At 38.9% G+C, this 144,179-nt stretch overlaps 1 non-coding gene across 1 annotated transcript; it reads left to right on the forward strand.

The window, feature by feature from the left end:
* Positions 1-79,176: 79,176 nt before the first annotated feature.
* On the forward strand, positions 79,177-79,283 carry LOC145950978 (small nucleolar RNA R71). Its single transcript, XR_014428804.1, has one exon. It is a non-coding gene; the product is annotated as a small nucleolar RNA R71 (small nucleolar RNA).
* Positions 79,284-144,179: the final 64,896 nt, after the last annotated feature.

Below are 144,179 nucleotides of genomic sequence, written 5' to 3' on the forward strand. Positions count from 1 at the left end.
TTAAGAGTTTGAAAAATGATGGATTGTTAGAACGACTTATTCTCAAACTGAGACCTTGACGAACTAACAATTTTATTAAAATGGTTCACCAATCCATGTTAACCCCAAGCGGGACCCTCCATGGATTAGTGGTTTTCGCAAAAAGGGTTCTTGGAGTCGCCACCAATGTTTTACTCAAAACATTGGAAAAAGAGTTAAGGCAATTGATTTCGCAAATCAACTTAGGCCATTACAACCAGAGTTGGGTAAGGGAGTCGGTTACGTGCGGGGAAGGTGTTAGCACCCCACAACGCCCCTTTCGGGTTCCCTATGACAGATTATTTCATGAATAATAGCTTAAAATTATTAAATTACCCCTATTTATTAGAACGATATTAAGTGAATTATCTACATGATGAAAGCTTTAAACATGCAATGCAACAATCAGAAAGCGATAAAGAAAGCAATAAAAGACGAGTTTTGGAAGAAAACCTCTTGAAGCGTGCTTTTATATATTTAAAAGAACTAGGAGGCTTTTTGGCGCTCCTTCCCACTACACGCTCGCTTTCTCCTTTCCCTAAAATAAAATTTTTACTATGGAAATCAAATAGATTTCCCTTCGACTCGTTAGAATCTCAAGCAAATGGCTTATGATTCAAGAACTTCGTCGGATTGGCTTTCAGAGAGATTTCTAGGGCAGAGCACTGCTCAAAAACCCAAGAATACTCAGCCAGGGGGTCCAGAATAGCTGGAAAAAGTGTGGAATGACGTCCAAATGACGTCCTATTTATAGGGATGAGGCGCAGTACGGCCCCTGGGTTCAATACGGCCCGTATTGAGTTTTTGTACTTCAATACGGCCGTATTGAATTCAGTACGGCCGTATTGAAATACAGAAACTTCAATACGGCCGTATTGGTTTCAGTACGGCCGTATTGTAGTACAAAATGTTTAGTACGGCCGTACTGAACTCCAAGGAGGCCGTATTGAGCTCCAAACCTCCCACTTTCTTATTTTTGGCTACTCTAAGACCTCTAAACCTACAGATAGTCATCCTATGGTCTTCTGGGAGTCCTTCTGGCTGACTTTCCTTTGATATTTGAGAGTCTTCGAGTCTTATTTCCGACCCGGACAATTTTAGGGGTCTACAGCTGCCCCCCCTTTACTTAGTCAAACGGTTTTTTTGGTGTACCGGTTGACAAGTAAAGGAGTTGACCCAACTGTCCGGGGAATAGGCCATCCTTCTGACTTGTAGTGTCTTCCGGTGGAAAATTGTTGAGTAGCCTCTCCAGGTTGAGTATTAGTCATCGCCTCTCCAGGCTAGCGTGAGTCTTGCCCTCTCCAGGGTGAGTATTAGTCGTCGCCTCTCCAGGCTAGCGTGAGTCTTGCCCTCTCCAGGGTGAGTATTAGTCGTCGCCTCTCCAGGCTAGCGTGAGTCTTGCCCTCTCCAGGGTGAGTATTAGTCGTCGCCTCTCCAGGCTAGCGTGAGTCTTGCCCTCTCCAGGGTGAGTATTAGTCGTCGCCTCTCCAGGCTAGCGTGAGTCTTGCCCTCTCCAGGGTGAGTATTAGTCGTCGCCTCTCCAGGCTAGCGTGAGTCTTGCCCTCTCCAGGGTGAGTATTAGTCGTCGCCTCTCCAGGCTAGCGTGAGTCTTGCCCTCTCCAGGGTGAGTATTAGTCGTCGCCTCTCCAGGCTAGCGTGAGTCTTGCCCTCTCCAGGGTGAGTATTAGTCGTTGCCTCTCCAGGCTAGCGTGAGTCTTGCCCTCTCCAGGGTGAGTATTATTCGTCGCCTCTCCAGGCTAGCGTGAGCCTTGCCCTCTCCAGGGTGAGTATTAGTCGTTGCCTCTCCAGGCTAGCGATGATTTTGTCTCCACAGTCCACGATGCTGCTTCGACGATTGTTTTTGATTTTTGTGCCACTGAGGGCTGGATAACGCAGGGATCCGTCTAGGGGATGTGCAGTTACTCATAGGTTCTTGTGTCCCAACTTTCCATTGCGTAGTTGGTACCCATTGAGGAATTTCTGTTTCCTTGGGGTGTAGACACGAAGATGCTCTTTTTGAGGTGAGCGATGCCTTATGATTGGCTGACGTCCTTTCGACGTTAGTGGAGTATCCCGGTTATCCTTATTCGGGTGACTCTTTTGATTTTTTCAATTTTGTTGCCTCTGTGTAGGCTGTTATCCACTGGGGGATTTTGTCGTTGATTTTGATTAGCCTCTTCTGTTAGGCGTATCATCTTGATGTTCAGTGATTGGCTGAAAGCCGGATTCTGCTTGGGGAATGATTATTGATCTTTTTTGATTTTCTTTTTTTGAAGGAGTGCCTCTGAGTAGGCGAATGATCTTGATGTTCAGTGTTCGGCTGAGTGCCGGATTCCGCTTGGGGAATGGTTATTGATATTTTTGATTTTTTCTCTTTTTGAAGGGGTGCCTCTGAGTAGGCGAATGGGGATTTAAAGTTTATATATCCCAGAGTATTATTTAGAAAGCCTCTTCAGGCTTAGCTTCACTCATCGCTTGAGTTGGAAAGCTATCTTTCACTGAGGAAGTCAAAAGTCCTTTGACTTAGATATTCTGTTTGGATGATCAAGCCTCCCTTGGGGAATCTTGCTGATCTTGCTTTGATAGCTTTCACTGGGGAATTTAGTCCGAGCGTGGAAGCTGAGATATCTCTGGGGAGTATTATTTCGGCAAGCCTCTCCAGGCTCAATTATTCTGTGGGAGTATTATTTCGGCAAGCCTCTCCAGGCTCGGTTATTCTTGTACGTTTTATTGATTTTTGTTCAGCCCAAGAGTGCAAGCGGAGATGTCTCTTGGGGAGTATTATTTCGACAAGCCTCTCCAGGCTCAATTATTCTGTGTGATGAGGGATCTTTGCCTTTTTTGTCGAATTTTGACTTTTTCTGTATTTTTGCCTTTTTTGTCGTTTTTTGGCTTTTTCTGTACAGATTGCCTTTTCGTCGATTTTTCTGCTGTCATACACAAGCAATTTTTCCTATTTTTTCTATTTTATGCGATTGCCTCATGATGAGGTCTTTGAAAATTTCTTTATGGCCAATACGGCCGTATCCATTTCAGTACGCCCGTATTGAGTTGAAAATTTGTTCGTAACCCTAATTTCAGTGCGGGTGTACTGAACATGGTACGGGCGCATTATTATTATTATTATTTTTTTTTTTTGAAGTTTATATTTTTTGTTTCTTTGTTTTTTTGGTTTTTTTGTTTTTTTTTTTGTTTTTTTTGTTTGTTTTTTCAATAAACAGAGAATAAGTGATCTTCCAGTACACCTATCATCTGTATGCATGTATGCGGTATGATGCACCTAATTCTATTCGATTTATTTTTTCAAAAGAATTAACCGATGCGTTTCTCTGTTTGGATTTTTGCCATTCCTCTAGACGGGCTGTGCGTTGCCGATTTCTGTAACCGAGGAATGATGCATGTTATATTGAGATGGGCGTCATCAACCAAGTGATCCTTCCCTTCCTTTAGAAGACATGTCAACCCTCCTATTGACCACTATATCTCCATGTTTCCACTAGATTATCCTAAAATCGTTTGGGACAAGAGAGAAAAGAAAGGAAAGATATTTTTATTCTGAAGTTTGTGTTTTAGAGGGGATTTATTTTTCAAAAATGGTTTTTGTAAGAATGGTTGGCCAAGGTAGGCTTATGTGTTTAGGCTTGTTTGATTAAACACTTATGAAGTTAAGAAAATCTTGTTATTGACATTGTGATTTTGACAACTTAGATAGCTTCCCTTGAACCTTTCTTTTTGAATTCGGTTCATGGTACCATCATGGATTTCTTTTGCTTTTTTGATTGTCCTTATTTTTTTGCCTAAAACACCCTTTTGTGGCGTCTCAGCGGACCTTTGTTTTTGTTTATTTTTGCAACCCTAACTTTTGCCTAGGTCACCCTTTTGTGGGATTCCTAGCGGGTTATTTGCTCTTATTTTTGCGCAGCCCCCTTTTTGGGTTTCCTGCCGAGCTTTTTGTTTTTAGGATTTCCTTTTTTATCCATGATGGCATTTGTTGAGGCCAAGGGAAGGTGCTCCAAGTTGTCACACACACTTCCACATAAAAATGATGCGGGTTTATTTAAGACGATTTTAACCTCATTCATGTTTATTCAAACAGGGTTAAAAAATAATGTGGCTTAGAGATTTATTGCAAGCAAGAAAAGAAGCAATAAGAAAGAATAAAGAATGATTTTATTATAATCATAATGGAAACATGTGCCCTATCGAGGCTCGGGCTGTCCCCGAGGAGTAATCTCTAATAGTCATCAGGTCTATACATCCCTATCGGAAGGAGAAGAACACTTGATGACGACGACCGGCCTTAACGCTTCTGAACCGGCCTTCCTAAAGATCTGGCTTAAAGAACGTCGAGAAGGATCTTGGTTCCTCTTCGTCCTTTGATCTTTATTAGGGTTGTATCCTAACCCTTGTTTCCCCGGATTATCCTTGATAATGGGTAGCTCGGGAATTCCTTGGGAATCCTTGCCAAGTCCTTGTCCCGGCAAGTATCCATTCTTGGTGAGCATGGAGGCTACCTTCTTCATTTCTCAGGGAAACGTTTCAACATTGGCAATCTCCAATGCTTGGAAGGCGGTTTCTAGAGCTTCCTCCGCTGCATCCACGTAAGGTATGGTGGATGGCTTGCTGATGAGTATATCGTCTTCAGCTTGTACAGTCACCAGCTTGTCACCCACAATGAATTTGACTTTCTGGTGGAGCGTAGAAGGAATAGCTTTTGCATCATGAATCCAAGGTCGGCCGAGGAGACAGCTGTATGTGGGAGTAATATCCATCACTTGAAATTCGACATTGAAGATGGTGGGTCCAATTTGGATTGGAAGATTAATTTCTCCCACCACTTCTCTTTTAGAACCGTCGAAAGCTCGAACGATCATGTTGCTCGGGCGCATTTGGATTCCCTTGATTGCCACTTGATCAAATGTTCTTTTTGGCATCACATTCAAGGAAGATCCATTATCCACCAAGACTTTAGCGATGTGGTATTCCTTGCACTTTACAGAGATGTGCAAGGGCTTGTTGTAGTTCGGTCCCTCAGCGGGGATTTCTTCATCGGTGAAAGTGAGGTGATCATTAGCCGTGATGTGACTAACAATCCCCTCAAACTTGTCTTGGGAGATAGTGTGCGACACGTATGCCTCGTTCAAGACTTTCAACAGAGCTTGCCGATGCGGTTCGGAGCATAGGATCAACGACGACAGAGTAATCTTTGCTGGTGTCTTATGAAGTTGATCCATGATGGAGTACTCGCTCTGTCGGATATACTTTAGCAGCTCGTCTGTCTCCTCCTCGGATTCTTTATTTTCCTCGGTTTTCTCCTTTTCTTTTCCTTTATTCTTGGGAGCTTTATCATGAAGATCTTCGGGAGTGTAGATCCTGCCACTCCTAGTCATGCCCCCAAGTCCAGCGATGTTAGAGATATCGCTGTCGGCAGAAGAATGGATGTCGTATATCCATGGCACAGCCTTATTCGATTCGTAAGGGAAAGGCCTTGGAGCAGTGATCCTTAATGGTGTTGGACCTTCCCCTTTGTTCGTCTTGATTACCAACAACGGAGTTGACGTGTGTTCGCTTGGCGCGGTTGTTGGCTTACACTTGATAACGAACAGCGTGCGATCCATTCTTTGAACATACGCATCGATTTAATTCTTTCTTTTTATTAATGTTTATTAATGATTTATTAGGAGGGATGTATGAAATGAAAACCTAGATCCCTCCATGATCTTTGATAAGAATGCATGATATGAGATGATGGCGATGAATATGCATGCATTGTGTTTATTCAACTAAGCATTATCATGTTTTCGGGATGTCCCTAAGATGATGCATGATATTGCTTAGTTTGGATAAATAACCCTTTTTCTTTTTTTCGGGTATTTTGTTTTGTATATATTTTTATTTTTTTATTTTTTTGGGTGAAAATGGAAGCTACCTATATGAATGTGATGAAGGTAGATGTTAACACCATGTAACGGAAGATTCTTATTCCTATTTATTCTTATTTTAAAAAGGAATGTTGTATGTTTAAAGAATGCAATGTATGCTCAAACAATGTCACATAAACAATGCACAAACAATTCACTCATCCACGAACAGTCACGAGCGAATCACGAGGTAGGGGTATCCTGCAGAAAAGTGCATATTCAAGGAGGTTCTAACTGTTCTCACTGGTCTGAGGCCCCCAAGGTGCCCCCATTATAGGGACCCAATTCCTCTCGTCGTAAGTCGATGGAAAGTTCCAACGCACTGTCGGACTTGAGTTCATGGTTATCACCTTGAGTGATGTTTTCCGACAACGGTCTGCGGGCACCTATAGACCCATTCGACAACCGGCCGTACTAACATCCACTCCCTATGGCTTACCACTCATGCCCCCGGGTATAGAGGGAACTGTTGTGTGCAAAGGTTTGTGTACAGTTTGTATTTCAAACAATTGCGAGAATTTAAACATACAACAGTTATTAAAAGCCATATAGATAAAACATGTTATCATACAAGTGAGGGGTAATAAAGTAATTTTAAACTATTATTTTGAAAAGAATCCATCACTAAATGGGACTGACTCTCGAGGCTTCCCCAGTGAAGTCGCCATCTGTCGCCACCCGCCGAAACGGACCTTGGCATTCGCGACGATGGTCGGACTCTTTTTAATAATTTTGAAAAGTGGTGGATTGTTAGAACGACTTATTCTCAAACTGAGACCTTGTCGAACTAACAATTTTATTAAAATGGTTCACCAATCCATGTTAACCCCAAGCGGGACCCTCCATGGATTAGTGGTTTTCGCAAAAAGGGTTCTTGGAGTCGCCACCAATGTTTTACTCAAAACATTGGAAAAAGAGTTAAGGCAATTGATTTCGCAAATCAACTTAGGCCATTACAACCAGAGTTGGGTAAGGGAGTCGGTTACGTGCGGGGAAGGTGTTAGCACCCCACAACGCCCCTTTCGGGTTCCCTATGACAGATTATTTCATGAATAATAGCTTAAAATTATTAAATTACCCCTATTTATTAGAACGATATTAAGTGAATTATCTACATGATGAAAGCTTTAAACATGCAATGCAACAATCAGAAAGCGATAAAGAAAGCAATAAAAGACGAGTTTTGGAAGAAAACCTCTTGAAGCGTGCTTTTACATATTTAAAAGAACTAGGAGGCTTTTTGGCGCTCCTTCCCACTACACGCTCGCTTTCTCCTTTCCCTAAAATAAAATTTTTACTATGGAAATCAAATAGATTTCCCTTCGACTCGTTCGAATCTCAAGCAAATGGCTTATGATTCAAGAACTTCGTCGGATTGGCTTTCAGAGAGATTTCTAGGGCAGAGCACTGCTCAAAAACCCAAGAATACTCAGCCAGGGGGTCCAGAATAGCTGGAAAAAGTGTGGAATGACGTCCAAATGACGTCCTATTTATAGGGATGAGGCGCAGTACGGCCCCTGGGTTCAATACGGCCCGTATTGAGTTTTTGTACTTCAATACGGCCGTATTGAATTCAGTACGGCCGTATTGAAATACAGAAACTTCAATACGGCCGTATTGGTTTCAGTACGGCCGTATTGTAGTACAAAATGTTCAGTACGGCCGTACTGAACTCCAAGGAGGCCGTATTGAGCTCCAAACCTCCCACTTTCTTATTTTTGGCTACTCTAAGACCTCTAAACCTACAGATAGTCATCCTATGGTCTTCTAGGAGTCCTTCTGGCTGACTTTCCTTTGATCTTTGAGAGTCTTCGAGTCTTATTTCCGACCCGGACAATTTTAGGGGTCTACATGCTTGCTTGTTGGTTAACTACAATACCTCTTTCCTCATTGATCCATTGCATTTTGTAAGGTGTAGGATGAGGTTTTGTAGTCAAGGCTAATTTATCAACCAATCTAGTGCTACAACAATTGGAAGTTGATCCACTATCTACAATGAGAGAACAAGTATTTTCTAAAATCTTGCATTTTGTTTGAAACAAGTTCTCTCTTTGAGATTGTTCAATTTCACTAGGTTGGTTGTTAAAGAGCCTTCTAACCAACAATAGGTCTCCTTCTCAAGGCAAGATTTCTTCCTCGGATGCTAAAACTTCTTCTTCATCACTTGAAGATGAGGAAGTAGCTTCATCAAGGCTACTATAGTGATCTTGGCCCTTTAAAAGCATGGTTTTCTTGGTGGGACATTGTGAAGCAATGTGCCCACGGCCAAGACACTTGAAACACTTGATGTCACTTGTTTTAGTGTCTTTGGAAGATGCCTTAAAAGATGATTTTTCTTTTTCTTTTTCTTCATTGGGAGAAGATTGGGAAGAGTGGCCCTCCTTCTTAAAACTCTTGGAATAAGAGGGAGTGGAGTCTTTTCGAAAAGGTTTTCTTGTAAGTTGATGCTCCACTCTTGAGCAAAGTTGAACTAGTTCATTCAAATCTCTATATGGAAAAAGTTCAACTTTGTCTCTTATCTCAAGGTTTAGACCACTTTGAAATCTAGAGATTGTGGTCCTCTCTTCCTCCCTAATCCCAGCCCTCATCATTAGCAACTCCATAGATTGCCTATATTCTTCCACACAAGAGGACCCTTGTTTCAATCTTTGAAGCTTATCCATAAGCTCTCGGTCATAGTATGGAGGAATATGCCTCCTTCTCAAGGCACTACGGAGCTCATTCCAATATTGGATTGGGGGCTCATGATTTATTCTCCTTTCTTTTTTCTAAGGAGGTCCACCAATACATAGCATGCCCTTGGAAGCTAAGGGTTGCTAAAGAAACCTTCCTATCTTCACTCACTCCATGGCAAGAGAAAAGTTGTTCCACTTTCATTTCCCAATCTAAATAATTTTCAACATTATCTTTGCCATGAAATGGGGGAAGAATGATGTTAGGTTCCCTATTGGAAGACTCCCTATGTCTATGATACCTTGGGGGTCTTTGGTAGTAATCATCATTGTGATGACTACTAAAGAAGATATCACTTGGAGGTTGGGTATGATGCCCTTCCTCCTCATGAACACTTGAATGCGTATGACCCTTGCCTTTTGAAGATTTAGGAGAAGTGACTATTGGTTTTGAACCACTAGCCTCTCCTCCCACAACTAGTCTTTCAAGCAATTTTTTTATTTCTTTATTATTTCTTTCAAACTCTTTTTCTTTTCTTCTCAACTCTTCCTCTCTTTTTATATTTTCCTCTTCTTTTTTTCTTAGGTACTCTTTCAATTCCCTAAGTACATCCCTAACACTAGACCTAGTACTACGAGAATTATGACCATGGACACTAGAATGATCACTCATCTTTGATCAAAAAAAAGGTTTTCACAAATTGTTTTCAAAAGGTTGGAAAAGGTTTTCACAAAGAGTGAGTGATAAAAGGGTTTTCACAAAGGTTTTCAAGTGCAAGATAGGTAGAAAAAGGCCTAAGTGTACAAAGTGAACTTTCAAGGGGAGGTGGACTACAAAGAATCACTTAATAACCAAGCCCTATCAAGTAAAAATCACTAAGCCTTTTCTACTTTTCTTACAAAACAGTTTGGCACAATTAAGGTGAGTGTGTGCACGTTACCCCTAGTAGGCAAGAGCCTTCTAAACGCAAATTGGAGCAAAGTTAAAAATTCCTAACAATTATACTACCAAAAACTATAAAGCATGCAAAGAAAAACACTTAAAACATGTTCTAGTCGAGGTCCTAGGTGAAGGTTTTCAAATCACCTTCAACTACACGAACTAAAACCAAGTTGAAGAGGTTTAGAAATGGCCAAATTACAAACCAAAATGATAAAACTAAGGCCAAAAACAACAAAGAGGCCGAGAGAGAAAAATTTAAACAAGAATTATGCAAAACAAGAATTTAAGTCTTCAAACTCCTCCACTTGGGTTCCTTCACAATGAACAAACTTGTTAGACCTCTCCAAGTGTTTGTTCACTCCTTTTAGTGTGGTGTAAGTCCCTCCAAAGGCTAGACTTGGATTCGGTTCACCCCTCCACTCAAATCCACCAAAGGTGTGAAAATTGACTAGAGTGGTTTTTCACCTACAATCAAAATGAAACCAACCCAAAGCAAGAGTCCAAGAAATAAAAACTGAAAAGCACAATTAGGAAAGGCTAAACTCAGAGAGAATTTATGATGACAAAACAAAAGAGGCCAAGAAAGACAAGCAAAAAAATTAAGACTCAATCAAAGAAAGGAAGCACACAAAGAGTAATCCTAGAAAGGCACTAGAATTAGGTTAGTGTTTAGTCCACTTGATTAAGTCCTTTATATGTTTCGGTCCAGCCAAAGGTAAGGTCCCAAATTAAGGTCAAAATGTCATAAGTCCAACTCCCAAATGCATAGGTATTGGTCCAAGTCCACAAGTCTAGCAACAAGTCCTTTTTGGTCCAAGAATTTTTTGTTCTTTTCTTTTTCTTTCTTTTCACGGCAATTTTTTTTTTCTATATGTCTTGGGTCCGAAATTTTTTTGTTAAATTAAGCCCATATGTTGCTTAGGTTTTGCACTTGTGGATGGTCAAAATTTAGGTTAAAATTTAGGAGAAGAACTGATGACAAGTGGCGGTTTCTTAGAGGTACCTTAAGGAATCTTTTTAGTGGAAATGGTTTTGTACTAGTTAGTACAAGTTGTTTGCACAATTTTTTTTTCAGCCACCTCTTAGATTCTTTTAGGGTTCCTTTAAGCATACAAAATTAACCAAAACAAGTGGAATGCAAAGGAAAAGTGGGCAGCAAGTTATATGCATGTGCAAGGAAGCATTTCACACATGGAAACTCAAAAATTACAAGGAACATGCTAGGACTATTTAGCATGCATGAATGACCTCTAAAAAGCTTCTAAATGTCACGCCCACTATCATGCAATATGGCATATATTTTTGTTCATGTAATCATGCAAAGTGTTTGGCACATATATGGAATTTTTTTTTGACAAATTATAGGAAACATACAAAGACAAAACTTTTAGGTGGATTCAAAAATAAAAAGCATATTCATGGCATTTTCATGTGAGACTCAACCTAAAAAAAATAGAAAAACATGGCAACACCTAATAATGGAATCCTAAAATGTTAAAGGAAGGTTCACAAGGACAAGAACATGAACCAAAATCTATTCGGCCACACAAAGAAGAACAAGAAGAAAGGAATGACCGAAAGCAAAAAGACTCAAGGAGACAAGAAAAGACTAGATGTTACCCTTGAAGAACCTTGGCTCTTGATACCACTTGATGGGTTCCTCCTTCCATGAATGACGTAGAGATGAAGGGAGAAAGCCATGGCCCTTGATCTAGGTTCAACAAGGTAGACAAAAAGGTAGATTTATGGTGAAGAAAAGGAAGTTAGCGTGAAAGGATGGTGTTTGGCGGAAGCAAATAGGAAGTTGGTGTATGGTGGCTCAAGGTTGGCTCACTCCAAAGTAGTTGGAGGCCACTCTAGGTTTCACTCTCCAAGGGTGGAGAATGAAGGGAGGCTAGCCGAAACTAGCTAGGGACTAAGGATAAGGATTTGAGGCAAAATGTGCTCTCTCAAATTCATATAATCCAAAGTATTTACAAGTGGTGGGGTGTTGGGTATTTATAGGAGGGGAGGCATCTAGGGTTGCATTTGGAGCAATGCATGGCCGAAATTCATATGGCAAATGCACTCCAAATGACATGCCAAATGAACCCTAGATGCTACTTGGTGGCCAAGGATGGAATCTAAGGGATTAGATTGGCTATTTCTAGGTGCATGATAAGTCCATGCAACCTTTGCCCTCCATTGGGCCTAAGCCTTTCTAATCACCAAAAATAGGTCCAATGCACACCAAACAATGTGTCACCTCCTCACTAAAACACCCTAGCCCAAAATTAAAACCCTAATTAACTAAAGCACCCCATAATACAAGGGTAAAATGGGAAATACAAAGAAAATAAATCCTATGACTAAAATACCCCAAAATACAAGGGTAAAATTGGAATAAAGCAAATAAATCCTACACTACTCAAAATTGGTCATAGCTATGAACCATGTGATGGGTTTCACATGAAGTACCATGGATGGTCCTCCATCAGAGCTTATCCTTATAATGGTCAATTGTTGATGATTCGAAGGCTTCTAGGAATTCAACCTAATGAATCTCACATTTCACAAAGAGAGAACATTTTTCACACAAGGTGTAACATTTTTGATAAAGCTTGTTCTCTCATTATGGATAGTGGGTCATGTTGCAACTGTTGTAGCACAAGGTTGGTAGAGAAGCTAGACTTACTCCAATTCCCCATCCAAAACCATATCAACTTCATTGGCTAAATGAAGATGGGGATATCATTGTAGATAAACAAGTGAAAGTCAAGTTTTCCATTGGAAACTATGAAGATCATGTGGTATGTGACATAGTTCCCATGGAAGCTTGCCATATTTTGTTGGGAAGGCCATCGCAATTTGACAAGAAAACCATGCATAATGGCCTTACCAATGAAATCACTTTCACTCACAAAGAAAATAAGTTTGTACTTCATCCTTTGTCACCATCACAAATGATAGAGGATCAAGTCCAAATGAAATTAAAAAGAGAAGAAGGAAAAAAAAGTTGAAAAAAAAAGAAAAGCATAAATCTTCAAAGAAGAAGAAGGAAGAGCAACCTTTTCCAGTAGAAGGAATTCAACAAGAAGAAAATTTGAAAAAAACTTTACTTGTTGAAAAGCCTTCTTATATTCTTCCTTGTAGAGGTATGCTTAGTTGCCATAATTTAACTCTTGAACCTAGTTCTTTACCACTTGGAGTTTCACAATTATTAAAGGAATTTGATGATGTATTCCCTAGTGAGGGTCCAATGGGCCTTTCACCTTTTAGGGCTATAGAACATCAAATAGATTTTGTGCCTGGGGCTAGTATACCCAATAGACCTGCCTATAGGACAAATCCACAAGAAAACAAGGAGATAGAGAACCAAGTTCAAGAATTGTTGGACAAAGGGTGGGTGCAAAAGAGTTTGAGTCCTTGTGTTGTGCTTGTATTGTTAGTGCCCAAGAAAGATGGAAAATGGAGAATGTGTTGTGATTGTAGGGCTATTAAAAATATTACAATCAAGTACAGGCACCCAATCCCTAGACTTGATGATATGCTTGATGAATTGCATAGTGCTACTATTTTCTCTAAAATTGATCTTAAGAGTGGCTATCACCAAATAAGAATCAAGGAGGGTGATGAGTGGAAAACTGCTTTTAAGACAAAATTTGGATTGTATGAGTGGCTTGTTATGCCTTTTGGTTTAACCAATGCACCAAGTACATTCATGAGGCTTATGAATCATGTCTTGAGAGAGTGTATAGGGAAGTTTGTTGTTGTTTATTTTGATGACATTCTAATCTATAGTAGATCTCAAGATGATCATTTAGGACATCTTAGAGAAGTTTTAATAATCCTTAGGAAAAACTTGTTTGCTAATGTTGAAAAATGTACTTTTTGTGTGGACTATGTGGTTTTCCTAGGGTTCGTTGTGAGTAAAGAAGGGGTTCGTGTTGACCCCGAGAAAATCAAGGCTATTCAAGAGTGGCCCCAACCAAAGAATGTTAGTGAAGTTAGAAGCTTTCATGGACTTGCAAGCTTTTATAGAAGATTTGTTCCTAACTTCTCTAGCATTGCGTCACCCTTGAATGAACTTGTGAAAAAAGATGTACCATTTGAATGGACTGAAAAGCATGATCATGCATTCCAACTTTTAAAGGACCAACTTACAAATGCACCCATACTAGCTCTTTCTAATTTTGAAAAGACTTTTGAGCTAGAATGTGATGCATCTAGAATTGGCATAGGAGCTGTGTTATTGCAAGGAGGACACCCCATTGCATATTTTAGTGAAAAACTAAAAGGTGCCTCCCTTAATTACCCAACCTATGACAAGGATTTGTATGCATTGGTTAGGGCTTTGCAAACTTGGGAACACTATCTAGTGTCCAAAGAGTTTGTAATCCATAGTGACCATGAGTTACTCAAATATTTAAGAGGTCAAGGTAAATTAAATAAGAGGCATGCCAAATGGCTAGAATTCCTTGAACAATTTCCATATATTATTAAATTCAAGAAAGGTAAAGCTAACATTGTAGCTGATGCTTTATCTAGAAGGCATACTTTGCTTATGTCTTTAGGTACTCAAATTCTTGGATTTGATAATATTAGGGAATTGTATGAGAAAGATCTTGACTTTGGTGATATTTATAATAAATGCCAACAAAAAGCTTTCAATGGTTTCTATATGGCTGAGGGGTATTTGTACAAAGAAGGAAAATTGTGTATAATCCAAGTTTCCATTAGGAAACTATTGATAAAAGAGAGCCATGAAGGTGGGCTTATGGGGCACTTTGGTGTTGATAAAACCCTTAGTTTGCTTAAAGAAAGATTTTCTTGGCCCCATATGCGAAAAGATGTCCAAAAGCATTGCTTTAGGTGTTTGGCTTGTTTACAAGCCAAGTCTAAAGTGATGCCTCATGGTACATACACACCTTTAGCAAAAGATTTTGTGCTAGGTTTACCTAGAACCCAAAGGGGAATGGATTCTATTTTTGTGGTAGTGGACCGCTTTAGCAAAATGGCCCATTTCATTCCATTCGACAAAGTAAATGATGCAAGCAACATTGCAAAGCTCTTTTTTAGAGATGTGGTTAAACTTTATGGACTTCCTATGGACTTCCTAAGTCTATAGTGTCTGATAGAGATACCAAGTTCCTAAGCCATTTTTGGCGTGTCTTGTGGTCAAGACTAGACACTAAACTCCTCTTTTCTACTACTTGCCATCCTCAAACATATGGTCAAACTGAGGTAGTTAATAGGTCTCTGTCTACTATGCTTAGGGCAGTCTTAAAAGGAAACCACAAATCTTGGGATGAGTACGTATTTGCCACATATAGAATTTGCCTACAATAGGGTAGTCCACAAAACTACCAATATTTCTCCATTTGAAGTTGTGTATGGGTTTAATCCTTTAACACCTTTGGACTTGATACCCCTTCCTAAGGTTGAACATTTCATTCATAAGGAAGGTACCTCAAGAGCTGAGTTTGTTAAAAAAATACATGAAAGGATTAAAACTCATATGCAACTACAAAATGAGAAGTATGCTCAACAAAATAACAAAGGCAAAAGGACTATGATCTTCGAGGAAGGTGATTGGGTTTGGCTTCATCTTTGAAAAGAATGTTTTCCCAAACAAAGGAAGTCCAAACTTAGTCCTAGAGGAGATGGACCCTTTCAAGTCTTACAGCGTATCAATGATAAGGCTTATAGGCTTGATTTACCCTCTGATTATGGGGTTAACCCTACTTTTAATGTTAGTGATTTAAAACCTTTTGTAGGGGCTAGTGATGATGAGGAGGAGTCTTTAGATTCGAGGATGAATCCATCTCAAGAGGGAGGGGATGATGGAACAGCATGGACCAAGGGTCCAACCACTAGAGCAATGGCCAGAAGATTACTTGAAGACTTGACTGCTTCAGAGCTTAGTGGGCCCAATGGGCTTGGTGGGCCTAGGGTGCTTTCCACTTGGGCTTTACTTGCTTGACACCACTTTTATTTCATATTAATAGAATAGGAATTTACTTTGTTTTGGTCTTGTATTTTGGACCCTAGATCAGGAATCTTGGGCCTTAGGCTTATTGGGCCTAGAATTGGGCTTCAAGGGCCTTTGGGCTTTTGACACCCAATATTGGGCTCATTTTCATTCTTGTAATTTTTCCTTTTCATTGTAATTCATTGACCATTATATTTAGGTCATTAGTATAGGAATTATGGAGGAATACTTGTTTAGGAAGATTAGGCAAAACTAGGTTTAATTTAGCTTGCATTTAAGTTGCATTTTGAGTCACATGGTTGGCGCCACTTATGGCTGAACATATGTGACTCAAATTCAACCATAAATGCAAGATAAATCAAACTTAGATGCATTTAGTTCCTTGGTTCACAGCTAAGCACATGGGTGTGGAAGATTTGAATTCAAATTTCAAAATTTGAATTCAAATCTTGGCGCCACATGTGAGGCTCACACCTTGGCGCCAAGTGCTTCTAATCTGGTCCTATAAATGCTTGGTTGCCTCCTTATTGTAATCACTTTTTGAATGAATAAGAATTATCTAAAATTTTCTTTAGCGAATTCTCTCAAAGAGTCACCGAGAGTGCCTTCATCCCTTAGGAAACCTACCTAGTTTTCCTACCATTTAAGTGAGCATTCTTTTGAGCCTTAAGCTAGGATACTTCCATCCTTAGTCTAGGCTTCCTTGATTCGAGTTCTTCTTCCACTCAAGCATCTTTCATTAGGTTCAAATCTCCAAGAAGAAGATCCTACATGAGATGAAGGAAAGGAGGAGCTACTCATCCACTTCTCTTACTTTTCACCATCATCTTGCCCCCAAGAAAGCACTTCTTGTAGAAACCCACTACAAGAATTCCTTACCACTTGAGACACCTATTCAAGATTTTCCTTACACTTTACACAAGGAATTAAAGGAACGAATTCACCTAGAAGCTGAACAAATCAGACTGTGAATTCCAAAAGAAAATCTTAATCTTTCCCTCCCAAGAATGTAGTGATGATGATGATCTCTTTCAAAGCATTTCACAAAAATTTTTTCTTCTTGGTTTCACAAAGAAAACACTCTAAGAAGGTCACAAAGACTTCACAATATAGTTTTTCTCTCGTTGATTCTCAATTCATTCTCTGTTCTGAAGTTTCAAAGTGTGAAAGCTATTTATAAAAATTTCAGAACCAAATAATCGATTATTTTAAAGGATAATCGATTATTTTGTTCTTCATGATTTCTTGAAACCACTCAAGAACAGAATAATTGATTATTTTGCAGGATAATCGATTATTCCAGAGAGTGCTTCCTAGAATAATCGATTATTTCCCAGATAATTGGTTATTACAGCAAGGCTATTTTCACATGTTGCTGGAATAATCGATTACACTTAATGATAATCGATTATTTTGAGTTAGTTTTCAAAAACTCAATTTTACTCTTCAAAAATATTTTCAAGTATTTTAAATCATCATCATACTCACTCTCAGTCAATTAACATTAAAATTAACTCATGCACAAAGAACACTCATGCAAAATAAACTAAGCAACACAATACAACACATAAGAACTTATGAGCTACTCCTATTACACATCATGATTTTCATATCTTCCTTTCTTGAATAGTTTGTATCCTTGATCAGCTTCAACTCCTTTGTTATCATCAAAACTCTCATACTCCAAGTCTGATTTGATTCACTGCTCCATGAATCTCAATAGTTTTGCTACTATAAGTGATAGCACCTGATGGACCATGGGCCAAGGGCCCAATCACTAGAGCTATGGCCAGGAGCATTTAGGAGGGACTTGACAACTTGAAGACCAATGGGCTTTCTAAGCCTAAGGTACTCTTCATTTGGACCACTCTATCATGAAGAGAAGGCATAGTTCTGTTGTATATATCTTGTAGATAGTTTTCATTGTATAGGTCATTTTTGGCCTTTGTATTTTTTAGGCACTCTGTTTTCTTTTTATATTATTTTGTATATTGTTTTTAGGGTAGGTTCCTTGGAGACTTTTTCTCCAATTAACATTGTATTGAAGGTCACTCTTTTTCTAATTTTCAGTAGTAGAAGTGGGGTGGCAAATAGCAATGCTTAAGGGTGTGATTAGCAAATGGGCCAAAATTGGGCCTAGGAAAAATTTTACATATTGGACTTGTTTTGCTCCATATTTTTCAAGGATTTGATTTAAATAGGTCTCATAATTTTTTGATGAACCTAGATAAACCAAATCAACCATTTTTGAAATAGTCAAAATAAGCAAAACCAAGCCAAGGCTGCCTAGCTCCATTGTTGGCCGGATTTGTTTCTCTCCTCTTGAAGCTTTAGGAACCTTGTGCTACAAACTTCTAACTTAGCTTTCTTCCCAGGCAAGCTAGGGTAGAAGCTTGCTCTGTTAGAAAAGAATGGCTCAATCCAAGAAAGGGGGTGAATTGGATTCTATGACACTAAAAAAAATTTATTAGAGTTTTAAGGATCTTTATTTCAACTTAAACTTTTCTAATATGAATTCTCAAAGAAGTTTCTTGAAAGACTTGCCAATGGGAATGAGTCCTATAATCTTTCTTGATTAATCTTGATTCAGTTCAGTTTTAAGAACAACTAATATGCAATACTTTTATTCAATTTAAAGCAATGTTAAGCATAAAAACATATTAATCAAGATCAACCATTTTATCACTCAATTAAGATTTTTCTCAATGTAAGAGATAAGGGTGAGAGAAGAATGCACAAGTATTTTATCCTGGTTCAGCCACTCCACATGTGACCTACATCCAATCCTCAATCATAACCTGATCAAGATTTGTTCCACTATCTCAATGAAGAAGTTTTACAAGCATACCACACATGCATACACTCCTACATTCAAGATAACCACTTTCTTGTCCCAAGAAAGCACTTCTTGTAGAAACCCACTACAAGAATTCCTTACCACTTGAGACACCTACTCAAGATTTTCCTTACACATTGCACAAAGAATTAAAGGAACGAATTCACCTGGAAGCTGAACAAATCAGATTGTGAATTCCAAAAAAATCTTAATCTTTCTCTCCCAAGAATGTAGTGATGATGATGATCTGTTTCAAAGCATTTCACAAAATGTTTCTCTTCTTGGTTTCACAGAGAAAACACTCCAAGAAGTTCACAAAGACTTAACAATATCAGTTTTTCTCTCTTATGATTTTAGTTCATCTTACTTCTGAAGTTTCAAAGTGTGAAAGCTATTTATAAAGTTTTTAGATCCAGATAATCGATTATTATGTTCTTCATGATTTCTGGAAACCACTCAAGAATAGAATAATCGATTATTTTGCAGGATAATCAATTATTCCAGAGAGTACTTCCTAGAATAACTGATTATTACAGTAAGGCTCTTTTCACCTATTGTTGGAATAATCGATTACACTTAATAATAATCGATTATTTTGAGTTAGCTTTCAAAAACTCAATTTTATAATTCAAAAATCTTTCCAAGTATTTTAAATCATCATCACACTCACTCTCAGTCAATTTAGATTAAGATTAACTCATGCACAAAGCATACACATGAAAAATAAACTAATCAAAACAATACAACACATATGAACTCATGAGCTACTTCTATTACACATCATGATATTCATATCTTCCTTTCTTGACTGGTTTGTGTCCTTGGTCAGCTTCAACTCCTTTGTTATCATCAACACTCTCAGAATCCATCCTTTGTTATCATCAAAACTCTCAGACTCCAAGGTTGAGTTGATTCATTACCCCATGAATCTCAACATGCTCCACAAGCCATCCTAACTAGGGAGTCAAGGCAACCAAACCATGGTTCTCTTGAACCATGGTTAAGGTTAGCTTACTCCCTAAGCTACCTACTTCTATAAATTCCTAAAACCTTCCGTTGTAGAAACTTTTGAATGTTTATGAGATTAATTTTAGAAATTTCTCTCTCCCTTAAGAGTCAAAATCATAGACAATTCTCTTTCTCTCTAGGATCTCCACAAAGGAATTTCTCCTTTGTGCTTGGTTCCTCAAGTTTCTCATCATCAAGGAGAAACCGAACCACTTAGGTTGCATCTTCAAGCTTTGGAAGCTTGAATCTCTTGTATTCTCCATTAGCGTGAAGAACCTCAAGAGAAGAAGGGACTTAGAAGGTGGAGCTTGAAAAAATCAACAATCATTCTTCAAGAGTTCTATCAACACCCTTGCCTTTCTCTTTTTCTTTTTCTTTTTCTTTTTCTTGCCCCTTTGTAAAATTCTTAGAAGAATCATATTTTGAAAATTGACCCTCCCTCTTGTAATCTTTCTTGACATAAGAATTAAAGTGATTTTTATCCTTTTTAAAAGTGTTTTTTCTCAAATGTTGTTGTTCCACCCTTATACAAAGTTGGAAGAAATCATCAAGGTCCCTATAAGGAAGTAACTCCACTGTATCTCTTATGTCAAAATTGAGACCACTTAAGAATCTTGTAATGGTCAATCTTTCCTCTTCCCTTATTCCAGCCCTCATTAAATAAAACTTCATTTTTTGTCTATACTCTTCCACACTCATATTTTTTTGTTGGAGTTTTTGGAGCTTATCCATAAGCTCCTTACTATAATAAGAAGGAATATGCCTTCTTCTTATAGCACTCCTCAAACCATTTCAATACTCAATAGGTGGATTATTATGGAGTCGCCTTTCCCTAACCAAGGCTGTCCACCAATACATAGCTTGTCCTTGGAAAGCTAAGGTGGCCAAGGGAACCTTTCTTTCTTCCCTACTTAGTGACAAGTGAAGATTTGCTCCACTTTCATTTCCCAATCGAAGTAGGCATCCACATCCTCTTTTCCATGAAAGGAAGGGAGATCAACTCGTGATTCCCTAACCTTTGGCTCTCTTATGACTCTTCTAGGAGTAGATTGATAATATTGAACTAAGTTTAAACTTCCTACTTCCTCATGGCTTGTGGAACTATGGGAACCTTTGCTACTTTTCTTTTTTTGTTTTAGCTTTGCTAAAAAAATTTCTTCTTGTTGCTTAACCTTTTGTATTTCTTCTTCGAGAATAGCAAGTTGTACTTCCCTTTCAATTCTTTTTTTTTCTTTGGCAAGTACCTATTGCTTTCTTAAAAGCTTTAGAGATTTTAGCTCTTTGACTAGATGAGAAAAACTTTTTGGAGAACCCGAACCACTACCACGTTGAGAATGCCTACTCATGGTTAAGTTTTTAAGAAGTCTTTTTATATACAATGAAAAAGAAAATATTTTTGAATTTTCTAGGAATAAAGCTAACACTTAGAGGTCTAAGTATATAAAGTGCACTATCAAGGGAGGTGAGCTACTAAGATTCACTTAAGAACCAAGCCTTTTCAATTGGAAATTACTAAACCCCCTTATGGTAGCTTCAATTCCACAAAACTTTTCACAAAAATTTTGATGTTTAATGATTTTCAAAATTTTCTTGAATTCTATCTAAACGTGAGCAATTAAAACTACACAATCTAGTTGAATCTACTAGGTACAACAATCAAAGAAAAAATTAAACAATAGCAAAGAATAAAGATTAACAAGCTAGTCGGTTTCCTAAGTGGAAGCTTGAAATCATATGAAAATTTCAAGCCACTTCCACTAGATCTACATGTGAGTGATCTATAAAGATTAAGATATACTTGACCAGATTCTTAATACTCCCTCCAAGCTATTACAAGTGATTTAAAGCAAAGAAAATTCAAAATAGCCTAAAACAACATTTAGAGACAGAATTTGGGATGAAATTAGAGACAAATATCTTGTGACAGATTTCCAACCACCAAAATTGGTCTCTAAATCTGTCTCTAATACGAAATTTCCTCTTGGATCTTTGCACCTGCACAATAAACAAAATATGTCTAGAAAAAAAATTGAGGCCACCTCACAATGAAGAAGGTATGATCACTCTTGTGATGGTAGTTTTAGGAGGATCAAGGTTTTGAACAATGTCTCTACTTCACAACTTTCTAGCCTTAGAGTTCTCTTCCTTCCACTAGGTTTTGTGAGTCAATGTTTACTCCTTTTGCAAAGATTTGATGCAACTTCCAGCGAAGAATCCAAAGATAAAAATAGAAAAAGCACAATTATAAATTGCCAAACCAAAGTAGAGTAAGAATTTGACAAACACAAAGAGTTCCAAACAAGACTAAAAATTAAGGCACACCTACAAGCATGGCAAACAAAAGGAAATTCCTAGATTAGCTCTAGATTGGATTAAGAAAACCAAAATTAACATGAAAAAGGATTAGAAGATGAATCAACAGATTACAATCCGGTTCAAGTTCTAGTGGCACAAAAACAATGTTCTATGTTTCTCCTTTGGCTTTTCTATTTTGTTTTTTTTTATAAACTTTCTTTTCAATTCTTTTCTTGATTCACTTAAGGAGTTTCTTGCCTTTTTCCAGAAAATTTTCCATCCACTAAATATGAAGGAAACTGATGGAGACCTCCCTTCCATGGTTCACAATGGCGTCTTGAAGAGGGTCACCTTGCCCAAAGATTAAATGATTGGGTATGTTTAAGGTGGGAAGGTTTTGGATGTGAGAATGGTGGCGGTTTAGGCGGAATGTGTCGGTTGCTCAAGGTGGGTTAGCTCATTCCAAGTGAAGGTGGAGGCCACTCTAGGGTTTCACTCTCCAAGGGTGGCGAATGAAGGTGGTTAGTCGAAGTTAACCTAGGGACTAAGGATAGGATTTGAGGCAAAGAAATGCTCTCTCAAATTCATATAATCCAAAGTATTTACATGATGCATAGCCTAGGGTATTTATAGGAGTGGGAGGCATCTAGGGCTGCATTTGGAGAGTGCATGGCCGAAATTCACAAGCCAAATGCACACCAAATGAAATCCAAATTAACCCTAGATACAACTTGGTGGCCAAGGATGGAATCTTTGGGTTTAGCTAGGCTACTTCTAGGTGCATGATAAGACCTTGCAACCTTTGCTGATGGAAGACCATCCATGGAGCTTCATGTGAGACCCATCACTAAGCCAATGGCTAGGAGAGTGGAAGAGGATAAGGAAGCTAAAACCTTAAAAGACATGCTTCTCAAGATTAAAGTACACTAATCACTCTCCTAAACTTTGATAGCCTAGAATTTATCTTTATGCCTATTTTGCCCTTGTCTTTGATTTTCCATTTTTACCCTTGTATTTTGGGGTATCTTAGACATAAGATTTATTTTACTTGTATTTCCAATTTTACCCTTGTATTTTGGGGTATTTTAGTCATAGGATTTATTTTCTTTTATATTTCCCATTTTACCGTTGTATTATGGGGTGCTTTAGATCATAGGTTTTTATTTTTAGGCTAAGGTATTTGATTAGGATGGGAACAAAACCTAGACATATTTTTTTGGCTCTTGGACCTATTTTTCGTGTTAGAAAGGGTTAGGCCCAAGTGGAGGGAAAAGGTTGCATGGTCTTATCATGCACCTAGATGTAGCCTAACTAATCCCAAAGATTCCATCTTTGGCCACCAAGTTGCATCTAGGGTTCATTTGCATTTCATTTGGTGTGCATTTTGCTTGTGAATTTCATCCATGCACTCTCCAAATGCAACCCTAGATGCTTCCCACTCCTATAAATACCCTAGGCTATGCATCATGTAAATACTTTGGATTATATGAATTTGAGTGACCATTTTTTCCTCAAATCCTCTCCTTAGTCACTAGGTCAATTCAGCCTATCTCTCTTATCTCCTCCTTAGGGTGATTTTAGGGATACCTTGAATGGCCTTCACCTCCACTTAGTGAAGAGAGCCAACTAGAACACCCAAAACACCATCCTCCCTTCATTTTTCATATTCGCCCAAGCCATCACCATCTATGCCCACCTTCTTTTTTGCCTTACCCTTGAAGGACATCCACCCTCTAAGGTCAACATCTTGGCCTTGGCAAGGAGCTCCTCTTCACCATTGAATGTTTTGATCATCCCCTTGGTGGAAGGAGTCCATCATTTGGTATCAAGAGCTTAGGTTATCTTCAAGGGTAACTAGCTTGATGGAATAACACTAAGACCAAGAAGACCAAAAGGTGATATATTGAAGGAGGCAAGAGGAATGGGTTAGTGTTGAAAAACCATAGGAGGAATAAGCCTACTTTTGGGCCTTAGCTCCTAAGTTTTTATAACATTTATCTTTATTCCTATTTTTAGCCCTTGTCTTTAATTTCCTATTTTACCCTTGTATTTTGGGGTATCTTAGTCATAGGATTTATTTTCTTTTGTATTTCCCATTTTACCCTTGTATTATGGGGTGCTTTAGATCATAGGTTTCTAATTTTGGGCTAAGGTATTTTGATGGAGATGAGTAGAAGAAGTGAAACACAAACTCCTCCTAAACTCCTCCTAGGCTCGGATCTTCTTCAATGGAGATTAAGACACAATTGAAGAACACGTTGAGATGAAGAACACTTGCGGAAATGGAAGAAGGAAGCATCCAAGCTCAAGAACTCAAGGGATTGCACACTTCAAAGTGAAGGAAACTAGGTTTTCCTAAGGATTTTGAAGGCATTCTCTTAGGTTTTCTCTCTTGGAATTTTTGGTGACTCTTGAGGGAATTAGCTGAATAAAATGTTCAGAAATTCTCATATATTCAAAAGTGTTAATACAAGGTGGTAGAAGTCACATTTATAGGAAGAAACTAGGTCAAAGTTGGCGACAATTCAAACTAGCCAAATTGGCGCCAAGTTTGAATTTCAAATTTTGAATTTGAAATTCAAACTTTGGCTTCCAACGTGATTAATTCAGATGCTACCATCATTTAGGTGTCATTTAGGAGTGATTTGAAGTGAATTTGAGCTCACATGGCCGGAACCACTACATGCCATCCATGTGACTCAAATTCAACTCAAATTACTTCTAAATGATGCATAAATGAAGCCTAATTCTCCTATTAATATATTCTTCATATAATCCTAATCTAATGACCAAAATACATTGTTCTAATGAATACAATGAATAGGAAAAATATAAGAAGAAGAATGAGCCTAATATTGGGTATCAAAAGCCCAAAGCTTAAGAAGCCCAAAAATAAGCCCAAATACAACAACCCTAATCTATGGTCAAAATACAAGACCAAAAATCAAAGTAACTTCCTATACTAAGTAATGCAATAAAACATGGTGTTTAATCATTCAAAGTCCAAGTGAGAAGCACCCTAGGCCCACCAAGCCCATTGGGCCCACTAAGCTCTGAAGCAGTCAAGTCTTCAAGTAATCTCCTGGCCATAGCTCTAGTGGTTGGGCCTTTAGCCCATGCTCTTCCATCATTCCCTCCCTCTTGAGAAGGATTCGTCCTCGAATCTAAAGACTCCTCCTCATCATCACTAGTACCTACAAAAGGTTTAAGATCACTAACATTAAAAGTAGTGTTGACTCCATAATCAGAGGGTAAATCAAGTCTATAAGCGTTATCATTGATACGCTGTAAGACCTGAAAGGGACCATCTCCTCTAGGACTGAGTTTGGACTTCCTTTGATTTGGAAAACGTTCTTTTCTTAAGTGAAGCCAAACCCAATCACCTTCCTCGAAGAACATAGACTTTTTGCCTTTACTTCCTTGTTTTGCATATTTCTCATTTTGATTTTGAATATGAGTTGTAATCCTTTCATGAAGTTTCTTAACAAATTCAGCCCTTGAAGCCCCTTCCTTATGAATGAAATGTTCAACATTAGGAAGAGGTATCAAGTCCAAAGGAGTTAAAGGATTAAACCCATACACAGCCTCAAAAGGAGAAATATTGGTAGTTTTGTGAACTACCCTATTGTAGGCAAATTCGATGTGAGGCAAAAATTCATCCCAAGATTTGTGATTACCTTTTAGGACTGCCATAAGCATAGTTGACAGAGATCTATTTACTACCTCAGTTTGGCCATCTGTTTGAGGATGACAAGTAGTTGAAAAAAGGAGTTTGGCTCCTAGTCTTGACCACAAGACACGCCAAAAGTGGCTTAGGAACTTTGTATCTCTATCAGAAACTATAGTCCTAGGAAGCCCATGGAGTTTAACCACATCTCTAAAGAAGAGTTTTGCAATGTTGCTTGCATCATCTACTTTGTGGCATGGAATAAAATGAGCCATTTTACTAAAACGATCCACTACCACAAAGATAGAATCCATTCCCCTTGGAGTTCTAGGCAAACCTAGCACAAAATCCATGCTAATATCTACCCAAGGAGAAGAAGCAACAGGCAAAGGTGTGTATGTACCATGAGGCATTACTTTAGACTTAGCTTGTAAACAAGCTAAACATCTAAAACAATGCCTTTGGACATCTTTTCGCATATGGGGCCAATAGAATTTTTCTTTTAGCAAACTAAGGGTTTTCTCAACACCAAAGTGCCCCATAAGCCCACCTTCATGACTCTCTTTAATTAATAATTTCCTAATGGATCCTTGGGGTATGCATAACCATGCTTCTTTATACAAGTACCCCTCAACCATATAGAAACCATCAAAAGCTTTTTGTTGACATTTTTTATAATTATCACCAAACTCAAGATCTCCCTCATACAACTCCCTAATATTAACAAATCCAAGAATTTGAGTACCTAGAGACACAAGAAAAGTATGTCTCCTAGATAAAGCATCAGCTACAACATTTGATTTTCCTTTCTTGAATTTAATAATATATGGAAATTGTTCAAGGAACTCTAGCCATTTGGCATGCCTCTTATTTAACTTACCTTGACCTCTTAAATACTTAAGTGACTCATGGTCACTATGAATGACAAACTCTTTGGACACAAGGTAGTGTTCCCAAGTTTGTAAGGCTCTAACCAATGCATACAACTCCTTGTCATAGGTAGGGTAATTGAGGGAGGCACTTTTTAGTTTTTCACTAAAATATGCAATGGGGTGTCCTCTTTGCAATAACACAGCTCCTATGCCAACTCCTGATGCATCACATTCTAGCTCAAAAGTCTTTTCAAAATTTGGTAGAGCTAAAATGGGTGCATTAGTAAGTTGATCCTTAAGAAGTTGAAATGCTTGGTCATGCTTTGAAGTCCAATCAAATAAAATATCTTTTTTGACTAGCTCATTCAAGGGTGAAGCAATGCTAGAGAAGTTAGGCACAAATCTTCTATAAAAACTTGCTAGTCCATGAAAACTCCTAACTTCACTAACATTTTTAGGCTTGGGCCACTCTTGAATGGATTTGATTTTCTCGGGGTCCACTTGAACCCCATTTTTGCTTACAATGAACCCTAGGAAAACCACATGATCCACACAAAAAGTACATTTTTCAAGATTTGCAAATAATTGGTTTTCCCTAAGGATCATCATAACTTCTCTAAGATGTCCTAAGTGATCATCTTGAGACCTACTATAGATTAAAATGTCATCAAAATAAACAACCACAAATTTTCCTATACATTCTCTCAAGACATGATTCATAAGCCTCATGAATGTACTTGGTGCATTAGTCAAACCAAAAGGCATAACTAGCCACTCATATAATCCAAATTTGGTCTTAAAAGCAGTTTTCCACTCATCACCCTCTTTGATTCTTATTTGGTGATAACCACTCTTGAGATCAATTTTAGAAAATATAGATGCACCATGTAATTCATCAAGCATATCATCAAGTCTAGCGATTGGGTGCCTGTTGATGGAATAACACTAAGGCCGAGAAGACCAAGAGCTGATATATTAAAGGAGGCAAGAGGAATGGGTTAGTGAGGCCACTTTTGGACCTTAGCTCCTAAGTTCTTTTTAATCATAGAATTTATTTTACTTGGATTTCCAATTTTACCCTTGTATTTTGGGGTGTTTAGGACTTAGAATTTATTTTCCCTTGTATTTCCCTTTTTACCCTTGTATTATGGGGTGCTCTAGATGATTAGGGTTTTTAATTTTGGGCTAGGGTGTTAACTAGAAGGGTGACGCATTTTTTTGGTGTTCATTGGATCTATTTTTGGTGTTAGAAAGGCTTAGGCCCAAGAGGAGGGCAAAGGTTGCATGGTCTTCTCATGCACCTAGATATAGCCAATCTAAACCCAAAGATTCCATCCTTGGCCACCAAGTTGCATCTAGGGTTCATTTTCATTTCATTTGGAATGCATTTGCCTACTCCAAATGCAACCCTAGATGCCTCCCCTCCTATAAATACCCAACACCCTACACCTTGTAAATACTTTGGAATTTATGATATTAAGAGAGCCTTTGTGCCTTAATATTCTTCCTTAGTCCCCTTGGTCATTTCGGCCACCTATCCTTCTCATCTTCACCGTGAGTATTCTCACCTTTAGGAGTGGCCTTCATCCATCAATGAAGTGAGCCAAAACCCTAGAGTACCACCTTAGCATTTCATCAAACACCTTGATGGAGGTGAGTAGAAGAAATGAAACACAAACTCCTCCTAAGCTCCTCCTAGGCTCGGATCCTCTTCAATGGAGTTTGCAATGCACTTGGAGAACTTATGAAGATGAAACACAATTGCGGAAATGGAAGAAGGAAGTATCCAAGCTCAAGAACTCAAAGGATTGCACACTTCAAAGTGAAGGAAAAACTAGGGTTTCCTAAGGTGTTTGAAGGCATTCTCTTAAGGTTCTCTCTTGGAAGATTTTCGGTGACTCTTGAGGGAATAAGCTGAAATCAAAGTTCAGAAATTCTCATATATTCAAAAGTGTGTTACAAGGTGAGAAAGGTTACACTTATAGGAAAAATTAGGGTAACTTGGCGGCACCTTTAGTGAACCAAAGTGGCGCCAAGTTTGAATTTCAAATTTGAATTTGAAATTCAAACTTTGGCCACCTCACCTAGTCACACGGATGCTACCTTCATTTGATTGTCATTTGGAAGTGATTTGAGATGAATTTGGAGCTCACATGGCCGGATCCACTCCATGCCATCCATGTGACTCAAATTCAATTCAATTTACTTCTAAATGATAATTAAATGAAACCTAATTTTCCTATTAATGTATACTTCCTATAATCCTATGCTAATGACCGAAATACATTGGTCCAATGAATACAATGAATAGAAAAAAATATAAGAAGAAGAATGAGCCCAATATTGGGTATCAAAAGCCCAAAGCTCAAGAAGCCCAAAATTAAGCCCAAGACACCTAAACCCTAATCTATGGTCAAAATACAAGACCAACAACCAAGTAAATTCCTATACTAAGAAAATACAATTAAACATGGTGTTCAATCAATTAAAGCCCAAGTGAGAAGCACCCTAGGCCCACCAAGCCCATTGGGCCCACTAAGCTCTGAAGCAGTCAAATCTTCAAGTAACCTCCTGGCCATAGCTCTAGTGGTTGGGCCTTTAGCCCATGCTCTTCCATCATTCCCTCCCACTTGAGAAGGATTCGACCTCGAATCTGAAGGCTCCTCCTCATCATCACTAGCACCTACAAAAGGTTTAAGATCACTCACATTAAAAGTAGTGCTGACTCCATAATCAGAGGGTAAATCAAGTCTATAAGCGTTATCATTGATACACTGTAAGACCTGAAAGGGACCATCTCCTCTAGGACTGAGTTTGGACTTCCTTTGTTGTGGAAAACGTTCTTTTCTTAGATGAAGCCAAACCCAATCTCCTTCCTCGAAGATCATAGCTTTCTTGCCTTTATTTCCTTGTTTTGCATACTTCTCATTTTGATTTTGAATATGAATTTTAATCCTTTCATGTAATTACTTGATAAAGTCAGCCCTTGAAGCCCCTTCCTTATGAATGAAATGCTCAACATTAGGAAGAGGTATCAAGTCTAGAGGGGTCAAAGGATTAAACCCATACACAGCCTCAAAAGGAGAAATATTGGTAGTTTTATGAACTACCCTATTGTAGGCAAATTCAATATGGGGTAAAAACTCATCCCAAGATTTGTGATTACCCTTTAGGACTGCCCTAAGCATAGTAGACAGAGATCTATTCACTACCTCAGTTTGGCCATCTGTTTGAGGATGACAAGTAGTTGAAAAGAGGAGTTTAGTTCCTAGTCTTGACCATAAGACACGCCAAAAGTGGCTTACGAACTTTGTATCTCTATCTGAAACTATAGTCCTAGGAAGCCCATGAAGTTTAACCACATCTCTAAAGAAGAGTTTTGCAATGTTGCTTGCATCATCTACTTTGTGGCATGGAATAAAATGAGCCATTTTACTGAAACGGTCCACTACCACAAAAATAGAATCCATTCCCCTTTGGATTCTAGGTAAACCTAGCACAAAATCCATGCTAATATCTACCCAAGGGGAAGAAGCAACAGGCAAAGGTGTGTATGTTCCATGAGGCATTACTTTAGACTTAGCTTGTAAACAAGCTAAACATCTAAAACAATGCCTTTGGACATCCTTTCGCATATGGGGCCAATAGAATTTTTCTTTTAGCAAACTAAGGGTTTTATCAACTCCAAAGTGCCCCATAAGCCCACCTTCATGACTCTCTTTAATTAACAGTTTTCGAATGGATCCTTGGGGTATACACAATCTTCCTTCTTTGTATAAATACCCCTCAGCCATATAAAAACCATCAAAAGCTTTTTGTTGACATTTTTTATAATTATCACCAAGTTCAAGATCTTCTTCATACAATTCCCTAATATTATCAAATCCAAGAATTTGAGTTCCTAGGGACACAAGCAAGGTATGTCTCCTAGATAAAGCATCAGCTACAACATTGGATTGTCCTTTCTTGAATTTAATAATATATGGAAATTGTTCAAGAAACTCTAACCACTTGGCATGTCTCTTATTTAATTTACCTTGACCTCTTAAATATTTAAGTGACTCATGGTCACTATGGATGACAAACTCTTTGGACACAAGATAGTGCTCCCTGTCGCCACCCGCCGAAACGGACCTTGGCATTCGCGACGATGGTCGGATTCGTTTTAATAGTTTTGAAAAGTGGTGGATTGCTAGAACGACTTATTCTCAAACTGAGACCTTATCGAACTAACAATTTTATTAAAAGATTCACCAATCCATGTTAATCCCAAGCGGGACCCTCCACGGATTAGTGGTTTTCGCAAAAGGTAGGGTTCTTGGAGTCGCCACCAATGTTTTACTCAAAACATTGGAAAAAGGGATAAGGCAATTGATTTCAAAAATTAACCTTGGCCATTACAACCAGAGTTGGGTAAGGGAGTCGGTTACGTGCGGGGAAGGTGTTAGCACCCCACAACGCCCCTTTCGGGTTCCCTATGACGGATTATTTATTAAATAATAGCGTAAAATTACTAAATTACCCCTATTTATTATAAACGGCTATAAATTAAATATCTACATGATGACGAATTTAAATATGCAACAATCAGAAAGCGGTAAAAGAAGGGATTTTTAGAGAAGAAACCTCTTGAAGCGTGCTTTTTATATATCAATGAAGTTTAGGAGGCTTTTTGGCGCTCCCTCCCTCTACAAGCTCGCTCGCTCCTTCCTAAAAATTAATCTTTACTATGGAAATCAAAAAGATTTCCCTTCGACTAGTCCGAATTCTCAAGCTAAATGCTCAGAACTCAAGAACTTCGTCGGATCGACTCTCGGAGAGAATTCTAGGGCAGAACACTGCTCAAAAACCCCAGAATACTCAGCAAGAGGGTCCAGAAGTCTGGAAAAAGTGTGGAATGACGTCCAAATGACGTCCTATTTATAGGGATGAGGCGCAGTACGGCCCCTGGGTTCAATACGGCCCGTATTGAGTTTTTGTACTTCAATACGGCCGTATTGAATTCAGTACGGCCGTATTGAAATACAGAAACTTCAATACGGCCGTATTGGTTTCAGTATGGCCGTATTGTAGTACAAAATGTGCAGTACGGCCGTACTGAACTCCAAGGAGGCCGTATTGAGCTCCAAACCTCCCACTTTCTTATTTTTGGCTACTCTAAGACCTCTAAACCTACAGATAGTCATCCTATGGTCTTCTAGGAGTCCTTCTGGCTGACTTTCCTTTGATCTTTGAGAGTCTTCGAGTCTTATTTCCGACCCGGACAATTTTAGGGGTCTACAGCTGCCCCCCCTTTACTTAGTCAAACGGCTTTTTGGTGTACCGGTTGACAAGTAAAGGAGTTGACCCAATTGTCCGGGGAGTAGGCCATCCTTCTGACTTGTAGTGTCTTCCGGTGGAAAATTGTTGAGTAGCCTCTCCAGGTTTTGCTTCGCTCGCCGCCCGAGCCGGAAGCTGCATACCTCCGTGCTTCTGAACACTTTGGTAGCGTGAGTACCGCCTCTCCAGGCTCAACTTCACTCGACGCCCGAGCTGGAAGTTGTGAGTACCGCCTCTCCAGGCTTAGCTTCGCTTGCCGCCCAAGCTGGAAGCTGTGAGTACCGCCTCTCCAGGCTCTGCTTCGGTGCTTCTGACATCCTAGGCAGTTGAGTTTGCCCTCTCCAGGGTGAGTATTAGTCGTCGCCTCTCCAGGCTCATGCATACCTCAGTGTTTCTGACAACCTCGGTAGCTGAGTACCGCCTCTCCAGGCCCTGCCTCTCAACATTCGGCAGTTGAGTATCGCCTCTCCAGGCCCTGCCTCTCAACATGAGTCAGTTGAGTATCGCCTCTCCAGGCCCTACCTCTCAACATGAGGCAGTTGAGTATCGCCTCTCCAGGCCCTGCCTCTCAACATGAGGCAGTTGAGTATCGCCTCTCCAGGCCCTGCCTCTCAACATGAGGCAGTTGAGTATCGCCTTTCCAGGCCCTGCCTCTCAACATGAGGCAGTTGAGTTTTCCCTCTCCAGGGTTTTGCCTCTCAACATGGGCAGCTGAGTTTGCCCTCTCCAGGGTTTTGCCTCTCAACATGGGCAGCTGAGTTTACCCTCTCCAGGGTTTTGAGATAAGTTTGTCTCCACAGTCCACAATGCTGCTTCGATGGTTTGTTTTTCTGATTTTGTGCCGCTGAGGGCTGGATAACGCAGGGATCCGTCTAGGGGATGTGCAGTCATTCATAGGTTTTTGTGCCCCAACTTGCATTGCTTAGTTGGTACCCATGGGGAATTTCTGACTCCTTGGGGTGTAGACACAGATGCTCTCTCTCTGAGTTGAGCGATGCCTTATGTTTGGCTGACGTCCTTTTGACGTAAGTGGAGTATCCCGGTTGTCCTTATTCGGGTGACTCTTTTTGATTTTCTGGTTTTATTGCCTCTGTGTAGGCTGTTATCCACTGGGGATTCTGTTGTGATGATTTTGTCTCCACAGTCCACGATGCTGCTTCGACGGTTGTTTTTTGATTTTTGTGCCACTGAGGGCTGGATAACGCAGGGATCCGTCTAGGGGATGTGCAGTTACTCATAGGTTCTTGTGTCCCAACTTTCCATTGCGTAGTTGGTGCCCACTGGGAAATTCTGATTCCGTGGGGATGCAGACACAAAGATGCTCTTCCTGAGGTGAGCGATGCCTTATGATTGGCTGACGTCCTTTCGACGTTGGTGGAGTATCCCGGTTATCCTTATTCGGGTGACTCTTTTTTGGTTTTCTGATCTTGTTGCCTCTGTGTAGGCTATCATCCGCTAGGGGATTTTGTCGTTTTGTTGTGATTAGCCTCTTCTGTTAGGCAGATCATCTTGACGCTTGATGTTTGGCTCGATGCCGAATTCCGCTTGGGGAATGATTATTGATCTTTTTTGATTTTCTCTTTTTTGAAGGAGTGCCTCTGAGTAGGCGAATGATCTTGATGTTCAGTGTTCGGCTGAGTGCCGGATTCCGCTTGGGGAATGGTTATTGATATTTTTGATTTTTTCTCTTTTTGAAGGGGTGCCTCTGAGTAGGCGAATGATCTTTTGATGTTCGGTGTTCGGCTGAGTGCCGGATTCCGCTTGGGGAATGGTTATTGATCTTTTTGATTTTTTTCTCTTTTTGAAAGGGTGCCTCTGAGTAGGCGAATGGGGATTGGAGATCTTATGTATCCCAGAGTATTATTTAGAAAGCCTCTTCAGGCTTAGCTTCACTCGTCGCTCGAGTTGGAAAGCTATCTTCCACTGAGGAAGTCAAAGTCCTTTCGACTTAGATATTCTGCTTGGATGATCAAGCCTCCCTTGGGGAATTTTGCTGATCTTGCTTTGATAGCTTTCACTGGGGAATTTGGTCCGAGCGTGGAAGCTGAGATATATCTGGGGAGTATTATTTCGGCAAGCCTCTCCAGGCTTAATTATTCTGAGAGAGTATTATTTCAGCAAGCCTCTCCAGGCTCAATTATTCTGAGAGAGTATTATTTCGGCAAGCCTCTCCAGGCTCAATTATTTTGTGTGATGAGGGAGTATTATTTCCGCAAGCCTCTCCAGGCTCAATTATTCTGTGGGAGTATTATTTCGGCAAGCCTCTCCAGGCTCAGTTATTCTGTACAATTGGGGAGTATTATTTCGGCAAGCCTCTCCAGGCTCGGTTATTCTGTACAATGAGGGAGTATTATTTCCGCAAGCCTCTCCAGGCTCAATTATTCTGTGGGAGTATTATTTCGGCAAGCCTCTCCAGGCTCAGTTATTCTGTATGAGTATTATTTCGGCAAGCCTCTCCAGGCTCAGTTATTTTGTATGAGTATTATTTCGGCAAGCCTCTCCAGGCTCAGTTATTCTGTACGAGTATTATTTCGGCAAGCCTCTCCAGGCTCAATTATTCTGTATGATGTGGGATCTTTGCCTTTTTTGTCGAATTTTGACTTTTTCTGTATTTTTGCCTTTTTTGTCGTTTTTTGGCTTTTTCTGTACAGATTGCCTTTTCGTCGATTTTTCTGCTGTCATACACAAGCAATTTTTCCTATTTTTTCTATTTTATGCGATTGCCTCATGATGAGGTCTTTGAAAATTTCTTTATGGCCAATACGGCCGTATCCATTTCAGTACGCCCGTATTGAGTTGAAAATTTGTTCGTAACCCTAATTTCAGTGCGGGTGTACTGAACATGGTACGGGCGCATTGTTTTTTCTGAAGTTTATTTTTTTGTTTTTTTGTTTTTTTGTTTTTTGTTTTTTTGTTTGTTTTTTCAATAAACAGAGAATAAGTGATCTTCCAGTACACCTATCATCTGTATGCATGTATGCGGTATGATGCACCTAATTCTATTTGATTTATTTTTTCAAAAGAATTAACCGATGCGTTTCTTTGTTTGGATCTTGCCATTCCTCTAGACGGGCTGTGCGTTGCCGATTTCTGTAACCGAGGAATGATGCGTGTTATATTGAGATGGGCGTCATCAACCCAATGATCCTCCCCTTCCTTTAGAAGACGTGTCAACCCTCCTATTGACCACTATATCTCCATGTTTCCACTAGATTATCCTAAAATCGTTTGGGACAAGAGAGAAAAGAAAGGAAAGATATTTTTGTTCGAAAGTTTGTGTTTTAGAGGGGATTTATTTTTATTTTGAAAAATGGTTTTTGTAAGAATGGCTGGCCAAGGTAGGCTTATGTGTTTAGGCTTGTTTGATTAAACACTTATGAAGTTAAGAAAATCTTGTTATTGACGTTGTGATTTTGACAACTTAGATAGCTTCCCTTGAACCTTTCTTTTTGAATTCGGTTCATGGTACCATCATGGGTTTCTTTTGCTTTTTTGATTGTCCTTATTTTTGCCTAAAACACCCCTTTGTGGCGTCTTAGCGGACCTTTATTTTTGTTTATTTTTTGCAACCCTAATTTTTGCCTAGGTCACCCTTTTGTGGGATTCCTAGCGGGTCTTTTGCTCTTATTTTTGCGCAGCCCCCTTTTTGGGTTTCCTGCCGAGCTTCTTTTATTTTAAAGGATTTCTTTTTATCCATGATGGCACTTGTCGAGGCCAAGGGAAGGTGCTCCAAGTTGTCACACACTTCCACATAAAAATGATGCGGGTTTATTTAAGACAATTTTAACCTCATTCATGCTTATTCAAACAGGGTTAAAATAATGTGGTCTAGAGATTTATTGCAAGCGAGAAGAGAAGCAATAAGAAATAATAAAGAATGATTTTATTATAATCATAGTGGAAACATGTGCCCTATCGAGGCTCGGGGGTCGGGCTGTCCCCGAGGAGTGATCTCTAATAGTCATCAGGTCTATACATCCCTATCGGAAGGAGAAAAACACTTGACGACGACGACCGGCCTTAACGCTTGTGAACCGGCCTTCCTAAAGATCTGGCTTAAAGAACGTCGAGAAGGATCTTTGTTCCTCTTCGTCCTTTGATCTTTATTAGGGTTGTATCCTAACCCTTGTTTCCCCGGATTATCCTTAATAATGGGTAGCTCGGGAATTCCTTGGGAATCCTTGCGAAGTCCTTGTCCTGGCAAGTATCCGTTCTTGGTGAGCATGTAGGCTACCTTCTTCATTTCTCGGGGAAACGTTTCAACATTGGCAATCTCCAATGCTTGGAAGGCGGTTTCTAGAGCTTCCTCCGCTGCATCCACGTAAGGTATGGTGGATGGCTTGCTGATGAGTATGTCGTCTTCAGCTTGTACAGTCACCAGCTTGTCACCCACAATGAATTTGACTTTCTGGTGGGGCGTAGAAGGAACAGCTTTTGCATCATGAATCCAAGGTCGGCCGAGGAGACAGCTGTATGCGGGAGTAATGTCCATCACTTGAAATTCGACGTTGAAGATGGTGGGTCCAATTTGGATTGGAAGATTGACTTCTCCCACCACTTCTCTTTTAGAACCGTCGAAAGCTCGAACGATCATGTTGCTCGGGCGCATTTGGACTCCCTTGATTGCCACTTGATCAAGAGTTCTTTTAAGCATCACATTCAAGGAAGATCCATTATCCACCAAGACTTTTGCGATGTGATATTCCTTGCACTTTACAGAGATGTGCAAGGGCTTGTTGTGATTTGGTCCCTCAGCGGGGATCTCTTCATCGGTGAAAGTGAGGTGATCATTAGCCGTGATGTGACTAACAATCCCCTCAAACTTGTCTTGGGAGATAGTGTGCGACACGTATGCCTCGTTCAAGACTTTCAACAGAGCTTGCCGATGCGGTTCGGAGCATAGGATCAAAGACAACAGCGTAATCTTTGCTGGCGTCTTATGAAGTTGATCCACGATGGAGTACTCGCTCTGTCGGATATATTTTAACAGCTCATCAGTCTCCTCCTCGGATTCTTCGTTTTCCTTGGTTTTTTCTTCTTTTTCTTTCCCTTTATTCTTGGGAGCTTTGTCATGAAGATCTTCGGGAGTGTAGATCCTGCCACTCCTAGTCATGCCCCCAAGTCCAGCGATGTTAGAGATATCGCTGTCGGCAGAAGAATGGATGTCGTATATCCATGGCACAGCCTTATTTGATTCGTAGGGAAAAGGCCTTGGAGTAGTGATCCTTAATGGTGTCGGACCTTCCCTTTTATTCGTCTTGATTACCAACAACGGAGTTGATGTGCGCTCGCTTGGCGCAGTTGTTGGCTTACACTTAATAACAAATGGCGTGCGATCCATTCTGAACATACGCATCGCTTAATCCTTTCTTTTTATTACTTATTATTAATGAATTACTAGGAGGGATGTATGAAATGAAAACCTAGATCCCTCCATGATCTTTGATAAGAATGCATGATATGAGATGATGGCGATGAATATGCATGCATTGTGTTTATTCAACTAAGCATTATCATGTTTTCGGGATGTCCCTAAGATGATGCATGATATTGCTTAGTTTGGATAAATAACCCTTTTTCTTTTTTCGGGTGTTTTGTTTTGTATATATTTTTATTTTTTTATTTTTTTGGATGAAAATGGAAACTACCTATATGAATGTGATGAAGGTAGATGTTAACACCATGTAACGGAAGATTCTTATTCCTATTTATTCTTATTTTAAAAAGGAATGTTGTATGTTTAAAGAATGCAATGTATGCTCAAACAATGTCACATAAACAATGCACAAACAATTCACTCATCCACGAACAGTCACGAGCGAATCACGAGGTAGGGGTATCCTGCAGAAAAGTGCATATTCAAGGAGGTTCTAACTGTTCTCACTGGTCTGAGGCCCCCAAGGTGCCCCCATTATAGGGACCCAATTCCTCTCGTCGTAAGTCGATGGAAAGTTCCAACGCACTGTCGGACTTGAGTTCATGGTTATCACCTTGAGTGATGTTTTCCGACAATGGTCTGCGAGCACCTATAGACCCATTCGACAACCGGCCGTACTAACATCCACTCCCTATGGATTACCACTCATGCCCCCGGGTATAAAGGGAACTGTTGTGTGCAAAGGTTCGTGTACAGTTTGTATTTCAAACAATTGCGTAAATTTAAAAATACAACAGTTATTGAAGCCAAATAGATAAACATATTATCATACAAGTGAGGGGTAATGAAGTAATTTTAGACTATCATATTAGAAATAATCCATCACTAAATGGGACTGACTCTCGAGGCTTCCCCAGTGGAGTCGCCATCTGTCGCCACCCGCCGAAACGGACCTTGGCATTCGCGACGATGGTCGGATTCGTTTTAATAGTTTTGAAAAGTGGTGGATTGCTAGAACGACTTATTCTCAAACTGAGACCTTATCGAACTAACAATTTTATTAAAAGATTCACCAATCCATGTTAATCCCAAGCGGGACCCTCCATGGATTAGTGGTTTTCGCAAAAGGTAGGGTTCTTGGAGTCGCCACCAATGTTTTACTCAAAACATTGGAAAAAGGGATAAGGCAATTGATTTCAAAAATCAACCTTGGCCATTACAACCAGAGTTGGGTAAGGGAGTCGGTTACGTGCGGGGAAGGTGTTAGCACCCCACAACGCCCCTTTCGAGTTCCCTATGACGGATTATTTATTAAATAATAGCGTAAAATTACTAAATTACCCCTATTTATTATAAACGGCTATAAATTAAATATCTACATGATGACGAATTTAAATATGCAACAATCAGAAAGCGGTAAAAGAAGGGATTTTTAGAGAAGAAACCTCTTGAAGCGTGCTTTTTATATATCAATGAAGTTTAGGAGGCTTTTTGGCGCTCCCTCCCTCTACAAGCTCGCTCGCTCCTTCCTAAAAATTAATCTTTACTATGGAAATCAAAAAGATTTCCCTTCGACTAGTCCGAATTCTCAAGCTAAATGCTCAGAACTCAAGAACTTCGTCGGATCGACTCTCGGAGAGAATTCTAGGGCAGAACACTGCTCAAAAACCCCAGAATACTCAGCAAGAGGGTCCAGAAGTCTGGAAAAAGTGTGGAATGACGTCCAAATGACGTCCTATTTATAGGGATGAGGCGCAGTACGGCCCCTGGGTTCAATACGGCCCGTATTGAGTTTTTGTACTTCAATACGGCCGTATTGAATTCAGTACGGCCGTATTGAAATACAGAAACTTCAATACGGCCGTATTGGTTTCAGTACGGCCGTATTGTAGTACAAAATGTGCAGTACGGCCGTACTGAACTCCAAGGAGGCCGTATTGAGCTCCAAACCTCCCACTTTCTTATTTTTGGCTACTCTAAGACCTCTAAACCTACAGATAGTCATCCTATGGTCTTCTGGGAGTCCTTCTGGCTGACTTTCCTTTGATCTTTGAGAGTCTTCGAGTCTTATTTCCGACCCGGACAATTTTAGGGGTCTACACTCCCAAGTTTGTAAAGCTCTAACCAAAGCATACAACTCCTTATCATAGGTAGGGTAATTGAGGGAGGCACCTTTTAGTTTTTCACTAAAATATGCAATGGGGTGTCCTCCTTGCAATAACACTGCTCCTATGCCAACTCCTGATGCATCACACTCTAGCTCAAAAGTCTTTTCAAAATTAGGTAGAGCTAAAATGGGTGCATTAGTAAGTTGATCTTTAAGTAATTGAAATGCTTGGTCATGCTTTGAAGTCCATTCAAATACAATATCTTTTTGGACAAGCTCATTCAAGGGTGAAGCAATGCTAGAGAAGTTAGGCACAAATCTTCTATAAAAACTTGCTAAACCATGAAAACTCCTAACTTCACTAACATATTTAGGCTTGGGCCACTCTTGAATGGCTTTAATTTTCTCGGGATCCACTTGGACCCCATTTTTGCTTACAATGAACCCTAGGAAAACCACATGATCCACACAAAAAGAACATTTTTCAAGATTTGCAAATAATTGGTTTTCCCTAAGGATCATCATAACTTCTCTAAGATGTTGATGGAAGGTGGCTTAGTTCCATGCACGCCCTTGATCTTGGTTCAACAAGGGAGACTCCAAAAGATGATGAAAAAATGGAGGAGATGGTGGCGGAAGCACAAAGGTGAAGGTGAAGATGGTTTGCTCAAGGTTGTCTCATCCAAGTGTGGGATGAAACCTATTTAGGGTTTTGCTTTTATGGTGGAGATGGGAGGAGGTTAGCCAAAGGCAACCTAGTGCTAAGGAAAAGGGTGGTGTTTAGATTAGGGAAAAGGTCACGCTCAAATGGTGTATGGGAGGTGTTTGGTGGGGTGATGCTCCTTTTGGCTAGCTCACTTCACTAAGGTGGGGAAGGCCAACCAAGGAAGGCCTAACTCAACTCACTCACGGTGGTTTTAGGAGGAGGAGAAGGGGAGGAGGCCGTGGAGTACCTTAAGACTTAGGAGAATGACAATGAGGCAAAATGCACACTCAATATCATTAATATCCAAAGTGTCTACAAGGAGCTAGACTAGGGGAATATATAGGAAGGCTTGCATTTAGGGTTGCATTTAGGGTGAGTGGCCGAATATCACTAGGGAGAAATGCACCCTAAATGAAATGCCAAATGCAACCCTAGATGCTACTTGGTGGCCAAGTTTGGCATCTTTAAGGGTTTAGGTTGGCTACAACAAGGTGCATGATAAGTCCATGCATCCTTGGCCCTCCAATTGGGCCTAAGCCTACCTAACACCAAAAAAATGACCAAACAACACCACTAAGTGTGCGTCACCTCCTTAATGGATGCACCCTAGCCCAATTAAAATCCTAAGCATCTAAATTACCCCAAAATACAAGGGCAAAAATGGGAAATACAAAGAAATAAATCCTAGGACTAAAATACCCCAAAATACAAGGGTAAAATTGGAATAAACCAAATAAATCCTACACTACTCAAAATTAGTCATAGCATTGGACCATGTGATGGGTTTCACATGAAGTACCATGGATGGTCCTCCATCATACCCTCCTTCTTGAGAAGGATTTGACCACAAATCTTCAAGCTCTTCCATTCCATTGATCCTTCAAAAGAAGTGAAACCACAATTAGGGGAGTAAAATATTAAAACTTAACTATGCAATCCTTAGTATATAAATTGTTGAATGAAAGTGCTTAGGGAAAAGGGGAGAGCCAAAGAGGCATCACCATTTAAAATTTATTGACCCATGCAATTCATTCACCAAATCATCTAACTTAGGATTGGGTGCCTTTTATGCAATGATGGCTTTCTAAAATGGTGCACATCCTCTATTGCCATCTTTCCTTGGCACCAAAGAAAAGAGGATGGCACAAGGGTTAAGGTTCACTTGAACCTAGCCCTTTTTCTTCAAAGGAAAAATTCTTTTTTTCTTTTCTTTTCTTTTTGTTTTTGTTTTTGCTTTTCTCTTCATCATCTTTCTTAGCCTTTAGTTTGAGTTGGTCCTCATTCACTTGAGAGGGTGATAGAGGACACCACACAAACTTCTTACCTAAGTGTTGGAAACTTATTTTATTGGTGAGGCCATCATGGATTATGTGCTTGTCAAATTGCCATGGCCTTCCAAGCAAGACATGACTAACCTCTAATGGCACTATGTCACACAAAACATTTTCTTTATAGTTGCCAATAGAGATTGGTATGCTTGCTTGTTGGTTAACTACAACACCTCTATCCTCATTGATCCATTGCATTTTGTAAGGTTTAGGATGAGGTTTTGTAGTCAAGGCTAACTTATCAACCAATCTAGTACTACAACAATTTGAAGTAGACCCACTATCGACAATGAGAGAACAAGTACTTTCCAAGACATTGCATTTTGTTTGAAACAAGTTCTCTCTTTGTGATTGGTCAATTTCACTAGATTGATTGTTAAGGAGCCTTCTAACCAACAATAGGTCGCCTTCACAAGGTAAGATTTCTTCCTCGGATGCTAAAACTTCTTCTTCATCACTTGAAGATGAGGAAGTAGCTTCATCAAGGCTACTATAGTGATCTTGGCCCTTTAAAAGCATTGTTTTCTTGGTGGGACATTGTGAAGCAATGTGCCCACGGCCAAGACACTTAAAACACTTGATGTCACTTGTTTTAGTGTCTTTGGAAGAAGCCTTAAAAGATGGTTTTTCTTTTTCTTTTTCTTTTTCTTCCTTGGGATAAGGTAGGGAAGAGTGGCCCTCCTTCTTGAAATTCTTGGAATAAGAGGGAGTGGAGTCTTTTCGAAAAGGTTTTCTTTGAAGTTGGTGCTCCACCCTTGAACAAAGTTGAACTAGTTCATTCAAATCCCTATAAGGTAAAAGTTCAACTTTGTCTCTTATCTCAAGATTAAGACCACTTTGAAATCTAGAGATTGTGGTCCTCTCTTCCTCCCTAATCCCAGCCCTCATCATTAGCAACTCCATAGATTGCCTACATTCTTCCACACTAGAGGACCCTTGTTTTAACCTTTGAAGCTTATCCATAAGCTCTCGGTCATAGTATGGAGGAATATGCCTCCTTCTTAAGGCACTACGGAGCTCATTCCAATATTGGATTGGGGGCTCATGATTTATTCTTCTTTCTTTTTCTAAGGAGGTCCACCAATACATAGCATGCCCTTGGAAGCTAAGGGTTGCTAAGGAAACCTTCCTATCTTCACTTATTCCATGGCAAGAGAAAAGTTGTTCAACTTTCATTTCCCAATCTAAATAAATTTCAACATTATCTTTGCCATGAAATGAGGGAAGATTGACGTTAGGTTCCTTATTGGAAGACTCCCTATGTCTATGATGCCTTGGGGGTCTTTGATAGTAACCATCATTGTGATGGCTACTAATGAAGGTATCACTTAGAGGTTGGGTGTGATGCCCTTCCTCCTCATGATCACTTGCATACATATGCCCCTTACCTCTTGAAGGTTGAGGAGAAGTGACTCTTGGTTTTGAACCACTAGCCTCTCCTCCCATAACTAATCTTTCTAGCAATCTTTTTATTTCATCATTATTCTTTTCCAACTCTTTTTCTTTTCTTCTTAATTCTTCCTCTCTCTTTATATTTTCTTCTTCTTTTCGTCTTAGGTAATCTTTCAATTGCCTAAGCTCATCCCTAACACTAGACCTAGTGCTATGGGAATTATGACCTTGTACACTAGATTGTTCACTCATCTTTGATCAAGAAAAGGTTTTCACAAAATTTCACAAAGAGTTAAAAAGGTTTTCACAAAGATTGAGTGAGAAAAGGTTTTCACAAAAAATTTAAAGGTGCAAGATTAGTATAAAAGGCCTATGTGGACAAATTGAACCTTCAAGGGGAGGTGGACTACTAAGAATCACTTAAAAACCAAGCCCTTTTCAAGTAAAAATCACTAAGCCCTTTTTACCTTTCTTACAAAACAATTTTTTTTTTTTTTTTTTTTGACACTACCAAGTGTGTGTGTGTGCACGCACCCCTAGTAGGTAAAGTAAGCCTTCTAAACGTTTTGGAAAGCAAAGTAAAAACCTAAACAATTATACTAGGAAAGCTAGAAAACATGCAATGGAAAGCAACTTAAAACATACACTAGTCGGGGTCCTAGTGAAGGTTTTCAAATCACCTTCTCTACACGCACTAAAATCCAAGTTGAAGAGGTTTAAAATGGCCAAAATTACAAACCAAATGAAAGAAATTAATGGCCTAAAAACAAGGTGGCCGAATGCATGAAAAACCAAAGTAAACAAAAAATTAGGTCTTCAAAGCTCCTTCTCTTTGGTTCCTTCACAAGTAGCAAACGTGTTAGCACCTCTCCCAAGGTGTTTACTCTCCCTTTTTGGTTTAGTGAAAACCCTTCCTAAGGCTAGGTTGGGTTTTGGTTCACTTCTCCACTCAATCCACCAAAGGATTGCTACTTTGCTAGATAATTGCGTCACCTACAAGTAAATGAAAGCAACCAAGAGCAAGAGTTCCAAGGAATAAAAACTGAAAAGCATAATTAAGAAAGGCTAAACTCAAAGAGATTTGAAGATGACAAAACAAAAGAGGCCAAAAAAAGACAAGCGAAAAAAAAAAATTAAGACTCAATCAAATAAAGCAAGCACACAAAGAATAAACCTAGAAAGGCACTAGAATGGGTTTGGTGTTTAGTCCACTTGATTAAGTTAATTTTTGTGTTTTCGTCCAGCCAAAAGAAAGTCCCAAAATGAGGTCAAAATGTCCAAAGTTCAACTCCCAAATGCAAAGGGATTGGTCCAAGTCCACAAGTCTAGCAACAAGTCCTTTTTGTCCAAGAATTTTTTTTTTTTTTTTTTGTTCTTTTGTTCTTTGTTTTTTTCTTGGTCACAGCAATTTGATTTTAAATTGGTCTTGGGTCCGAAATTTTTTTTGTAATTAAGCCCAATTGTTGCTTAGGTTTTACACTTGTGGATGGTCCAAAAATTAGGTTAAATTTAGGAGCAACATGTGATGACAAGTGGCGGTTTTTAATGGGTTCCTTAAGGAATCTTTTTAGTGGAAGTTGATTGTACTAGTTGGTACAATTTGTTGCACTAAATTTTCCAGCCAGCTATTAGATTCTTTTAGGGTTTCTTTTAGGCATACAAAGTTAACTAAATCAAGTGAAATGCAAGGGAAAAGTGGGCGGTTTTTAGCATGTGCAAGAAAGTTCACACATGGAAAATCATGGCAACATATAGAACATGCTAGAAGCTAATAGCATGCATGAATGACCTAGATAGTATTCTATATGGCACGCCCACTTAAGATGTATGCATCATGGTATTTTTCATGTTTTCATGCAAGGTGTTTGGGCACATACAAGGATATAATGGAAGACAAAATATAGGAGGTAAAATGACAAAACTATAGGTAGATTCCAAAAACAAAATGCATGAACATGTGATACTCAACCTAACATGGAATATGACAACCCTAAAAACAAGGAAACCTAAAGCATCAAGGAAGGTTCAAGGAAGCAAAATATGAACCAAAAACACAAAGAAAATATTCGGTCACAAGGAGAAGGAGAAGAAATGACCAAATCAAAAAGAGAGAACCAAGAAGACTCAAAGAAAGACAAAGAAAGAAAACGTTTACCCTTGAAGAACAATGGCTCTAGATACCACTTGATGGAAGGTGGCTTAGTTCCATGCACGCCCTTGATCTTGGTTCAACAAGGGAGACTCCAAAAGATGATGAAAAATGGAGGAGATGGTGGCGGAAGCACAAAGGTGAAGGTGAAGATGGTTTGCTCAAGGTTGTCTCATCCAAGTGTGGGATGAAACCTATTTAGGGTTTTGCTTTTATGGTGGAGATGGGAGGAGGTTAGCCAAAGGCAACCTAGTGCTAAGGAAAAGGGTGGTGTTTAGATTAGGGAAAAGGTCACGCTCAAATGGTGTATGGGAGGTGTTTGGTGGGGTGATGCTCCTTTTGGCTAGCTCACTTCACTAAGGTGGGGAAGGCCAACCAAGGAAGGCCTAACTCAACTCACTCACGGTGGTTTTAGGAGGAGGAGAAGGGGAGGAGGCCGTGGAGTACCTTAAGACTTAGGAGAATGACAATGAGGCAAAATGCACACTCAATATCATTAATATCCAAAGTATCTACAAGGAGCTAGACTAGGGGGATATATAGGAAGGCTTGCATTTAGGGTTGCATTTAGGGTGAGTGACCGAATTTCACTAGGGAGAAATGCACCCTAAATGAAATGCCAAATGCAACCCTAGATGCTACTTGGTGGCCAAGTTTGGCATCTTTAAGGGTTTAGGTTGGCTACAACAAGGTGCATGATAAGTCCATGCATCCTTGGCCCTCCAATTGGGCCTAAGCCTACCTAACACCAAAAAAATGACCAAACAACACCACTAAGTGTGCGTCACCTCCTTAATGGATGCACCCTAGCCCAATTAAAATCCTAAGCATCTAAATTACCCCAAAATACAAGGGCAAAAATGGGAAATACAAAGAAATAAATCCTAGGACTAAAATACCCCAAAATACAAGGGTAAAATTGGAATAAACCAAATAAATCCTACACTACTCAAAATTAGTCATAGCATTGGACCATGTGATGGGTTTCACATGAAGTACCATGGATGGTCCTCCATCAGATGTCCTATGTGATCATCTTGAGACCTACTATAGATTAATATGTCATCAAAATAAACAACAACAAATTTTCCTATACATTCTCTCAAGACATGATTCATAAGCCTCATGAATGTACTTGGTGCATTAGTTAAACCAAAAGGCATAACTAACCATTCATACAATCCAAATTTGGTCTTAAAAGCAGTTTTCCATTCATCACCCTTTTTAATTCTTATTTGATGATAACCACTTTTAAGATCAATTTTAGAAAATATGGAAGCACCATGTAACTCATCAAGCATATCATCAAGTCTAGGGATTGGGTGCCTGTACTTGATTGTGATATTGTTAATAGCCCTACAATCACAACACATTCTCCATTTTCCATCTTTCTTGGGCACTAACAATACAGGCACAGCACAGGGACTCAAACTCTTTTGAACCCACCCCTTATTCAATAATTCATGAACTTGATTCTCTATCTCCTTAGTTTCTTGGGGATTTGTCCGATAGGCTGGTCTATTGGGTAGACTAGCCCCAGGCACAAAATCAATTTGATGTTCTATACCCCTAAAAGGAGGAAGGCCTTTTGGACCTTCACTAGGGAATATATCATCAAATTCTTTTATTAATTGAGAAACTAGATGAGGTAAAGAACTAAGCTCAATGCTTAAATTATGACACTGAAGCACACTTTTACAAAGAAGAAGGTAAGAAGGCTTTTCAACATTTAGAGTTTGTTTTAGAGTTTCTTGTTGAATTCCTTCTAAAGATTTCTCTTCCTTCTTCTTTGAAGAATTATGCTTTTTTTCCTTTTTGTTTTTTTTTTTTTTAATCAAGTTTTTTTTTTCTTCTTCTCTTTTCTTTTTCATTTGTACTTGATCCTCTATCACTTGTGAAGGAGACAAAGGATGAAGTACAAACTTCTTTTCTTTATGAGTGAAAGTAATTTCATTGGTAAGGCCATTGTGCATTGTTTTCTTGTCAAATTGCCATGGCCTTCCCAACAAAATATGACAAGCTTCCATTGGAACTATGTCACAAACCACTTGGTCTTCATAGTTACCAATAGAGAACTTGACTTTCACTTGTTGATTAACATTAATATCCCCATCTTCATTAATCCAATGAAGTTGATATGGTTTCGGATGGGGAATAATAGTAAGACCAAGCTTCTCTACCAACCTTGTGCTACAACAATTGCAACAAGACCCACTATCCACAATGAGAGAACAAGCATTGTTTAAAACTTTACACCTTGTGTGAAATATGTTCTCCCTTTGTGAAAGATGGGACTCATGAGGTTGGCTTCCTAGAAGCCTTCTAACCATGAGAAGTTGACCATCATAAGGATATGCACTTTCAATGTGATGGTCATCTTCACTAGTTTCACTATCACTTGAAGTGGTAGTACTAGTTTCATCAACACTACTATAAACGTCTTCCCCTTTCAAAATCATCACCTTTTTAGTGGGGCATTGAGAAGCTATATGGCCTCTCCCAAGACATTTAAAGCATTTGATGTCACTAGTCTTACTACTAGAAGTGACATTATTTTTGTTTTTCTCTTTTTCTTTTTCTTTTTCTTTTTCAAGACCTTTGCCAAATTTCTTAGAAGAATCAAATTGACCCTCCCTCTTGTAGTCTTTCTTAACATAAGAACTAGATTGAGTTTTTCCTTTAAAAGAAGATTTTCTCAAATTTTGTTGTTCCACCCTTATACAAAGTTGGACCAAATCATCAAGGTTAAGGGAGTAACTCAACTCTATCTCTTATGTCAAAATTAAGACCACTTAGAAATCTAGCAATGGTCAATCTTTCTTCTTCCCTTATCCCAGCCCTCATGAGATATAACTCCATCTTTTGCCTATACTCCTCAACACTCATACCCTTTTGTTGGAGCCTTTGGAGCTTATCCATAAGCTCCCTACTATAATAAGAAGGTATGTGCCTTCTTCTCATAGCACTCCTCAACTCATTCCAATAAGTGATGGGAGGATCATTGTGAAGTCTTCTCTCTCTTTCCAAGGATGTCCACCAATACATGGCTTGTCCTTGAAAAGCTAGGGTGGCCAAAGGAACTTTTCTTTCCTCACCTACTTGATGACAAGTGAAGATTTGCTCCACTTTCATCTCCCAATCCAAGTAGGTGTCCACATTATCTTTTCCATGAAAGTAAGGGAGATCAACCCTTGATTCCCTCACTTTGTGTTCTTTAATGACTCTCCTAGGTGTGGGTTGATAGTAAGCATCCATTTGGATACTACCATCATTATTTAGACTTTGAGAATCATGGGAGCTCTTGGTTGAGCTCCTTGAGGAATTTTTTTGACTTTTTGGTTTATTCAATTTTTTTAAAAGTTTTTCTTCCCTTTGCTTAATCTTTTGGATCTCTTGTTCCAAAGCCATGATTTGTACTTCCTTTTCAAGTTTTTCTTTTTGTTTTTGAAGTATCTCATCATCTTTCCAAAGTTTTAGTGCTTCAACCTCCTTAACAATTCTTTCAAAACTTTTAGGAGTATTAAAGTCACTACTACTTTGAGAATGATGACTCATGGTTAAGCAAAAGAAAATTATATGCTATGCAAAAAGATATAAAATATTTTTGAGATTTTCTAGGAATGAAAATAGCACTTGGAAGTCTAAGTGTACAAGTTGCACTATCAAGGGAGGTGAGCTACAAAGAGCCACTTAATAACCAAGCCTTTTCAAGTGGAAATCACTAAACTCCTTTGTGGTATTTCCAAACCCCAAAACTTTTCACAAAAAGTTTTTGAATGTTTTTCACAAATTTGTTTGTTTTTGACACCTAACTAAGCGTGAGCAATTGAACTACACAATTCTAGACGAAATAGGGCAGCAAAGTAAACACAAATATGAACAAGAAAACTTAAAGAAAGCAAGATAAGCAACTAGTCGGATATCCTAAGTGGAAGCTTGAAACATATGAAATTTCCAAGCCACTTCCACTAGTACTACACGTGAGAATCTATTAAGGATGTAGATATACCTGACCAGCTTCTTAATACTCCCTCCAAGCTTTACAAATTGGTTTAAAAATACAAGAGAATTGACAAAAATTAAACTAGCCTAGAAAGCAATAAAGTGGCGGCTTTGGTGACCAATAAGTGGCGGTTTTGTGTTCAACTTTTCTAACACTTGTTTAAGTGTCTTAATCCGCCACTAATCCTTCAAATGGATGCTACTGGACCTGCAAAAGAAACACAACAAAGAGGTTAATGGTGGCTGCCTCACAAGGTGAAGGAAAAGGTCACTCAAGTGAAGGAAGTTTAGGAGAAGTTTTGGTCACTAAATTAGGTCAAATTTTTAGGTCTTAGTGTCCAAACTTTTCCTACTCTTTGTTGAGCAATGTTTGATCCTTGAGCAAGGATTTGAGGCCACTTCCAGCACAGGAAATTATTGAAAGAAAACTAGACAAGCAATAAAAGCACAATTTGGAAAGCTTATACCAAAAGTTAAGATTGATATATGTATATGACAAGACTCAAAGAGGTTCAACAAGTAAAACTGAAAATTAAGACTCCAATACAGGCTAGCACTCAGAGAGAATAGTTCCTAGATAGGTACTAGAATAGATGAACAAAACAAAAAAAGTTTGAAGACAATTGGATAAGTATAGCAAAAGTAATAGCCAAAACAATAACAAGGAATCAAGTAGGTTTTCAACTTGTATACCTCTCGGCTTTTTCCTTTTAATTTTCTTTCTCTATTTTTTTTTATAATTCTTTCTTTTTCTATCTTCAAGTTAAGAGTCCATAGAGTATATTTGCCTTTTGTTTCAAATTTTTATATGATTCCAAGCTATAGAAAATGAGAAAACAAAACAGCCAAAAATTAGGTCAAATTCCAAGTGAAAATGAGAAACTAGTGCACTAGTTTTAGGTTTTTGTTTTGGATTCTTTTTGTACTCTTTTCTTTTGAACTTTAGGTCTTTTTCTTTTGTTTTAGGCTATGTTTTATCTATGTTTTCAGCCTCTAAATTTTTTTTTTAAAATTGAATCCACAAGAAGAGTGCACTAGAAGTAGGTTTACACTTGAAATTTAAGTCAAAATTTTTTTAGAAGATTTGCAATGGAAAGTTATGAACACAATAAGGTAAAAGAAAAAGCACATATAGGAGGCAAGAACAAAAGCAATCCGAGAGCAACAAATTGATGAACAAGATACTAAGGAAATTTTAGGTCAACATGCTATTCAAGGAATTTTAAGACATATAAGAACTACACAAACATACTAAGACAAAACATGGATTAAAAACCAAAATCTAAATGCAATGCATGCAGTCCAATCACGGACACATATTAGGAATGGAGAGACTCAAAAATTAAAATCAAAATCAAGCACAAGCTAATAGGTCCTAAACATGTTGATTGTGGAAGAAATTCAAAAGCAATCAACAAAGGATCTATGAACAACAATTATGCAACAATATAGATCCGGAAATTGAAACTCAAATGAGACAATAAGAACACAAAAACAACACAAGAACACAAGAAGAACACGGATACAAAAATTTGAGCACACTTATCTCCTTGAAGAAACCTTGCTCTTGATACCAAAATTGATGGAGGTGAGTAGAAGAAATGAAACACAAACTCCTCCTAAGCTCCTCCTAGGCTCGGATCCTCTTCAATGGAGTTTGAAATGCACTTGGAGAACTTATGAAGATGAAACACAATTGCGGAAATGGAAGAAGGAAGTATCCAAGCTCAAGAACTCAAAGGATTGCACACTTCAAAGTGAAGGAAAAACTAGGGTTTCCTAAGGTGTTTGAAGGCATTCTCTTAAGGTTCTCTCTTGGAAGATTTTCGGTGACTCTTGAGGGAATAAGCTGAAATCAAAGTTCAGAAATTCTCATATATTCAAAAGTGTGTTACAAGGTGAGAAAGGTTACACTTATAGGAAAAATTAGGGTAACTTGGCGGCACCTTTAGTGAACCAAAGTGGCGCCAAGTTTGAATTTCAAATTTGAATTTGAAATTCAAACTTTGGCCACCTCACCTAGTCACACGGATGCTACCTTCATTTGATTGTCATTTGGAAGTGATTTGAGATGAGTTTGGAGCTCACATGGCCGGATCCACTCCATGCCATCCATGTGACTCAAATTCAATTCAAATTACTTCTAAATGATAATTAAATGAAACCTAATTTTCCTATTAATGTATACTTCCTATAATCCTATGCTAATGACCGAAATACATTGGTCCAATGAATACAATGAATAGAAAAAAATATAAGAAGAAGAATGAGCCCAATATTGGGTATCAAAAGCCCAAAGCTCAAGAAGCCCAAAATTAAGCCCAAGACACCTAAACCCTAATCTATGGTCAAAATACAAGACCAACAACCAAGTAAATTCCTATACTAAGAAAATACAATTAAACATGGTGTTCAATCAATTAAAGCCCAAGTGAGAAGCACCCTAGGCCCACCAAGCCCATTGGGCCCACTAAGCTCTGAAGCAGTCAAATCTTCAAGTAACCTCCTGGCCATAGCTCTAGTGGTTGGGCCTTTAGCCCATGCTCTTCCATCACACCTAGCCTCCATAAACACCATTCGCCCATCTCCATCTCCAAGGCTAGAAACCTTGAGTTCCATGATCCAAGGAGTCCGGTCATCCCTCTTTCATGCTCTTAACTCAATCCATGCAAGGAGGGTTGCCATCAAGTGGTATCTAGAGCCTTGGTTCTTCAAGGGTAACAATCTCTTTATCTCTAAAAATATTCGGTCATGTCATCTCTTCCTTACATGTCTCCTAAGTGTGCCTAAATGAATCATCTTAATTGCCATATTTTGATGATCCATAAATCTCTTCTCATGTGTTGATTCATACCATATGTTCTTTGTGAATCATCTTGGCATTTTAGGCTTTCTTATTTAGGTTCTTGCTTTTTTCTTTAAATTTTTGAGTTGCTGGAAATTTTGGGCTGCATGTTATACATTAATGTTTTTATTTTTTTTAATCCATCCGGTTTTTTCATAAGCTTGTCTCTTTGAACTACCTTGAAAGAAATTCCAATTTTTTTATGCTTAGCCTTTGAAATGAACAAAAAATGACATGCATGCCACTTGTTTGATAAAATGGCCGTGAGTCCTTAATGTGCTTTAGAGAGTCAATCATGCATGCTAATTAGTTCTAGCATGTTCCACATCACTTAAAATATTATGTGTGATTAATTCCTTTACACATACTTACTTCAAATTTTCGGCCAATTTTTTGTGTATTCCTTGGTGAACTTGTATGCCTACATGATGTTTGATAATTTGAGTGTGAAATTGATTTCAATATGCCTATCTTTGCTGCTGGACGTGGGCTATTAAAAACTTATGAAAAACACTCAAATTTTGTCTCATTGAGCTAGTGTAAGTTGCTAAAAGAATACTCCAAAAAGTTGCTAACAAAATTCAAAAGAAAAAATAGAAAAGTGGCTGGACTTTGAACAAAAAAAAAAAAAAAAGCCAAGACTTGGACAAGCCCAAAAAAGAACAAAGAAACCAAAAACAAGAAAAAGGGAACCTTTGCTAGACTCGTGGAGTTTTGAACCAACTTTCATACCATAGCACTTGGAGTTAATTCTTGGACCATTGGACAATACTTAATGGCCGAATGAGACAATAAATCAAACATGTTAAGTGCATAATTTTTCTTTTAAGCCTACTTGCTAAATTCTATTCTAGTGCCATTTTAGGAATTACTCTTTTGTGTGCTTTCCTTTTATTAATGTGCCTTAATTTCAGTTTTTGAGTCTTTCTTCTACTCTTAAGTTTGTCTCATAAATTCCATTTGAGTTTAGCCTTTTCTTAATTGTGCCTTTTTAGTTTTTCTTTCTTGGCCTCTTGTACTCTTGGGTTGTGTTTTCTTCTTGATCTAGGTGGGGAAAACTTCTAAAACACTACACACTTTCTTGGTGGATTGAGTGGAGGGGTTGTCCGATTGGAGTTCAAGGAACTTTGGAGGTTCACACCAATTCAAAGAGTGCAAACACCATTTCAAGACTAACATTGGGTGTTCATTGTGAAGGGGTGGAGAATTGAAGACTTGGAGACTTCCTTTTTTTTTTTTTCTTCTACTTATTTCTTTCTTGTTAAATTTCGGCCTCTTGTGTTTTTGGCCTTGGTTTCATTCATTTTTGGTTTGTAATTGGCCATTTTTAAACCTTTTCAATTTGGTGGTAGTTTCGTGTAGTTTGAAGGTGATTTGAAAACCTTCACCTAGGAAACCGACTAGCATATGCTTTAAGTGCTTTCCTTTGCATGCTTTAAAGCTTTGGTAGTATATTTGCCTAGGAATTTACATTGTTTATTTGTTTCGTTTAGAAGGCTTCATTTGCCTACTAGGGGGGCGTGCACATCACACACCTTAGTATTGTGAAAATTGTTTTTGTGAGAAAAGTGTGAAAAGGCTTAGTGATTTTTACTTGAAAAGGCTTGGTTTTTAAGTGATTCTTAGTAGTCCACCTCCCTTGATAGTTTACTTTGTACACTTAGGCCTTTTCATACCTATCTTGCACCTTGAAAATCCATTTTTGTGAAAACCCTTTTATCACTCACTCTTTGTGAAAACTTTTTCAAACCTTTTTGAAAACACTTTGTGAAAACCTTTTTGGATCAAAGATGAGTGATGATTCTAGTGTCCATGGTCATAACTCTTGTAGTACTAGGTCTAGTGTTAGGGAAGAAATTAGGCAACTCAAAGAGTACCTAAGAAAAAAAGAAGAGGAAAATATAAAAAGAGAGGAAGAATTGAGAAGAAAAGAAAAAGAGTTTGAAAAAAATAATGAGGAAATAAAACAACTACTTGCAAAATTAGTTGAGAGGAGAGAAACTAGTGGATCCCAACCTAGGATTGTTCCAACTAGATCTCAAAAAGGCAAAGAATTTAGAGTTCCTAGGAGTATGCATGAGCAAGAAAATACAACAAGAGAGGAGGAACTTAGAAGGAAAGAAAAAGAAAAGAAAATAGAAAAGAAAGAAAAAATAAAGAAAAGTATAGAGAAGGTTAAAGAGTGGCTAGAAAATGAAAAACAACAACCAACACTCTTAGAGAAGTGTAAGGGGGACAATGTTTCTTCCAAAGGGCTTATGCTTGAAGAGAGTCACTTTCCCATTGAAAATGATTTTAAAAAGACTTTCTTCATTCATCAAGACCTTAACTCTTTCTCTCACGTTGCCACTAGTCATGAAGTGGAGATTCAAAAACAAATCCTTTTTAAAGAAAAAGAATCTCAACTTTAAGATTTAGTGAAGAAGAAGTGGACTTCACTTAGTCTCACTTCTTGTGCTACTTCCTTGGTGGTGCCCAAGGAAGATAAGCCTTCTTTCTTTAAGACTCTTTCTACTTTAGTTTTCTTCATAAAGCACCCAACTTTTGGTTTGTATGGTTTGTTGGATACATCTCGTGGTGTTGTATCTTCTATTTTTGATCTTGAAGGAAGTTCAAACTTATTTGAACTTAACTTGAATACTTTCCTACAAGACAAACTTAGATTATATGAGTTTCCTAGACTCCTCTTAACACCTTTTTCTCATATGTATCTAACAAAATATGCAATACAAAGTTGTTTAGGTAATTTTTTAGTTAAGTTTTCTTTATTTTCCTATACATACCTAGGTCATTACATTGGGCACTTCCAACAAGATATTTTAGTTTTTAGGACTAATACATTAGTATGCTATAGTTTTAGTCTTTTTACCTTTTTAGGTTTTAGTTATACACCTAGACTTCACCGTGGGGAGGATCCTATCCTTAACATTAGAAAGTCTAGTCCTTTTAATTTAGACAATCTTTTTAGCATTTTTAGTAGAACTCCTCTTAGGATACACTTTCCATTTCTATCATATACTATTACCTCTAATGCTTATTTTTATGTTTTTGTTGGTCATGATGCCCACCATGAGGAACCTCTTGATTTGAAATCAAATCCTTTTCAAGAGGGAGGGAATGATGGAATAACACTAAGGCCGAGAAGACCAAGAGGTGATATATTAAAGGAGGCAAGAGGAATGGGTTAGTGAGGCCACTTTTGGACCTTAGCTCCTAAGTTCTTTTTAATCATTGTAGACCCCTAAAATTGTCCGGGTCGGAAATAAGACTCGAAGTGATGTGCTTCCACTTGGATGCACATAGAACTATCTTCAAGTCTCCACGGATCCTTGGAAGGTTGATCAAGGATGGAAGCTCCAAAGAGACTCAAGGTGGCCGAAGCTTGCTTCTAGCTAAGGTCCAAGGAAGTAAGGCAACCTAGCTCTACAAAGAGAAGCACTCAAGGAGGGTAGAGAAGGAAGCCAAGTGACTTTCGGATGGAGAGGTTTTCAAGTAATGAAAACTCATTCAATTAATTCCAAAAGTGATCTCAAGTCTCGGCCATATTGAATATATAGGGAAAATTAGGTTAAAGTGAGACCTTGGGTTAGCCTAAGGTTAAGTAAACCATGGTATGGTTACTTAACTTTAGGCGCCTAGAATTTGAATTCAAAATTCAAATTCTAGGAGCCAAACCCGGAACCTCCATGTGATTAGTTCATTTGGCATGTGATTAGAGAGGCATTTGAGTTGCATTTCGGATCACACCATGTGCATGTGTTGCACATGGCCGAAATGCACACCAAATGTGCTCCTAATTACATGCTAATGTAACTACATGTAGACCCCTAAAATTGTCCGGGTCGGAAATAAAGCTTGAAGACTCTCGAAGACTGAAGGAAGATCAGCCAGAAGGACTTCCAGAAGGCCCAAGGAGGGTTCTCTATAGGTCTAGAGGTCTTAGGATAGCTAAAATAAGAAAAGTGGGAGGAATGAAGCCCAATACGGTCTCCCAGAGGTTCAGTACGGCCGTATTGAACATTCTGAACTACAATACGGCCGCACTGAACTCAATACGGCCGTATTGAAGTTTCTGAACTTCACTACGGCCGCACTGAACTCAATACGGCCGTATTGAGGTTTTTTGAACTTCAATACGGCCGTACTGAATTCAATACGGCCGTATTGTAGTTCAAAAACTCAATACGGGCCGTATTGACCCCCAGAGGCCGTATTGCGCCTCATCCCTATAAATATGGCGTCATTTCAACGTCATTATACACTTTTACACTGAGTTTTAACCCTCTTCTTGAGTATTCTGGGTTTTTTTGAGCAGTGCTCTGCCTAGAAATCACTCGGAGAGTTGATCCGACAAAGTTCTCGAGTTCTGAGCTTTTTGCTTGAGTCTCGAACTGAGTCGAAGGGAAATCCTCCGGATTTCCATAGTTAAAATTTTCTAGGAGGGAGCGAGCGGGCTTGTAGAGCGAGGGAACGCCAAAAAGCTTCCCAGTTTTACTTGAATATAAAAGCACGCTTCAAAGGTTTCTTCTTAAGTCCTTCCTTTTACTGCTTTCTGTGTGTATATTTAACTGTCATCATGTAGATAGTTAAGTTGTAATTGTTTAGAATAAATAAATAAGGGGTAATTTAGTAATTTCGCACTATTATTTTTAGAAATAATCTGTCATAGGGAACCCGTAAGGGGCGCTGTGGGGTGCTAACACCTTCCCCACGCGTAACCGACTCCCTTACCCGACTCTGGTTGTAATGGCCGAAGTCGATTTTTGAATCGATTGCCTTAAACTTCTTTTTCCAATGTTTTGAGTAAAACATTGGTGGCGACTCCATGAACCCTTCCTTTTTATGAAAATCGCTAATCCATGGAGGGTCCCGCTTGGGATTAACATGGATTGGTGAGCCATTTAATAAAATTGCTCGTTTGACAAGGTCTCAGTTTGAGAATAAGTCATTCTGGCAATCCATATTTTTAAACAAATAAAAGAGTCCAACCATCCTTCGCGAATGCCGAAAGCCCGTTTCGGGCCGGTGGCGACAGATGGCGACTCCACTGGGGAAGCCTCGAGAGTCAGTCCCATTTAGTGATGGATTATTTTTAAAATAATAGTTTAAAATTACTTCATTACCCCTCACTTGTATGATAACATGTTTATCTATTTTGGCTTTAATAACTGTTGTATTTTTAAATTTCCGCAATTGTTTGAAATACAAACTGTACACGAACCTTTGCACACAACAGTTCCCTCTATACCCGGGGGCATGAGTGGTAATCCATAGGGAGTGGATGTTAGTACGGCCGGTTGTCGAATGGGTCTATAGGTGCCCGTAGACCGTTGTCGGAAAACATCACTCAAGGTGATAACCATGAACTCAAGTCCGACAGTGCGTTGGAACTTTCCATCGACTTACGACGAGAGGAATTGGATCCCTATAATGGGGGCACCTTGGGGGCCTCAGACCGGTGAGAACAGTTAGATCCACCTTGAATATGCACTTTTCTGCAGGATACCCCTACCTCGTGATTCGCTCGTGACTGTTCGTGGATGAGTGAATTGTTTGTGCATTGTTTATGTGACATTGTTTGAGCATACATTGCATTCTTTAAACATACAACATTCCTTTTTAAAATAAGAATAAATAGGAATAAGAATCTTCCGTTACATGGTGTTAACATCTACCTTCATCACATTCATATAGGTAGTTTCCATTTTCACCCAAAAAAATAAAAAATAAAAATATATACAAAACAAAATACCCGAAAAAAAAAAAAGAAAAGGGTTATTTATCCAAACTAAGCAATATCATGCATCATCTTAGGGACATCCCGAAAACATGATAATGCTTAGTTGAATAAACACAATGCATGCATATTCATCGCCATCATCTCATATCATGCATTCTTATCAAAGATCATGGAGGGATCTAGGTTTTCATTTCATACATCTCTCCTAATAAATCATTAATAAACATTAATAAAAAGAAAGAATTAAATCGATGCGTATGTTCAAAGAATGGATCGCACGCCGTTCGTTATTAAATGCAAGCCAACAACCGCATCAAGCGAACACACGTCAACTCCGTTGTTGGTAATCAAGACAAACAAAGGGGAAGGTCCAACACCATTAAGGATCATTGCTCCAAGGCCTTTCCCTTACGAATCAAATAAGGCTGTGCCATGGATATACGACATCCATTCTTCTGCCGACAGCGATATCTCCAACATCGCTGGACTTGGGGGCATGACTAGGAGTGGCAGGATCTACACTCCCGAAGATCTTCAAGATAAAGCTCCCAAGAATAAAGGGAAAGAAAAAGAAGAGAAAACCGAGGAAAACAAGGAATCCGAGGAGGAGACTGATGAGCTGTTGAAGTACATTCGACAAAGTGAGTACTCCATCGTGGATCAACTTCACAGGACGCCAGCGAAAATCACTCTGCTGTCGTTGATCCTAAGCTCTGAACCGCATCGACAAGCTTTGTTGAAAGTCTTGAACGAAGCATATGTGTCGCATTCCATCTCCCAAGACAAGTTTGAGGGGATTGTTAGTCACATTACGGCTAATGATCACCTTACCTTTACCGATGAAGAAATCCCCGACGAGGGACCGAACCATAACAAGCCCTTGCACATCTCTGTAAAGTGCAAGGAGTATCACATCGCCAAAGTCTTGGTAGATAATGGATCTTCCTTGAACGTGTTGCCAAAAAGAACACTTGATCAAGTGGCAATCAAGGGAATCCAAATGCGCCCGAGCAACATGATCGTTCGAGCTTTCGACGGGTCCAAAAGAGAAGTGGTGGGAGAAATCAATCTTCCGATCCAAATTGGGCCCACCATTTTCAATGTCGAATTCCAAGTGATGGACATTACTCCTGCATACAGCTGTCTCCTCGGCCGACCTTGGATTCACGATGCAAAAGCTGTTCCCTCAACGCTCCACCAAAAAGTCAAATTTATAGTGGGTGACAAGCTGGTGATTGTACAAGCTGAAGACGACATACTCATCAGCAAGCCATCCGCCATACCATATGTGGATGCAGCAGAGGAAGCTTTAGAAACCGCCTTCCAAGCATTGGAGATAGCCAATTTTGAAACGTTTCCCCGAGAAATGAAGAAGGTAGCCTGCATGCTCATCAAGAACGGGTACTTGCCTGGACAAGGACTTGGCAAGTATTCCCAAGGAATTCCCGAGCTACCCATTATCAAGGAGAACCCGGGGAAACAAGGGTTAGGGTACAACCCTAGTAAAGATCAAAGGACGAAGAGGAATCAAGATCCAACTCGACGTTCTTTAAGCCAGATCTTTCGGAAGGCCGGTTCACAAACGTCAAGGCCGGTTGTTGTCATCAAGTGTTCTTTCCCTTCTAATAGGGATGTTTAGACCTGATGACTATTAGAGATCACTCCTCGGGGACAGCCCGACCCCCGAGCCTCGATAGGGCACATGTTTCCATTTTGATTATAATAAAATCATTCTTTACTCATTTCTTATTGCTTCTCTTCTCGCTTGCAATAAAATTCTAGGCCACATTATTTTAACCCTGTTTGAATAAGCATGAATGAGGTTTAAATTGTCTTAATAATAATAAACCCGCATCATTTTTATGTGGAAGTGTGTGTGACAACTTGGAGCACCTTCCCTTGGCCTCGACAAGTGCCATCATGGATAAAAAGAAATCCTTTAAAATAAAAGAAGCTCGGCAGGAAACCCAAAAAGGGGACTGCGCAAAAATAAGAGCAAAAGACCCGCTAGGAATCCCACAAAAGGGTGACCTAGGCAAAAATTAGGGTTGCAAAAATAAACAAAAACAAAGGTCCGCTAAGACACCACAAAAGGGTGTTTTAGGCAAAAATGAGGACAATCAAAAAGCAAAAGAAACCCATGATGGTACCATGAACCAAATTCAAAAAGAGAGTTCAAGGGAAGCTATCTAAGTTGTTATGTCACAACAATAAAATTTTCTTAACTTCATAAGTGTTTAATCAAACAAGCCTAAACACATAAGCCTACCTTGGCCAACCATTCTTACAAAAACAATTTTTGAAAAATAAATCCCCTCTAAAACACAAACTTCAGAATAAAAATATCTTTCCTTTCTTTTCTCTCTTGTCCCAAACGATTTTAGGATAATCTAGTGGAAACATGGAGATATAGTGGTCAATAGGAGGGTTGACATGTCTTCTAAAGGAAGGGAAGGATCACTGGGTTGATGACGCCCATCTCAATATAACACGCATCATTCCTCGGTTACAGAAATCGGCAGCGCACAGCCCGTCTAGAGGAATGGCAAAATTCAAACAGAGAAACGCATCGGTCAATTCTTTTGAAAAATGAATCAAATAGAATTAGGTGCATCATACCGCATACATGCATACAGATGATAGGTGTACTGGAAGATCACTTATTCTCTGTTTATTGAAAAAACAAACAAAAAAACAAAAAAAAAAAACAAAAAAACAAAAAAACAAAGAAACAAAAAATATAAACTTCAGAAAAAACAATGCGCCCGTACCATGTTCAGTACACCCGTACTAAAATCAGGGTTATGAACAAATTTTCAACTCAATACGGGCGTACCGAAATGATTACGGCAGCATTGGCCATAACGTCCACACCAATACGGGCGTATTGAATTCAATACGGCCCGTATTGGCCCATTCTCATTCATCACAACATCTTCATTCCTCTGCATACTTCATCTGTGAGTGTGTTTGAGATCCCTCCAACAGAAAAAGCCGAAATCAACGAAAAAAGGCAAAAATACAGAAAAAGCCAAAAATCAACAAAAAAAAGGCAAAATACAGAAAACCCAACAAATTGTACAGAATAACTGAGCCTGGAGAGGCTTGCCGAAATAATACTCCCCCATCGTACAGAATAACTGAGCCTGGAGAGGCTTGCCGAAATAATACTCCCTCATCATACATAATAACTGAGCCTGGAGAGGCTTGCCGAAATAATACTCCCTTATCATACAGAATAACTGAGCCTGGAGAGGCTTGCCGAAATAATACTCCCCAATTGTACAAAATAACTGAGCCTGGAGAGGCTTGCCGAAATAATACTCCCACAGAATAATTGAGCCTGGAGAGGCTTGCGGAAATAATACTCCCTCATCACACAGAATAATTGAGCCTGGAGAGGCTTGTCGAAATAATACTCCCCAAGAGACATCTCCGCTTGTACTCTTGGGCTGAACAAAAAATCAATAAAACGTACAAGAATAACCGAGCCTGGAGAGGCTTGCCGAAATAATACTCCCACAGAATAATTGAGCCTGGAGAGGCTTGTCGAAATAATACTCCCCAGAGACTTCTCAGCTCACTCTCGTGGATCAAAATCCCCAGTGAAAGCTATCAAAGCAAGATCAGTAAGATCCCCCAATGGAGGTAATGATCATCCAAACGAAATATCCGAGTCAAAGGACTCAGACTTCCTCAGTGGAAGATAGCTTTCCAACTCAAGCGACGAGTGAAGCTAAGCCTGAAGAGGCTTTCTAAATAATACTCTGGGATACATAAGATCCTCAATCCCCATTCGCCTACTCAGAGGCACCCCTTTAAAAAGAGAAAAATCAAAAAGATCAATAACCATTCCCCAAGCGGAATCCGGCACTCAGCCGAACACCGAACATCAAGATAATTCGCCTACTCAGAGGCACTCCTTCAAAAAAAGAAAATAAAAAAAAAGATCAATAATCATTCCCCAAGCGGAATTCGGCATTCAGCCAATCATTGAACGTCAAGATGATCCGCCTAACAGAAGAGGCTAATCAAAATTAACGACAGAATCCCCCAGCGGATAACAACCTGGAGAGGGCAAACTCAAATCACCAAAATGTTCAGAAAACATGGAGGTGTGCAACTTCTGGCTCGGGCATCGAGTGAAGTTATGTCTGGAGAGACCGTACTCGCAGCTTCCGGCTAGGACGTCTAGTGAAGCTAACCCTGGAGAGGGCAAACTCAATCACCAAAATGTTCAGAAAACATGGAGGTGTGCAACTTCCGGCTCGGGCATCGAGTGAAGTTATGTCTGGAGAGACCGTACTCGCAGCTTCCGGCTAGGACGTCTAGTGAAGCTAACCCTGGAGAGGGCAAACTCAAATCACCAAAATGTTCAGAAAACATGGAGGTGTGCAACTTCTGGCTCGGGCATCGAGTGAAGTTATGTCTGGAGAGACCGTACTCGCAGCTTCCGGCTAGGACGTCTAGTGAAGCTAACCCTGGAGAGGGCAAACTCAATCACCAAAATGTTCAGAAAACATGGAGGTGTGCAACTTCCGGCTCGGGCATCGAGTGAAGTTATGTCTGGAGAGACCGTACTCGCAGCTTCCGGCTAGGACGTCTAGTGAAGCTAACCCTGGAGAGGGCAAACTCAATCACCAAAATGTTCAGAAAACATGGAGGTGTGCGACTTCCGGCTCGGGCATCGAGTGAAGTTATGTCTGGAGAGACCGTACTCGCAGCTTCCGGCTAGGGTGTCTAGTGAAGCTAACCCTGGAGAGGGCAAACTCAAGTACCAAAGTGTTCAGAAAACATGGAGGTATGCAACTTCCAGCTCGGGTGTCGAGTGAAGTTGTATCTGGAGAGACTGTACTCACAGCTTCCGGCTCGGGCGTCGAGTGAAGCTAACCTGGAGAGGCTACTCAACAAAATTTTCCACCGGAAGACACTATAAGTCGGAAGGATGGCCTTATTCCCCGGACAATTGGGTCAACTCCTTTACTTGTCATCCGGTACACTAAAAAGCCGTTTGACTAAGTAAAGGGGGGGCAGCTGTAGACCCCTAAAATTGTCCGGGTCGGAAATAAAGCTTGAAGACTCTCGAAGACTGAAGGAAGATCAGCCAGAAGGACTTCCAGAAGGCCCAAGGAGGGTTCTCTATAGGTCTAGAGGTCTTAGGATAGCTAAAATAAGAAAAGTGGGAGGAATGAAGCCCAATACGGTCTCCCAGAGGTTCAGTACGGCCGTATTGAACATTCTGAACTACAATACGGCCGCACTGAACTCAATACGGCCGTATTGAAGTTTCTGAACTTCACTACGGCCGCACTGAACTCAATACGGCCGTATTGAGGTTTTTTGAACTTCAATACGGCCGTACTGAATTCAATACGGCCGTATTGTAGTTCAAAAACTCAATACGGGCCGTATTGACCCCCAGAGGCCGTATTGCGCCTCATCCCTATAAATATGGCGTCATTTCAACGTCATTATACACTTTTACACTGAGTTTTAACCCTCTTCTTGAGTATTCTGGGTTTTTTTGAGCAGTGCTCTGCCTAGAAATCACTCGGAGAGTTGATCCGACAAAGTTCTCGAGTTCTGAGCTTTTTGCTTGAGTCTCGAACTGAGTCGAAGGGAAATCCTCCGGATTTCCATAGTTAAAATTTTCTAGGAGGGAGCGAGCGGGCTTGTAGAGCGAGGGAACGCCAAAAAGCTTCCCAGTTTTACTTGAATATAAAAGCACGCTTCAAAGGTTTCTTCTTAAGTCCTTCCTTTTACTGCTTTCTGTGTGTATATTTAACTGTCATCATGTAGATAGTTAAGTTGTAATTGTTTAGAATAAATAAATAAGGGGTAATTTAGTAATTTCGCACTATTATTTTTAGAAATAATCTGTCATAGGGAACCCGTAAGGGGCGCTGTGGGGTGCTAACACCTTCCCCACGCGTAACCGACTCCCTTACCCGACTCTGGTTGTAATGGCCGAAGTCGATTTTTGAATCGATTGCCTTAAACTTCTTTTTCCAATGTTTTGAGTAAAACATTGGTGGCGACTCCATGAACCCTTCCTTTTTATGAAAATCGCTAATCCATGGAGGGTCCCGCTTGGGATTAACATGGATTGGTGAGCCATTTAATAAAATTGCTCGTTTGACAAGGTCTCAGTTTGAGAATAAGTCATTCTGGCAATCCATATTTTTAAACAAATAAAAGAGTCCAACCATCCTTCGCGAATGCCGAAAGCCCGTTTCGGGCCGGTGGCGACACTACACATGTAACCTTAATTCACCCCAAATTCACATGACCTCTAAATGTAAATCCTACACTACAAGGCCGGAAATACAAGGCCCAAAGAAAATACAAGGCACCAAGGCCTAATCCTATTCTAACCCTAATCTAATGGGCTTTGATACAAAGCCCAACAAAATAAAGTGGTGGGCTTTCCTTGGGCTTGGGCCCAATCTTCATGCATCCTTCTTGCCATTGCTCTAGTAGTTGGGCCCTTAGCCCATGGGCCTCCTCCATCATCCCCTCCCTCTTGAAGAGGATTTGACCTCAAATCCAGAGCATCCTCCTCTAGGGTAGTTAGTCCTGTAAACAAAGAGAGATCAGAAACATTGAAACTAGAACTAACACCATACTCAGAAGGGAGATCTAGAACATAGGCATTGTTATTGATCTTCCTAAGGATTTGGAAGGGTCCATCTCCTCGAGGACTAAGCTTGGACTTTCTTTTGGAAGGAAATCGATCCTTCCTAAGGTGTAGCCAAACCCAGTCACCTTCCTTGAAGATAACTTCCTTTCTACCCTTATTATTATATTTTTGGTATTTTTCAGTTTGGGATTGAATATGATCTCGAACCCTCTCATGTAATTTCTTAACAAATTCAGCCCTAGATGTACCTTCTTTATGGATAAAAGAAGCCACATTCGGGAGAGGTAATAAATCTAGAGGAGTAAGAGGATTAAAGCCATAGACAATCTCAAAAGGAGACATGTTGGTGGTCTTATGAACCACTCTATTATAGGCAAACTCCACATGAGGGAGGTAGTCATCCCATGACTTTTTGTTGCCCTTGAGGATTGCCCTCAACATAGTCCCTAGAGACCTATTGACTACCTCAGTCTGTCCATCAGTTGAGGATGACATGTGGTAGAAAATAGTAGTTTAGTTCCAAGCCTTGCCCAAAGAGTTTTCCAAAAATGGCTTAAGAACTTAACATCTCTATCAGAGACTATAGTTTTGGGTAACCCATGTAGTCTCACAATCTCTTGAAAGAATAACTTAGCAATGTTACTTGCATCATCCACTTTGTGGCATGGAATAAAGTGTGCCATTTTGCTAAAACGGTCCACAACCACAAATATGGAATCCTTTCCTCTTTGGGTTCGAGGCAAACCAAGGATAAAATCCATGGAAATGTCTACCCAAGGAGAAGAGGATATAGGCAAGGGGGTGTAAAGTCCATGAGGTTTTGTGGTAGACTTTGCTTGTAAACAAGCAATGCAACTACTACAAAATCTTTGAACATCTCTCTTCATATGAGGCCAAAAGAATTTCTCCTTCAAAAGAGAAAGAGTCTTCTCAATTCCAAAATGCCCCATGAGCCCACCCTCATGGCTCTCCTTAACCAAGAGTTTCCTAATAGATCCTTGGGGAATGCAAAGTTTATTTTCTTTAAAAAGAAACCCCTCAGAAATATAGTAACCTTGGTAAGGTTTTTGAATACATAAAGAATAAAAGTTAGCAAAATCAAGGTCTTTCTCATACAACTCCTTGATGTCATCAAACCCTAGTATTTGAGAACCTAGGATGTTCAAAAGTACATGTCTTCGAGACAAAGCATCAGCTACTACATTTGTAGAGCCTTTTTTATATTTGATGACATAAGGAAATTGTTCTAAATACTCAACCCATTTTGCATGCCTCTTATTTAATTTATGTTGACCCTTCAAGTATTTGAGTGACTCATGGTCACTATGGATAACAAATTCCTTGGTGACAAGGTAATGCTCCCAAGTTTGAAGGGCACGAACTAAAGCATATAACTCCTTGTCATAGGTAGGGTAGTTCAAGGCAGCCCCATGAAGCTTTTCACTGAAATAAGTTATGGGATGACCACCTTGTAACAACACAGCTCCTATGCCAAGACCTGAAGCATCACATTCTAGCTCAAAAGTTTGAGAAAAATTAGGCAAAGCTAGAACAGGTGCTTGAGTAAGTTTTTGCTTAAGTTCTTGAAAAACTAAATTATGTTTATCCGTCCATTCAAAGACCACATCCTTCTTCACCAACTCATTGAGAGGTGAAGCTAGTGTAGAGAAGTTAGGAACAAATCTCCTATAAAAGCTTGCCAATCCATGGAAGCTCCTAACTTCACTAACATTAGTAGGAATAGGCCATTCTTGGATGGCTTTAATTTTCTCGGGATCCACATGAACCCCATTTTTGCTAACCACAAACCCTAAGAATATAACATTATCCACACAAAAAGTGCACTTGTCCACATTGGCAAACAAGTGATTGTCCCTAAGGACAAGGAAAACTTGTCTTAGGTGATCAACATGATCACTTAGACTTTTGCTATAGATTAAAATATCATCAAAATAAACAACTACAAATCTACCAATACAATCCCGAAGGGCATGATTCATGAGCCTCATGAATGTGCTAGGTGCATTAGTAAGCCCAAAAGGCATTACTAACCATTCATATAGTCCAAATTTAGTTTTAAAAGCGGTTTTCCACTCATCACCTTCTTTGATTCGAATTTGGTGATAACCACTCTTAAGATCTACTTTGGAAAATATGGATGACCCATGCAATTCATCAAGCATGTCATCAAGCCTAGGAAATGGGTGCCTATATTTTATGGTGATGTTGTTGATGGCTCTACAGTCACAACACATCCTCCATTTTCCATCTTTTTTTGGCACCAAGATGACTGGTACAGCACAAGGACTTAGACTCTTTTGAATCCAGCCCTTCTCCAACAACTCATGGACTTGCTTCTCTATCTCTTTGGTTTCTTGTGGATTGATCCTATAGGCTGGTCTATTTGGAAGACTAGCCCCAGGCACAAGATCTATTTGATGTTCTATTCCCCTAAAAGGAGGAAGTCCAATTGGGCCTTCCTTGGGAAATATATCATCAAACTCTTGTAAAAGGTTTTTAACCACAAGAGGGAGAGAAGTTTCCAAAAATGTGGCAGTGCAAGTTAGTGTTCCTCTACACATGAGGATATGAGAAGATGGTTCAATAAAGAGAGAAGTTTTATGTAAAGGTTTTGCATCAAAATTCTCTTCTTGAACTATCTCTAGAGAGGGAACACTAATCTCTCTAGGATCCTCTTTTTCATCAATTTTTAGAATGTTTTTTTTTTTTTTCCTTTTTTTTTTGTTTTTCTTTTTCTTGGTCACGTTTGGTCTTCATTTGTACTTGGTCCTCCTTCACTTGTGAAGGTGATAGAGGATGAAGTACAAACTTTTTACCCTTATGAGTGAAAGTAATTTTATTAGTGAGGCCATCATGGTGTGTTTGTTTGTCAAATTGCCATGGCCTTCCTAATAGAATATGACAAGCTTCCATGGGAACAACATCACATTGAACTTTATCCTTATAGTTCCCAATAGAAAACTCAACTTCCACTTGTTGATTGACTACCATATCCCCATCATCATTAAGCCAATGAAGTTGATAAGGTTTTGGATGTGGTGTGGTAGTCAAACCTAACTTCTCAACCATCCTAGTGCTACAACAGTTGCACCAAGAGCCACTATCCACAATGAGAGAACAAGCTTTGCTTGAAATGTTACATCTTGTATGAAAGATGTTCTCTCTTTGGGATTGTGTATCACTAGGTTGGTTGTTGAGGACCCTTCTCATCATAAGAAGTTCCCCATTATAAGGGTAAGTAACCTCACATGACTCTTCTTCACTTGCTTCTTCTTCATTTTCACTTGAAGATGAAGAAGAAGTAGTTTCATCATGGCTACTATAAATGTCTTGACCCCTTAAAATCATTGCTTTCTTGTTAGGGCATTGAGAAGCAATGTGGCCTCTCCCAAGACACTTAAAGCATTTGATGTCACTAGACTTGGTGCTAGTGTTTGTTTTTGTCTCTTTTTCTTTACCTTTATCTAGATTTTTGGAGGGAAAAGCATCTTTCTTTTCAAAATTATTTTTCCTACCCTCCCTCTTGTAGTTATCCTTAGACAAAGAAGATGAGTATGAGCTTGCTTTATAACCTTTTCTCAAATTTTGTTGTTCAACCTTTATACAAAGTTGAACCAAGTCATCCAAATCCCTATAAGGGAGTAGCTCAACCTTATCTCTTATGTCAAAAGATAAACCACTCAAAAATCTAGCAATGGTAAGATTTTCTTCTTCCCTAATACCCGCCCTCATGATATACAACTCCATTGTTTGTCTATATTCTTCAATAGTCAAATTTTTTTGTTGGAGTCGTTGGAGCTTATTGTTAAGCTCCCTAGTATAATAAGAGGGTATGTGTCTCCTTCTCAAGGCACTCCTTAATTCATTCCAATATTGAATTGGAGGTTCATTATGGAGACGCCTATCTCTTACAAGAGAGGTCCACCAATACATGGCATGACCTTGGAAACTCAAGGTAGCTAGGGGCACTTTTCTTTCCTCACTCACTTGATGGCAAGTGAAAATTTGTTCCACTTTCATTTCCCAGTCTAGATACTGATGTATGAAAAACCGCAAGTGTACGGTTGTCGTCAAGTAATAAATATCGAATCACAGGGACTACGTGTTTGACCTAGAATTACTAGTATTTTAATTTGAATTTTAAAACACAAAAACTTGATGTATGAAAAACCGCAAGTGTACGGTTGTCGTCAAGTAATAAATATCGAATCACAGGGACTACGTGTTTGACCTAGAATTACTAGTATTTTAATTTGAATTTTAAAACAGATGGAATTTCTGTTTTGATATGATAAGATCAGATTTCATGGTAAAAGAGATAGTAATGCAATTAATGAATAAGATAAAACTTTAAGATAAGATAAGGAGATTTCCGGGAATCTAGGGTTCGCACAAAGAGTTCCAACATTATTGAATTATTATTTTCATTAATTAATTCTATTCCATCTTGAAGGTAGTCTTAACCTAATTTAATCCTTGCACCTTCTCAGGCTACGAGGACGTGTTTAATTAAAATTAATCCCTACTCTCGTGGTAATTACGTTCAATTAAACCCGTTAAGATCTTTGTTAATCTATTGCTCCTCGAAAGCTTAAATCTACTCTCGTGATTTAACACTCAAGTCTATTCCTTTAGGTTCCGATAATTAGGTTCTCCTCTCAGTTCATCCCTAATTATCTATGATTATGAAAATTAAGATTAATTGTTTATCATAATTATAATCAAGTTCTCCTCTCAGTTCATCCTTAATTAATGTTATTATGAAAACAATAATATTAAAGTTCATATATAAAATATAAAAGAACAGATCAAGAATTGGAATAAAATTAAGAAACTGAATAATGCATTAATAAAGAGGTTCTCAGAGGCTAAGCCCTGATCCCAGAAAAAGGGAAACTACTCACAGGAGTTCATAGTAGTTCTCCAAGAAGAAAAGAATAAAAGAAAAGTAAACCTTAGAGTCGATGGCACAGGCGCCCAACCTTCTCCAAGTGTCAAAAACTAGAAAACTGTCTCTCCGAAAACAAAAGTCCTATTCTAGGCTAACCTCATCTAATTTATAACCTAAAAGGGTAAAAAGGTAAAACTACCAAGATAAAAATTACAAAAATAAAAATAAAACATAAAACTTAAAAAGCTGGGACGCGAAGTGAATCACGGCCGTGACTGAGAATCACGACCGTGATCTTCTCTGGAGCACATCTATGAAGGGTCAGTGGCGTTCACGGGTGTGATTGGGAGTCACGGCCGTGATTTTCTCTGGTGAATCACGGGCGTGATTTAGAATCACGGCCGTGATTTTCCCTGTAGCTCAGCATTTCCTCTTTAATTCTTAAATCTTGATCCTGCTCAGAGAAAACAGAACACATACCAAGAAAAGCATAAAATAGGAAAATGATATAAAAATTTATTAAAAACATGAAAGATATGCATGATTATGCTATGAATTCTTGTGAATTAAAGTGCTAAAATACGAGTAAAATACACAACATCAAATAACCCCAAACTTGAACTTTTGTTTGTCCTCAAACAATAATTAGCACTTTGAAAAAAAAAAAGAATCGTCAAGAATTAACTGAGCATTTAAAATCTTCACTCTTAGTCTCACAAGGTCCAATTAGAATCTTAATCTTTCATTACTAGCGCCAACTCTTAGTTTCTAAGAGTTTCATGATGTCAAATCTTGTAAAGCTCATTAGTCAAACGAAGATAATTTAACAGAAATAATTTTTCAATGCTTGTGACACAAATAGGGGTAATATTTTTATTTTTGTTTTTGTCTCACCTAAAACATTTCCCCAGTAGCCAATCAGTGTAGAGAGGATGATAATTTCAAGAACACGTAGCCTCAAAGGGGGTCTAGCTATTTTACTAAACAATTCCCCAGTAGCTAATTAGTTCCCTTAGTTTTCTAAGGTTAAGAATATTCTCCTTCTAACCTATGACCTCAAAGGGGTGCTAGGTGATTTTTTTTTTTTTTTTTTTTTTTTTTTTTTTTTTTTTTTTTACCCCCCAAAAGCTTTTAAGCACGAATTAAAAAGAATTTATCTTCAAGAGACTATTTTTATAATTCTCGATCATTTCAAGTCTCAATACTAAGAACCAAGTGCTAGCCACAAAACCAGCTAATTTTTCAACCTTTTGTTCTGAGACTTCAAGATTCAATTCATCACATTCAGTGTTTTCAAAGACGAACAATTTCATTAAAAATATTTACTTTTCAAACACAAATTCAAGCTGGGATTAACTGAATATGTATATATGCATGATTTTTTTTTTTTTTTTTTTTTTTTTTTTTTTTTTTTACTTTGCATGAATGAATGAAATGCGTACATCCTCCTAACCCCAAACTTAAAGATTTGCTTGTCCCGAAGCAAAGAGCTAATGAATGCATGATAGATTATTTTGACACAATTATAAAATACATGAATATGCAACCAACCCACAACAGAAAGGAATGCTTGTCCCTAAGCATCAGAGTAAAATAAGGAATAAGAAAGATCTCACTGTGGTGGAAAATCATCTGGATACCGTTGAATGTGCCATTTATACATTTGATCAACCATGTAATTATAATGCTGCTGGCGTTCATCCATTTGTTGCAGCCGGTTATCCATTGATTGAATAGCTGCTAGGATAGCAGCATTGTCCACCTCAGGTCCAGGATGTAGAGGGGGTTGTTCAGGAGCTGCTTCCTCATCTGCAGGAGCCGCTTCCTCAGCTGCTGGAGGTCGGTCCTCTAATGGCTCCAGTGGAAACTGCCAGGTAGCCCGGTTCTTCACGGTGTATGTTGGATTTGGTAACTGGTGGTGCACTCCCGACTGGGTTACTACAAAGTAGTATTTATCATCTTCATCTTTCGCAATGCAGTTCATAGAAGAGCAGGTAGCAAAATTAATAGTACGGCTTCCAGGGAGTGGTTCTAACTGGTCCAGCCAAGCGTGATAGCCAAGGTGTTTGGCTATAGTGGTAATGAGGCCGCCATTCACAATCGCACCGTGGCTGGTATTGGAAATACTCTGGAACTGTCGTGCCAAATGACTGCCAGAATCAATAGGCTCCTCTCTGTTTTCCATCATAGCCCATAAAAGTAAAAGGTCGCTCAAACGAACCTTTCCTTCAGAATCACCTCGGGCCAAAACAGTAGAGGCAATAAAGCGGTGCATAATACGGATGGCGGGATGGCGGAAAGCAGAGGAATTACATTTTCCAGCGACCCAATTACTTGTACCTGTCAAACTGTACCAAAAAGAACCAGGGTTGAAAGAACTTGGGGTTCTCGTGCTCCCTCCAGTGGGAAATCCAAAAATATTATTGAACTGAGCTAGGGTTAATTCGTGTTCTTGGTTAAACATACGGAAAGAAATCAACCCTTCAGAACAATTTGGCCCAGATAATATTTCCGTGTGGAGAGAGCTCAAGAACTCAAGAACTAGTCGAGGATAAACAACATCATTATGCATGGTAGCAAAGGTTGTCCACCCAATGTTAGTTAACATGAAATTGATATCAGCACGTAAACCCAACTTACGAATAAATGGGAAGTCGAGATACCTGGTAGGATGGATAGTGCGGAAGCGTAATACCTCGTTCCGCTCACGCTGTTCATCGTTCCGATAGAACCTCGGAGGAAGTTGCGGAATTTCACTTGCTTCTTCCTCGTAACTGTGGGTATCGGAAGCGGTGGAGGACGAACCAACGGTACGGGTGCGCTTGGGAGCCATGGATGAACGGAAGGAGTGAATGTGGGAGGAAGAGGGAAGAAGAGGAAGAAGATGATGGAATCATGCCTAGGAAGGCAAGAGGTGACATATTGAAGGAGCCAAGAGGAGTTGGCTAGACATGAAGGTTTGGGCCAGTCAGGGCCCAATGGGCCCGATGGGCCTGGGAAGGCCCAAGTTGAACTTTTCATGGGCCATATTTTGTTATAACTATTTTCATATGTTTTGTATACATCATGTTAGTATAGGTATCATATATTTTGGTCTTGTATTTTGGACCACATAGAATAGCATTTTAGGTTTTAGGCTTGTTGGGCCTAGTTTTGGGCTTCATGGGCCTTTGGGCTTTTGGTACCCAATATTGGGCTCATTTTCATTCTTGTAATTTTTCCTTTCCATTGTATTTGTTTGACCATTGTATTTAGGTCATTAGATTAGGAAAATACAAGAAATACTAAAGTAGGCTAACTAGGTTAAATTAGGTTTAATTTGGAAGCCATTTAAGTTACATTTGAGTCACATGTTTTGCACCAATTGGTGGCTGAACATGTGACCCTCAAATTAACCCTAAATGACTCTCAAATCAGACCTAGATGCACATTAGGTACCTAAAATTTCGGAGTAGCACATGGGAGCCAAAATTTGAATTCAAATTTCAAATTTGAATTCAAATTTTGGGCGCCACTTGTGAGCTTTGACTTAGGCGCCCAAATGTTTGCAAATCCGGATGCTACTTAAGTGTTTCTTCTACTCTTTGTATTCACTTTTGAGAATAATGAAATTTGAGAGCTTATTCAGCCAAATTTCGTTCAAGAGTCACCATGAGAGAAAGCTTCACCTTAGGAACCCTTCTAGGATTTCCTCCTCTTTGAAGTGAGCTTTCCCTTGCACCTTAAGCTTGGATGCTTCCATCCAAGGCTTAAGCCTCTTCTATATCCGAGATTCTTCCTCCATCTAGTGTTCATCTTTGTGGTTTCTATTTCCTTGAAGAAGATCCATGCATAAGGAGAGCTAAGGAGAAGAACATTCATCACTCCTCCTTACCATTTCCATCATTTTTGGTATCAAGAGCAAGGTCTTCAAGGAGATAAGTTCTTGAGTTTTTGGTCCGATTATTTTTGTTTTCTTTGTGTTCTAAGTGTCTTGTTTGAGTTTCTTTTCGGATCTACATGCTTTATATCATATTTTGTTCCATAGATCCATTGGTTGATTGTTCTTGAATTTTCTTCCTCAATCAACTTGTTTAGGACCTATTAGCTTGTGCTTATTTTTTTGATTTTAATTTTGAGTCTCTCCATTCCTAATATGTGTCCGTGATTGGACTGCATACATTGCATTTAGATTTTGGTTTTTAATCCATGTTTTGTCTTAGTATGTTTGTGTAGTCTTTATATGTCTTAAAATTCCTTGAATAGCATGTTGACCTAAATTTTCTTTGTGTCTAGTTCATCAATTTGTTGCTCTCGGATTGCTTATTGTTCTTGCCTCCTATATGTGCTTTTTATTTTACCTTATTGTGTTCATAACTTGCTATTAGTTCTAGTAAGTTTCTTTAGAGTTAGGTTTCCATTGTGTCTTAAGTTTTCAAATCACATTTCCGTTGAAAAATCTTATAAAAAAATTTTGTGACTCAAAATTTCAAGTGCTTAATCTTACTTCTAGTGCACTATCTTTTGGATTCAAATTTTAAAAAGTAAATAGGCTGAAAACAGAGACAAAAACAGAGCCTAAATCAAAAGAAAAGTACAAAGATTCAAAGAAGAAAATTGTACAAAAGAATCCAAGACAAAACCTAAAAACTAGTGCACTAGTTTCCTTGTTTTCACTTGAATTTTTGTCTAACTTGTAGTCACGGTTTCTATAGCTTGGAATCTTAGAAAAATTTGAAACAAAAGGCAAATATACTCTCTGGACTCTTAACTTGAATATAGAAAAAGAAAGAATTAAAAAAAAAAATAGATAAAGCAAATTAAAAGGAAAAAGCCGAGAGGTGTACATTGATAAACTTTCACTTGATTCCTTGTTATTGTTTTGACTACTATTTGATCTATACTTATCCAATTGCTTTCAAATTTTTTTTGTTTTGTTCATATACTCTAGTACCTATCTAGGAACCTTCCTAACTGTGTGCTAGCCTTCTTTGGAGTCTTAATTTTCAGTTTTACTTGTTGAACTTCTTTGAGTCTTGTCATATACACCTATTACTCTTAACTTTTGGTATAAGCTTTTCAAATTGTGCTTTTATTGCTTGTCTTGTTTTCTTTCAATAAATTCCTGTGCTGGAAGTGGCCTCAAATCCTTGCTTAAGGATCAAGCATTGACTCAACAAAGAGTAGGAAAGTTGTGGACACTAATACTACCAAATTTGACCTAAATTAGTGACCTAGCTTTTCCTAAATTTTCCTTCACTTGAGTGACCATTCCTTTCACTTGTGAGGAGCCTCCATTAACCTCTTTTTGTTGTGTTTATTGTGCAGGTCCAGGAGCTTCTTTATTGGAGGGTTGGTGACGGATTTAAACACTTAAACAAGTGTTAGAAAAGTGGACAACAAATCCATCACTAGCTTAGTCACTAAAGCCGCCATTTATTGCTTTCTAGGCTAGTTTAATTTTTGTCAATTCTCTTGTATTTTTAAACCAATTTGTAAAGCTTGGAGGGAGTATTAAGAAGCTGGTCAGGTATATCTAACTCCTTGATAGCCTTCTCACGTGTAGTGCTAGTGGAAGTGGCTTGGAAATTTCATATGTTTCAAGCTTCCACTTAGGGTTATCCGACTAGTTGCTTATCTTGCTTCTTTTCAAGTTTCTTGTGCTTAATTGTGTTTATTTTGTTGCCTATATTCGTCTAGAATTGTGTAGTTTTACTTGTTCACGTTTAGATAGCTTCAAAAACAAACAAATTTGTGAAAAGCATTCAAAAAATTTTGTGAAAAGTTTTGGGGAATCAAAGATACCACAAAGGAGTTTAGTGATTTCCACTTGAAAAGGCTTGGTTATTAAGTGGCTCTTAGTAGCTCACCTCCCTTGATAGTGCAATTTGTACACTTATACTTCCAAGTGCTATTTTTGTTCCTAGAAAATCTCAAAAATATTTTATATCTTTTTGCATAGCATAAAAAAAATTCTTTTGTTTAATCATGAGAAAATATTCCTCAAGTGGTAGTGATTCAAGCTCTCCAAAAAGTTTTTCACATTCTACTCAAAGGCTTAAATCACTAACACTTTGGACAAAGCAAGAAGCCTTAAAAAGAGAAAAAGAAAAACTTGAAAAAATAGCACAACTTGCAATTATAGAGGAAGAAATTCACATTCTTAAACAAAAGCAAGAAAAATTTTTAGCGAAAGAAAAATTGAGAAAAACAAGAGAAAAAGAAAGAAAAAAGGCATTGCTCTTAGGGAAGAATAAGGAGGAAAATATCTCCTCTAAAGGACTTGTGAGTGAAGAGAGTTGTTCTATCTCTAAAAACCATTTGCAAAATACTCTCTTCATACATAAAGACCTTAATTCTTACCCTTGTGCTACCATTAGTCATGAAGTAGAGATTCTAGAACAAAATATTTTAAAGAAAAATGAATCTCAACTTCAAGATATAGTGAAGAAGGAGTGGACTACACTTAGTTCCACTTCTTGTGCTACTTCCTTGGAGGTGCCCAAGGAAGATAGCCTTCCTCTCTTTAGGACTCCTTCTACCATAATTGTTCTAATAAAGCACCCAAATTTTGGAATATATTGTTTGATAGATACATCTTGTCATATTTCATATTCTATTTTTGATCTTATGGGAAGTTCATCTTTATTTGAACTTAATTTGCACCCTTCCCTACAAGACAAAAATAGTTTATATGAGTTTTCAAGATTTTCCAAGACATTTTATCTACCAAACAATATGATTCAAAATTTTTTAGGACGTTTTCTAGTATTCTTTTCTTTATATTTTAGGAAAAGCCTAGGCTACCATTTAGGGTATTTTAGGCAAGATATTGTAGTGTTTAAAAATCATTCTTTTCATTGTCTTAGTCATAGTGTTATTACATTCTTAGGTTTTACTTCTAGGTTATGCTTAGGAGAGGAGCCTATTTCTACTTTTAGGGAGTCTAATTTTCATAGTTTATTTTTTCTTAGGCTAGATATAAGGACTCCTCTTAGGATCTATAATCCATTTTCTCATCATAAACATGTCACCTCTTATACATGGTTTGTTGTGTATGTAGGTGATGTTTCTTATTCCATGCATCCTCGTGATTTGAGGACAAATCCTTTTCAAGAGGGAGGGGATGATGGAATCATGCCTAGGAAGGCAAGAGGTGACATATTGAAGGAGCCAAGAGGAGTTGGCTAGACATGAAGGTTTGGGCCAGTCAGGGCCCAATGGGCCCGATGGGCCTGGGAAGGCCCAAGTTGAACTTTTCATGGGCCATATTTTGTTATAACTATTTTCATATGTTTTGTATACATCATGTTAGTATAGGTATCATATATTTTGGTCTTGTATTTTGGACCACATAGAATAGCATTTTAGGTTTTAGGCTTGTTGGGCCTAGTTTTGGGCTTCATGGGCCTTTGGGCTTTTGGTACCCAATATTGGGCTCATTTTCATTCTTGTAATTTTTCCTTTCCATTGTATTTGTTTGACCATTGTATTTAGGTCATTAGATTAGGAAAATACAAGAAATACTAAAGTAGGCTAACTAGGTTAAATTAGGTTTAATTTGGAAGCCATTTAAGTTACATTTGAGTCACATGTTTTGCACCAATTGGTGGCTGAACATGTGACCCTCAAATTAACCCTAAATGACTCTCAAATCAGACCTAGATGCACATTAGGTACCTAAAATTTCGGAGTAGCACATGGGAGCCAAAATTTGAATTCAAATTTCAAATTTGAATTCAAATTTTGGGCGCCACTTGTGAGCTTTGACTTAGGCGCCCAAATGTTTGCAAATCCGGATGCTACTTAAGTGTTTCTTCTACTCTTTGTATTCACTTTTGAGAATAATGAAATTTGAGAGCTTATTCAGCCAAATTTCGTTCAAGAGTCACCATGAGAGAAAGCTTCACCTTAGGAACCCTTCTAGGATTTCCTCCTCTTTGAAGTGAGCTTTCCCTTGCACCTTAAGCTTGGATGCTTCCATCCAAGGCTTAAGCCTCTTCTATATCCGAGATTCTTCCTCCATCTAGTGTTCATCTTTGTGGTTTCTATTTCCTTGAAGAAGATCCATGCATAAGGAGAGCTAAGGAGAAGAACATTCATCACTCCTCCTTACCATTTCCATCAGAAGAAGTGAGAAGCTAGGGTTTGGGAGAGAAGAAAAGAGAGAATGGGTCGTAGGTTTGAGAGAAGTGAGAATGTAAAAGGAGGGAGAAGAATATATAAGGGAAAGTGGAATTTCAAAAATCACGGGCTGTATCTGTAGGAGATCACGCCCGTGATTTATAATCACGGCCGTGATTCTCTCTGGGGTTTTCCAAAAATTTTCCAGAGAAGATCACGCCCGTGATTTAGAATCACGGTCGTGATTCTCTCTGGGGTTTTCCAAAAATTTTCCAAAAATTTTTCCAGAGAAGATCACGCCCGTGATTTAGAATCACGGTCGTGATTCTCTCTAGGGTTTTCCAAAAAATTTTCCAAAAATTTTTCCAGAGAAGATCACGCCCGTGATTTGGAATCACGGTCGTGATTCTCTCTGAAACTCTGAATTTTTTTTTTTTTTTTTTTTTTTTTTTATTATTATTATTTTTTTTTTTGGAATAAAATTAATGAAATGCGTACATCCTCCTAACCCCAATCTGTTGAAGGCTCAAGAAGACTTTCTACTAGAGGATCTTTTTCTTTACACGGGGGACTTGAATCGATCAAGCAAGCATAATTAGGTTGAATCCCCTCAAGATCTATGTGCTTTCCTCCAACTAGAAAATTCTCCAAGGGATCCCTCAAAATAGATCTCATGACTTCTTCCTCCATGTCTTTAGGCAATATATCAACCCTGCAGCAAATATTTTCAAGAGAAGGTTGTCTAACAGATTTAGCAATATTAAATTCCATTGTTTCATCATTAATGGATAAGGACAATTTTCCATGTTTGACATCTACTATCACGCCTGCTGTAGCCAAAAATGGTCTACCTAGTATGATTGGTATTTGTTTGTCCTCTTCCATTTCTAAAACAACAAAATCTCCCGGAATTAAAAATTTACCTATCTTAACTGGAACATCTTCTAAAATTCCTATGGGATATTTTATAGATCTATCTGCTAACTGGATTGACATTGCTGTAGGCTTTAATTCTCCCATATCTAATTTCTTGCAAATTGATAAAGGCATTAAACTGATACTTGCCCCAAGGTCACATAAGGCTTTTTCAAACCTTAGATTTCCAATGAGACAAGGTATAGAGAAACTACCAGGATCCTTAAGTTTTTTGGGCAAATTATGATGGATCAATGTAACAGTCTCTCTATCATCCAATTTCCTTCGGTTAGCTAAAAGATCCTTAAGAAATTTAGCATATGTAGGCATCTGTTGTAGAGCTTCTACAAATGGAATGTTTACATACACTTGTTTGATCATATTTAAAAATTTTTCAAATTGTCTATCAAGTTTAGTCCTTGCTAACCTTTGAGGAAAAGGAATTGGAGGGTGATAAACAGTTTGAGGCTTTGATGAAGATACTTTTTCTTTTTCTAATCTCTCTTTTTCAGGTTTTTCAACCATAGGAGAAGCGTCTTCATCAATCTCAATATTATCATTTTGATTAGACACAGGTCTGTCTAATTTCTTCCCACTCCTTAAAGTAACAGCATTAACATTTTCAGCTGGGTTTGCAACTGTTTTACCTGGGAACTTACCTGGAGAATTGTTTGAACTAGGCATCAACTGTGCAATTTGATTTTCCAGCATCTTGTTGTGGAGAGTAATATTCTCAACCTTGACAGCAAGGTTTTGAATAGAATTTGCCATTGAATCATTGGTCTGTTTTTGATTAGTGATAAAATTCTCCATAAGGTTTTCTAATCTTGAAACACTTTGTTGAATTGAGGGTGTCTGTACTGGATTTCCTTCCCCATTAATGAAGTGATTGGACGGACGGAAATTAGGTTGCTGATTGCTAGTTCCTTGAACTGGGTTATTCTTCCAAGAAAAGTTAGGATGATTCTTCCAACCAGGGTTGTACGTGTTGGAATATGGATTACTCTTCTCTCTTCGAGGAGTGTCATAGAAATTATGAGAAGCTGCCACTTGTTCAGTAGTATCTTCTTCTTCTCCAGTAAAAATTGAGGTACAATCTACTGCAGTGTGCCCTTGTTCCCTACAAAGGTCACATACTTGATTTGTAGCCACTGAATTAACCTTAGCTTTTTCCATCTTGTCTAACCTTTGATTAAGAGTATCAAATTTTGCTAAGAGTAACTCAATATTGTTCACTTCATATCGCCCCGGAGTTCCTTTCCTTGCTGTGACTTCTCTTTCACTGTATTGGCTGTGATTTGAGGCTACATTTTCCAAAATAATCATGCAGTCATTAATAGGTTTCCCCATGAAAGATCCTCCAGCTGCTGAGTCTAATATCATGGTGCTTTGTTGGTCCAATCCTTCAAAGAAAAATTGGATGGTAAGCCAACGGTTGAAGCCATGTTGTGGGCATGCTTGAAGATATCCCTTGAACCGCTCCCATGCTTCATAAATAGTCTCTCCAGTGCCTTGTTGGAAATTAGTGATTTTCTTCCTCAATTCTTTAGTTTTAGAAGGAGGAAAGAATTTCTCTAGAAAAGCTCTTTCACATAATTCCCAAGTTGCTATCTTTTCTCTAGGCACTGTTCTTAGCCACACCTTTGCCTTATCTCTCAAGGTGAGTGAGAATAAGCGGAGTCGCATTCCATCAGAAACTTCATCATCAAATTGCTGGGTCTCACAGATTTCCAAGAACCCCTCTAAGTGGTCATTAGGATCTTCTGATGGTAGTCCTCCAAAGGTGTTCTGTTTGAGCATATTCACCAGAGAAGCTGGTACAGTAGCTCCAGTTCGCATCTCCCCTCCAGGTATCCCACGAGCTACGGGTGCAGAGTAATCCCGAAGCGGTAAATTATCTCGTTGTGCAGCCATGTCAAATTCTCTAGAAAGGTTTCTTTTCCTTCTCAGGAGAGTTCTTTCAATCTCAGGATCAAGTGGTGTTGGTTTCCCAAGACGTAGAGATCTCTTTTGCATTAATCCTAAGGCACTGCAAAAAAAAAAGAAAGTGACCCGTGAAATCTGAATTGGAGAAGTAAACACTAAAAAAAAAAATTATTTATTTATTAAATATATATATATATATATATATATATATTTTTTTTTTTTTTAAAAAATTCGAATTAAAATAATTGTAATTTAAATCAAGAGACGTAGTCCCCGGCAACGGCGCCAAAAACTTGATGTATGAAAAACCGCAAGTGTACGGTTGTCGTCAAGTAATAAATATCGAATCACAGGGACTACGTGTTTGACCTAGAATTACTAGTATTTTAATTTGAATTTTAAAACACAAAAACTTGATGTATGAAAAACCGCAAGTGTACGGTTGTCGTCAAGTAATAAATATCGAATCACAGGGACTACGTGTTTGACCTAGAATTACTAGTATTTTAATTTGAATTTTAAAACAGATGGAATTTCTGTTTTGATATGATAAGATCAGATTTCATGGTAAAAGAGATAGTAATGCAATTAATGAATAAGATAAAACTTTAAGATAAGATAAGGAGATTTCCGGGAATCTAGGGTTCGCACAAAGAGTTCCAACATTATTGAATTATTATTTTCATTAATTAATTCTATTCCATCTTGAAGGTAGTCTTAACCTAATTTAATCCTTGCACCTTCTCAGGCTACGAGGACGTGTTTAATTAAAATTAATCCCTACTCTCGTGGTAATTACGTTCAATTAAACCCGTTAAGATCTTTGTTAATCTATTGCTCCTCGAAAGCTTAAATCTACTCTCGTGATTTAACACTCAAGTCTATTCCTTTAGGTTCCGATAATTAGGTTCTCCTCTCAGTTCATCCCTAATTATCTATGATTATGAAAATTAAGATTAATTGTTTATCATAATTATAATCAAGTTCTCCTCTCAGTTCATCCTTAATTAATGTTATTATGAAAACAATAATATTAAAGTTCATATATAAAATATAAAAGAACAGATCAAGAATTGGAATAAAATTAAGAAACTGAATAATGCATTAATAAAGAGGTTCTCAGAGGCTAAGCCCTGATCCCAGAAAAAGGGAAACTACTCACAGGAGTTCATAGTAGTTCTCCAAGAAGAAAAGAATAAAAGAAAAGTAAACCTTAGAGTCGATGGCACAGGCGCCCAACCTTCTCCAAGTGTCAAAAACTAGAAAACTGTCTCTCCGAAAACAAAAGTCCTGTTCTAGGCTAACCTCATCTAATTTATAACCTAAAAGGGTAAAAAGGTAAAACTACCAAGATAAAAATTACAAAAATAAAAATAAAACATAAAACTTAAAAAGCTGGGACGCGAAGTGAATCACGGCCGTGACTGAGAATCACGACCGTGATCTTCTCTGGAGCACATCTATGAAGGGTCAGTGGCGTTCACGGGTGTGATTGGGAGTCACGGCCGTGATTTTCTCTGGTGAATCACGGGCGTGATTTAGAATCACGGTCGTGATTTTCCCTGTAGCTCAGCATTTCCTCTTTAATTCTTAAATCTTGATCCTGCTCAGAGAAAACACAACACATACCAAGAAAAGCATAAAATAGGAAAATGATATAAAAATTTATTAAAAACATGAAAGATATGCATGATTATGCTATGAATTCTTGTGAATTAAAGTGCTAAAATACGAGTAAAATACACAACATCAGATACCCCTCCACATCATCTTTACCATGAAAGTAAGGGAGATTTACCCTAGATTCCCTTGGCTTAGAGGTTCTATGAGTTCTCCTAGGAGGTGGTTGATAGTGATCTCCTAAAGCTAGGCTATCATGCATTGACTCTCCTAAAGTAGAACTATGGGCGTATGAACTATGTGGACCTTGATGGTGTTTTCTTTTGTCTTTCTCCTTTAATAAACGAATTTCTTCCTCTAAAAGAGCAAATTGAGCTTCTTTTTCAAATTTTGCTTGTAATTCTTGCTCTTGCCATAACTTTAATGATCTTAATTCACGTGACAATCTAGAAACACTTTTGTTGTCACTTGAATTAGTATCACTATGAGGAGTAGAAAATTCTTCCATTATAGGTGAAAGATCTTTTTTTATGAATGAACTTTTAAAAGCAATTTTGTTTTTGTACAAAGGTTAAGACTAAGTACTAGGAGGATTATGTATACAAATTGAACTTTGGAGGGAGGTGAGCTACTAAGAGCCACTTAAAAACCAAGCCTCTTCAAGTAAAAATTACTAATCCCCTTTGTAGTTAATCTCTACCAAATTCTTTTCAATGAAATTGTTTTGTTGATGTTTGATGAACTAAAACATACTAGTCGTGAAAGCAAGTAAACAAGTCTTAAGCAACAATTTAAACTATCTAAACGGTTCCTAGGGTGAGAGCTTGAAAGATACCAAAGATCAATCAAGGACCACTCCCACCAAAGTGCTAACGAAAATTCTATCCCTAAGGAGAGATGGTTGTGTACCAAAGACACCCCCAAGACACTCCTTTAAAAGGCCAAATACAAAGGTATAAACAAAGTTAAACAACAACTACAAAGTGGCTTAAAATTGTAACCAAAACAGCCACCAAAATTAGTGAGGAATTAGTGACCAATTTTGCAACAAAAATGTCAATTAGTAATGAAAATTTGGTCTCTAAATCCGTCACTAATCCTCTGTTTTTTTTTTTTTTTAAATTTTTTTTTTGCAATTACAATTCAAATGAATTCTTCCAAGTCTTCACGGTTTGGTGCAGTCCAGCAAGCACAAAATTCCAGCAAAATATGTGTAGTATTTTGGTGTTTAGGGATCCAATTCCGAATGCCTCCTAGCTTCCTTTCTCCTCCTTTCCTTAGACTTCTTTTGATGACCCTTGTAGAACTAGCTTCTAGGAAGATAGGCTAGGTCAAACTTAGGCCACACTTTGATTAAAACAAATATATGGACAGCAAAGAATAGTGAGGAAAAAGAAGGACAAGAGTTGATTAGTAGTTGACAAGTTTAGATGACTTCAAACAAACAAGAAACTAGCACAAGAAAGAATGGTCCTATGATGAGTTCTAGATTGGATACTCAAAACCAAAACACTCAAAAATTGGATAGCTGAAAATTAATGACTTCAAAGCTACTAGAAACCGAGAAGAAATGAAGCAACAAGAGATGAGAAATCAAAAACTCCTTAAATTGGCTTTTGCTTTTCAAATTTTGATTTAGTATTTTTTTTTTTTTAAACACTTTTGTTCTAAATTTTCTTTTGATCTTTCTTAAAAAAATTTTTTAATCAAATAGGAGTTGCCTTTTTCTTTCAATGTGATTGTGTCACAAGAAGTCTCGGTCACTTTTCTAGGAACACCAAAACCGAATTCAAATTGAAATTCAAATGCCACACAAATTAGGTCAAAATGTAATGAACATGTGACATGCTTTTGTTGCTTGGTTGGTTTATGTAGCACATGCACGGTTTTGGCTCCACAAATTCAAATTCAAATTTGAAACACAAACACAATTTCCAGCACTCCTTTCAATAAACAAGATCAAACCTCACGGATTTAAGAAAAATTTTGAAGACATTTTAGAATTTTTGGAAACCTAAAAATTTCTAAGAAAACTACTAATGATCTAATAGTAGTTTATGAACTCAAAAAAATCAAAAATGATGAGCTTATACCATAGGAAATTAGATCTCGGCCAAATCCAGAAAATTGAAACAAGATTCACTTAAACAAAATTCAAACGGTTCACTTAAGCATAGCTAAGAAGTATGAACATCATAAGAACTACACATGACTACTAAACATGGATTTCAAAAATAAAATGACTCAACCATTCAAATTGACCGAATAAAATTGCAAATATGACTCAAGGAAAGTAAAATGATCATAGGCAGAAAATTCCTAATAGGTAAAAGAATTAATGGAGCATGATTCATGGAAGCATATTGACATAAAAGCATATATGAATCATTCAAGCATAAGAAACTAGATCCATCAAATTTAAGGCAAGACAATAGATCTAGGAAGGAAGCAACTCTAAAATGACATGAACAAAAATATGAACACAAAAAGGAAAAATTCACCACGGATCACACAATCAAAAGATAAGGATCAAGACTTATCTCTTGAAGACAAAACCGGATGCTCTTGATACCACTTGATGTGCTTCCACTTGGATGCACATAGAACTATCTTCAAGTCTCCACGGATCCTTGGAAGGTTGATCAAGGATGGAAGCTCCAAAGAGACTCAAGGTGGCCGAAGCTTGCTTCTAGCTAAGGTCCAAGGAAGTAAGGCAACCTAGCTCTACAAAGAGAAGCACTCAAGGAGGGTAGAGAAGGAAGCCAAGTGACTTTCGGATGGAGAGGTTTTCAAGTAATGAAAACTCATTCAATTAATTCCAAAAGTGATCTCAAGTCTCGGCCATATTGAATATATAGGGAAAATTAGGTTAAAGTGAGACCTTGGGTTAGCCTAAGGTTAAGTAAACCATGGTATGGTTACTTAACTTTAGGCGCCTAGAATTTGAATTCAAAATTCAAATTCTAGGAGCCAAACCCGGAACCTCCATGTGATTAGTTCATTTGGCATGTGATTAGAGAGGCATTTGAGTTGCATTTCGGATCACACCATGTGCATGTGTTGCACATGGCCGAAATGCACACCAAATGTGCTCCTAATTACATGCTAATGTAACTACACATGTAACCTTAATTCACCCCAAATTCACATGACCTCTAAATGTAAATCCTACACTACAAGGCCGGAAATACAAGGCCCAAAGAAAATACAAGGCACCAAGGCCTAATCCTATTCTAACCCTAATCTAATGGGCTTTGATACAAAGCCCAACAAAATAAAGTGGTGGGCTTTCCTTGGGCTTGGGCCCAATCTTCATGCATCCTTCTTGCCATTGCTCTAGTAGTTGGGCCCTTAGCCCATGGGCCTCCTCCATCACGAAGACTCTCAAAGATCAAAGGAAAGTCAGCCAGAAGGACTTCCAGAAGACCATAGGATGACTATCTGTAGGTTTAGAGGTCTTAGAGTAGCCAAAAATAAGAAAGTGGGAGGTTTGGAGCTCAATACGGCCTCCTTGGAGTTCAGTACGGCCGTACTGCACATTTTGTACTACAATACGGCCGTACTGAAACCAATACGGCCGTATTGAAGTTTCTGTATTTCAATACAGCCGTACTGAATTCAATACGGCCGTATTGAAGTACAAAAACTCAATACGGGCCGTATTGAACCCAGGGGCCGTACTGCGCCTCATCCCTATAAATAGGACGTCATTTGGACGTCATTCCACACTTTTTCCAGACTTCTGGACCCTCTTGCTGAGTATTCTGGGGTTTTTGAGCAATGTTCTGCCCTAGAATTCTCTCCGAGAGTCGATCCGACGAAGTTCTTGAGTTCTGAGCATTTAGCTTGAGAATTCGGACTAGTCGAAGGGAAATCTTTTTGATTTCCATAGTAAAGATTAATTTTTAGGAAGGAGCGAGCGAGCTTGTAGAGGGAGGGAGCGCCAAAAAGCCTCCTAAACTTCATTGAAATATATAAAAGCACGCTTCAAAGGTTTCTTCTCTAAAAATCCCTTCTTTTACCGCTTTCTGATTGTTGCATATTTAAATTCGTCATCATGTAGATATTTAATATATAATCGCTTATAATAAATAGGGGTAATTTAGTAATTTTACGCTATTATTTAATAAATAATCCGTCATAGGGAACCCGAAAGGGGCGTTGTGGGGTGCTAACACCTTCCCCGCACGTAACCGACTCCCTTACCCAACTCTGGTTGTAATGGCCAAGGTTGATTTGCGAAAATCAATTGCCTTATCCCTTTTTCCAATGTTTTGAGTAAAACATTGGTGGCGACTCCAAGAACCCTTCTTTTTGTGAAAACCACTAATCCATGGAGGGTCCCGCTTGGGATTAACATGGATTGGTGAATCATTTAATAAAATTGTTAGTTCGATAAGGTCTCAGTTTGAGAATAAGTCGTTCTAACAATCCATCATTTTCCAAAACTATTAAAACGAGTCCGACCATCGTCGCGAATGCCAAGGTCCGTTTCGGCGGGTGGCGACAGATGGCGACTCCACTGGGGAAGCCTCGAGAGTCAGTCCCATTTAGTGATGGATTATTTCTAAAATGATAGTCTAAAATTACTTCATTACCCCTCGCTTGTATGATAATATGTTTTATCTATTTGGCTTTAATAACTGTTGAATGTTTAAATTTTTGCAATTGTTTGAAATAAAAACTGCACACAAACCTTTGCACACAACAGTTCCCTCTATACCCGGGGGCATGAGTGGTAATCCATAGGGAGTGGATGTTAGTACGGCCGGTTGTCGAATGGGTCTATAGGTGCCCGCAGACCGTTGTCGGAAAACATCACTCAAGGTGATAACCATGAACTCAAGTCCGACAGTGCGTTGGAACTTTCCATCGACTTACGACGAGAGGAATTGGGTCCCTATAATGGGGGCACCTTGGGGGCCTCAGACCAGTGAGAACAGTTAGAACCTCCTTGAATATGCACTTTTCTGCAGGATACCCCTACCTCGTGATTCGCTCGTGACTGTTCGTGGATGAGTGAATTGTTTGTGCATTGATTATGTGAAATTGTTTGAGCATACATTGCATTTCTTTAAACATACAACATCCCTTTTTTAAAAATAAGAATAAATAGAAATAAGAATCTTCCATTACATGGTGTTAACATCTACCTTCATCACATTCATATAGGTAGTTTCCCTTTTCACCCAAAAAATACAAAAAATATATACCCAAAAAAATAATAAAGAAAAATATTTACCCAAAACCAAGCAATATCATGCATCATCTTAGGGACATCCCGAAAACATGATAATGCTTAGTTCAATAAAACACAATGCATGCATATTCAACCACCATCATCTCACATCATGCATTCTTATCAAAGATCATGGAGGGATCTAGGTTTGCATTTCATACATCCCTCCTAGTAATTCATTAATAAACATTAATAAAAAGAAAGAATTAAATCGATGCGTATGTTCAAAGAATGGATCGCACGCCGTTCGTTATCAAGTGTAAGCCAACAACCGCGCCAAGCGAACACACGTCAACTCCGTTGTTGGTAATCAAGACGAACAAAGGGGAAGGTCCAACACCATTAAGGATCACTGCTCCAAGGCCTTTCCCTTACGAATCGAATAAGGCTGTGCCATGGATATACGACATCCATTCTTCTGCCGACAGCGATATCTCTAACATCGCTGGACTTGGGGGCATGACTAGGAGTGGCAGGATCTACACTCCCGAAGATCTTCATGATAAAGCTCCCAAGAATAAAGGAAAAGAAAAGGAGAAAACCGAGGAAAATAAAGAATTCGAGGAGGAGACAGACGAGCTGTTAAAGTATATCCGACAGAGCGAGTACTCCATCATGGATCAACTTCATAAGACGCCAGCAAAGATTTCTCTGTTGTCGTTGATCCTATGCTCCGAACCGCATCGGCAAGCTCTGTTGAAAGTCTTGAACGAGGCATATGTGTCGCATACCATCTCCCAAGACAAGTTTGAGGGGATTGTTAGTCACATCACGGCTAATGATCACCTCACTTTCACCGATGAAGAGATCCCCGCCGAGGGACCAAATCACAACAAGCCCTTGCACATCTCTGTAAAGTGCAAGGAGTATCACATCGCAAAAGTCTTGGTAGACAACGGATCTTCCTTGAATGTGATGCCCAAAAGAACGCTTGATCAAGTGGCAATCAAGGGAGTCCAAATGCGCCCGAGCAACATGATCGTTCGAGCTTTCGACGGTTCTAAAACAGAAGTGGTGGGAGAAGTCAATCTTCCAATCCAAATTGGACCCACCATCTTCAACGTCGAATTTCAAGTGATGGACATTACTCCCGCATACAGCTGTCTCCTCGGCCGACCTTGGATTCATGATGCGAAAGCTGTTCCCTCTACGCTCCACCAGAAAGTCAAATTCATAGTGGATGACAAGCTGGTGACCGTACAAGCTGAAGATGACATACTCATCAGCAAGCCATCTGCCATACCTTACGTGGATGCAGCGGAGGAAGCTCTACAAACCGCCTTCCAAGCATTGGAAATTGCCAATGTTGAAACGTTTCCCCGAGAAATGAAGAAGGTAGCCTCCATGCTCACCAAGAACGGATACTTGCCAGGATAAGGACTTGGCAAGGATTCCCAAGGAATTCCCGAGCTACCCGTTATCAAGGATAATCCGGGGAAACAAGGGTTAGGATACAACCCTAATAAAGATCAAAGGACGAAGAGGAACCAAGATCCTTCTCGACGTTCTTTAAGCCAGATCTTTAGGAAGGCCGGTTCACAAGCGTCAAGGCCGGTCGTCGTCATCAAGTGCTCTTCTCCTTCCGATAGGGATATATAGACCTGATGACTATTAGAGATCACTCCTCGGGGACAGCCCGACCCCCGAGCCTCGATAGGGCACATGTTTCCATTATGATTATAATAAAATCATTCTTTATTCTTTCTTATTGCTTCTTTTCTTGCTTGCAATAAATCTCTAAGCCACATTATTTTTTAACCCTGTTTGAATAAACATGAATGAGGTTAAAATCGTCTTAAATAAACCCGCATCATTTTTATGTGGAAGTGTGTGTGACAACTTGGAGCACCTTCCCTTGGCCTCGACAAGTGCCATCATGGATAAAAAGAAATCCTTTAAAATAAAAGAAGCTCGGCAGGAAACCCAAAAAGGGGACTGCGCAAAAATAAGAGCAAAGAACCCGCTAGGAATCCCACAAAAGGGTGACCTAGGCAAAAATTAGGGTTGCAAAAATAAACAAAAATAAAGGTCCGCTAAGACGCCACAAAAGGGTGTTTTAGGCAAAAAATAAGGACAATCAAAAAAGCAAAAGAAATCCATGATGGTACCATGAACCGAATTCAAAAAGAAAGGTTCAAGGGAAGCTATCTAAGTTGTCAAAATCACAACGTCAATAACAAGATTTTCTTAACTTCATAAGTGTTTAATCAAACAAGCCTAAACACATAAGCCTACCTTGGCCAACCATTCTTACAAAAACCATTTTTGAAAAATAAATTCCCTCTAAAACACAAACTTCAGAACAAAAATATCTTTCCTTTCTTTTCTCTCTTGTCCCAAACGATTTTAGGATAATCTAGTGGAAACATGGAGATATAGTGGTCAATAGGAGGGTTGACACGTCTTCTAAAGGAAGGGGAGGATCACTGGGTTGATGACGCCCATCTCAATATAACACGCATCATTCCTCGGTTACAGAAATCGGCAACGCACAGCCCGTCTAGAGGAATGGCAAGATCCAAACAAAGAAACGCATCGGTTAATTCTTTTGAAAAAATAAATCAAATAGAATTAGGTGCATCATACTGCATACATGCATACAGATGATAGGTGTACTGGAAGATCACTTATTCTCTGTTTATTGAAAAAACAAACAAAAAAACAAAAAACAAAAAAACAAAAAAACAAAAATAAACTTCAGAAAAAACAATGCGCCCGTACCATGTTCAGTACACCCGCACTGAAATTAGGGTTACGAACAAATTTTCAACTCAATACGGGCGTACTGAAATGGATACGGCCGTATTGGCCATAAAGAAATTTTCAAAGACCTCATCATGAGGCAATCGCATAAAATAGAAAAAATAGGAAAAATTGCTTGTGTATGACAGCAGAAAAATCGACGAAAAGGCAATCTGTACAGAAAAAGCCAAAAAACGAGAAAAAAGGCAAAAATACAGAAAAAGTCAAAATTCGACAAAAAAGGCAAAGATCCCACATCATACAGAATAACTGAGCCTGGAGAGGCTTGCCGAAATAATACTCGTACAGAATAATTGAGCCTGGAGAGGCTTGCCGACATAATACTCGTACAGAATAACTGAGCCTGGAGAGGCTTGCCGAAATAATACTCATACAGAATAACTGAGCCTGGAGAGGCTTGCCGAAATAATACTCATACAGAATAACTGAGCCTGGAGAGGCTTGCCGAAATAATACTCATACAAAATAACTGAGCCTGGAGAGGCTTGCCGAAATAATACTCATACAAAATAACTGAGCCTGGAGAGGCTTGCCGAAATAATACTCATACAGAATAATTGAGCTTGGAGAGGCTTGCCGAAATAATACTCCCCAATTGTACAGAATAACTGAGCCTGGAGAGGCTTGCCGAAATAATACTCCCACAGAATAATTGAGCCTGGAGAGGCTTGCCGAAATAATACTCATACAGAATAACTGAGCCTGGAGAGGCTTGCCGAAATAATACTCATACAAAATAACTGAGCCTGGAGAGGCTTGCCGAAATAATACTCATACAGAATAACTGAGCCTGGAGAGGCTTGCCGAAATAATACTCATACAGAATAACTGAGCCTGGAGAGGCTTGCCGACATAATACTCGTACAGAATAACTGAGCCTGGAGAGGCTTGCCGAAATAATACTCATACAGAATAACTGAGCCTGGAGAGGCTTGCCGAAATAATACTCATACAGAATAACTGAGCCTGGAGAGGCTTGCCGAAATAATACTCATACAAAATAACTGAGCCTGGAGAGGCTTGCCGAAATAATACTCATACAGAATAACTGAGCCTGGAGAGGCTTGCCGAAATAATACTCATACAGAATAACTGAGCCTAGAGAGGCTTGCCGAAATAATACTCATACAAAATAACTGAGCCTGGAGAGGCTTGCCGAAATAATACTCATACAAAATAACTGAGCCTGGAGAGGCTTGCCGAAATAATACTCATACAGAATAATTGAGCTTGGAGAGGCTTGCCGAAATAATACTCCCCAATTGTACAGAATAACTGAGCCTGGAGAGGCTTGCCGAAATAATACTCCCACAGAATAATTGAGCCTGGAGAGGCTTGCTGAAATAATACTCTCTCAGAATAATTGAGCCTGGAGAGGCTTGCCGAAACAATACTCCCTCTTAGAATAATTGAGCCTGGAGAGGCTCGCCGAAATAATACTCTCTCAGAATAATTGAGCCTGGAGAGGCTCGCAGAAATAATACTCCCCAGAGAAACCTCAGCTTAAGCTCATGGAACAAATCCCCAGCGAGAGCTATCAAAGCAAGATCGTCAAAATCCCCAATGGAAGCGCGATCATCCAAGCAAAATATTCAGTCAAAGGACTTGAAACTTCCTCAGTGGAAGATAGCTCTCTGACTCAAGCGCTGAGTGAGGCTAAGCCTGCAGAGGCTTCCTAAATAATACTCTGGGATACATAAGATCCCCAAATCCCCAGTCGCCTACTCAAGAGGCACCCCTACAAAAGGAGAAAAATAAAAAATATATCAATAAATATTCCCCAAGCGGAATTCGGCATCCAGCCAAACACCGAACATCAAGATGATTTGCCTAACAGAAGAGGCCAGTCAAGAATTGAATGACAGAATCCCCCAGCGGATAACAGCCTACACAGAGGCTACAAAAATCAGAAAATCAAAAGAGTCACCCGAATAAGGATAACCGGGATACTCCACCAACGTCGAAAGGACGTCAGCCAATCATAAGGCATCGCTCACCTCAGAAAGAGCATCTTTGTGTCTACATCCCCACGGGATCAGAAATTCCCCAGCGGGCACCAACTACGCAATGGAAAGTTGGGGCACAAGAACCTATGAGTAACTGCACATCCCCTAGACGGATCCCTGCGTTATCCAGCCCTCAGCGGCACAAAAATCAAAAAACAAACCGTCGAAGCAGCATCGTGGACTGTGGAGACAAAATCATCACAACAGAATCCCCCAGTGGATAACAGCCTACACAGAGGCAATAAAACCAGAAAATCAAAAAGAGTCACCCGAATAAGGACAACCGGGATACTCCACTTACGTCAAAAGGACGTCAGCCAAACATAAGGCATCGCTCAACTCAGAGAGAGAGCATCTGTGTCTACACCCCAAGGAGTCAGAAATTCCCCATGGGTACCAACTAAGCAATGCAAGTTGGGGCACAAAAACCTATGAATGACTGCACATCCCATAGACGGATCCCTGCGTTATCCAGCCCTCAGCGGCACAAAAACAGAAAAACAAACCGTCAAAGCAGCATTGTGGACTGTGGAGACAAACTTATCTCAAAACCCTGGAGAGGGCAAACTCAGCTGCCCATGTTGAGAGGCAAAACCCTGGAGAGGGCAAACTCAACTGCCTCATGTTGAGAGGCAGGGCCTGGAGAGGCGATACTCAACTGCCTCATGTTGAGAGGCAGGGCCTGGAGAGGCGATACTCAACTGCCTCATGTTGAGAGGCAGGGCCTGAGAGGCGATACTCAAACTGCCGAATATTGAGAGGCAGGGCCTGGAGAGGCGGTACTCAGCTACCGAGGTTGTCAGAAACACTGAGGTATGCATGAGTCTGGAGAGGCGACGACTAATACTCACCCTGGAGAGGGCAAACTCACGCTACCAAAGTGACCAGAAGCACGGAGGTACGCAACCCTGGGGAGGGCAAACCGCAGACCCTGGAGAGGGCAAACTCACGCTACCAAAGTGACTAGAAGCACGGAGGTACGCAACCCTGGGGAGGGCAAACCGCAGACCCTGGAGAGGGCAAACTCAACTGCCTCATGTTGAGAGGCAGGGCCTGGAGAGGCGATACTCAACTGCCTCATGTTGAGAGGCAGGGCCTGGAGAGGCGATACTCAACTGCCTCATGTTGAGAGGCAGGGCCTGGAGAGGCGATACTCAACTGCCGAATGTTGAGAGGCAGGGCCTGGAGAGGCGGTACTCAGCTACCGAGGTTGTCAGAAACACTGAGGTATGCATGAGCCTGGAGAGGCGACGACTAATACTCAACCTGGAGAGGCTACTCAACAATTTTCCACCGGAAGACGCTACAAGTCAGAAGGATGGCACATCACCCGGACAATTGGGTCAACTCCTTTACTTGTCAGCCGGTACACCAAAAGGCCGTCCGACTAAGTAAAGGGGGGGGCAGCTGTAGACCCCTAAAATTGTCCGGGTCGGAAATAAGACTCGAAGACTCTCAAAGATCAAAGGAAAGTCAGCCAGAAGGACTCCCAGAAGACCATAGGATGACTATCTGTAGGTTTAGAGGTCTTAGAGTAGCCAAAAATAAGAAAGTGGGAGGTTTGGAGCTCAATACGGCCTCCTTGGAGTTCAGTACGGCCGTACTGCACATTTTGTACTACAATACGGCCGTACTGAAACCAATACGGCCGTATTGAAGTTTCTGTATTTCAATACGGCCGTACTGAATTCAATACGGCCGTATTGAAGTACAAAAACTCAATACGGGCCGTATTGAACCCAGGGGCCGTACTGCGCCTCATCCCTATAAATAGGACGTCATTTGGACGTCATTCCACACTTTTTCCAGACTTCTGGACCCTCTTGCTGAGTATTCTGGGGTTTTTGAGCAGTGTTCTGCCCTAGAATTCTCTCCGAGAGTCGATCCGACGAAGTTCTTGAGTTCTGAGCATTTAGCTTGAGAATTCGGACTAGTCGAAGGGAAATCTTTTTGATTTCCATAGTAAAGATTAATTTTTAGGAAGGAGCGAGCGAGCTTGTAGAGGGAGGGAGCGCCAAAAAGCCTCCTAAACTTCATTGAAATATATAAAAGCACGCTTCAAAGGTTTCTTCTCTAAAAATCCCTTCTTTTACCGCTTTCTGATTGTTGCATATTTAAATTCGTCATCATGTAGATATTTAATATATAATCGCTTATAATAAATAGGGGTAATTTAGTAATTTTACGCTATTATTTAATAAATAATCCGTCATAGGGAACCCGAAAGGGGCGTTGTGGGGTGCTAACACCTTCCCCGCACGTAACCGACTCCCTTACCCAACTCTGGTTGTAATGGCCAAGGTTGATTTGCGAAAATCAATTGCCTTATCCCTTTTTCCAATGTTTTGAGTAAAACATTGGTGGCGACTCCAAGAACCCTTCTTTTTGTGAAAACCACTAATCCATGGAGGGTCCCGCTTGGGATTAACATGGATTGGTGAATCATTTAATAAAATTGTTAGTTCGATAAGGTCTCAGTTTGAGAATAAGTCGTTCTAACAATCCATCATTTTCCAAAACTATTAAAACGAGTCCGACCATCGTCGCGAATGCCAAGGTCCGTTTCGGCGGGTGGCGACAATCATAGAATTTATTTTACTTGTATTTCCAATTTTACCCTTGTATTTTGGGGTGTTTAGGACTTAGAATTTATTTTCCCTTGTATTTCCCTTTTTACCCTTGTATTATAGGGTGCTCTAGATGATTAGGGTTTTTAATTTTGGGCTAGGTGTTAACTAGAAGGGTGACATATTTTTTTGGTGTTCATTGGATCTATTTTTGGTGTTAGAAAGGCTTAGGCCCAAGAGGAGGGCAAAGGTTGCATGGTCTTATCATGCACCTAGATATAGCCAATCTAAACCCAAAGATTCCATCCTTGGCCACCAAGTTGCATCTAGGGTTCATTTGCATTTCATTTGGAATGCATTTGCCTACTCCAAATGCAACCCTAGATGCCTCCCCTCCTATAAATACCCAACACCCCACACCTTGTAAATACTTTGGAATTTATGATATTAAGAGAGCCTTTGTGCCTTAATATTCTTCCTTAGTCCCCTTGGTCATTTCGGCCACCTATCCTTCTCATCTTCACCGTGAGTATTCTCACCTTTAGGAGTGGCCTTCATCCATCAATGAAGTGAGCCAAAACCCTAGAGTACCACCTTAGAATTTCATCAAACACCTAGCCTCCATAAACACCATTCGCCCATCTCCATCTCCAAGGCTAGAAACCTTGAGTTCCATGATCCAAGGAGTCCGGTCATCCCTCTTTCATGCTCTTAACTCAATCCATGCAAGGAGGGTTGCCATCACCTGTACTTGATTGTGATATTGTTAATGGCCCTACAATCACAACACATTCTCCATTTTCCATCTTTCTTAGGCACTAACAATACAGGCACAGCACAGGGACTCAAACTCTTTTGCACCCACCCCTTATCCAAAAGCTCTTGGACTTGGTTCTCTATCTCCTTAGTTTCTTGAGGATTGTAGACCCCTAAAATTGTCCGGGTCGGAAATAAAACTCGAAGACTCTCGAAGATCAAAGGAAAGTCAGCCGGAAGGACTCCTGGAAGACCCTAGGATGACAATCTGTAGGTTTAGAGGTCTTAGAGTAGCAAAAAATAAGAAAGTGGAGGGAATGAAGCCCAATACGGCCTCCCAAGGGTTCAGTACGGCCGTATTGAAGTTTCTGAACTTCAATACGGCTGCACTGAACTCAATACGGCTGCACTGAACTTCAATACGGCCGTATTGAGGTTTTTGAACTCAATACGGCTGCACTGAACTTCAATACGGCCGTATTGAGGTTTTTGAACTTCAATACGGCCGTATTGAATTCAATACGGCCGTATTGTAGTTCAAAAACTCAATACGGGCCGTATTGACCCCCAGAGGCCGTATTGCGCCTCATCCCTATAAATATGGCGTCATTTGGACGTCATTTGACACTTTTACACTGAGTTTTAACCCTCTTCTTGAGTATTCTGGGTTTTTTTGAGCAGTGCTCTGCCTAGAAATCACTCGGAGAGTTGATCCGACGAAGTTCTTGAGTCACGAGCCATTTGCTTGAGTCTCGAACCTAGTCGAAGGGAAATCCTCCGGATTTCCATAGTTAAAATTTTATAGGAGGGAGCGAGCGGTCTTGTAGAGGGAGGGAACGCCAAAACGCTTCCCAATTTCTGTCAAGAGATATAAGAAAGCACGCTTCAAAGGTTTATCTCTTTAAAGTCCCTTCTTTTACCGCTTTCTGTGTGTACATATTTAAACTGTCATCATGTAGATAGTTAATTTATAATTGCTTAGAATAAATAGGGGTAATTTAGTAATTTCACACTATTAATTTTAGAAATAATCTGTCATAGGGAACCCGAAAGGGGCGCTGTGGGGTGCTAACACCTTCCCCACGCGTAACCGACTCCCTTACCCGACTCTGGTTGTAATGGCCGAAGTCGATTTTTGAATCGATTGCCTTAAACTTCTTTTTCCAATGTTTTGAGTAAAACATTGGTGGCGACTCCATGAACCCTTCCTTTTTATGAAAACCACTAATCCATGGAGGGTCCCGCTTGGGATTAACATGGATTGGTGAGCCTTTTAATAAAATTGCTCGTTTGACGAGGTCTCAGTTTGAGAATAAGTCATTTTAGCAATCCATATTTTTAAACAAATAAAAGAGTCCAACCATCCTTCGCGAATGCCGAAAGCCCGTTTCGGGTCGGTGGCGACAGATGGCGACTCCACTGGGGAAGCCTCGAGAGTCAGTCCCATTTAGTGACAGATTGTTTTTAACAAATAATAGTTAAAAATTACTTCATTACCCCTTACTTGTATGATAACATGATTTATTTTTGTGGCTTTTAATAACTGTTGTATGTTTAAATTCTCGCAATTGTTTGAAATATAAATTGCACACAAACCTTTGCACACAACAGTTCCCTCTATACCCGGGGGCATGAGTGGTAATCCATAGGGAGTGGATGTTAGTACGGCCGGTTGTCGAATGGGTCTATAGGTGCCCGTAGACCGTTGTCGGAAAGCATCACTCAAGGTGATAACCATGAACTCAAGTCCGACAGTGCGTTGGAACTTTCCATCGACTTACGACGAGAGGAATTGGGTCCCTATAATGGGGGCACCTTGGGGGCCTTTGACCAAGTGAGAACAGTTAGAACCTCCTTGAATATGCACTTTTCTGCAGGAGACCCCTACCTCGTGATTCGCTCGTGACTGTTCGTGGATGAGTGAATTGTTTGTGCATTGATTATGTGAAATTGTATGAGCATACATTGCACTTTTTAAACATACAACATTCTTTTTTAAATAATAAGAATAAATAGAAATAAAGATCTTCTAGTACATGGTGTTAACATCTACCTTCATTGCATTCATATAGGTAGTTTCCCTTTTCACCCAAAAAATACAAACAAGATACAAAATATCCAAAAGAAAAAATATGTATTTATCCAAACCAAGCAATATCATGCATCATCTTAGGAAAATCCCAAAACATGATAATGCTTAGTTGAATAAACACTATGCATGCATATTCATCTCCATCATCTCATATCATGCATATAGATCATGGAGAGATCTAGGAGTCATTCATTTCATACATCTCTCCTAGTAATCCATTAATAAACATTAATAAAAAGAAAGAATTAAATCGATGCGTATGTTCAAAGAATGGATCGCACGCCGTTCGTTATCAAGTGTAAGCCAACAACCGCACCAAGCGAACACACGTCAACCCCGTTGTTGGTAATCAAGACAAACAAAGGGGAAGGTCCAACACCATTAAGGATCATTGCTCCAAGGCCTTTCCCTTACGAATCAAATAAGGCTGTGCCATGGATATACGACATCCATTCTTCTGCCGACAGCGATATCTCCAACATCGCTGGACTTGGGGGCATGACTAGGAGTGGCAGGATCTACACTCCCGAAGATCTTCATGATAAAGCTCCCAAGAATAAAGGAAAAGAAAAGGAGAAAACCGAGGAAGATAGAGAATCCGAGGAGGAGACTGATGAGCTGTTAAAATTCATCAAACAAAGCGAGTACTCCATTGTGGATCAACTTCGCAAGACACCAGCAAAGATCACTTTGTTGTCGTTGATCCTAAGCTCCGAACCGCATCGGCAAGCTCTGTTGAAAGTCTTGAACGAGGCATATGTGTCGCATACTATCTCCCAAGACAAATTTGAGGGGATTGTTAGTCACATCACGGCTAATGATCACCTCTCTTTCACCGATGAAGAGATCCCCGCTGAGGGACCGAATCACAACAAGCCCTTGCACATCTCTGTAAAGTGCAAGGAGTATCACATCGCAAAGGTCTTGGTGGATAATGGATCTTCCTTGAACGTAATGCCAAAGAGAACGTTCGACCAAATGATAATCAAGGGAGTCCAAATGCGCCCGAGCAACATGATCGTTCGAGCTTTCGACGGCTCTAAAAGAGAAGTGGTGGGAGAAATCAGTCTTCCAATCCAAATTGGGCCCACTATCTTTAATGTCGAATTCCAAGTAATGGACATTACTCCTGCATACAGCTGTCTCCTCGGCCGACCTTGGATTCATGATGCGAAAGCTGTACCCTCTACGCTCCACCAGAAAGTCAAGTTCATAGTGGGTGACAAACTGGTGACTGTACGAGCTGAAGATGACATACTCATCAGCAAGCCATCCAACATACCTTATGTGGATGCAGCAGAGGAAGCTTTAGAAACCGCCTTCCAAGCATTGGAGATCGCCAATGTTGAGATATTTCCCCGAGAAATGAAGAAGGTAGCCCATATGCTCACCAAGAATGGATACTTGCCGGGACAAGGACTTGGCAAAGACTCCCAAGGAATTCCCGAGCTACCTACTATCAAGGATAATCCGGGGAAACAAAGGTTAGGATATGACCCTAATAAAGATCAAAGAACGAAGAGGAACAAAGATCCTTCTCGACGTTCTTGAAGCCAGATCTTTAGGAAGGCCGGTTCACAAGTGTTAAGGCCGGTCGTCGTCGTCAAGTGTTCTTCTCCTTCCGATAGGGATGTATAGACTTGATGACTGTTAGAGATTACTCCTCGGGGACAGCCCGACCCCCGAGCCTCGATAGGGCACATGTTTCCATTTTGATTATAATAAAATCATTCTTTACTCATTTCTTATTGCTTCTCTTCTCGCTTGCAATAAAATTCTAGGCCGCATTATTTAAACCCTGTTTGAATAAACATGAATGAGGTTAAAAAAATAATAATAAAGCCGCATCATCTTTATGTGGGAATGTGCATGACAATTTAGAGCACCTTTCCTTGGCCTCAATAAGTGCCATCATGGATAAAGAAGAAATCCTAAAATAAAAAGCAAAAAGCTCGGCAGGAAACCCAAAAAGGGGGCTGCGCAAAAATAAGAGCATAAGACCCGCTAGGAATCCCACAAAAGGGTGACCTAGGCAAAAATTAGGGTTACAAAATAATGAACAAAAACAAAAGCCCGCTAAAACTCCACAAATGGGTGTTTTAGGCAAAAGTTAGGGCAATCGAAAAACAGAATAAATCCATGATGGTACCACCAACTGAATTCAACAAAGGGGCTCAAGAAAAGCTATCCAAGTTGTCAAATCACAAACGTTAATAACCAAGACGTGCTTAACTTCATAAGTGTTTAATCAAACAAGCCTAAACACTTAAGCCTACCTTGGCCAGCCATTCTTACAAAAACCATTTTCAAAATAAAAATAATCCCCTCTAAAACACAAACTTTCAAAAAAAAAATATATCCTTTCTTTTCTCTCTTGACCCACACGATTTTAGGATAATCTAGTGGAAACATGGAGATATAGTGGTCAATAGGAGGGTTGACATATCTTCTAAAAGAAGGGAAGGATCATTTGGTTGATGACACCAAATCTCAATATAACACGCATCATTCCTCGATTACAGAAATCGGCAGCGCACAGCCCGTCTAGAGGAATGGCAAAAATCCAAACAGAGAAACGCATCGGTTAATTCTTTTGAAAAAAGAATCAAATAGAATTAGGTGCATCATACCGCATACATGCATACAGATGATAGGTGTACTGGAAGATCACTTATTCTCTGTTTATTGAAAAAACAAAAACAAAAACAAAAAAAAACAAAAAAACAAAAAATATAAACTTCAGAAAAAACAATGCGCCCGTACCACGTTCAGTACACCCGTGCTAAAATCAGGGTTATGAACAAAATTTTCAATTCAAAACAGGCGTACTGAAATGGATATGGCCGTATTGGCCACAAAGAAATTTTCAAAGACCTCTTCATGAGGCAATTACATAAAATAGAAAAATAGGAAAAATTGCTTGTGTATGACAGCAACAAACAAAATGAAGAAATTCAGAAAATCAACAGCATCATACAGAATAATTGAGCCTGGAGAGGCTCGCCGAAATAATACTCTCAGAGTAATTGAGCCTGGAGAGGCTCGCCGAAATAATACTCTCTCAGAATAATTGAGCCTGGAGAGGCTCGCCAAAATAATACTCCTCAGAGACATTTCTGTACAGAAAAAGCCAAAACCAACAAAAAAGGCAAAAATACAGAAAAAGCCAAAATCAACAAAAAAAGGCGAAATACAGAAAAAGCCAAAATCAACAAAAAGGCGAAATACAGAAAAAGCCAAAATCAATAAAAAGGCAAAATATGGAAAAAGCCCAAAAATCGATAAAAGGCAAACATAGAAAATCCACAAAATTGTACAGAATAATTGAGCCTGGAGAGGCTTGCCGAAATAATACTCGTACAGAATAATTGAGCCTGGAGAGGCTCGCCGAAATAATACTCCCACAGAATAATTGAGCCTGGAGAGGCTTGCCGAAATAATACTCTCTCAGAATAACTGAGCCTGGAGAGGCTTGCCGAAATAATACTCGTACAGAATAATTGAGCCTGGAGAGGCTTGCCGAAATAATACTCATACAGAATAATTGAGCCTGGAGAGGCTTGCCGAAATAATACTCCCCAAGAGACATCTCAACTTGCACTCTTGGGCTGAACAGAAAATCCAAAAATCATACAGAATAACTGAGCCTGGAGAGGCTTGCCGAAATAATACTCCCACAGAATAATTGAGCCTGGAGAGGCTTGCGGAAATAATACTCCCTCATCACACAGAATAATTGAGCCTGGAGAGGCTTGTCGAAATAATACTCCCCAAGAGACATCTCCGCTTGCACTCTTGGGCTGAACAAAAAATCAATAAAACGTACAAGAATAACCGAGCCTGGAGAGGCTTGCCGAAATAATACTCTCTCAGAATAACTGAGCCTGGAGAGGCTTGCCGAAATAATACTCTTACAGAATAATTGAGCCTGGAGAGGCTCGCCGAAATAATACTCTCTCAGAATAATTGAGCCTGGAGAGGCTCGCAGAAATAATACTCCCCAGAGAAACCTCAGCTTAAGCTCATGGAACAAATCCCCAGCGAGAGCTATCAAAGCAAGATCGTCAAAATCCCCAATGGAAGCGCGATCATCCAAGCAAAATATTCAGTCAAAGGACTTGAAACTTCCTCAGTGGAAGATAGCTCTCTGACTCAAGAGCTGAGTGAGGCTAAGCCTGCAGAGGCTTCCTAAATAATACTCTGGGATACATAAGATCCCTAAATCCCCAGTCGCCTACTCAAGAGGCACCCCTACAAAAGGAGAAAATCAAAAATATCAATAAGTATTCCCCAAGTGGAATCCGGCTCTTAGCCAAACATCGAACGTCAAGCCGATACGCCTAACAGAAGAGGCTAATCAAAATCAACGACAAAATCCCCCAGCGGATAACAGCCTACACAGAGGCAACACAATCAAAAAATCAAAAGAGTCACCCGAATAAGGATAACCGGGATACTCCACCAACGTCAAAGGACGTCAGCCAAACATTAGGCATCGCTCAACTCAGAGAGAGAGCATTTGTGTCTACACCCCAAGGAGTTAGAAATTCCCCATGGGTACCAACTAAGCAATGCAAGTTGGGGCACAAAAACCTATGAATGACTGCACATCCCCTAGACGGATCCCTGCGTAATCCAGCCCTCAGTGGCACCAAAATCAAAATCAAACCGTCGAAGCAGCATCGTGGACTGTGGAGACAAAATCATCTCAAAGCCTAAGAGGCAATACTTAGCTACCCAGTTGTCGAGAGCACCGAGGTATGCACAAAGTCTGGAGAGACGGTACTCAAACAAGGTCTGGAGAGACAGTACTCAAACAAGGTCTGGAGAGACAGTACTCAAACAAGGTTTGGAGAGACAGTACTCAAACAAAGTCTGGAGAGACAGTACTCAAACAAAGTCTGGAGAGACGGTACTCAAACAAAGTCTGGAGAGACGGTACTCAAACAAAGTCTGGAGAGACGGTACTCAAACAAGGTCTGGAGAGACGATACTCAAACAAGGTCTGGAGAGACGGTACTCAAACAAGGTCTGGAGAGACGGTACTCAAACAAGGTCTGGAGAGACAGTACTCAAACAAGGTCTGGAGAGACGGTGATGGAAATGGTAAGGAGGAGTGATGAATGTTCTTCTCCTTAGCTCTCCTTATGCATGGATCTTCTTCAAGGAAATAGAAACCACAAAGATGAACACTAGATGGAGGAAGAATCTCGGATATAGAAGAGGCTTAAGCCTTGGATGGAAGCATCCAAGCTTAAGGTGCAAGGGAAAGCTCACTTCAAAGAGGAGGAAATCCTAGAAGGGTTCCTAAGGTGAAGCTTTCTCTCATGGTGACTCTTGAACGAAATTTGGCTGAATAAGCTCTCAAATTTCATTATTCTCAAAAGTGAATACAAAGAGTAGAAGAAACACTTAAGTAGCATCCGGATTTGCAAACATTTGGGCGCCTAAGTCAAAGCTCACAAGTGGCGCCCAAAATTTGAATTCAAATTTGAAATTTGAATTCAAATTTTGGCTCCCATGTGCTACTCCGAAATTTTAGGTACCTAATGTGCATCTAGGTCTGATTTGAGAGTCATTTAGGGTTAATTTGAGGGTCACATGTTCAGCCACCAATTGGTGCAAAACATGTGACTCAAATGTAACTTAAATGGCTTCCAAATTAAACCTAATTTAACCTAGTTAGCCTACTTTAGTATTTCTTGTATTTTCCTAATCTAATGACCTAAATACAATGGTCAAACAAATACAATGGAAAGGAAAAATTACAAGAATGAAAATGAGCCCAATATTGGGTACCAAAAGCCCAAAGGCCCATGAAGCCCAAAACTAGGCCCAACAAGCCTAAAACCTAAAATGCTATTCTATGTGGTCCAAAATACAAGACCAAAATATATGATACCTATACTAACATGATGTATACAAAACATATGAAAATAGTTATAACAAAATATGGCCCATGAAAAGTTCAACTTGGGCCTTCCCAGGCCCATCGGGCCCATTGGGCCCTGACTGGCCCAAACCTTCATGTCTAGCCAACTCCTCTTGGCTCCTTCAATATGTCACCTCTTGCCTTCCTAGGCATGATTCCATCATCCCCTCCCTCTTGAAAAGGATTTGTCCTCAAATCACGAGGATGCATGGAATAAGAAACATCACCTACATACACAACAAACCATGTATAAGAGGTGACATGTTTATGATGAGAAAATGGATTATAGATCCTAAGAGGAGTCCTTATATCTAGCCTAAGAAAAAATAAACTATGAAAATTAGACTCCCTAAAAGTAGAAATAGGCTCCTCTCCTAAGCATAACCTAGAAGTAAAACCTAAGAATGTAATAACACTATGACTAAGACAATGAAAAGAATGATTTTTAAACACTACAATATCTTGCCTAAAATACCCTAAATGGTAGCCTAGGCTTTTCCTAAAATATAAAGAAAAGAATACTAGAAAACGTCCTAAAAAATTTTGAATCATATTGTTTGGTAGATAAAATGTCTTGGAAAATCTTGAAAACTCATATAAACTATTTTTGTCTTGTAGGGAAGGGTGCAAATTAAGTTCAAATAAAGATGAACTTCCCATAAGATCAAAAATAGAATATGAAATATGACAAGATGTATCTATCAAACAATATATTCCAAAATTTGGGTGCTTTATTAGAACAATTATGGTAGAAGGAGTCCTAAAGAGAGGAAGGCTATCTTCCTTGGGCACCTCCAAGGAAGTAGCACAAGAAGTGGAACTAAGTGTAGTCCACTCCTTCTTCACTATATCTTGAAGTTGAGATTCATTTTTCTTTAAAATATTTTGTTCTAGAATCTCTACTTCATGACTAATGGTAGCACAAGGGTAAGAATTAAGGTCTTTATGTATGAAGAGAGTATTTTGCAAATGGTTTTTAGAGATAGAACAACTCTCTTCACTCACAAGTCCTTTAGAGGAGATATTTTCCTCCTTATTCTTCCCTAAGAGCAATGCCTTTTTTCTTTCTTTTTCTCTTGTTTTTCTCAATTTTTCTTTCGCTAAAAATTTTTCTTGCTTTTGTTTAAGAATGTGAATTTCTTCCTCTATAATTGCAAGTTGTGCTATTTTTTCAAGTTTTTCTTTTTCTCTTTTTAAGGCTTCTTGCTTTGTCCAAAGTGTTAGTGATTTAAGCCTTTGAGTAGAATGTGAAAAACTTTTTGGAGAGCTTGAATCACTACCACTTGAGGAATATTTTCTCATGATTAAACAAAAGAATTTTTTTTATGCTATGCAAAAAGATATAAAATATTTTTGAGATTTTCTAGGAACAAAAATAGCACTTGGAAGTATAAGTGTACAAATTGCACTATCAAGGGAGGTGAGCTACTAAGAGCCACTTAATAACCAAGCCTTTTCAAGTGGAAATCACTAAACTCCTTTGTGGTATCTTTGATTCCCCAAAACTTTTCACAAAATTTTTTGAATGCTTTTCACAAATTTGTTTGTTTTTGAAGCTATCTAAACGTGAACAAGTAAAACTACACAATTCTAGACGAATATAGGCAACAAAATAAACACAATTAAGCACAAGAAACTTGAAAAGAAGCAAGATAAGCAACTAGTCGGATAACCCTAAGTGGAAGCTTGAAACATATGAAATTTCCAAGCCACTTCCACTAGCACTACACGTGAGAAGGCTATCAAGGAGTTAGATATACCTGACCAGCTTCTTAATACTCCCTCCAAGCTTTACAAATTGGTTTAAAAATACAAGAGAATTGACAAAAATTAAACTAGCCTAGAAAGCAATAAATGGCGGCTTTAGTGACTAAGCTAGTGATGGATTTGTTGTCCACTTTTCTAACACTTGTTTAAGTGTTTAAATCCGTCACCAACCCTCCAATAAAGAAGCTCCTGGACCTGCACAATAAACACAACAAAAAGAGGTTAATGGAGGCTCCTCACAAGTGAAAGGAATGGTCACTCAAGTGAAGGAAAATTTAGGAAAAGCTAGGTCACTAATTTAGGTCAAATTTGGTAGTATTAGTGTCCACAACTTTCCTACTCTTTGTTGAGTCAATGCTTGATCCTTAAGCAAGGATTTGAGGCCACTTCCAGCACAGGAATTTATTGAAAGAAAACAAGACAAGCAATAAAAGCACAATTTGAAAAGCTTATACCAAAAGTTAAGAGTAATAGGTGTATATGACAAGACTCAAAGAAGTTCAACAAGTAAAACTGAAAATTAAGACTCCAAAGAAGGCTAGCACACAGTTAGGAAGGTTCCTAGATAGGTACTAGAGTATATGAACAAAACAAAAAAAATTTGAAAGCAATTGGATAAGTATAGATCAAATAGTAGTCAAAACAATAACAAGGAATCAAGTGAAAGTTTATCAATGTACACCTCTCGGCTTTTTCCTTTTAATTTGCTTTATCTATTTTTTTTTTTAATTCTTTCTTTTTCTATATTCAAGTTAAGAGTCCAGAGAGTATATTTGCCTTTTGTTTCAAATTTTTCTAAGATTCCAAGCTATAGAAACCGTGACTACAAGTTAGACAAAAATTCAAGTGAAAACAAGGAAACTAGTGCACTAGTTTTTAGGTTTTGTCTTGGATTCTTTTGTACAATTTTCTTCTTTGAATCTTTGTACTTTTCTTTTGATTTAGGCTCTGTTTTTGTCTCTGTTTTCAGCCTATTTACTTTTTAAAATTTGAATCCAAAAGATAGTGCACTAGAAGTAAGATTAAGCACTTGAAATTTTGAGTCACAAAATTTTTTTATAAGATTTTTCAACGGAAATGTGATTTGAAAACTTAAGACACAATGGAAACCTAACTCTAAAGAAACTTACTAGAACTAATAGCAAGTTATGAACACAATAAGGTAAAATAAAAAGCACATATAGGAGGCAAGAACAATAAGCAATCCGAGAGCAACAAATTGATGAACTAGACACAAAGAAAATTTAGGTCAACATGCTATTCAAGGAATTTTAAGACATATAAAGACTACACAAACATACTAAGACAAAACATGGATTAAAAACCAAAATCTAAATGCAATGTATGCAGTCCAATCACGGACACATATTAGGAATGGAGAGACTCAAAATTAAAATCAAAAAAATAAGCACAAGCTAATAGGTCCTAAACAAGTTGATTGAGGAAGAAAATTCAAGAACAATCAACCAATGGATCTATGGAACAAAATATGATATAAAGCATGTAGATCCGAAAAGAAACTCAAACAAGACACTTAGAACACAAAGAAAACAAAAATAATCGGACCAAAAACTCAAGAACTTATCTCCTTGAAGACCTTGCTTTGATACCAAAAATGATGGAAATGGTAAGGAGGAGTGATGAATGTTCTTCTCCTTAGCTCTCCTTATGCATGGATCTTCTTCAAGGAAATAGAAACCACAAAGATGAACACTAGATGGAGGAAGAATCTCGGATATAGAAGAGGCTTAAGCCTTGGATGGAAGCATCCAAGCTTAAGGTGCAAGGGAAAGCTCACTTCAAAGAGGAGGAAATCCTAGAAGGGTTCCTAAGGTGAAGCTTTCTCTCATGGTGACTCTTGAACGAAATTTGGCTGAATAAGCTCTCAAATTTCATTATTCTCAAAAGTGAATACAAAGAGTAGAAGAAACACTTAAGTAGCATCCGGATTTGCAAACATTTGGGCGCCTAAGTCAAAGCTCACAAGTGGCGCCCAAAATTTGAATTCAAATTTGAAATTTGAATTCAAATTTTGGCTCCCATGTGCTACTCCGAAATTTTAGGTACCTAATGTGCATCTAGGTCTGATTTGAGAGTCATTTAGGGTTAATTTGAGGGTCACATGTTCAGCCACCAATTGGTGCAAAACATGTGACTCAAATGTAACTTAAATGGCTTCCAAATTAAACCTAATTTAACCTAGTTAGCCTACTTTAGTATTTCTTGTATTTTCCTAATCTAATGACCTAAATACAATGGTCAAACAAATACAATGGAAAGGAAAAATTACAAGAATGAAAATGAGCCCAATATTGGGTACCAAAAGCCCAAAGGCCCATGAAGCCCAAAACTAGGCCCAACAAGCCTAAAACCTAAAATGCTATTCTATGTGGTCCAAAATACAAGACCAAAATATATGATACCTATACTAACATGATGTATACAAAACATATGAAAATAGTTATAACAAAATATGGCCCATGAAAAGTTCAACTTGGGCCTTCCCAGGCCCATCGGGCCCATTGGGCCCTGACTGGCCCAAACCTTCATGTCTAGCCAACTCCTCTTGGCTCCTTCAATATGTCACCTCTTGCCTTCCTAGGCATGATTCCATCAGACGGTACTCAAACAAGGTCTGGAGAGACGGTACTCAAACAAGGTCTGGAGAGACGGTACTCAAACAAAGTCTGGAGAGACGGTACTCAAACAAGGTCTGGAGAGACAGTACTCAAACAAGGTCTGGAGAGACGGTACTCAAACAAGGTCTGGAGAGACGGTACTCAAACAAGGTCTGGAGAGACGGTACTCAAAGAAAGTCTGGAGAGACGGTACTCAAACAAAGTCTGGAGAGACGGTACTCAAACAAGGTCTGGAGAGATGGTACTCAAACAAGGTCTGGAGAGACAGTACTCAAACAAGGTCTGGAGAGACGGTACTCAAACAAGGTCTGGAGAGACGGTACTCAAACAAGGTCTGGAGAGACGGTACTCAAACAAAGTCTGGAGAGACGGTACTCAAACAAGGTCTGGAGAGACAGTACTCAAACAAGGTCTGGAGAGACGGTACTCAAACAAGGTCTGGAGAGACGGTACTCAAAGAAAGTCTGGAGAGACGGTACTCAAACAAAGTCTGGAGAGACGGCACTCAAACAAAGTCTGGAGAGACGGTACTCAAACAAAGTCTGGAGAGAAGGTACTCAAAGAAAGTCTGGAGAGACGGTACTCAAAGAAGGTCTGGAGAGACGGTACTCAAACAAAGTCTGGAGAGACGGTACTCAAGGTCTGGAGAGACAGTACTCAAAGTCTGGAGAGACGGTACTCAAGGTCTGGAGAGACAGTACTCAACCATCAGCGTCGTCAGAGGCACATTGGTTTTCAACTTCCAGCTCGGGCGTCGAGTGAAGTTGACCCTGGAGAGGGTAAACTTAGCTACCGAGGTTGTCAGAAGCGCCGAGGTATGCAACAACCTGGAGAGGCTACTCAACAATTTTCCACCGGAAGACGCTACAAGTCAGAAGGTTGGCACATCACCCGGACAATTGGGTCAACTCCTTTACTTGTCAGCCGGTACACCAAAAGGCCGTCCGACTAAGTAAAGGGGGGGCAGCTGTAGACCCCTAAAATTGTCCGGGTCGGAAATAAAACTCGAAGACTCTCGAAGATCAAAGGAAAGTCAGCCGGAAGGACTCCTGGAAGACCCTGGAAGACCCTAGGATGACAATCTGTAGGTTTAGAGGTCTTAGAGTAGCAAAAAATAAGAAAGTGGAGGGAATGAAGCCCAATACGGCCTCCCAAGGGTTCAGTACGGCCGTATTGAAGTTTCTGAACTTCAATACGGCTGCACTGAACTCAATACGGCTGCACTGAACTTCAATACGGCCGTATTGAGGTTTTTGAACTCAATACGGCTGCACTGAACTTCAATACGGCCGTATTGAGGTTTTTGAACTTCAATACGGCCGTATTGAATTCAATACGGCCGTATTGTAGTTCAAAAACTCAATACGGGCCGTATTGACCCCCAGAGGCCATATTGCGCCTCATCCCTATAAATATGGCGTCATTTGGACGTCATTTGACACTTTTACACTGAGTTTTAACCCTCTTCTTGAGTATTCTGGGTTTTTTTGAGCAGTGCTCTGCCTAGAAATCACTCGGAGAGTTGATCCGACGAAGTTCTTGAGTCACGAGCCATTTGCTTGAGTCTCGAACCTAGTCGAAGGGAAATCCTCCGGATTTCCATAGTTAAAATTTTATAGGAGGGAGCGAGCGGTCTTGTAGAGGGAGGGAACGCCAAAACGCTTCCCAATTTCTGTCAAGAGATATAAGAAAGCACGCTTCAAAGGTTTATCTCTTTAAAGTCCCTTCTTTTACCGCTTTCTGTGTGTACATATTTAAACTGTCATCATGTAGATAGTTAATTTATAATTGCTTAGAATAAATAGGGGTAATTTAGTAATTTCACACTATTAATTTTAGAAATAATCTGTCATAGGGAACCCGAAAGGGGCGCTGTGGGGTGCTAACACCTTCCCCACGCGTAACCGACTCCCTTACCCGACTCTGGTTGTAATGGCCGAAGTCGATTTTTGAATCGATTGCCTTAAACTTCTTTTTCCAATGTTTTGAGTAAAACATTGGTGGCGACTCCATGAACCCTTCCTTTTTATGAAAACCACTAATCCATGGAGGGTCCCGCTTGGGATTAACATGGATTGGTGAGCCTTTTAATAAAATTGCTCGTTTGACGAGGTCTCAGTTTGAGAATAAGTCATTTTAGCAATCCATATTTTTAAACAAATAAAAGAGTCCAACCATCCTTCGCGAATGCCGAAAGCCCGTTTCGGGCCGGTGGCGACAAGGATTTGTCCTATAGGCTGGTCTATTGGGTAGACAAGCCCCAGGCACAAAATCAATTTGATGTTCTATACCCCTAAAAGGAGGAAGGCCCTTTGGACCTTCACTAGGGAATATATCATCAAATTCTTTTAATAAATGAGAAACTTTAGGAGGTAAAGAACTAAATTCAAGACTTAAATTATAACACTTAAGCATACTTCTACAAAGAAGAAGGTAAGAAGGATTTTCAACAATTAAGGTTTGTTTTAAAGTTTCTTGTTGAATTCCTTCTATTGAAAGAGATTTCTCTTCCTTCTTCTTTGAAGCTTTATGCTTCTTTTCTTTTTTCTCTTTTTTTTTTATTCAAGTTTTTTTTTTCCTCTTCTCTTTTCTTTTTCATTTGTACTTGATCGTCTATTACTTGTGAAAGAGACAAAGGATGAAGTACAAATTTCTTCTCTTTATAAGTTTAGGAAAAGCTAGGTCACTAAATTAGGTCAAATTTTTGTAGTCTTAGTGTCCAAACTTTTCCTACTCTTTGTTGAGCAATGCTTGATCCTTGAGAAAGGATTTGAGGCCAATTCCAGCACAGGGAATTTAATGAAAGAAAACTAGACAAGAAATAAAGCACAATTTGGAAAGCTTATACCAAAAGTAAAGAGTAATAGGTGTATATGACAAGACACAAAGAGGTTCAACAAGTAAAACTGAAAATTAAGACTCCAAATAAAAGCTAGCACTCAGTTAGTAAGGTTCCTAGATAGGTACTAGAGAAGATGAACAAAACAAAAAAAATTTGAAAGCAATTGGATAAGTATAGAACAAGTTGTAGTCAAAACAATAACAAGGAATCAAGTAGGTTTTTCAGCTTGAACACCTCTCAGCTTTTTCCTTTTAAATTGTTTTCTCTATATTTTTTTATTATTATTTCTTTTTCTATATTCAATTTAAGATTCCAGAGAAGGTAAATGCCTTTTGTTTCAATTTTTTTTATGATTCCAAGCTATATAAACGGAGACTACAAGTTAGGTCAAAATTCAAGTGAAAACAAGGAAACTAGTGCACTAGTTTTTAGGTTTTGTTTTTGGATTCTTTTTGTACTCTTTTTCTTTTGAAATTTGGAACTCTTCTTTTGTTTTAGGCTCTGTATTTCCTCTGTTTTAAGCCTTTTTTTTTTAAAAAAAAATTTGAATCCACAAGAAAAGTGCACTAGAAGTAGGTTAAACACTTGAAATTTTAGGTCACAAAATTTTTAAGAGATTTTCAAAGGAAAGTGAATTGAAAACTTAAGTACACAATAGAAACCTAACTCTAAAGAAATTTGCTAGAACTAATAGAAAATTATGAACACAATAAGGTAAAAGGAAAAGCACATATAGGTAGGCACAATAGAACACAAACCGAGACCAAACAAAGATGAACAATGCACTGAAAACAAAATTAGGTCAACATGCTATTCAAGGAATTTTGGAACATAAAAGGACTACACAAAAACTCTAAGACAAAACATGGATTAAAAACCAAAATCTAATGCAATGCATGAGGTCCAATCACGGACACATACAAGGAATGGAGAGACTCAAAGAAAACAAAATATAAGCACAAGCAAAAAGGTCCTAAACAAGTTGATTGTGGAAGAAAACAAGAACAATCAAACAATGGATCTAAGGAACAAATTATGATTCAAAACATATAGATCCGAAAAGAAACTCAATCAAGACAATTAGAAAACAAAGAACACACAAAAACACAAGAAGAAACAGACTCAAAAGTGAGACAACTTATCTCCTTGAAGACCTTGCTCTTGATACCAAAAATGATGGAGATGAGTAGAAGAAGTGAAACACAAACTCCTCCTAAACTCCTCCTAGGCTCGGATCTTCTTCAATGGAGATTAAGACACAATTTAAGAACAGGTTGAGATGAAGAACACTTGCGGAAATGGAAGAAGGAAGCATCCAAGCTCAAGAACTCAAGGGATTGCACACTTCAAAGTGAAGGAAACTAGGTTTTCCTAAGGATTTTGAAGGCATTCTCTTAGGTTTTCTCTCTTGGAATTTTTGGTGACTCTTGAGGGAATTAGCTGAAGAAAATGTTCAGAAATTCTCATATATTCAAAAGTGTTAATACAAGGTGGTAGAAGTCACATTTATAGGAAGAAACTAGGTCAAAGTTGGCGGCAATTCAAACTAGCCAAATTGGCGCCAAGTTTGAATTTCAAATTTTGAATTTGAAATTCAAACTTTGGCTTCCAACGTGATTAATTCAGATGCTACCATCATTTAGGTGTCATTTAGGAGTGATTTGAAGTGAATTTGAGCTCACATGGCCGGAACCACTACATGCCATCCATGTGACTCAAATTCAACTCAAATTACTTCTAAATGATGCATAAATGAAGCCTAATTCTCCTATTAATATATTCTTCATATAATCCTAATCTAATGACCGAAATACATTGGTCTAATGAATACATTGAATAGGAAAAAATATAAGAAGAAGAATGAGCCTAATATTGGGTATCAAAAGCCCAAAGCTTAAGAAGCCCAAAAATAAGCCCAAATACAACAACCCTAATCTATGGTCAAAATACAAGACCAAAAATCAAATTAACTTCCTATACTAAGTAATGCAATAAAACATGGTGTTTAATCATTCAAAGTCCAAGTGAGAAGCACCCTAGGCCCACCAAGCCCATTGGGCCCAGTAAGCTTTGAAGCAGTCAAGTCTTGAGTAATCTCCTAGCCATAGCTCTAGTGGTTGGGCCTTTAGCCCATGCTCTTCCATCATATTTAATTAGGGAGCTAGACACATTTTTGGTGGTGTTTGGACCTATTTTTGGACTTAGAAAGGCTTAGGCCCAAGTGGAGGGCAAAGGTTGCATGGTCTTATCATGCACCTAGATGTAGCCTAACTAAACCCAAAGATTCTATCCTTGGCCACCAAGTTGCATCTAGGGTTAATTTGGGTTTCATTTGGTGTGCATTTGGCACACTAAATGCAACCCTAGATGCCTCCCACTCCTATAAATACCCTAGGCATCACACCTTGTAAATACTTTGGATATTGAATATAAAGAGAGCCTTTTGTGCCTTTATATCCTTCCTTAGTCACCCTTGGCTAATTCGGCCACCTCCCTCCCATCTCCACCTTGAGAGAAACAACCCTAGAAGTGGCCTTCATCATCATGAAGTGAGCCAACCCTAGAGTACCATTCTCAAGCATTTCCTCAAACACCTTCTACCCAACCTCCATTTTCGTCCATTCCATCATCATCCATCCTAAAACCTTGTGCCACCTTTGAAGAACTTGATCCTTGGAGTAGGCGTCCTCTTCCTTTGCTCATCATCTCATGTTCATGCAAGTAAGGATGCCATCAAGTGGTATCAAAGCCTTGGTTCTTCAAGGGTAACAATCTCTTTATCTCTAAAAATATTCGGTCATGTCATGTCTTCCTTACATGTCTCCTAAGTGTGCCTAAATGAATCATCTTAATTGCCATATTTTGATGATCCATAAATCTCTTCTCATGTGTTGATTCATACCATATTTTCTTTGTGAATCATCTTGGCATTTTAGGCTTTCTTATTTAGGTTCTTGCTTTTTTTCTTAGGTACTCTTTGAAAAAGAAAAGAAAATAGAAAAGAAAGAAAAAATAAAGAAAAGTATAGAGAAAGTTCAAGAGTGGTTAGAAAATGGAAAAAATCAAACAATACTCTTAGAGAAGAGTAAGGAGGATAATGTTTCTTCCAAAGGGCTTATGCTTAAAGAGAGTCACTTTACCATTGAAAATTATTTAAAGACTCTTTTCATTCATCAAGACCTTAACTCTTTCTCCCACGTTGCCACTAGTCATGAAGTGGAGATTCAAAAACAAATCCTTTTTAAAGAAAAAGAATCTCAACTTCAAGATTTAGTGAAGAAGAAGTGGACTTCACTTAGTCCCACTTCTTGTGCTACTTCCTTGGTGGTGCCCAAGGAAGATAAGCCTTCTTTCTTTAAGACTCTTTCTACTTTAGTTTTCCTCATAAAGCACCCAACTTTTGATTTGTATGATTTGTTGGATACATCTCATGGTGTCCTATTTTCTATTTTTGATCTTGAGGGAAGTTCAAACTTATTTGAACTTAACTTGGTTACTTCCCTACAAGACAAACTTAGATTATATGAGTTTTCTAGACTCTTCTTCACACCTTTTTCTCATATGTATCTAACAAATAATGCAATACAAAGTTGTTTAGGACATTGTTTAGTTAAGTTTTCTTTATTTTCTAGTACATACCTAGGTCACTACATTGGGTGCCTCCAACAAGTTATTTTAGTTCTAAGGACTAATGCTTTAGTGTGCTATAGTTTTAGTCTTTTGAACTTTTTAGGCTTTAGTTATACACCTAGACTTCATCATGGGGAGGATCCTATCCTTAGCATTAGGGAGTCTAGTCCTTTTAGCTTAGAAAATCTTTTTAGCATTTTTAGTGGAACTCCTCTCAGGATGCACTTTCCATCTATATCATATACTATTGCCTCTCATGCTTATTTTTATGTTTTTGTTGGTCATGACATCCACCACGAAGAACCTCTTGATTTGAGGTCAAATCCTTTTCAAGAGGGAGGGAATGATGGAATAACACTAAGACCAAGAAGACCAAGAGGTGATATATTGAAGGAGGCAAGAGGAATGGGTTAGTGTTGAAAAACCATAGGAGGAATAAGCCTACTTTTGGGCCTTAGCTCCTAAGTTTTTATAACATTTATCTTTATTCCTATTTTTAGCCCTTGTCTTTAATTTCCTATTTTACCCTTGTATTTTGGGGTATCTTAGTCATAGGATTTATTTTCTTTTGTATTTCCCATTTTACCCTTGTACTATGCGGTGCTTTAGATCATAGGTTTCTAATTTTGGGATAAGGTATTTAATTAGGTAGCTAGACACATTTTTGGTGGTGTTTGGACCTATTTTTGGACTTAGAAAGGCTTAGGCCCAAGTGGAGGGCAAAGGTTGCATGGTCTTATCATGCACCTAGATGTAGCCTAACTAAACCCAAAGATTCTATCCTTGGCCACCAAGTTGCATCTAGGGTTAATTTGGGTTTCATTTGGTGTGCATTTGGCACACTAAATGCAACCCTAGATGCCTCCCACTCCTATAAATACCCTAGGCATCACACCTTGTAAATACTTTGGATATTGATTATAAAGAGAGCCTTTTGTGCCTTTATATCCTTCCTTAGTCACCCTTGGCTAATTCGGCCACCTCCCTCCCATCTCCACCTTGAGAGAAACAACCCTAGAAGTGGCCTTCATCATCATGAAGTGAGCCAACCCTAGAGTACCCTTCTCAAGCATTTCCTCAAACACCTTCTACCCAACCTCCATTTTCGTCCATTCCATCATCATCCATCCTAAAACCTTGTGCCACCTTTGAAGAACTTGATCCTTGGAGTAGGCGTCCTCTTCCTTTGCTCATCATCTCATGTTCATGCAAGTAAGGATGCCATCATAGCTTCCTTTCCATTTCTTTGAGTCTTTACTTTTTTTGAGTCTTGATTTGCGTCATCTTTGAGTTCATTGTCATCCATGAAAACCTTGTTAAAAATGTCTTCTTATGTTGCTCCATGGTTCATTGCTTATTCATGATCCTCTTTTTGTGCTTTAGGGTTTTTCTTGAGTTTTAGGTTCTTGTGTGCCATTTTTTGCTTTTACTCTTGTTGCTGGAAAAATATATTATGAACATCAAGAACATGTCTTCCATCTCTTTTTGATCTTTTAACCTTTAAAGTTTTGTCAAAAGTTGTGTTTATCTCACCTTTCTCAAAAAGAAAAAAAAAATATATGTATGATGCACCCATTTGATGTATGAAACCATGAAAATATGAAATGTATGTGTTTTTCCATGAGGTGGCCAAAATTTTTCTGCACCATTTAGAGGTCATTCATGCATGTTAACTAGTCCTTGGCATGCTCCAAATTTGTGTTGAAATCTATGTGTTATTTACTTCATACACATACATGATTGGCCACCTTTCCATGATCATCATTACATGATTATTCCTTTGTGCTTTGTGCACATGTGTGAGTGGTTAAATTTTGCGTGTGAGTGCTGGAATCTTTGACAAAAATCTGCACAAAAAGAAAAAATTAGTACAAGACACACTCCACTCACAATATGCCTTATCACCCACTCATGTGTTGCCACTTGTCTCTCTAAATTTGACTCCTTTATGTGATGCATTTTTATTCACCCACAAGTGTAAAAACCAAGCAACATTTTTAAAAGAAAATAGAAACAAAAACTGGAAAAAAAATATAAAAAAAAAGTGACCAAAAAGGCCCAAAAGAAAACAAAAGGAACAAAAAGAAAACAAAAAGGACTTGTTGCTAGACTTGTGGACTTGACCTAAATACCTTTGCACTTTGGAGTTGAACTTGGACTGAATTTTTGGACCTAATTTGAGCCTCAAAACCGTGGCTGGACCTTACCAAAAAGGACTTAAATTCACAATTGCAAAACCTTTAAAGACTTACTCCATTCTAGTGTCATTCTAGGATTTTCTCTTTGAGTGCTAGCCTTCTTAACGTGTCTTAATTTTTTTTGTCTTATTTGGAATTCTTATGTTTGTCTCATTAATCTCTCTTTGAGTTTAGCTTTTTAATTGAGCATTTTTAGTTTTTACTCCTTTGGCCTCCTTCTTGTTCTTGGTTGGTTTATTATCTTTGGGTGTAGGTGAAGAACTACCTCCAAGAAACCCTTAGAAAAATTTCTTTGAGGGATTGAGTGGAGATTAAATCCATGAGGTCCCAAGTGCTTTGGAGAAGCATAACATATCTCAAAGAGTGCAAACACCAAAGGAGAGTACTAACTTTGTTTGTTCCTTGTGAAGGGGAGCCAAATTGGAGGAGTTGAAGACTTGAAAATTTTGTTTTCCTAATTGTTTCTTTCTTGTGAATTTTCGGCCTTTTGTATTTTGGCCTTTGCTTTCTTTTATCTTGGTTTGTAATTGGCCATTTTTTAAACCTCTTCATTTTGGTTTTAGTTCGTGTAGTTGAAGGTGATTTGAAAACCTTCACCTAGGACTTCGACTAGTATATGCTTTAAGTGTTTTTCTTTTACTTGTGTTAAAGGTTTTAGTAGTATAACTGCTTAGGAATTTATTTTTGTCTCAATTTCCGTTTAGAAGGCTTGCTTTTTCCTATTAGGGGGAACGTGCACACACACACTTTATTTTTGTGCCAAATTGTTTTGTGGTAAAAGTAGAAAAGGCTTAGTGATTTTTACTTGATAACGCTTGGTTATTAAGTGATTCCTAGTAGTCCACCTCCCTTTGATAGTTCACTTTGTTCACTTAGGCCTTTTTCTACCTATCTTGCACCTTAAAAACCATTTGTGGAAACCTTTTTTATCACTCATTCTTTGTGAAAACCTTTTTCATACCTTTTTGAAAACAACTTTGTGAAAACCTTTTTGATCAAAGATGAGTGATCATTCTAGTGTACATGGTCATAACTCATGTAGTTCTAAGTCTAGTATTAGGGATGAACTTAGGCAATTAAAGGAGTACCTAAGAAAAAAAAAGAAGAGGAAAATATAAAAAGAGAGGAAGAATTAAGAAAAAGAGAAAAAGAATTTGAGAAAAATAATGAAGAAATAAAAAGGTTGCTTACTAGGCTAGTTGTGGGAGGAGAGGCTAGTGGTTCAAGACCAAGAGTCACTTCTCCTAAATCCTCAAAAGGCAAGGGGCATATGATACCCTCAAGTGTTCATGAGGAGGAAGGGCATCATACCCAACCTCCAAGTGATTTTTCTATAGTAGTCATCATAATGATGATTACTATCAAAGACCCCCAAGGCAACATAGACATAGGGAGTCCTCCAACAAGGAACCTAACATCACTCTTCCCCCATTTCATGGCAAGGATAATGTTGAAAATTATTTGGATTGGGAAATGAAAGTTGAACAACTTTTCTCTTGCGATGGAGTGAGTGAAGATAGGAAGGTTTCTTTAGCAACCCTTAGCTTCCAAGGGAATGCTATGTATTGGTGGACCTCCTTAGAAAAAGAAAGGAGAATAAACCATGAGCCCCCAATCCAATATTGGAATGAGCTTCGTTGTGCCTTAAGAAGGAGGCATATTCCTCCATACTATGACGAGAGCTTATGGACAAGCTTCAAAGGTTGAAACAAGGATCCTCTAGTGTGGAAGAATATAGGCAATCTATGGAATTGTTAATGATGAGGGATGAGATTAGGGAGGAAGAGAGGACCACAATCTCTAGATTTCAAAGTGGTCTAAACCTTGAGATAAGAGACAAAGTTGAACTTTTGCCATTTAGAGATTTGAATGAACTTGTTCAACTTTACTTAAGGGTAGAGCATCAACTTAAAAGAAAATCTTTTCGAAAAGACTCCACTCCCTCTTATCCCAAGAGTTTTAAGAAGGAGGGCCACTCTTCCCTGTAGACACCCAATTTCGTCCAGGGGGCATACAAACGAAGAAATAGACGTCTATTATCAAGGAAAGGAGCTCCCAATCATGGAAATAACAGGATATGACATCAGGCCCAAATAAGCTAGTTTTAGTAGCCCAGAACGGCCTATTCCAAAACTGGAACGGGTCGTTCCAATTTACAAAAAGGGCCTAAAACCCTAAATTGGAGCAGGCCGTCCCAGGCTCTTTAAAAAAGGCTAAAACCTACATTTGGAACGGGCCGTTCCAAGTAACAAAAAAAGCTTGAATTCTTAATTTGGAACTGTAACAACCCACCCTAGGTCATCACATCCAGAACCAACCAAAATAAATTAATATATAATAAAGAAAATAGAGCAAGGGCCAGCTACGCTAGAGTGTAAATATACAATAACATATAAACTTGTTTATAGAATATATATAACATATTTTTATAGTAGAGTCATTATCCATGGTAAGATTATACAGTAATCCAAAAAGATAATATAATTTCAATGTCATGAAGACATCAAAATAAGATACCCTAGGTGCTGGTCAAGCTCTAAGCCTAGCCACTTTTCAAAGCAGCTACCCAAAAAGACTCCTTGCTATCCCAAAGCCTCACACCTGATCTGCTCCCCCACATAGTGAGATCATCACAGTCCACATTATGGAAATATAAGGGTTAGCACATATAAAACCAATCATGGTACATCATAATAAAATATCATTAAACAGATATTTATCCACAGTATTTATCCAGACCAATAAGTCATTTCCAAGCTAAATATAGACCAATCCAAAATATAATGTATACACATCCATGCCAATGCATACATATTTGATGATAATAAAGAATCCATAACCAATGTATACAATACATACCATATGTATACATATTCCACATCCAAAACAAAGTCACACCACTGTATAATCCATGATGTAACCAACACATCCAAACCAAATGTTGGCCTCAACACCATCCAAACCAAGTATTGATACGGTGAAACATGTCATCAACCCATGTAACACACCTAACCTCTCATGGAAAATATACAGTTGGATTACGTCGTTACGTAACCCTGGTGAGGCCACCTCATCCATCGGTATGACTCGGCCTAGACTCATACCGGTAGCAAATAGAATACTTAGAGGAGTACTTCAAAATTCACCCAACATCTGAAGTGGTTTATTATATAATCTTTGGAAAAAGTTCAATATTGGAATCCTCACCATGGGACTCCCAAATTCCGTATCTTTCCCAAAGATTATATCCTGATCTCACCAAGAGATCTAATCCATACCATAACCTTACTCCTCTAAGTTCTATTAGCTTTTCCAAACCACATGCATATAGCATATTCCATAATTACATACAATATTTTCCATAACCATGCCAAATTACTCAATATAACAAAATAAATACATAAACACTCAAAACAACTATCAATTTAACCAAATTACCCTTTTGTGAAATGACAATCTTCATATAAAATAGTATATTAAGAGTTATACTCCTCCAATCATGCTCATACTTATCTCATATGAAAGATAAGAAGATTTCCTAAAACTTTTATGAAGACATCAAACCCTAATTCCATCATTTACTTTGTGAAAAATGATAAAAACCGCAACAGCTATAAGTAAAGCTGACAGCTTGACCCCTCTTCACTAAAACAGCCATATCTGGAGTTCTAGACCTCCTTTTTTGGTGATTCCAACGCCATTAGAAATCTAAGATCCAAGGCTACAACTTTCATGAAGACCTCAAAATCAAAATACTCACGCCCGGCGCACTAAGATCACGCCCGGCTCAAAACTCAACAGAGACGTGGCTTTAAATTGCGCCCGGCGCGAATAAACTTGCGCCCGGCGGGATTTGGCAATAATTGTCTCTGATGAATTCAAGCCCGGCGCGAAGAACTGTGCCCGGCGCAATTCGCTACCAGAAACCCTCGAAAACCTCAAAAATTCCTTCCAATCATGAATCCAATGCAAATTATACGAGTTTGAACCATTATAAAGCATAAACAATATCCAGAAACAACATTTTAAGCAATAAAATCAAGTTTTAACCATTAATCCGTGCAAATCATGAAGAAATCATGAAAAAGCCTACCAAACCCCTTTTTCCTCAATCCATCCTTAATCAAGCTTAAATCATGGAATAAATGGGATATTTCGACTCCATACATACTAGATTAAGTCATATAAGTACTACCCTTACCTTAGAAACTTCAGAAATGGAAGATTTGGACAAACCCTCAAATTCCCAATTCAAACTTCAATCTCACTTTTCAAGACTTTAGAGACCAAATCTCTTGAAACTCCAGTTGTGAAGATTGATCCTGGCTTGATAAGCTTCCCAAATATGTCCTCAGCTTCCCTCCGGACCAGAGCCCCTCTCTCTACTTTCTCTCTCTAGAAACTGTCTCTGCCTGACAAAATAAAATCATCTAGTCCTAAGTCCCTATATATAGCCATTTTCCAAAATTTCCAAATTTCACCCTTAGCATTTATTCACCTCAAATATCCTATTTCTTGAAGTATTTCAACTCCTTAAGCTCTAAAACAACCTCAAATTCACTTAGAAAGATCGGATTTATCTTATGTTCCTATCCTTCAATCTCCTATCCATCCTATTCCTTTCCATGCAATACTCACAACTCACCACCATATGAAATGCAACATGTATCAACACACAAACAAACATTACTTTCAGATACATATGCTTGGAATAATGAGTTGCATGCCATAATACTTCACTTAACCAAGATGAGAAGGAAGGTGATCAGTCTTCTTCCCTCTTAGTACCAATTCAGTATAATGGTGTACAATGCATTATCCACCAAATTCATGCACACACATGCCTATATAAACCTTTCATCTCATACTACAAAATCACTATTATGCTTAAACAACTAATCAAAACCACATCAACATACAACATGCACAGAGGTAAGTACATTTCAAATCCACATATCCATAATCCAATCCAAATCCATATAAATAACATATACATACATATATATATAGAATATATCTATCAATTAACTCAGTATTTTCATGGTGTTATAGGAACGGGCCATTCCAGAATGACAATTATGTGTTAAATGCACCTCTGGAATGGGCCATTCTGATTTCAGAATGGGTCGTTCCAATACACTAAATTAACACGTAACGGCCAGATCCAGAACGGGTCATTCCGATTTTGGAACGGGCCGTTCTAGACCCTTTCTGAAGTCTATAAATAGACAGCTTGGGCACATTTCTCAAGACTCCAAAATTTTGTCCAGACTCCTTAGAGCTCAAAATTTCTCTTTTTTTCTCTCTCCCCCTCTCTTTTGTATTTCTTGAGATTTTGTGAGGCATTGTAGTGTGAAAGGTTGCCACAAAGCACCTAAAATCTTCCTGTTTTGAAGGTTCAATAGAGCTCATTCAAGAGGTATTTTAGTTAATCTCTTTCTCCTTTTTTATTTATTTCTTCTCTATAATAAATATTGTTATAATAAAAATAATCATGTGGAGATTTTAGGGTTAATTGTATAATTTAAATTTCAAGCATGTAAATATTATTTATAAAAGGGGATTTAATATTTATATTATTATCATTTATAATGCTAACTTCCCCATAGGGTACCAATTAAGGGCGTTGTAGGGGTGTTTAATACCTTCCCTACACGTAACCGACCCAATTCTGGTTATCAAGGCCATTATTGGATTTTTAAAAACCTTTTCTTATTCCAATGTTTTGAGTAAAACATTGGTGGCGACTCCATGAACTCATTTTTTAAAAACCATTAATTAAGGATTAGTCTGGTGTCCGGGCATTCCTTAATTTATGAGACCTTTAAAAGGATGTCTAAACCATTTAAACGTCCCCACGAATTATTTCCCACGGACCAAAATCCGTCGGAATTTTACATGAAGGAATTTCCAATGGATTTAAATCCGTGGGAAATTTCCGACGGAATTTCCCACGGATTTATATCCGTCTGAAATTTCCGACAGAATTTCCCACATATTTAAATCCGTCTAAAATTTCTGACGAAGATTCCCATGGATTAAAATCCGTCTGAAATTTCTGACGGAGTTTCCCACGTCTAAAATTATTAAATAAAATTTAAGCCAATTATTTTTCAAATGCAACCAATCCTAATCGCATCAATACACACAACAATGCACTATATAATGTTTTCATTATTATATGGGTGTTTTCAAAATATAAATAAGATAAATATAAATCAAAGTGTGTGAGGTGTGACTTATATTACCTATATATAATTATATGTTTAGGTTATTATAAATTATAAACTAATTAGCGTAAATGTGTTTTTTGTTACTTATCTTGAAAAATACCAACACATGACGTTCAAATTTAAGAATAACACATCTTTTCTTTAATTTTTAAAAATCACTCATCTCTTTGAAAATAACGTTATTAATTAAAATAAGGGGTAAAAAGTTAAATTATGTTCTGCAAATCATATATATGTATCTATCATTTATTTCTAAATTACATCCAATAATATGTCATTTTGATGAAAACTTTCATTTATCTTCAATTTTGAAAATAAGATTTTTTTCAATTCATTTTTAAAATTATTACTTAAATTTAATATATTTTTTTAAATCACAGTGTGCATGATATTTAAAATAAATTTCAAAAAAGTTGAAATAATGAAATAAGAGATCAAATCTCATTTAATTATTGATATTTGTATTAATAAATTATTTTCTCTTAATAGTATATAAACAGTATTATCTTATATAAGTAGTTGTATGTGCCTCTTAAATAAATAAATAAGAAAAATAATACTCACTTAAAAATTTGAGAAGAGATATATGTATGACGTTATTGAGAAAAACTTCAAGTAGGGGTTAATGTAAATTTTTTCTAGATTAAATCTTCTTTATTTAAAACTTAAAACATTAAAGTTAAAATAATTACACTAAATAATTATTTTTGTTCCTAATAACTGATTTTTTAAAATCTCTCTTTAAGTTGTAGTAATTTCTTAAATTTACATTTTATTGATTTCTGAATTTTATATTTAAGTAAATCAGTAAAATACAAAGTAACGAGTATAAATATGAGTATTTAAAACTTCAATGAATCTATATATAGAAAGTAGAGATAAAGACAGAGAAAATGAATAGAAGAAAAATAGTTAAATATATAGTTGTTTGATTATCTATAGTAATAGATAAAGGGAAATATACGTAATCTTGTAACTGATTTTGTCTAAAAAATAATAGATAATCATACACTTAACTAATTTTTATTTTATATATTATAATTTTATTTGAAATAATATGATTATATATTTAAATAGTTTAATTTTAATAATTTTTTAAGTATATTTTTGTCTTTTCACTTAAAATATTTGAATTTCTATATTTTAATTTGAATTATTTTTTAAGTATATTTTTGTCTTTTTGTCTTAAATTTTTGAATTTCTATATTTTAATTTTAATAATTTTTTATTTCTATTATTTATTAATTCTTTTCATTTTAAATATTTTATAACATTAATAAAATTTTATAATTTTAATCTCTCTAATTTTATCTTACTTTTTATTTTATAAATATAATTTGGATTATTTATTTTATAATTAAATTAAATTTTTTAAATTTTTTATGAGTTTACATTCTAAGAATGTATTGAAATTCCTCAATATTTGATTATTAGAAAGCAACAACAAGGATATTTTGATTATTAGACATTATGTTATAATTCTACTACTGATCGTACTATATGTTAATTTTAAATTTGAACTCCTAAACTTTATTTGTTATGTATGACATTTTATTTTGTATGAATGAACTTGTTTTGATTTACATAATTATGATTGATTTAATATCTTTAAATAGGATAATTATTTAATAAAATTTTGAATTTAAAAAAAATAATTTTTCACAGAATTTCCCACGGATTTCCCACGGATTTATCCGTGGGTAATTTCCCACGGACTAATCCGTGGGTAATTTCCCACGGATTTATCCGTGAGAAATTACCCACGGACAAATCCGTGAGAAATTACTCACGGATTAGTCTGTGGGAAATTACCCACGGACAAGTCCGTGGGAAATTACCCACGGATTAGTCCGTGGGAAATTACCCACGGATAAATCCGTGGGAAATTCTGTGAAATTTTTTTTTTTTTAAATTCAAAATTGAGGAGTTTCAATACATTCTTAGAATGTAAACTCATAAAAAATTTAAAAAAATTAATTTAATTATAAAATGAATAATCCAAATTATAAAATGAATAATCCACATTATATTTATAAAATAAAAAGTAAGATAAAATTAGAGAGATTAAAATTATAAAATTTTAATAATATTATAAAACATTAAAAAACAAAAGAATTAATAAATAATAGAAATAAAAATTATTTAAATTACAATATAGAAATTCAAAAATTTAAGACAAAAATATACTTAAAAAATAATTCAAATTAAAATATGGAAATTCAAATATTTTAAGTGAAAAGACAAAAATATACTTAAAAAATTATTAAAATTAAATTATTTAAATATATAATCATATTATTACAAATAAAATTAGAATATATAAAATAAAAATCAGTTAAGGGTATGATTATCTATTATTTTTTAGACAAAATCAGTTACAAGATGACGTATAACTTTATATTAAATGTGAATTTTGTAAATTCAACCGTTAAATTAAAAATATTTTACTCTTAAATCATATATACAAAATGTTATATTAATCGAAGATGATTTCTTATAAAAAAAAATTAAATCTATTGAAAAATTTATATTTTCGATGAGAATTTTTGTAGGAAAAGCTATATTATTGATGAAATATTTCAGACAAATTTATATTTGTCGAAAATGTAAGAACTGGTTTTAAAATTGATATGAAAATATTATGATATTATTAGATAAGATTTAAAGTTAGTATTTTATTAATAGTTGATAATTAAAAAATAAAACAAGGATAAATACATTTTTTGAATTTTATATGTTTGATTTAAGATAATTTATAAAATAACTCTTTGGTAAAGTTATTCTGTTCAGTAACTCATGGCGTGTGTTGAATTTTATCAATCTAATTAATTGTTAAATTAAAAGTTACTAAATTTTACTAATAATTAATATAAAAAATTAATTAGTTTTGGAATAAATTATTTGTGAATTAACAATATAATTGAAACATTAATTATTTTAAATTATTTAACTAAAATATTATTGACAATTTACTATATGATCTTAATATTTTTGTATAATTAATATCTGATTTTACTATATAATCTTAATATTTTTGTATAACTAATATCTTATTTTAAATTTGGTATGAGAATATTATATATAATTAGATAAGATTTTAAGTTAGTATTTTATTAATAATTGATAATTAGAAAAAAAAAACAATAAGGATAAATACATTTTTTGAATTTTATATGTTTGATTTAAGGTAAATAAATATATTAAATTAATTAATAATTTATTTAAAATATTAAAATTTAATTTATAAGTATGTATTAAATAAATATTTATAATTTTTTAAATTATATTATCATTATAAATTATAAAATTAAATAATTTAAATTATAATTTTAAATAAAAATAAGTAGACGTTAATTATAAAAGTAAGTACATATAAATAAATAATAATTAAATATATTATTATTATTATTAATTATTATTATTTGTAATATAAAATTATTATATATTATTATTATAGTACAAATATGAGATTGTATATTTGAGGATGACTTAAATGAATTAATTTGTATAAGTTATACTGACAACATACATATACATTTCGGTAGCTTACTCATAAGAACTTCACAATTAAGCGTGTTTGACCTGGAGTAGTACAGGGATGGGTGACCTTCTGGGAAGTTTCCCAGAAATTGCACAAGTAAGGATAAAACACACTAAACAATGAAATATCGTGAAATAGAACCCTTGAGAAGCCAAATATGAGGGTTGTTACATTACTAAATTTATTAAAATTAAAAAAAAAATTATAATTTTCGGGTAATTTCCCACGGATTTATCCGTGGGAAAGTACCCACGGATAAATCCATGGGAAAATCTGTGGGAAAGTTACCCACGGATAAATCCGTGGGAAATTACCCACGGATAAATCCGTGGGAAAATCCGTGGGAAAGTTACCCACGGATAAAAATCCGTGGGTAAATTTCAGACGACCAATTTACCGACGGATTAGTGTCCGTCGGTAATCCGTTGGAAATGCCTCATTACCCACGGATTTTGGGCATTTCCCACGGATTTTTGCCGTCTGAAATACCGAATTTTCTTGTAGTGTGATAACTGGTTACTCTGGCCCGAAATTCTGCGACAGACCTTAGAGTTTGATAGGTGACGGTGACAGAGATACTAGGTCCCTATAATGGGGGCACCTTGGGCGCCTTAAGACCAGTGAGATTAGAACTGTCCTATACAATGCACTTTTCTGTTAGGGACCACAGACCAAGGATTTAAATCTGACTGTTCGTGAGTGTACATTTGTTTGAGCATATGTGTGTTGCATTTTTTTATGTTTATTTATTTCAAATGGATAAGAATTACAAAAAAATACATATTAATAAATAAAAAAATATGATAAAATTTTTAACTCCCTTCTATATACCCAAACCTCAAAGCATCATATAGGATAGTTTATTTAAAAAAAAAACAACAAAAACAAATTAATATATAGCAAAAATCATGCATCATTCCCCTTTAGTAACAAAAAAAATGATAAATTTAGGCAAAAAACAAATATCATGCATCTTTTAATTGAGCATATACATTCATTAGAAAATAGAAGGCACATAGTATGCAAAGATTTTGAGAAAGGAGAACATTCTAAAGTACAAGAATCGTGTGCCCTTATACTAAGGAGGCTTGCTAGGCTTTGGACTCTCGTCATCCTTTCAACAAAAGGTAAAGTCTACATCTTCTTGGACTTCTTCCAATCTAAAAAGATGTCATTCCTTGACTCAAATAGGAGATTATTTGAAATTTTGAAAAGGAGGCATGCAAAAAAGGAAATTGAAGCAAAAAAAAAAATAGAAAAAAAGAGAAAAATAATTTGCTTCAAAAGAACATAGTTTGGGAAGCTAAAGAAAACTCCGCTGATGAACGAGAAATCGTGAACCTAGGGAGTTAAAAAAAATAAATTGATGATAAGCTCCCTTACACCTCCAATTTGTTATCAAATCACTCCAAACTGCATCTTTCTTCTATGGGTCATCAACCTCGTCAATAAAGATGAAAATTTTGGCAATCACCAAAATAGTGGTGAGCTCGAAGATCCTATTAACGGTTACTTCTAATAGGAATAGCAAGAAGAGAATTTGAGAAGAAATAAGAACTAATTGCAAATCAACGAACGAGCAATCATGTTTATAGGGACATCAACTCAAGCATTAGCTTTTGTAGCCTGTTACAACATCGTCAAAGTGCACCGAAAGATTTGTACAAAGAATGTTCTCTAAACAAACAAATCAATGAGAATGATATTTGTTGAATTTCTCAATCACCTTTGCATCCTATTTTGCACTTCATATAGATAATATGCCTTCTTTGTGAATAATAAATAAGAATAAAAAAGGAAACCTAACTTGTGCATTGTAGACCCCTAAAATTGTCCGGGTCGGAAATAAGACTCGAAGACTCTCGAAGACCGAAGGAAAGTCAGCCAGAAGGACTCCTGGAAGACCCTAGGATGATTATCTGTAGGTTTAGAGGTCTTAGAGTAGCTTAAAATAAGGATGTGGGAGGATTGAAGCTCAATACGACCTCCTAGAAGTTCAGTACGGCCGTACTGAACAATTTGAACTACAATACGGCCGTACTGAAACCAATACGGCCATACTGAAGTTTTTGAACTTCAGTGCGGCCGTACTGAAACCAATACGGCCGTACTGAATTCAATACGGCCGTACTGTAGTTCAAATCTTCAGTACGGGCCGTATTGATGTCAGAGGCCGTACTGCGCCTCACTCCTATATATAGGACGTCATTTGGACGTCATTCCACACTTTTTCACACAGTTTTGACTCTCTCCTTGAGTATTCTGGGGTTTTTGAGCAGTGTTCTGCCCTAGAAATCGCTCTAAGAGTCAATCCGACGAAGTTCTTGAGTCACGAGCCATTTGCTTGAGTCTCGAACTTAGTCGAAGGGAAATCTTTTGGATTTCCATAGTCAAAAATTATTTTTTAGGAAGGAGCGAGCGAGCTTGTAGAGGGAGGGAGCGCCAAAAAGCCTCCTAAACTTCATTGATATATAAAAAGCACGCTTCAAGAGGTTTTCTAAAAATCCCTTCTTTTACCGCTTTCTGATTGTTGCATATTTAAATTCGTCATCATGTAGATATTTAATATATAATCGTTTATAATAAATAGGGGTAATTTAGTAATTTTACACTGTTATTTATGAAATAATCCGTCATAGGGAACCCGAAAGGGGCGTTGTGGGGTGCTAACACCTTCCCCGCACGTAACCGACTCCCTTACCCAACTCTGGTTGTAATGGCCAAGGTTGATTTGCGAAAATCAATTGCCTTATCCCTTTTTCCAATGTTTTGAGTAAAACATTGGTGGCGACTCCAAGAACCCTACCTTTTGCGAAAACCACTAATCCATGGAGGGTCCCGCTTGGGATTAACATGGATTGGTGAATCATTTAATAAAATTGTTAGTTCGATAAGGTCTCAGTTTGAGAATAAGTCGTTCTAACAATCCACCATTTTTCCAAAACTCAATAAGAGTCCGACCATCGTCGCGAATGCCAAGGTCCGTTTCGGCGGGTGGCGACATGCATGTTAATCAAATAATGAGATCACTGGTAATCAAGGGCAAACTCGATACATCAAATTGAAAGCACTTAAAAAACCAGTAATTGTGCAAGAAGACTAGGGGGCATAACACGCCCAAATTGACGATTCAAACATTGAGAGTTCCCCATGCAAAAATGACAACTGTTGGGATAGGAGGAATGATCAAGAATGAATGAATCCTTGCTCTGGTTTTGAGCTTGGTACAGATGGAATTCTGAGATTCAGAGGTCGGATTTGTCTGCCTTGTGATTTAGAGTTGAGGAAAGTTGTTCTAGAGGAGGGACACATGAGTCGTCTTAGCATACATCCTGGTATCACTAAGATGTATCAAGTCATCAAGAAAAGTTTCTGGTGGCCTGGTATGAAGAAGGAGATAGCAGAGTTTGTAGCCACTTGTTTGAATTGTCAGAAGGCGAAGATTGAGCATCAGAGGCCCGGAGGGGTTTTACAGTTGATGGAGATTCCTGAGTGGAAGTGGGATAGTGTCACTATGGACTTTGTGGTTGGATTGCCTAGGACAGCTAGGAACAGTGACTCTATCTGGGTGATTGTTGATAGGTTGAAAAAGTGTGCGCACTTTCTTCCTGTCAACAGGAGGTGATCCTTGGAGAGGCTTGCACAGTTGTATATCCGAGTGATAGTACGGTTGCATGGAGTGCCTTCCAGTATTATTTCTGACAGAGATCCAAGATTTACTTCAAGGTTTTGGCAGACTCTACATTAAGCGTTGGGGACAAGATTAAGGTTGAGTTCCGCCTATCATCCATAGACAGATGGTCAGTCAAAAAGGACAATTCAGTCACTAGAGGATCTTCTGAGAGCTTGTGTGTTGGATCATTTGGGTAGCTGGGAGGAGGTGTTGCCATTGGTAGAATTTACCTACAATAACAGTTATCATGCGAGTATTGCCATCACCTTTTGAGGCTTTATATGGCAGCAGGTGTAGGACTCCATTATGTTGGTATCAGGAGGGTGAGTCAGTAGTGGTTGGTCCAGAGTTAGTTCTTCAGACTACTGAGATGGTGAGACAGATTCAAGAGAGGTTGAGAGCTACTCAGAGTCGACAAAAGTCTTATGCTGATAAGAGGAGGAGACCTCTAGAGTTTGAGGAGGGAGAACACGTGTTCCTCAGGGTGACACCCACTACTGGAGTGGGAAGGGTTGTAAGGGCCAAGAAACTCACACCGAGGGTCATTGGTCCTTACCATATCCTTCGTCCTGTAGGTCTAGTAGCTTATCAGTTGGCGTTACCTCCGGTTCTATCCAACCTGCATGATGTGTTTCATGTTTCACAATTGAGGAAGTACATCAGAGACCCGAGTCACGTGATAGAGATGGATGAGGTGCAAGTTAGAGAAAACTTGACCTACGAGAAGAGACCAGTAGCTGTGATTGATCACAAGTTGAAAGAGCTTTGTGGCAAGTCCATTAGCTTGGTGAAGATTCTTTGGGATGCAGCTACTGGTGAGGCAACCTGGGAAGAAGAGATCGAGTTCAAGGAACAGTATTCATTTCTCTTTTCAGGTAAGCCTATTTTCGGGGACGAAAATTCCTAATTGTTGGGGAATATTGTAACATAGAAAAAAAAAAAATATTTTTGGTTGATTTAGTAGCCCAGAACGGGCCGTTCCCAATTTGGAACGGGTCGTTCCAAGCTATTAAATTAGCCTAAATTTGTAGGTTGGGAACGGCTCTGGAACGGGCTGTTCCAAATTCTGGAACGGGCCATTCCGAAAGGAGAACGAGCCGTTCTGGAAGGAGCACGAGCCGTTCTGGAGGGAGAACGGGCCGTTCTGGAAGGAGAACGAGCTGTTCTGGATGAGTCCCGGAACGGGCCGTTCTGATTTCAGAACGGGCCGTTCTGGGTGTGGGTTTTGTGCGTGATTTGGGAATTCAGAACGGGCCGTTTCGACTCGGTACGGGCCGTTCTTGGCAGTCCGGAAAATCTATAAATAGGGGTTAGGGGCCTTCAGGAGAACGTGAGTTTCTAGAGAGAAGTTTTAGAGAGAAAGTCTCTGGGTTAGTGAGCTCCTTTCTCTCCTAAATTTCTCTGTATGAATCATTTTCTCCTCTAGACCACTAATGCCTTCTGTCATTTCTTGAAATTCAGATTAGAAAGCTTGATTTGGGTGGATTGAAGTTCCAAGTTAAGCCTCGAAGGACAATTCTACTTTTGTTCAGTTTTTGGCTATTTGAGCCAATCTTCAAGTAAGGGAAGCTAGATTGTTTGCATATGGCTGAATTTGTTAGTTTGGATGAGAGTTTTGAACTCTCTGAATAGGTTTAGGCCGGGCGCAGGTTGAGCGCGTTAGGCGTGGAAGAGCTTAGAGCTCTTGGGTTGGTGTTAGGCCAGGCGCGAGCTGACGGCGCTGTGCTTAAGTATATTTATAAATAATTGATTTACATTGATGTTTATGCATGTTTAAAATTAAATTTTAGATCATGTATGTATGATATATGATGTATGATAAGGTGTGATTCATATGTATGCTTTGTGATGATACATATGAATGTTTGAATATGATATGGCATGAGTATATGTTCATATGAGTATGTTTAATTGATCATAATGATGGGTAGATCATTTATGATGTATGATGCATTATTGCATGTGATGTCTTATGACATGTGTATGATTGTTGATCATGATGGTGGGTAGACCATTATGATGTATGATGCATGATTGCATGTGATGCCTATGGCATGAGTCTAGCCTAGGACTTGAGGAGAGGAAAAATATTTTTGAATTGGAAGAGCTCACATAGAGTTTCTTGAGAGTGGTGCTTGGATAGGCCACTGATATATGAGAGTGGTGCTCTGGGAGGCCACTGGATTTGGGACAGTGGTGCTCAGATAGGCCACTAGGTTGGGTGAGTCTCCTCTAAGTCCTTAGCTAGTATTGGAGCGGGGTATAAGGTCGAGGGTTATTCCCTTAACCAAGTACTCGGGAAGGTGCGTGGATCCTTGCGGATAGTTGGTGGGCGAACTCCACTATTGACTTGGTTAATGCATGCCAAGGTCGTGGTAAGCCCGTACCCAACTGTGCTATACCTGACGGTGGATCTGGACTTCCAAGTGTATAAGTGACATCATCCGAGTAAACCCGAGTGAGGATTATATCCTGTTTAGCTGTGACCGAGCGGGCGCATTGGGCGTGAAAACGGTTGGGGTGGTTTCGGTAGGATGGAATGTCACTTATAGAGCTCTATTATTATGGAGATCTTCTAGGTGTATGCGTGACGACGCATTAGATGATTGATATGCATGGATATCTGTCACGAGTTGCATGTATTGTATGATTGTCATGATGATGAAGTATATGGTATTTGACTTTATGTTTGATGAATGGATGATTAATTGAGATGAAAGGTTCCTTAGGAACTTAATTGGGATGCATATGTAGTATAAATTGTATTCTGTACTTGTATGATTAATTTTTGAACTCTAGCTTACCCTTCTGTTTCCATGTGGTGGGACTGCGATGATCATACTTGGTATGGGAGCAGGTCAGGGATAGCTTGGAGTAGAGGTGTTCGCTGCGAGACGAGGAACTGAGCCTCGTATTTTGAGTTAACATTCTGGGTAACAATTTTTGGTTTGTGCTTGACCGGCACTAAGGAATATTTTGGGATGATTGTACATATATGGTGCTTTATTTTGTATACAAAATTATTTTGATCTTTACATTTATGCCCGTATGTATGTGTTATCAAGTTTAATATTCTCTTAGTTAACTAGTTGTAGTGCGATTCCTTTAAGTGTAGAGACCATGGCGGGTCGTTACAATAACATTCTTTCATTTCTCTTCTCCCTTTAAATATTCACTCTAGGCCTCATCCATTAACCCTTAATAAACAAGATGTATTTGCGACAAAGAGGTTACTCAATAATAGCATGGAAAGGATAACAAAGGAACAATCAGGAGTCCAAACATGACTAGGCGTCCCATACAAACGTTACAAAAATGAAAACCAGGTAGAAACCCATTAAGGGAGGCTACGCAAAATTAGGGCAAGATTCGCTAGGGGCTCACATTCGAAAAGGGCAACCTAGGCAAAAGTAAGGATAAAAAATGTCTGCTAGGAAACACATCCAAAGTGACCTAGGCAAAAGTTAGGACGTTAAAGCAGCAACCTGAGTTGAAAACCGAAAGGTGGCTCAGGAGGGATCATTTAATCAGAGCACGACCCCAAGCCATCACTCTACTTTCCAAAAAGGCTAAAACACAATGATAGCTTCTTTGTAGCAAATATGCTTTGTTTAATAACCCTAAACACCAAAGCCCACCTTGGCTAGCCATTCTTCTAAAAAACCCTTTTGGAAAAAACATCCATTCTAACAACTCTTCTACAAAAAAATACAAACATCTATTCTTCTAAAAAACCCTTTTGGGAAAAACATCCATTCTGACAACCCTTTTGAAAAAATACAAACATCCCTCCTTTCTTTTCTCTTGACCCTTATGGCATTAAAATGGTACCAAAAATATACACGGAGAATGCACAGTGAATACTCACAGAGGAAAGATCGAGATGTCCCTGAACGGAGTTGGGAGACGCTTGGCTACACATCGACTAGATAATCAAGGAGCCACTGAAACCTTGAGTGCAAAAGAACATATCCCAATGATAATCACAAACGGCATGGATGTAGACCCCTAAAATTGTCCGGGTCGGAAATAAGACTCGAAGACTCTCAAAGATCAAAGGAAAGTCAGCCAGAAGGACTCCTAGAAGACCATAGGATGACTATCTGTAGGTTTAGAGGTCTTAGAGTAGCCAAAAATAAGAAAGTGGGAGGTTTGGAGCTCAATACGGCCTCCTTGGAGTTCAGTACGGCCGTACTGCACATTTTGTACTACAATACGGCCGTACTGAAACCAATACGGCCGTATTGAAGTTTCTGTATTTCAATACGGCCGTACTGAATTCAATACGGCAGTATTGAAGTACGAAAACTCAATACGGGCCGTATTGAACCCAGGGGCCGTACTGCGCCTCATCCCTATAAATAGGACGTCATTTGGACGTCATTCCACACTTTTTCCAGCTATTCTGGACCCCCTGGCTGAGTATTCTTGGGTTTTTGAGCAGTGCTCTGCCCTAGAAATCTCTCTGAAAGCCAATCCGACGAAGTTCTTGAATCATAAGCCATTTGCTTGAGATTCGAACGAGTCGAAGGGAAATCTATTTGATTTCCATAGTAAAAATTTTATTTTAGGGAAAGGAGAAAGCGAGCGTGTAGTGGGAAGGAGCGCCAAAAAGCCTCCTAGTTCTTTTAAATATATAAAAGCACGCTTCAAGAGGTTTTCTTCCAAAACTCGTCTTTTATTGCTTTCTTTATCGCTTTCTGATTGTTGCATTGCATGTTTAAAGCTTTCATCATGTAGATAATTCACTTAATATCGTTCTAATAAATAGGGGTAATTTAATAATTTTAAGCTATTATTCATGAAATAATCTGTCATAGGGAACCCGAAAGGGGCGTTGTGGGGTGCTAACACCTTCCCCGCACGTAACCGACTCCCTTACCCAACTCTGGTTGTAATGGCCTAAGTTGATTTGCGAAATCAATTGCCTTAACTCTTTTTCCAATGTTTTGAGTAAAACATTGGTGGCGACTCCAAGAACCCTTTTTGCGAAAACTACTAATCCATGGAGGGTCCCGCTTGGGATTAACATGGATTGGTGAATCATTTAATAAAATTGTTAGTTCGATAAGGTCTCAGTTTGAGAATAAGTCGTTCTAACAATCCATCATTTTTCAAACTCTTAAAAAGAGTCCGACCATCGTCGCGAATGCCAAGGTCCGTTTCGGCGGGTGGCGACAGATGGCGACTCCACTGGGGAAGCCTCGAGAGTCAGTCCCATTTAGTGATGGATTATTTCAAAATAATAGTTTAAAATTACTTTATTACCCCTCACTTGTATGATAACATGTTTATCTATTTGGCTTTAATAACTGTTGTATTTTTAAATTTACGCAATTGTTTGAAATACAAACTGTACACAAACCTTTGCACACAACAGTTCCCTTTATACCCGGGGGCATGAGTGGTAATCCATAGGGAGTGGATGTTAGTACGGCCGGTTGTCGAATGGGTCTATAGGTGCCCGTAGACCGTTGTCGGAAAACATCACTCAAGGTGATAACCATGAACTCGAGTCCGACAGTGCGTTGGAACTTTCCATCGGCTTACGACGAGAGGAATTGGGTCCCTATAATGGGGGCACCTTGGGGGCCTCAGACCGGTGAGAACAGTTAGAACCTCCTTGAATATGCACTTTTCTGCAGGATACCCCTACCTCGTGATTCGCTCGTGACTGTTCGTGGATGAGTGAATTGTTTGTGCATTGATTATGTGAAATTGTTTGAGCATACATTGCATTCTTTAAACATACAACATTCCTTTTTAAAATAAGAATAAATAGGAATAAAAAATCTTCCATTACATGGTGTTAACATCTACCTTCATCACATTCATATAGGTAGTTTCCCTTTTCACCCAAAAAAAATACAAAAAAATATACCCAAAAGAAAAATAAAGAAAAATATTATTTATCCAAACCAAGCAATATCATGCATCATCTTAGGAACATTCCGAAAACATGATAATGCTTAGTTAAATAAACACTATGCATGCATATTCACCACCATCATCTCATATCATGCATTTTATTGTAGATTATGGAGGGATCTAGGGTAATGCAAGGGCAGTTGAAGAAAGTGGACTTCTTGTTGTACCGTGCCGAGAGGTTGGATCACCTCTGTTCCTTGATGCCACGAGAGGCTCGTTTGGAGTTTGAAAAATCTTATGGACGAGTTCTCGATTTGATGAAGATATGTGTGGATCCAGCTTTTCTGAGAGCCTTGGTCCATTTTTGGAGTCTTGATCTGCATTGTTTCGAGTTCCCCCAGTTTGACTTAGTTCCTACTCTCGAGGAGTATGAGCTCATGCTACGATGGCCCAAATCAGCAGGGGTCTATATCTTCCATGGAAATCATGTGGCCGTAGAGAGGGTCGCAACTCAAGTCAAACTGCCATCACGATCATCCGCTTTAGTGGGGAACGGCAGTATCAGGGGTTGGAAACTTGCTATGATTGAAGACCACCTTTCTTCCTTGGCTGATGAGGGAGATTGGTTAGCTTTCAACAAGACTCTAGCGTTAGCCGTGTTTGGGACGATCTTATTCCCCTTTCACGCTAACACAGTGGACCATGCTGCTATGGACGCTTTCTTCGCTTGGGACGTACACATGAAGAGTCCCGTGCCTGCCATTCTTGCCGACACCTTGCTTTCTGTTAACCTATCTCAGCAGAAGCAAGGGAAGACTATCCGATGTTGTACCTCCTTGTTGTATGTATGGGGCATCACACACTTTTATGCCTCTAGTCACCTAGGGACCTTGCCCGATCCTTTGAGAAGTTTTTCGAAGATCCCCGTACGCCGCCGATATGCTTCCGAATGGAAGGAAGAGATGGAACGGTGGAGTATTGAGCACTTCACGTGGGTTTGCCCTTGGTTCCGTCCGAGCAATGTATTGACAAGATGCGGTAGTTATCCAAGCATACCATTGATGGGCCTCAGAGGTTGCATAGCCTACTCACCTAGATTGGTTATGAGACAACTTATGAGGACTCAGATTGTTCCTGTTCAAGAGGAGCTTGGAGGGTTGTGTTTCTCCTTTGATTCCGAACATCAGAGGGATATGCACGCTGTCATTAGAGCGTGGGAGAAACCAATCTATGAGGGAGATCGAGAGCTTGGAAAGCCTCGGGTATCCGCCTCCACCGACTACGAGATATGGAGGAGCGAGAGAGGGGTGTCCCAACCATCCACCTCTTGCGCAACCACAACTACAAGGAGGTTAATACAAGAACAAGTCGACGCCTTGACCAAGAAACTGGAAATCATGGGAGCTCAGATGAGAGTTCTTGAAGAGAAAAATGAAGAATCCAGTCTCATCATTGATGGTATACAAAGGCAATGCAAGAAGAAAGACCACGAGATAGAGCGGCTCAAGGATGAATGTGCTAACCTCAATGAGGAGGCTACTCGGGCATCCAAAATGCCAAAGGTTGAACCGAGTAGTCAACTCCAAGAAGTCAACGCAAAGATAGCACGCCTTGAAGCCGAGCATGCAAGGCAGGCACAGTTGATCAAGGACATGCAAGACGATCTGCTCTTGACTCGATCCGACACACAACAATGGCGGGAAGTTGCTCAACAACAAACCGCAAGCCTTTCCAACTTCCGCAAGAGGGAAAGGGAAGGACTAGCACAAATGGCTAGACTCCGAGAGGAGAAGGATCGAGCCGAAGACGAGCTCAATGAGCTGCAGGCCATGATCAACTATCACATTCAAAAAGCGAAGGACGCTCAGAAGATCAGTGATGATATGAGCCAAGCAGTCCATACGCAAGTTGAAGCAATGGCACGCCATGTAGAGGAAGCCGAAAACGAATGGAGAAGAAATATGAACCCGCCTGTGGGTTTTTACCGGCTTTTCTCATATTGTAAAAAATTGCTTCAAAGCATTGTATGATAAGTTGTACACTTTCTTTGATGAATAAAATCGAATTTTTGAGATTTATTGCCTCTGCATTTCATAGTCATTCATTTGCATATATCTCTCCCAGTAATTTAATAATAAACATTAATAAAAAGAAAGAATTAATCGATGCGTATGTTCAGAATGGATCGCACGCCATTGGTTATCAAGTGTAAGCCAACAACCACGCCAAGCGAGCACACGACAACTCCGTTGTTGGTAATCAAAACAAACAAAGGGGAAGGTCCGACACCGTTAAGGATCATTGCTCCAAGGCCTTTTCCCTACGAATCAAATAAGGCTGTGCCATGGATATACGACATCCATTCTTCTGCCGACATCGATATTTCCAACATCGCTGGACTTGGGGGCATGACTAGGAGTGGCAGGATCTACACTCCCGAGGATCTTCATAACAAAGCTCCCAAGAGTAAAGAAAAAGAAAAAGATAAAACCGAGGAAAAAGAATCCGAGGAGGAGACAGACGAGCTGTTAAAGTTTATCCGACAAAGCGAGTACTCCATCGTGGATCAACTTCATAGGACGCCAGCAAAGATTACTCTGTTGTCGTTGATCCTATGCTCCGAACCGCATCGGCAAGCTCTGTTGAAAGTCTTGAACGAGGCATACGTGTCGCACACTATCTCCCAAGACAAGTTTGAGGGGATTGTTAGTCACATCACGGCTAATGATCACCTCACTTTCACCGATGAAGAGATCCCCGCTGAGGGACCAAATCACAACAAGCCCTTGCACATCTCTGTAAAGTGCAAGGAGCATCACATCGCAAAAGTCTTGGTAGACAACGGATCTTCCTTGAATGTGATGCCCAAAAGAACGCTTGATCAAGTGGCAATCAAGGGAGTCCAAATGCGCTCGAGCAACATGATCGTCCGAGCTTTCGATGGTTCTAAAAGAGAAGTGATGGGAGAAATCACTCTTCCAATCCAAATTGGACCCACCATCTTCAACGTCGAATTTCAAGTGATGGACATTACTCCCGCATACAGCTGTCTCCTCGGTCGACCTTGGATTCATGATGCAAGAGCTGTTCCTTCTACGCTCCACCAGAAAGTCAAGTTCATAGTGGGTGACAAGCTAGTGACTGTACAAGCTGAAGATGACATACTCATCAGCAAGCCATCCACCATACCTTACGTGGATGCAGCAGAGGAAGCTCTAGAAACCGCCTTCCAAGCATTGGAGATTGCCAATGTTGAAACGTTTCCCCGAGGAATGAAGAAGGTAGCCTCCATGCTCACCAAGAACGGATACTTGCCGGGACAAGGACTTGGCAAGGATTCCCAAGGAATTCCCGAGCTACTCATCATCAAGGATAATCCGGGGAAACAAGGGTTAGGATACAACCCTAATAAAGATCAAAGGACGAAGAGGAACCAAGATCCTTCTCAACGTTCTTTAAGCCAGATCTTTAGGAAGGCCGGTTCACAAGCGTCAAGGCCGGTCGTCGTCATCAAGTGCTTTTCTCCTTCTGATAGGGATGTATAGACCTGATGACTATTAGAGATTACTCCTCGGGGACAGCCCGACCCCCGAGCCTCGATAGGGCACATGTTTCCATTAGGATTATAATAAAATCATTCTTTATCATTTCTTACTGCTTCTCTTCTTGCTTACAATAAACTTCTAGGCCGCATTATTTAACCCTGTTTGAATAAGCATAAATGAGGTTAAAATTGTCTTAATAATAATAAACCCGCATCATTTTTATGTGGAAATGTGTCACTTAGAGCACCTTTCCTTGGCCTCGACAAATGCCATCACGGATAAAAAAGGAAATCCTAAAAACAAAAAGCTCGGCAGGAAACCCAAAAGAGGGACTGCGCAAAAATAAGAGCAAAGAACCCGCTAGGAATCCCACAAAAGGGTGACCTAGGCAAAAATTAGGGTTGCAAAAATAAACAAAAACAAAGGTCCGCTGAGACGCCACAAAAAAGGCGTTTTAGGCAAAAATAAGGACAATCAAAAAACGAAAATAAATCCATGATGGTACCATGAGCCGAATTCAAAAAAGGTTCAAGGGAAGCTATCTAAGTTGTCAAATCACAACGTCAATAACAAGATTTTCTTAACTTCATAAGTGTTTAATCAAACAAGCCTAAACACATAAGCCTACCTTGGCCAACCATTCTTACAAAAACCATTTTTGAAAAATAAATCCTCTCTAAAACACAAACTTCTAAACAAAAATATCTTTCCTTTCTTTTCTCTCTTGTCCCAAACGATTTTAGGATAATCTAGTGGAAACATGGAGATATAGTGGTCAATAGGAGGGTTGACATGTCTTCTAAAGGAAGGGAAGAATCACTGGGTTGATGACGCCCATCTCGATATAACACGCATCATTCCTCGGTTATGTAAATCGGCAGCGCACAGCCCGTCTAGAGGAATGGCAAAATCCAAGCAAAGAAACGCATCGTTTAATTCTTTTGAAAAAATAAATCAAATAGAATTAGGTGCATCATACCGCATACATGCATACAGATGATAGGTGTAATGGAAGATCACTTATTCTCTGTTTATTTAAAAAAAAAAAAAAAAAAAAAAAAAAAAAAAAAAGGCTCAATACGCCCGTACCCAGTTCAGTACGCCCGTACTGAAATTAGGGTTAGGGGCAACCCTTCAGTTCAATACGGGCGTACTGAACGGAATACGCCCGTATTGACCTCAACAGACACACCAATACGGGCGTATTGAATCCAATACGGCCCGTATTGGTCCCCCGTTTTGCACACTAACGGCCAAGTCAGTACGGCCGTATTGAATTCAATACGGGCCGTACTGACGTAAATTTTTCTATAAATAGGCCCCTTCCTTTCTCATTTCTGCACAGCATTCTTCACTCCTTTGCATATCTTCTTTGTGAGTGAGTCCAAGGTCTTCCAAAGTTCAGAGAAATGGCCGAGTCGTCTAGAAAGAGGCAAAGGGTCCCCGCCCAACGAGAAATGACTGCGAAGCATCTAGAGAGGCTAGAGCTTTTTGAATCGTTTGTCTTCAAGCCATCAAGGGTGCTCGACGTGAACATCCTCCAAGCGATGGAGTGGGAAGACGAGGTCCTAGGCTATATCAACGCCATAGGATGGGGGTTCCTCCTTAGCCCTCATTCCAAGATCTTCCCGACAGCGACAAAGGAGTTCTTGGCTACCGTCGGCGTCACACAGTCGACGAACAGCTTCGGAGAGACAGTCTACTCGGTAGACTTTTGGATGAACGGGGGGTACCGTTCTTTGTCATTGGACGAGTTCAACATCCAAGCCGGCTTTTTCACACGAGCTGCTCAACTGGAGTATAGGGATGCCATTTGCGAGTATCCGGATGGTTTGACCCAAAATGAGATGTGGAGAGAGATCACAGGTCAGACGGACTACCACGCCGGAGTGAAGGGTACTCGGCTCCCTACCGCACTCCGAATCTGCCACAAGCTAATCACAGGCTCCATTCATGCAAGGCAGAAGAGCCTAGAGTCGGTGACACGGCAGGACTTGCTGGCTCTATATTGCATGGCCACTAGTCAGAAGGCCAACCCCGGATTCTTCTTCCTTGAGCACATAAAGAATCTGGGGGCAAGAGAGGGAAGCGAAGCCCGGCGAGGATACATTATGGTCTCCACACTCCTCTCGACACTCGCCGAGGCTTGGGGATGTCTCGACGGCATAGATGCGGCGGATTTGGCGCCTAAACCCATTGGTGCTCCCACCTTACTCAACATGAAGATGATTGTCAAGGTAGGGAGGCAATACGTGCGGGCCACCGACGACTTCAGCAAGCTCTTCGCAGATATTGAGCTCCCGGGTGACGAAGACCCGCAGCCAGAGGCCGGCACCTCGCAGAAGGACAGGGCCTACTTCGATGCCCGCTTCGACGCCTTACAGCGGAGCATCGATAGTCGATTCGATACCGCTCAGCATAGCATCGGCGCCTTGCAGCAGAGTTTCGACACTCGATTTGATGCTGCTCAGCATGATATCGATGCCCTTAGACAGGAGTTTGACAGCCTGTCGGTCTGGCTACACCGCCGCTTCCCAGACCCTCCACAGGACCCGCCGGCAGAGGAGTGAAGACCGGCTACCTTTTTCTCGCTTTTTGTGTATTTGCTTGATTGGGCTTTGCCCCACTTTTTAATCATCTTTGTACAAATTCATTCTATTAATGAAATTTGTCATTTTGAATTCAATTTCTTTAGCACTTTTAATTTCTGTACAGAAAAAGCCAAAAAACGACAAAAAAGGCAAAAATACAGAAAAAGTCAAAATTCGACAAAAAAGGCAAAGATCCCACATCATACAGAATAATTGAGCCTGGAGAGGCTTGCCGAAATAATACTCGTACAGAATAATTGAGCCTGGAGAGGCTTGCCGAAATAATACTCTCTCAGAATAACTGAGCCTGGAGAGGCTTACCGAAATAATACTCTCTCAGAATAATTGAGCCTGGAGAGGCTTGCCGAAATAATACTCTCTCAGAATAATTGAGGCTGGAGAGGCTTGCTGAAATAATACTCTCTCAGAATAATTGAGCCTGGAGAGGCTTACCGAAATAATACTCCCCAATTGTACAGAATAACTGAGCCTGGAGAGGCTTGCCGAAATAATACTCCCCAAGAGACATCTCAACTTGCACTCTTGGGCTGAACAGAAAATCCAAAAATTATACAGGATAATTGAGCCTGGAGAGGCTTGCCGAAATAATACTCTCTCAGAATAATTGAGCCTGGAGAGGCTCGCCGAAATAATACTCTCTCAGAATAACTGAGCCTGGAGAGGCTCGCAGAAATAATACTCCCCAGAGAAACCTCAGCTTAAGCTCATGGAACAAATCCCCAGCGAGAGCTATCAAAGCAAGATCGTCAAAATCCCCAATGGAAGCGCGATCATCCAAGCAAAATATTCAGACAAAGGACTTGAAACTTCCTCAATGGAAGATAGCTCTCTGACTCAAGCGCTGAGTGAGGCTAAGCCTGTAGAGGCTTCCTAAATAATACTCTGGGATACATAAGATCCCCAAATCCCCAGTCGCCTACTCAAGAGGCACCCCTACAAAAGGAGAAAAAAATATATCAATAAATATTCCCCAAGCGGAATTCGGCATCCAGCCAAACACCGAACATCAAGATGATTTGCCTAACAGAAGAGGCCAGTCAAGAATTGAATGACAGAATCCCCCAGCGGATAACAGCCTACACAGAGGCTACAAAAATCAGAAAATCAAAAGAGACACCCGAATAAGGACAACCGGGATACTCCACTTACGTCAAAAGGACGTCAGCCAAACATAAGGCATCGCTCAACTCAGAGAGAGAGCATCTGTATCTACACCCCAAGGAGTCAGAAATTCCCCATGGGTACCAACTAAGCAATGCAAGTTGGGGCACAAAAACCTATGAATGACTGCACATTCCCTAGACGAATCCCTGCGTTATCCAGCCCTCAGCGGCACAAAAACAGAAAAACAAACCGTCGAAGCAACATTGTGGACTGTGGAGACAAACTTATCTCAAAACCCTGGAGAGGGTAAACTCAGCTGCCCATGTTGAGAGGCAAAACCCTGGAGAGGGCAAACTCAGCTGCCCATGTTGAGAGGCAAAACCCTGGAGAGGGCAAACTCAACTGCCTCATGTTGAGAGGCAGGGCCTGGAGAGGCGATACTCAACTGCCTCATGTTGAGAGGCAGGGCCTGGAGAGGCGATACTCAACTGCCTCATGTTGAGAGGCAGGGCCTGGAGAGGCGATACTCAACTGCCGAATGTTGAGAGGCAGGGCCTGGAGAGGCGGTACTCAGCTACCGAGGTTGTCAGAAACACTGAGGTATGCATGAGCTTGGAGAGGCGACGACTAATACTCACCCTGGAGAGGGCAAACTCACGCTACCAAAGTGACCAGAAGCACGGAGGTACGCAACCCTGGGGAGGGCAAACCGCAGACCCTGGAGAGGGCAAACTCACGCTACCAAAGTGACTAGAAGCACGGAGGTACGCAACCCTGGGGAGGGCAAACCGCAGACCCTGGAGAGGGCAAACTCAACTGCGGCATATGGAAGGGCATTACACAAAAAAAATGGAATGAATAAAAGAATCATTCCTGTCTTGCATTTTCATTGCATCCATGCATCCATGCATTCTACTTGCTATGGGTCAGAAGGAGTAATCAGGACGAAGCACAAGCTAAATAGCCAACCATGAGCCAAGAAGTGGCAAACAGCAACCTCAAGTGATTCTATGTGCCCACTAAGCAAAGACATATCAATAGTGGAATAGAATAGAATCGACCAAACAAGCAAGTCTGTAAGCATGAAGAGGCCATCGCGCCCTACTCCTCAATTGAATGAAGGATGATCCAAGAGAATGCCAAGACCAGGAATGACTTCCTAACCAAAGCCAGGAGTGGCTTCCAAAATAATACTCATCAATAAAGATTCATCAAATAACATCATCATGGAATAGATCCCTCCACCAATGATGACAAAAAAAAGCAAAAACAACATGAGAAAAAGGCAAGCTTCGTACATGATTAAAAAAGACGAAGCATTTAAGAAAAAATACTAGAAAAAGGCAAGCTTCAAACATAAAAGAGCCGAAGCTAAACAAAAATGAAATTTAGAAAAAACTACCAAAAGCAGGCGCCTGGAGAGACATCACAATACTCACATGGCAGGGGCAACACTAGAATCCCTATCATCCATCTATCTCTGCCCACCAACACAAGGGCACATCAAACATCTCCTGCCCATCCACTTAGGGGCAGTCTTTCATCCCACAGCAACCACAAGAAGACATCAAGTACAAGATTGGAAAAGGTTTCTAGATCCTCAAAACTAGTACAAGATCTGTAAGGGTTGCTAGATCCCCATAACTAGTACAAGATTAGTAGGGTTAGATCCCTAAAACTAGTACAAGATCGGTAAGGGTTTCTAGATCCCCAAAACTAGTACAAGATCGGTAAGGGTTGCTAGATCCCTAAAACTAGTACAAGATCGTTAAGGGTTGTTAGATCCCTAAAACTAGTACAAGATCGGTAAGGGTTGCTAGATCCCCAAAACTAGTACAAGATCGGTAAAGGTTGCTAGATCCTCAAAACTAGTACAAGATCGGTAAGG

This window comes from Cajanus cajan, chromosome 8 (assembly GCF_000230855.2).
Source record: "Cajanus cajan strain Asha chromosome 8, NIPB_CcT2T_4, whole genome shotgun sequence".
Classification (NCBI taxonomy): Eukaryota; Viridiplantae; Streptophyta; class Magnoliopsida; order Fabales; family Fabaceae; genus Cajanus; species Cajanus cajan.